Raw genomic sequence first — 144,179 nt, 5'->3', positions numbered from 1 at the left:
GCCCATGTCCTGGCACTAGCACCAATTGTCTCTGGAATATAAGAAAAGAAAGAGAGATGAACTGGCAACTCTTCAGGACAGAGTGAAGGCAGTAGGTTGGATTATCTTGTAAAATTTCACTACAATAAAACTAGGACAAGAAACATCTGACAGTGTCAGATTCAGATGTCAAAAATGCAGACACCATGAACAGTTTATGTTTTTTCTGCTAAGGAACATTAGTGCTTATTAGGAGATCTCAGACATGTCATAATGGGGTGTATAAATTGTCTGAAATCTAAGCATAGCCCAAAGGCAACCAAAACATAAATATTATAGTGAGATTCAAGTAGCCCATCTGGCTAATTTTGTAAATGCTTGAACCTGTAAAAAGTTCTCTTCTACTAACTCATACATTAATCAGTATATTTTGTGAAGAAGCATTTCCTTGCCTATCCCCCAAAACCAAAGAACCAAGGCAGTTGTCTAACATATTCCTAACTAATGTCAAAATGCATCTTGTGTCATTCAAAGGATCACATATTATAGGCAGTTCTTGGCTCACAAATAATTTTGTTTACAAAACATCACTTGGAAGTCTTATAACTAAGATACAGAAAAGTCAAAAGAACCATTGACCTAAATGTAGGCACCCAAACTTTATTAAGTCTAAGAAAAAATAGGAGTAAATTTTTATGATCTTGGATTAGGAAATAGTTTCTCAGGTATGATACCAGAAGCACATACAATAAGTCTGGTGTGGTGGTCCTTACCTGTAATCCCTGCATTCAGAGCATCGAGGCAGAGCATCATAAGTTTGAGGCCAGCCTGGACGACATGGTGAGACCCTTTCTCAAACAAACAAAAACTCCAAAAGACAGAAAGTGAAAGCACAATCTATAGAATAAGAGAAAATATTTGCAAACATGTATCTGACAAAGGACTTGTATCTAGAATATATAAAGATTTCTTATAACTAAACAATAAAAGGTCAAATAATCCTATTAAAAATGAGCACAGTTAGTATACATTTCTCCTAAGAAGTATATAAATAGCCAGTAAGCAAATGAAAAGATGCTTAACACCCTTAGCCCTCAGAGAAATATAAAACAAAAGCACAATGAGACCACTCCTAGCGATATACCCGAAGGAAGGCAACTCGAATTATTATAAAAGCACCTGCACACCTATGTTTATTGCAGCACTATTCACAACAGCCAAGCTATGGAAACAGCCAAGATGCCCCACAACCAATGGGATGGATCAAGAAAATGTGATATTTATACACAATGGAATTTTATTCAGCCATGAAGAAGAATGAAATCTTATCATTCGCAAGTAAATGGATGGAAATGGAGAACATCATCTTAAGTGATGTTAGCCAAGGTCAAAAGACCAAAAATTGTGTATTCTCCTTTATATGTGGATTATAGGCCCCAAACAAATGCAGTAATATTATTGGACATGGGTCATACCCTAAGGGGAAAACACACATGGGAGAAATAGTGAAAGGAAAGGAAACCTAAAACTCAAAAGTGTTTGATGTGCTCACTGTAGAGGAGTGAATATAGTAATCCTAAACTGGCAGAGGCCACTATGGGAAGGGAACCAGGAAGGAGTGAAGAGGTTGGGAAGAAATGAATCAATGTGGGTTGCAATTCACAAGTGCATGGAAGCAATGCTAGGAATCTCTCTGTAGAGCTATCTTTATCCCAAACCAGCAAAAATGATATGTCTTTCTTATTATCTCTTATGTTTTCTCTTCAACAAATTGGGGAAGATGTCAGAACACGTTCTGCCTGGAAGCAGGGAGTTGTGGGGAGTGGAGGGGGTGGGGGCGGGAGGTGGTACAAGCAATGTATACACACATGTAAGTAAATGTAAAAACAATAAAATAGAAGGAGAAAAAAAGCACAATGAGATATCATTTATACCCACCAGGATAGCTATGATCAGAAAGAGAGGCAGTAAGTGCTGATGAGAAAGGAGGAACTGGAACCCCAAACTGTTGCAGATGGGACTGTGACATAGCATAGCTGCCTTAGAAAAAGCCTGGCAGGTCTTCAAGAGGATATGATTCAGAAATCCATTCAAAAATGAAAACATATTTCAAAACAAAACTTGCATGTAAATGTTAATAGCAGAAAAATTAATAGTAGCCTCAAAGTAGAAACAGTCCTAATGTTTATCAATTACTAAATGGATAAATAAAATTGGTGTATCTACACAATGGGATATTAGTGGGTGGTAAACAAAGGAAGTACTGATTTGTGCTACAACATGGATGAATCTTGTCAAAGAAACAGACGAAAAAGGCCACATATTATGCGATTCCATCTACATGAAATTTCCAAAATATGCAAATTTATAGACACAGAAATTGGATTAGCTGCCTCTTGGGGCTGGAGGTGGGAATGGGGATTGAGTGCAAATAAGAATAAGGAATCCTTGGAGTGATGAAAATGTTGGTAAAATTGGATTCTAGTGATGTTGCACCACTATGTAAATTTGCTCAAAGTCATTGAATCATACAATGTAAAAGATTGAATTTTATGATATGTGAGTTATGTGTCAATAAAGCTGTTAAAAAGTTACATCAAATAGTATAAATTCTACTATAATTTTGTATTAGCTAACATGTCCTATTAAAAGATAAAACTCTTTAAAGTATAAATTTGGCACTATCTTTAACAATGTGTATTCATCAGATAACATAGCTTTAGTGAGGAAGTAAAACTTGATGGACTAAAAGGAAATAAAAACAAACTCATAATTTTGTGTGAAGGTTTGAACAATGCAATCAACCAACCCCTTCTAATTGATATTATAGAACACTATACCCAACAACTGAAGAGTAAACATTCTCTTAGAGTCCATTGAAAACTCTACAACTTTCTGGTGGTTTCAGAAAGTTAAACAAACACACAAAAAACCCAAGAAGGAACATGAAAATAACTTCAGAGAACAAAATTTCAGCTTCATATCTATTTCATTGATTTCTGCCAAGAGAGACCATATTCAAGCCCATAAATGTTGATAAATTTACAATTATTGAAACATATAAAGTGTATCTCTAAACACAATGGAATTAAAGTGGAAATCAGTAACAAAAAGATAAATAGGAAAGCACAAAATAATAGGACATTAAATAACATACTTCTAAAAAACTCAGGAATTGAAAAGGAAATCACAATATGAATTTAAAATATTTTGGACAAAATGATATACAAGTGGTTATAAAATGCACCATTAAAAGTTGTGGAACTAGAATGTCATATTTAAAGCACTTTTTAGAAGAAAATTTATAGTTCTAAATACCTACACTAGAAAAGAAGAAATTTTTAAAAGAATGAACTACACTTCTACCTCAAGATGCTAGTAGGAGGACAAATGAAATCAAAATAGTAGAAAAGAAACATCAAAGTCAAAAGCAGAAATCAATAAAGTTAAAAGGTTGAAAATATTTTTGCATTGTTCTTGGGGTTTCCTGAACTTCTGAATCCTACTTTGGTGTTAGACAAACCAAAATAATCTTGAAAAAAAAATGAAAAAGAAACAAGGTTGGTAGCCAGTGTGAAGCCCTGGGTTCAATCCCCAGTACTTAAATTTTTTTTAAAAAAAGAAAAGAAAAGCAAAAGTTAGCAAATGGATTTTGTCATAATCCTAAACCAAACAGATTTAGAGAATAGAGTCCTAAAATAGACCCACACATATGTAATCAACAAATGTATTTTTTTACAAAGATGTCATAGAAAAAGTGGAAGGAAATGACTTAAATAGTTGGTTCTGAGGAAATTGGATAGCTATCTGAGGGAAAAAAAAATAATGTTGAGCTCCCACTTTGTACCATACATGAAGCCCAATTTGCATAGGCTGTAAATACAAATGTGATGAAAAAACAAAAATAGTTTCACAACTTTGGCCATGCAAAGATTTCTTAGATAGGACATAGGAAAATTTTGCAAATTGGATTTTATTAAAATTTAAAAAAATCTGCTGATCATCAGAAACACATATAACCCACCTAAACATGAGCAAAAGATAAAAATGTGAATTTTATAAAAGATACCTAAATGCTCATAAGCATATGAAACACTGATCAAAGTTATTAGTCATCAGAAATGGGTAAAGCCACAATGTAACACCACTGCATACAGTACCAGAACAGCTAACATTAGGAAGACTCAAGTGAGTGAATGAGTGAGGGATTGAGTGAGTGAGATGTTGACCAAGTGGTCAACATATTTTGTGTTGCTGGGGGGGAGTGTAACATATTCAGATATTTTAGAAAATTCCTTGGGAGTTTGTAAGATAGTTAATACTTAACTTATGATATGGAAATTTATATATGAAATATATATTGTGTATCTAAGGTATATGAATGTATGCCCATATAAGAATGTTCTTATTTGCTTTATTCATAATAGTCTTAGAATAAAAACTCCCCAGATGTTCATTAATGCAAGAATGGATAGACAGCAGTGGTATTTTTTTGCTTTGGAATAAAGAAGAATGAACTATTCATACACAAATTGGCTAATGGGTACAAAATTACAGTTAGACAGGAGGAATAAATTCTGGTGTTCTACAGGACAGTAGCATAACTATAGTTAACAATGATTTAATACATATTAATATTTCAAGATAAGTAGAAGAGAGGACTTTTTCACACATAAAATATATTTTATTTCAGATTGACCCCCTTTAATACTCTATCCTTCCCTTTTCTCCCTCACCCTATTTTAACAGGTTTCAGTGCATTTCTTTATACCATCTTCATACACAGCTGCGATGTATTTAGATATTATTCACTATCATTCTTTTTTTTCCACCTGCACCTTCTACTAGTTCTATCAAGCAGTCCCACTATTACAAACATGTTCTCTCTATGTATCATATATACATATATGTATATATTAATCTTTTAGGTCTAACTTTCACATATGAGAAAAAACATGCATGTCTTTCTGAACCTAGCTTACTTCTCTTAAAATGATCATCTCCAGTTCCATCCTTTTACCTGCAAATAAAATAACTTCATTCTTCTTTATGACTGGTTAAAACCCTACTGTGTCTACATACTACAGTTTCTTAATCCATTCATCAGTAGTAGGGCATCTGAGCTATTTCCACAGCTTGGCTATTGTAATAGTATTGCAATAAACATGGCTACACAAGTGTCTCTATTGTATCCTGATTTATATTCCTTTGAATATATTCCAAGGAGTGGTGTCATTGGATTTAATGGTAGTTTTATTTTTAGTTTTTTGAGGAGCTTCCATACTGCTTTCCATAGTTGTTGCATTAATTTACATTCCCAAAAACAGTGTATGAGGGTTCCTTTTTTCTTGCATTATTGCCAGCATTTGTTGTTTGTGTTATTGAGCCACTGTGACTGGAGTGAGGTGGAATCTCAATGCCGTTTTGATTCGCTTTTCCTTTCTGGCCAAGGATGTTGAGCATTTCTTCACGTGTTTTTTGACCATTTGTCCTTCCTCCTTTGAAAATTGTTAGTTCATTTGCCCATTTCTTCATTGTGTTATTGAGTGTAGTTTTTTGAGTTCCTGGTATATTCTTGTTATTAACCCCTTGTCAGATGCACAGCTGGCAAAGATTTTCTCCCACTTTGTGGAGTTTCTTCAGTTTTGTGACTGTTTTGTTTGACTGTGCAGAAGCTTTTTAGTTTGATGTATTCACGTTTGTCAACCCTTTCTTTAAATTGCCGAGCTACTGGATTTATGTTCAGGAAGTTATTGCTTGTGCCTATATATTCTAGTATATTCCCTATTCTTTCCTGTAGTAGTTTCAAAGTTTCAGGTCTTACATTGAGATCTTTGACCCACATTGAATTAATATTAGTACAGGGTGAGAGACAGGGGTCTAGTTTCAGTCTTTTGCACTTTTAGATATCCAGATTTCCAGGACCATGTGTTGAAGAAATTATAATTTCTCCAACATATGTTTTGTCAAAAATCAGATGGCTGTAGCTGTGTTGATTTATATCTGGTTCTTATATTCTGTTCTATTGGTCTCCATGTCTTTTTTCATGTCCATATCATGCTCTTTTTATTAGTATGGCTCTGTAGTATAGTTTGAAGTCAGGTATTGTGATACTTCCAGCTTTGCTCTTTTTTCTGAGGATTGCTTTGGCTATTCAAGGTCTTTTGTGTTTCTGTATGAATTTTAGGATTAATTTTTCTATCTCTGTGAAGAATGTCACTAGAATTTTGATGGGGATTGCATTGAACATGCAGATTGCTTTTGGTAGCATAGCCGTTTTCACAATATTGATTCTGCCGATCCGTGAGCATGGGATGTCTTTTCATCTTTGATATCTTATTTGCTTTTTTTTTCTTTTGTGATTTATAGTTTTCATTGTAGAGGTCTCTCACTTCCTTTGTTAAATTTATTCCTAGGTATTTTTTGAGGCTATTATAAATGTGACTGCTTTCCTGTTTTCTTTTTCAGTCTATTCATTGTTGTATACCACATTTTCTTACTCCATTCATCAGATGTAGGGCATCTGGACTTTTCCCATAGCTAGACTATTGTGAATAGTAGTTTAATAAGCATGGGTGTTCAAGTAGCTCCACTGAATCCTAACTTAATTTCCTTTGGATATATGTTCAGGAGTGGTATTGCTGGATTGTATGGTAGTTCTAACTTTAGTTTTTTGAGGAACCTTCGTACTGTTTTCCATAGTGGTTACACTAATTTACATTCTCATTAGCAGTGTATAAGGGTTCCTTTCCCCCCTGCTTCTTTGCTGGCATTTATTGTTGGTGTTCTTGATGATAGCCATTCTGATGGGAGTGAGGTGAAATTTCAGTGTTGTTTTGATTTGCATTTCCTTTGTGGTCAGGGATGTTGATCATTTCTTCATGCATTTATTGGCCATTTGCACTTCTTTTGAGAATTATCTGTTTAGCTCCTTTGCCCATTTATTAATTGGTTGTTGATTCTTTAGGAGTTTAGTTTTTTGAGCTCCCTTTATATTCTGGTTATACATCCTTTGTCAGATGTACAGTTGGCAAAGATTTTCTTCCATTCTATATGCTGTCAAAGAGAGGATATTGAATGTTCTTACTACAATGAAATGATAAATGTGGGGGGTTATAAGATGTAATTAAATTAATTTAGTCATCACTTTTTTATATACATGTATTGAAATACTACAGTGTACCCCATAAAGTTATAAGATTTTTGTGTTGATTAAAAAAATAGAAAAGACTACATAGATGAACTTTAAAAACATAAGTGAAAGAAGATAAATATAAAAAAGTGTATATTATGTAATGTTTTATGCATGATGTTCCAGAAAAGGCAAAATTAATTTATGGTCATGAGACCAGAATGTGGTTGGTTAAAATGTGAGGAGTGATGGCTAAAGAGTGCAAATATAGTGAAAGTGGTCTGTCTTCATTTGCAAGATGGTTGCATAGTTTGTTAAATGTACTGAATTGTATACTTAATATATGCATATTAACCATGTACAAATTATACCTTGATAAAGCACTGTTGGAGTATAAATATGAGGGCTGATGAAGTGGCTCATGGGGTAGACCACCTGCCTAGCAAGTTGAGACTCTGAGTTCAAATGCCAGCACACCAAAAAAAAAAAAGATATCTTTGAGTATCAGAATTTTACATTACTTTTATTTCTCCTTTAAATTATATTTATAGTCCATTTTCCTCTCAGAATTTTATCTTACTGTAATATCCCTTTATACTTGGGAGCCTTTTTTTTTTTAAAAAAAGAACATAGAATTTTTAGGGGAAAATTTATGACTTTAGTCTTTTTTATGTAAGAAAAAAAGACATAAAATTAAGAATCTAATTTTCTCCTACCAAAAGCTAGAGAAATAGTAAATTAAATTCACAATATTAATAAATTAAAATGCTACACAGCAACAAAAGTAAAGTATTGCTATCAGTAACAACACCTTTGTAAGTCTTTATGATTATTCTGTCAAATGCCTATGAAAGACAAATGCATATAAATTGAAAGTATAAAATTGGAGGGATTTTGTTTGTTTGTTTTCAGTACTGGGATTTGAACTCAGGTCCTCACACCTGCTAGGCAAGCATTCTACAACTTGAGCCATTCCACCAGCCCTAAAATTGGAGTCTCAAAAAGCAAAGAAAGACAAAGTATGAGGTAAAAATTTAAAAAAATATAATTACCAAGAAGATATTCAATTTGTTGAAGGACATATTTGCAGGTTAAAACTTTCAGTGAATCTTTCACAACATAAATGTAATGAAAACCATTAATTATCATCAAAGTGCTGAACAGTAAAAACAGAGAATCCCTTGAAAACAATTAAAAAAGTGTGACAAGTTAGAGCCAGGAACCAACAAAAATGTTGATTTTTAGCTACTTCTCATAAACAGTGGAAGACAGAAGACAATGGAACAGCACTTTTTAAATGCTAAAAGAAAAAAGAAACACCAGCATTCTTCTAGAATCAAATGGAGCAAAGACAATTTCAGATACAGGAAAACTAAATGAAGAGTTACAACGCAGGAAATACTTAAAAAAAAGTTCTTAGGCTGAAGAGAAGAAAAGAAATGATAACAGACGGAGTCCTGATCCTAAAGAAAATAATGAAAAATCATCAGAAACAGTAAGTACCTGAGTAAATATGAAAATAATCTATCAGCTTGCTGCTGGATTATGTCTTCCTTCAATTTCATGGAAAGCTAAGAATTACAAAATATTCATTGTCCCAAAGACCTTAAATGTCTGTTTTTAGTCGAAAAGAAACAAACCCACAAAGCCTAATTGTTCCGTTTATGGGAATCTAAAGAAGGGGAAATGCACTGTAGTGATATTTATTTATTACTCACCTAGTAAACACTCTAGGAATTTCTGAAGCTCGGGTACCTTCTGGAATGAAGGGAAAATGAAGCCTTGACTTTTGCTTTTATTGTGTCTAGGAGGTAGGGCCAGGTTGAAGGGTTGCATGGTTGGGACTTTCTGCTAGCGCCAGTAGAGGGAGTGCCACATTTTCTTTTTGGAATTGGTAGATAGGGACCGAGGGAAAAATGATCCATCCAAGAGCAGCAACTTGGAGGTCGTCAGCAGTCAAACATCAAAAACTCAGTCTTTTTTCTTACAGTGGCAAGTAGTCATATAAAAAAATAGCAACTTACTTCTTTGCTATTAGCTCAGTTGCTTTCAGAGCCCCAAACTGTAGTGGCAAATTCTGGTTCAATGATTCCATTGTTGTGTTTCTGCCTTGGAAGCTGCACTAGAAGAGCCCAGAAACAAAAGTCCTGTGAGTGGATAATTGGGTAAATAATGAAAAGAACAACCCCATGTTCACCATTTGGCTACAGACCCAGGGTTTCTGGCTTCAGTAGAAACCATGCCATATATTTTCACTGGTCCAGAATTATACAGTAGCTCCCCCCATTCCCAGCATTGATTTTGCTTTTCCTTTCTGCATTTCCCTTACCCACAGTCAACCATGGTCTTGGAAATGGAAAATTCTAGAAATAAACAACTCATAAACATTTAATCACTTGCCACTCTGAGTAATGCAATGACACCTTGCACTGCACATTTTCTGCTGTTCATGTTGTATACACTACCTGCCCATTATTCACCTAGCAGCCATCTCAGTTACCTGATGGACTGTCGTATCAGTACTTATGCTCAAGTAACCTTTGTTTTACTTTGTAATGGTCCCAAGATGCAAGAGTAGTCATGCTGGCAACTTGGATATTCAAAAAGAAGCTGTAAAGTGCTTTCTTTAAGAGAAAAGGTACTATAAGAAAAAGTACTTTATGACATTTTGAGAACAACCACATTAACATATTTTTATTACAGTATATTACAATTGTTGCACTTTATTGTTAGGTATTGCTACTAATCTTTTGCCATTTCTCATTTATAAATTAAATTTTATCATAGGTATATATGTATAAGAAAAAAACCCCATAGTTTATATAAGACTCAGACATCTACTGGACGTCTTCAACATCTCCCCATGAATAAGGAGGGAACAGCTGAATTGCATCCAAATGTTGAAGGTCTTGTTTCCCAGCTGGCACCTCAGCAGAGTCTTTAATTGGCCATTCCAACATTTTTAAAAGATATTTGCCTTTCAAGAATAAGATATGAGATTACAACTGTTGGCTGCACTTAGATTTCTATGACATGAGTTCCTGGGTCATTAAACAATGCCATATGTGATAATTTTATGAAAACCAAGGCATTTCACAATTTCCTGAATGATGATACTGAGAGATGTATGCATTTCCATTTCAGTGTGAAAATCTCTGCCCTTCCTCTAAAGGGAGTGGCCTAATATAGTCAATCTTCCCCTGGCCAAGTGCCACAGAAATGACTCTAAGTTTGTTTCTAGTGTTGGAAAACTGGGTACTCAATGTTGGTGGTCATCAGAAAAGCGTGGAACAGCCATTTCACGAGCATTCTCCTAGGGCAGCCTAAGTCCTCACAATCTGCCCCACCCTGAGAGGTTCATTCATGTATCTCTTCTCCAGATTCTCTTGTTAGAAACATCCCATCCTTATGTGATCTAAGTTGCTAACCACCCATCCAAATCATTAGACACTCTCTATGAATTGTATTAATTCACATTTCTGAAAATCTTTCTTTTTCAGGCAGAAGAAACAACCAGATTTACTGCTCAAAATTCTGCCCCTTTGGAGAATTAAATTTACTCATTACCTTTCAAGCAATGACTTATCAGTCCATCCTGTGTCATGCCGGAGTATCCTGTGGAACTGAATCTGTCAAGCAGTTTCCACATTTTTTCTTTGGTCTTAGAGAACTTCCTATAAGGGGAGTGTCACAGAGAGTGCCACTGTAATAGAGTAAATGATGTGGACATCTGAGTCAGTCACTCATGCAGTTAATTTATGCCTTCAAGACTGTTTTGAGCCTTGTCTTCTCTATACCACTTCCACTTGATGACATACATATTTGTGGCCTGGTGGATCTGAGAACACATAACTCATACGAACAGCTCAAATTGCAATCACTTTGTATTCCATGGCCAGCATACAGTATCTTTTGGGGGCCCTGTAGCAGTCAGGAGCTATTTCTCAAAAGAAGAAGAGCTATTTGAAGAAGAAGACATGGTGTTGCTGCAAATTCTGGGGGATTGGTACTATGATTATCCTACTGGGGCACAGAGACTTTTTTTATGGCATCCTGTATACCATAGACATGCTGCAAACTTCATGTAGTGATTTTAGAAGGTCTAAGATCTGGATTTGGGTAGTTCTCCATTATAATGATTTCAGCAATGATTCTAGTCAGCACACTTAGGAGTTTCTCATATTACATACAACAGAAAATATTTTAGTAGATGCCCATTATTTCTAATCTACACCACTATCATTTAGCCACTGCCAAAAATCTCTGCAGATTAAAATATTCTGATTACTGCTCACACATATGACCTCCATCCCATTATCTTCACTGAAATTAGGGATCTCATTTCAATGATGACATCTCCTAGTGTCATTTTCAGGTGACAGAAGACAAACTTTGGTAAAGGGAATGTGCTTTGCGTCTTCCTTGAGTACTTACTATGTGGTAATAAGGTAAGAGTAAAAGATATCCTTTGCAGCATTCTTACTTCCCTAATCTTTTGTATCTCATCCTTTACATTATGTATATTCTGGAATTTGACTTTTATTGAATTAGGTCACCATTGAGTCTAGGTTTCAGTCAACCAGAGACCTGTTGGAACTGCTTCCAGCTGCTCAGGAAAACATCTTGACCCCCCACATTTCCTATAAGTGTACTCATATGACACACTCAAAATCATCCAGAAATATGTTCTGTCCTGTTTGTTATAGCATCCTAAGGATCCATTTTTGTACATATTTTTAAGGCTTCTATCAATAAAACATAATAAAATCTTGAAATTTTCTTTTGGTGTGAAATTTATAATATTATACACCATTTGTATTATTACCCTGGGGCATTCTGGGTATGCACCCCAATTTTTTTTATTGTTTTATTATTCATATGTGCATACAAGGCTTGGGTCATTTCTCCCCCCTGCCCCCACCCCCTCCCTTACCACCCACTCTGCCCCCACCCTCTCCCCCCCTACCACCTCAGTACTCAGCAGAAACTATTTTGCCCTTATCTCTAATTTTGTTGAAGAGAGAGTATAAGCAATAATAGGAAGGAACAAGTGTTTTTGCTGGTTGAGATAAGGATAGCTATGCAGGGAGTTGACTCACATTAATTTCCTGTGAGTGTATATTACCTTCTAGGTTAATTCTTTTTGATCTAAACTTTTCTCTAGTTCCTGGTCCCCTTTTCCTATTGGCCTCAGTTGCTTTTAAGGTATCTGCTTTAGTTTCTTGCGTTAAGGGCAACAAATGGTAGCTAATTTTTTAGGTGTCTTACCTATCCTCACCCCTCCCTTGTATGCTCTCGCTTTTATCATGTGCTCAAAGTCCAATCCCCTTGTTGTGTTTGCCCTTGATCTAATGTCCACATATGAGGGAGAACATATGATTTTTGGTCTTTTGGGCCAGGCTAACCTCACTCAGAATGATGTTCTCCAATTCTATCCATTTACCAGCGAATGATAACATTTCGTTCTTCTTCATGGCTGCATAAAATTCCATTGTGTATAGATACCACATTTTCTTAATTCATTCGTCAGTGGTGGGGCATCTTGGCTGTTTCCATAACTTGGCTATTGTGAATAGTGCTGCAATAAACATGGGTGTATGCAACCCAATTAAGAGTCTGATGGCAATGAGGAATAATGGATGAGCATCTTAAAGAGAATTAGGGACTGGACCGTAGCTTGCAGGCTCTGAGTTCATATCACAGTACTGCCAAAAAAGAGAGAAAATTAGCATTACTTGTAAGACAATTGCCTCAGGTGGGGTCAACAGAGCTTTCAACTTAGGGAAAGTTAGTCTCCTTAGAGGAGCTACTTGATGAAGATTTGGAGATTTAAGGCTTTGATATTTGTCCAAAGTCATTAGCATTTTCCTATTCAAATTAATAGGGTCCCATTCATTCCCCAGTTAATGCCCTAATTAACCCATAAGAGAGAGAGAGAGATTGTGGTGTTTTAATTTACTTTGTTATTCTGTAATCAGAGTCTGTGGTTTGGATAAGAAGTGTCCATTGAAAGAATAATGTGTTAGAGGCTTGGTCTCCAGCTGGTGGAGGTGATTAGACCGACCACAAGGGCTCTCACCTAGTCAATGAATTAATTCATAGAAAGGTGAATATTTTAATGACATTATTGGGAGGTGTTGGGAAGTAGGAGTATAAAACTCACTGTGGTCATGCCTTTGAAGGGTATTCTGTCCCTGGCCCCTCCCTGTCTACGCTTCCTGCCCACCATGTAGTGAACAACATTACTTTGCCATACCCTTCTGCTGTGATGTTCTCTCTCATTACAGCCCAGAAACAATGGAGCCAGCTGTCTATAAATAAAAAACTCTGAAACAGAAAGTATGTTATCTCTTGAAACTGGTCAAGTTAATATCAGAACAAAAGCATTCTCTGTGTATTAATCAGATTATTGCCACTGTAAAAAGTACCTGAAATGTAAGATCACACAAGTATGGAATGAATGTCTTTTTATAGGTAGGTTACAGGTTTCTGTCTCAAGGGCAGAGTTAGCTGTCGTCTCTTTCCCCTGTCTCCCAGCCCTCCCAACACTTTTGTAAGTAATTTCCATGTTAAATTTCTTCACATTGAAATATCTAGTACAGATTTTTTTATTTCCACTATATACAGTAATTGCTATAATATGTTACATCAGGAGCCATTCTAGGAATCAGGCTCTCAAAGATGCAATAGCATATCTAACCTGACAGAGTTTGAATGTGTTGATAACATCTTAGCCAATAGAAAATAAAAATCTGATAGTTCATGAAGTGTAATAACAAAACATACTTAAAATTATCGTAGTCCTTGCCTGAAATAAAATGTCTATTGAAAACCATAGACCTTTATGGTGGAAATGAAGATTACAATGTGGTTAATAGACTGCTATTAATGATTGCAGTGGGGACTGCTAGGAAGAAAATAACAGACTGGGGCATTGTATTCATCACTCAAGGCAAAGCTGCAAAGGGTCATTCCATTCCTTCCATGACCCTACATTTTAGGAGCAGCATATATAGGAGATGACACATGTCAGCTCCTGTCACCCAGGATTCTGCTGCTGCTACTACGCAATCCACAAAAAACCCAATTGTTTCTTTTTTCCCTTTCTTCCTCTCTAACTAAAAGACAGTTCCCTTTTAGTTCTTTCTTCCTTCTCTTATTGGCAGAATCTAAAATGGAAACCCTGTCAGGAAGGAGTCTAGAAAATAAGGTTATCATACTCTACTCCCCTGATGTGGGAGAATGGAGAAGGATAGAAATGGTGCTGAAAACCAGTGCAAGATATCTGACACATCTTAACTTGCAAAGTGGAAAGAGGGCAAGTGTGAAAAGCAAGAACAGAAATGAGTTCTGGGAAGATCAATTTGAAGAACAAGTATGTGGAAATTCAGAATCCAGATGCAGACTCTAAAACTCTCTGCATTACAAATTCCCATGAGGTTTTTTCAGGTGGTGATATTATTCAGCTTGAAGACCAGTTTATCTATGGACTGCACACCTTAAGCCAGCTTCCTCAGGGCACCCTTGATCTTGTTTCTCAGGCTGTAGATGATGGGGTTCAGCATGGGGCTTACAACACAGAAGAGCACAGAGAACTGGTTATCCATGTACAAGGAGTACCCTTCTCTTTGCTTGTCATAGTTGAAGTTGGCCATCCCATAAAAGACCACCACCAAAGTGAGGTGGGATGCACAGGTAAAGAAGGCCTTGCTCCTGCCCTGAGCAGAGGGAATCCTAAGGATGGCCCAGATGATGAGTATGTAGGACCCTGCAGTAAACAGGCAGGGGCTCAGACCAATGGTGTCCCTGTCCATGGAGCACAACTCGTTAAGAGTTGTCTGAGCAGGAGAGCTTCAGGAGCAATGGGATGTCACAGTAAAAGTGGTTGATCTGGTTGGGCCCATACAGAGTAAGTGTGGCTGCCAGCACTGTGTGTGTCACAGAGTTCACTAACCCACACAGCCAGGACCCAGTCACCAAGCAAGCACACACCTTCACACTCAAGAGGACTGGGTGTTGAAGGGGGCAGTAGATGGCTACATAGTGGTCATAAGCCATGGCAGCCAATAGGACACCCTCAGTGGCAGCACATGTCACTAAGAAGAAGATCTTGGAGAGACAGCACTCACAGCAGATGGCCTTCTTCTCCTGGAAGAAGTTCAGCAGCGTGACTGGGATGGTGGTGGATGTGTAGCACATGTCCAAGAAGCTCAAGTGTCTGAGGAAATAGTCCATGGGGCTGTGGAGAGTGGGACTGACCCTGGTGGCCATTATTATGAGCATGTTCCCCATGACAGTCATCAGGTAAGTGACCAGGAAGACCAGGAAGAACAAGCCCTGTAGGTTGGAGTGGTTGGAAAAATCCCAAGAAGATGAATTTTGTGACGAATGTTTGATTGTTCATTTCAAATGATGTCACGGCTACAAAAGACTACAAAGAAACTGTAATAAGAATGTGCTGAGAACATCCTCAAATAGGTTAGCAAATCTGCAGAGGACACAGATAAAGTTGTATGCACAGAAGCCTGGGATGTAGAAAGAAGGGCATAGGAATGTCTGGGGACACCACAATTTCTCATAGGTTTTTTTTTTTTTTTGCATGACTGCTGCTTGGTAAAAAAAAAAAACAAACTTGTTCAAAACCTACAAGTTACTAATCCTTGTGTCTCAATGAGACTGAAGTATCTCCTTTCTAACATTGCACTTCAGTGTGTTAAACTCTTTTCTTTGTATGGTATTTTTGAATAAAAATTTTTCATTAAGAATAACTAAGAAAATGCACATTATAAAGAAAAATAGAACCACCCAAGGAATCAATGCTACTTTTCAGTGTGTTCTGTTCTAGATTTTTTATATGTAAGTCTTGATGTCTCTTTATAGGTTTTAAATATCAGGAACACAAATTCTCATGGCTACATTGCATTTTATAACTCAAAATAAATTTAATCTCTCCCTTTTGACTGAACATTTACATGGCTTCTATTCTCTTTGCTATTATAAACACTGCAAGAAAAATTTTCGTGCATAACTATCTGTGATCATCTCTGGTTATGTCTTCAGAATAAAATTTTAAGTCAGCCTTCTTTTATATAAATTGATCTCATTTTTTCAGTAGGATTTTTTTTTTATCTTTTCAAGGTTTATAAGATATAAGAGGAGAGGATTCCAAGATGGCGGCTAGAGGGAGGAAGCAGAAAGCGAGCCTCCTATAGTGAAATCTTGGAGAGACGCTGGAGACACACTTTGCAGGCATAATCACCGAGAAAAGGCATAACTTTGACTCCTCCACATCTCCAGCCGGTGCAGAGAATCTCCACTTCACGTTAAACGGAGAACCGAGGAGGCCCCGGGGGCCGCCAGTGGCCGGCGCCCATACGGCTTGGGAAGACGCGGACCAGGTGAGCTTCGCGGTACCGCGGTTCCGCCACAGACAAGCCTGGGCCAGAGCAGCATAGCCCCCTGGACAGACTGACCTCCACCCGGGAAAAAAAGAGAAACTGAGTAATAAGCAATAAGAACAGTTAAGACACGCTGGAAAGAGGGTGGGGCGCCCTGAGCGCTGAAGATTGGGGGAAGGGAATCCTTCCCGGGACTGTAAATAAACGAGCCGGGCGGGCCGGAGAGGCTCTGGCGGGAGCGGGGCGCGCCAGCAACCAGGAGCAGGGACGCTTGTGAGAGGAGGGAAGACCCACTTCCCACGTGAACTGTAAATAAACACGCAGGCCTGACAACGCGGGGCAGTGTCGCCTTTCCCAGTGCTTGGAAAGGGAAAAGCCTGTAGCAGAGGCCCCCCTCCCCCGCACAGGAGAACTCTGAGCAAACAAAGCCTGTGGGACCAGGTGAGTGCTAAGCTCACCCCAGAGATCTGCATAAATAACGCCTCCAGCTACAGGCTGAGAGCAGCAGGCAGGCAAGCCACAGTTGCAGATACCACTCTCAGAACTGCCTCCAGACGCTTTTTTTTCTTTTTCTCCCTACCTTTGATGAGAGAACAACCGAATTACACCTGCAAGCCGAAAAACTTACTGAAACTATTGCATTTGAACTGGGGACACTTGGTGGGGCTTTTTTTTTATTTTTTCTTCTGTGTGTGTGTGAGTGTAGTTTTGTTCTACTTTATGCATCCCCTTTGATGAGACAACTACAGAACAACATCTGAGGCACCAACTCCAGGACTGGAGATTAAGACGGACATCCAAATTATTAAGACTGAAATTGCATTGCATATAAACTTGGAAGTTTTTTGGTTTTTTTTTTTTTTTTTAATTTCCTATTTTCCATTTTATTTTAATTCATTTTTATAAATAGATATTACTTTCATATACTTATTTTTTATTTTTTTTATCTTTGATTTTCAATCCTCTCTCTGTCTCTCTATTGTCTGTTCAGCTTACTGTCGATTAGTACACTAACACTCCCTGTTTATACCTTTGAAACTCTCTTGTCTGATACCTTGTTCTGCTTTCTCCCTCTTGTCTGTATATTTGTTTTCCCCTTTTCTTTAACTTCTTGCTTTCCATCTCAGCTCACTCTTCCGTTCTCAATATTACCATTGTTATTATTACAAGCTAGAAAATACTTAATTACACACAGTACAGGGACAGTAACAACACCAAGGACAATGACAGGAAGACAGAAAAAACAAGGAAACCAGTTTCCCCACAGCAAAAAATTAGTACAGGAACCAGAGGGGAATGAAGAGAACAGAAACTCAGAGCCAGACTCCAACAAAATGAAGATAAACTATGCCAAAGGACGCAATGAAGCCTACAAGAATAATTTAAAAGAAGACATACTACAAGTACTCAATGAGAATTTTATAGAGATGATACTGGATAGGGTCAACCAAAATGTACAGGAGACACTCAAGAAATTCCAAGACAATAAAAATAGAGAATTTGAAAAAGCAAAAGAAGAAATAAAGGAAACCATAGAAGCACTGTATAAACACCAAAGTGAAAGAGAGAACACAATGAATAAATGGATAAATGAACTCAGGACAAAAATAGACAACAATAAAGAAGAAAACAGCCAGGATATGGAAAACCTCAGAAAAAAGAACGAAACAGAACTGCAAAACAAAACGGAAAGCCAATCCAGCAGAATAGAACAAACAGAAGACAGAATCTCAGAACTTGAAGATGAAATGGTAATTAAAGGAAAAACCGAAGAACTATTAATTAAACAACTCAAGACCTGTGAAAAGAAAATGCAAGAACTCACCGACTCCATCAAAAGACCAAACTTGAGAATCATGGGCATCGAAGAAGGAGAAGAGGTGCAAGCGAAGGGAATGCGTAATATATTCAACAAAATAATAATGGAAAATTTCCCAAATCTAGAGAAAGATATTCCCATACAAATGCAAGAGGCCTCCAGGACACCAAACAGACCAGATCAAAATAGAACTACTCCACGACATATCATCATTAAAACAACAAGTTCAGAAACTAAGGAAAGAATATTGAAGGCTGCAAGAGAGAAAAAACAAGTAACATACAAAGGTAAACCCATCAAAATCACAGCAGACTTCTCAACAGAAACATTAAAAGCAAGAAGAGCGTGGGGTGAGATCTTCCGGGCACTGAATGAAAATAACTTCAACCCCAGGATACTCTACCCAGCAAAGCTATCATTCAAAATAGATGGAGCAATAAAAGTCTTCCATGATAAGCAGAAACTAAAACAATATGTGACCACAAAGCCACCATTACAAAAGATTCTGCAAGGGATCCTGCACACAGAAAGTGACACCCAACTTAACCATGAAAAGGCAGGCAGCACCAAACCACAGGATAAGAAAAAGCAAGACAGTAAAGAGTAACATCAAGTTAGGTACACACAATCAAACCTTCAAACAACTAAGATAACTAAATGGCAGGAATCACCACATACCTATCAGTACTAACACTTAATGTCAATGGACTTAATTCACCCATCAAAAGACACCGTTTGACAAAATGGATTAAAAAAGAAGATCCAACAATTTGTTGCTTACAGGAGACTCATCTCACCGACAGAAATAAGCATATGCTTAGGATGAAAGGCTGGAAGAAGATTTACCAAGCTAATGGCCCCCGAAAACAAGCAGGAGTAGCAATACTTATCTCTGACAAAGTAGACTTCAAACCTACATTGATCAAACGAGACAAAGAAGGACATTCCATACTAATAAAAGGGGAAATAGACCAAAAGGAAATAATAATCATCAATCTGTACGCACCCAATGTCAACGCACCCAATTTCATCAAACATACCCTAAAAGACCTAAAAGCATATATAAACGCCAACACAGTGGTTGTGGGAGACTTTAACACTCCATTATCATCAATAGATAGGTCATCCAAACAAAAACTCAATAAAGAAATCCAAGATCTAAAATATGCAATAGATCAAGTGGACCTAGTAGATGTCTATAGAACATTTCATCCAACCTCTACACAATATACATTCTTCTCAGCAGCCCATGGAACCTTCTCCAAAATAGATCATATCCTAGGGCACAAAGCAAGCCTCAGCAAATATAAGAAAATAGAAATAATACCGTGCATACTATCTGACCACAATGCAGTAAAAGTAGAACTCAACAACAAAAGTAAAGACAAAAAACATGCAAACAGCTGGAAACTAAATAACTCATTACTTAATGAACAATGGATCATCGATGCAATAAAAGAGGAAATTAAAAAGTTCCTAGAAGTCAATGAAAATGAAAACACAACCTACCGGAACCTATGAGACACAGCTAAGGCAGTCTTGAGAGGAAAGTTTATAGCCATGAGTGCATATATTAAAAAGATTGAAAGATCCCAAATCAATGACCTAATGATACATCTCAAACTCCTAGAAAAACAAGAACAAGCAAATCCCAAAACAAATAGAAGGAGAGAAATAATAAAAATAAGAGCTGAAATCAACGAAATAGAAACCAAAAAAACCATACAAAGAATTAATGAAACAAAAAGTTGGTTCTTTGAAAAAATAAACAAGATCGATAGACCCCTGGCAAACCTGACTAAAATGAGGAGAGAAAAAACCCAAATTAGTAGAATCAGGAATGCAAAAGGGGAGATAACAACAAACACCATGGAAATCCAGGAAATCATCAGAGACTACTTTGAGAACCTATATTCAAATAAATTTGAAAATCTAAAAGAAATGGACAGATTTCTAGATACATATGATCATGTAAAACTGAACCAAGAGGAAATTAATCACCTGAATAGACCTATAACACAAAATGAAATTGAAGCAGCAATCAAGAGTCTCCCCAAAAAGAAAAGTTCAGGACCTGATGGATTCTCTGCTGAATTCTATCAGACCTTTAAAGAAGAACTGATACCAACCCTCCTTAAACTGTTCCATGAAATAGAAAGGGAAGGAAAACTGCCAAACACATTTTAAGAAGCCACTATTACACTTATCCCAAAACCAGGCAAAGACACCTCCAAAAAGGAGAACTATAGGCCAATCTCCTTAATGAACATTGATGCAAAAATCCTCAACAAAATAATGGCAAACCGAATTCAGCAACACATCAAAAAGATTATCCACCACGACCAGGTAGGCTTCATCCCAGGGATGCAGGGGTGGTTCAACATACGAAAATCAATAAACGTAATAAACCACATTAACAGAAGCAAAGACAAAAACCACTTGATCATCTCAATAGACGCAGAAAAAGCCTTTGATAAGATCCAACATCATTTCATGATAAAAGCTCTAAGAAAACTAGGAATAGAAGGAAAGTTCCTCAACATTATAAAAGCTATATATGACAAACCTACAGCCAGCATTATACTTAACGGAGAAAAATTAAAACCGTTCCCTCTAAAATCAGGAACCAGACAAGGATGCCCACTATCTCCACTCCTATTCAACATAGTACTGGAATTCCTAGCCAGAGCAATTAGGCAAGAAGAAGGAATAAAAGGAATACAAATAGGTAAAGAAACTGTCAAAATATCCCTATTTGCAGACGACATGATCCTATACCTTAAAGACCCAAAAAACTCTACTCAGAAGCTTCTAGACATCATCAATAGCTTTAGCAAAGTAGCAGGATATAAAATCAACATAGAAAAATCATTAGCATTTCTATACACTAACAATGAGCAAACGGAAAAAGAATGTATGAAAACAATTCCATTTACAATAGCCTCCAAAAAAATCAAATACCTAGGTGTAAACCTAACAAAAGATGTGAAAGACCTCTACAAGGAAAACTATACACTTCTGAAGAAAGAGATTGAGGAAGACTATAGAAAGTGGAGAGATCTCCCATGCTCATGGATTGGTAGAATCAACATAGTAAAAATGTCGATACTCCCCAAAGTAATCTACATGTTTAATGCAATTCCCATCAAAATTCCAATGACATTCATTAAAGAGATTGAAAAATCTACTGTGAAATTTATATGGAAACACAAGAGGCCACGAATAGCCAAGGCAATACTCAGTCAAAAGAACAATGCAGGAGGTATCACAATACCTGACTTCAAACTATATTACAAAGCAATAACAATAAAAACAGCATGGTACTGGCACAAAAACAGACATGAAGACCAGTGGAACAGAATAGAGGATCCAGATATGAAGCCACACAACTATGAGCAACTTATTGACAAAGGAGCTAAAAATATACGATGGAGAAATAGCAGCCTCTTCAACAAAAACTGCTGGGAAAACTGGTTAGCAGTCTGCAAAAAACTGAAACTAGATCCATGTATATCACCCTATACCAAGATTAACTCAAAATGGATCAAGGATCTTAATATCAGACCCCAAACTCTTAAGTTGATACAAGAAAGAGTAGGAAATACTCTGGAGTTAGTAGGTATAGGTAAAAACTTTCTCAATGAAACCCCAGCAGCACAGCAACTAAGAGATAGCATAGATAAATGGGACCTCATAAAACTAAAAAGCTTCTGTTCATCAAAAGAAATGGTCTCTAAACTGAAGAGAACACCCACAGAGTGGGAGAAAATATTTGCCAATTATACATCAGACAAAGGACTGATAACCAGAATATACAGGGAACTTAAAAAACTAAATTCTCCCAAAACTAATGAACCAATAAAGAAATGGGCATGTGAACTAAACAGAACTTTCTCAAAAGAAGAAATTCAAATGGCTAGAAAACACATGAAAAAATGCTCACCATCTCTAGCAATAAAGGAAATGCAAATTAAAACCACACTAAGATTCCACCTCACCCCTGTTAGAATAGCCATCATCAGCAACACCACCAACAACAGGTGTTGGCGAGGATGTGGGGAAAAAGGAACCCTTTTACACTGTTGGTGGGAATGTAAACTAGTACAACCACTCTGGAAAAAAATTTGGAGGCTACTTAAAAAGATGGACATCGATCTACCATTTGATCCAGCAATACCACTCTTGGGGATATACCCAAAAGACTGTTACTCCAGAGGCACCTGCACATCCATGTTTATTGCGGCACTATTCACAATAGCCAAGTTATGGAAACAGCCAAGATGTCCCAGCACTGACGAATGGATTAAGAAAATGTGGTATCTATACACAATGGAATTTTATGCAGCCATGAAGAAGAACGAAATGTTATCATTCGCTGGTAAATGGATGGAATTGGAGAACATCATTCTGAGTGAGGTTAGCCTGGCTCAAAAGACCAAAAATCGTATGTTCTCTCTCATATGTGGACATTAGATCAAGGGCAAACACAACAAGGGGATTGGACTATGAGCACATGATAAAAGCGAGAGCACACAAGGGAGGGGTGAGGATAGGTAAGACACCTAAAAAACTAGCTAGCATTTGTTGCCCTTAACGCAGAGAAACTAAAGCAGATACCTTAAAGCAACTGAGGCCAATAGGAAAAGGGGACCAGGAACTAGAGAAAAGGTTAGATCAAAAAGAATTAACCTAGAAGGTAAAACCCACACACAGGAAATCAATGTGAGTCAATGCCCTGTATAGCTATCCTTATCTCAACCAGCAAAACCCCTTGTTCCTTCCTATTATTGCTTATACTCTCTCTACAACAAAATTGGAGATAAGGGCAAAATAGTTTCTGCTGGGTATTGAGGGGGGGAGCGGGAGGGGGTGGAGTGGGTGGTAAGGGAGGGGGTGGGGGCAGGGGGGAGAAATGAACCAAGCCTTGTATGCACATATGAATAATAAAAGAAAAATGAAAAAAAAAAATAAGATATAAGAAATTTTATCCAATCTTGTGTAGTTAAGTACTTTTTTCCATTAAGGTAAACTTTAGTAATCCAAAATTTAACCTCAGCAAACGTTACATTTTCTGAAAAGATAATTGCTAAAATGACCAATATCTTATTTAGTTATTCATGCTAATTTGTTGTGAACCATAACTGCTGCTACTTTGTCAATCTTTGTGGTCACCTATTATTGTAGAAATAGTGGACTCTTGAGCAAGAAAGCTGTGAGTGGAAATCCTGCATCTGGAAGTTACTTGAGGCAGACAGTGGAAGTTAGCTCAGCTTGTTCATTGTACTCTGATATTAATGCTGCTTATCAGACAATTGCTGAAAAAAGTCACAATAGGTAATATATGCTATGTACGTGACTCATTATATGTACCCATTGTTCTTTATCAAGCTAGACATTTCCCTTCTTTACTGAGAGGTTTTTTGTTTGTTTGCTTGTTTGTTTTAGGGGATGCTGGAGATTAAACCAGGGTCTTGTACATGCGAAGTGTGTACTCTGCCACTGAGGTACATCTCAGTCCCATTTACTGATAGTTTTTTTAAAAAAAATTATGAATGGATACTGAATTTTCTCAAATAATTTTTCTGAATATATTAGGATGCTACACGTATTTTCTTATTTAGTCTGTTAATATGGAAAATCATATAGATTGACTTTTTGAATGTTGAACTAGCCTTACACTCCTGGGATTGATGTCAGTTGACTAATTTTATCCTTCTTATATTTCTGGATTCAATTTGCTAATATTTTGATGAATATTTTGTGTCTATGTTTATGAGGAATGATACTGGTCTATAATTTTCTTGTAATGTCTTTGTCTGGTTCTGTTAGTAGGGAACCTAAGACCACATAAAATGTTTTGGGAAGTTTCTTTCATTTACTACTTTCTAGGAAAGATGATACAAAATAGCTGTTTCTTCTTATATTCCGTTAAAATTCAGCAATTAAATTATATGGACCTGGACTCTTTTGGGGAAGTTTTAAGCTGCAAATTCAATTTCTCAAACACTCATAGAACTATCTGTTTATCTAAGATTATGTATTTGGTGTTTTCCAACAAAACATATTTCATCTATGTTGTTGAGTTTATGAGCTGTTTATAGTGTTCCATAATCAATTTTTTTTTAGACAGGATCTCACCATGCAGTTCAAGCTAACCTCAAATTTGCAATCTTCCTGCCTCTGCTGTGATCACAGGCATATACCACTGACTGGCTCAAAGTTATCTTTTTAATGTAGTATAAGTATTGATCTCTCTTTTTTTACTTGTAAAGGCTATCTACCGAAAGCCCTGGTGTGCAGTACGTAAGACCAAGGCTTATCAAGAACATCAGATATCACTTCTCCTCTGATGGGGAACAGAGTCCAGTAGCATGCATTGAGTGAAAAACAAAACAAAACAGCAGAATACATATGTGAATTCTTCAAGGAATAGATTATTTCTGGAGATAATGAATGTTTATAATTTGTTTTTTTTATCTTTTTTTCTTAGTCTAGCTAGATCTTTTAAAAGATCCAACTTATTTTAATTGATTTTCACTATTTTTTCATTTCATTGATTCTCCCTTTAAAATCTGTGATTTGTTTTGTTGCTTTGGGTTTAGTATACTCCTTTCTCTACTTTAAAGTGGAAGCATAGGTTATGATTTTTTAGATATGAGCTTTTAAAATATAAACATTAAAAGATATACTAGTACTTTAGCTATATTTTATAATTTTTGGTATATTAAGTTTTAATTTTGATTCTGCTAAAAATATTTTAAAATTTCCTTTGAGATTTCTCTTTTCCTTAGGAGCTATCTTAAAGTATCTTGTGTAATATTTAAATATTTAGGAACTTTTCAGATATCTTTGTATTACTGAAATCATATTATGGTCAAAGAATTTTCAAAAACAGTTCTTTTAGAGTATGTCTGTTGGCAGTACATTCTCTCAGTTTTAGAATTTTCCAATAAGAAAAATTATTATTTCCCTTAATATTTGAAGGATATTTTCTGAGTTAACAGGTTTTTGTTGTAGTTTAGCACTTTAAAAATGCCACACCATTGTCTTGCTTGTATAGTTTTTTTTTTAATTTTTATTCATTTATTCACATGTGCATACTTGTTTGGGCGATTTCTCCCCCCTGCCTCCTCTTCCCTCTCCCCCTGCTTTGCTTCCAGGTAGAACCTGTTCTGCCCTTTTCTCTATTTTTGTTGAAGAGAAGACATAAGCAATAATAAGAAAGACAAAGCGTTTTTGCTAGTTGAGATAAGGATAGCTATACAGAGAGATCCCTAGCATTGCTTTCATGTACAAGTGTGTTATAATCCAAGTTGATTAATCTCTACCAGACTTTTTCACTAGTTCCTGATCCCCTTCCCATAGTGACATCTGTCACTTTAATGTTTCTGTATTATTTCCTCTGCAGTGGGGGCATCAAACACTTTCGTGTTTTGGGTTTCCTACCTATCCACATACCTCTCGTATATGTTCTCCTTTTAGCAGGTGAACCAAGTACAACAACATGGCTGTATTGTCCTAGATCTAAAGTCCACATATGAGGGAGAACATACAATTTTTGGTCTTCTGAGCCTGGCTAACCTTGCTCAGAATGATGTTCTCCAGTTCCATCCATTTACTTGAGAATAATAAGATTTCATAAGATTTAATGGCTGAGTAAAACTCCAATGTGTATAAGTACCACATTTTCTTAATTCATTTGTCTGTAGTGGGGCATCTTGGCTGTTTCCATAACTTGGCTATTGTGAATAGTGCTACAATAAACATGGGTGTACAAGTACCTCTGGAGTAATCGGTGTCCCATTACTTTGGGTATATCCCCAGGAGTGGGATTGCTGGATCATATGGCAGCTCTGTGTTTAGATTTTTAAGAAGCCTCCAAATTTTTTTCAGAGTGGTTGCACTAGTTTGCATTCCCATCAGCAGTGTACAAGTATTCCTTTTTCCCCACATCCTCACCAACACCTGTTGTTGGTGGTGTTTTTGATGGTGGCTATTCTAACAGGGGTGAGGTGGAATCTTAGTGTGGTTTTGATTTGCATTTCCTTTATGGCTAGAGATGGTGAGCACTTTTTCATGTGTTTTTTGGCCATTTGAATTTCTTCTTTTGAGAAAGTTCTGTTTAGTTCACTTGCCCATTTCTTTATTGGTTCATTAATCTTGGGAGAATTTAGTTTTTTGAGTTCCCTATATATTCTGGTTATCAGTCCTTTATCTAATGTGTAGCTGGCAAATATTTTCTCCCACTCTGTGGGTGGTCTCTTCAGTTTAGAGACCATTTCTTTTGTTGAGCAGAGCTTTTTAGTTTTATGAAGTCCCATTTGTCTATGCTGTCTCTTAGTTGCTGTGATGTTGGGGTTCCATTGAGAAAATTCTTGCTTATATCTATTAATTCCATAGTATTTCCTGCTCTTCCCTGTATCAACTTCAGAGTTTCAGGTCTGATGTGGCAGCCTTTGATCCAGGGTAATAAACATGGATTTAGTTTCAGTTTTTGCAGAAGGAGAACCACTTTTCCCAACATTTGTTGAAGAGGCTATCTTTTCTCCATCGTATATTTTTGGCGCCTTTGTCAAAAATAAGGTGGGCATAGCTGTGTGGATTCATATCTGGGTGCTCTATTCTGTTCCACTGGTCTTCATGTCTGTTTTTGTGCCAGTACCATGCTGTTTTTATTGCTATTGTTTTGTAATATAGTTTGAAGTCAGTTATTGTGATACCTCCAGCATTGCTCTTTCTTGCTGAATATTGCCTTGGCTATTCGCGGTCTCTTATGTTTCCAAATGAACTTTAGAGTAGATTTTTCTTTTTTTTCATTTCCTTTGTTTATATGTGCATACAATGGTTGGGTCATTACTCCCCCATTTCCCCCACACCTGTGTTTCCCCCCATGCAATCCCACTCGCCCCCACCCGCTCGCTTCCAAGCAGATACTATTTCGCCCTTATCTCTAATTTTGTTGAAGAGAGAGTATAAACACTAATGAGGAGGACCAGGGGTTTTTGCTAATTGAGGTCAGGATAGCTATATAGGGAGATTCCTAGTTTTGCTTCCATGTACATATGTGTCACTTTCTAAATTGATTCTTCTCGAACTAACTTTTTCTCTAGTTCCCAGTCTCCTTCTCCTATTAGCCTCTGTTGCTTTAAAGTTTCTGCCTTAGTTCCTTTGCATTGAAGACATCAAATGCTATCTTTTTTTTTGGGGGGGGGGTACCTACCTATCCTCATACCTCCCTTGTGTGCACTCACCTTATCATGTAATCAAAGTCCTATCCCCTTGTTGTGTTTGACTTGATCTAAAGTCCGCATATGAGGGAGAACATACGATTTTTGATCTTCTGGGCCTGGCTAACCTCATGTTCTCCAGTTCCATCCATTTACTTGCAAATGGTAAGATTTCACTTTTCTTCGTGGGTGTGTAAAATTCCATTGTGTATAAATACCACATTTTCTTAATCCATTCGTGAGTAGTGGAGCATCTTGGCTGTTTCCATAACTTGGCTATTGTGAATAGTGCTACAATAAACATGGGTGTACAAGTACCTCTGGAGTAATCTGTGTCCCATTCCTTTGGGTATATCCCCAGGAGTGGGATTGCTGGATATGGCAGGTCTATGTTTAGATTTTTAAGAAGCCTCCAAATTTTTTCCAGAGTGGTTGTACTAGTTTACATTCACACCAGCAGTGTGTAAGGGTTCCTTTTTCTCCACATCCTCATCAACACCTATTGTTGGTGGTGTTTCTAATGATGGCTATTCTAACAGGGATGAGGTGGAATCTTAGTGTAGTTTTGATTTGCATTTCCTTTATGGCTAGAGATGGTGAGCACTTTTTCGACCATTTGAATTTCTTCTTTTGAGAAAGTTCTGTTCAGTTCAGTTGCCCATTTCTTTATTGGTTCATTGATTTTGGGAGAGTGTAGTTTCTTAAGTTCCCAGTATATTTTGGTTATCAGTCCTTTGTCTGATGTGTAGCTGGCAAATATTTTCTCCCACTCTGTGGGTGTTCTCTTCAGTTTAAGAGACGATTTCTTTTGTTGTGCAGAAGCTTTTTAGTTTTATACGTCCCATTTGTCTATGCTTTCTCTTAGCTGGTGAGCTGCTGGGGTTCCATTGAGGAAGTCTTTGCTATACCTGTTATTTCCAAGGTATTTCCTACTCTTTCCTGTATCAACTTTAGCGTTTGGGGTCTGATATTAAGGTCCTTGATCCATTTTGAGTTAATACTAGTACAGGGTGATAAAAATAGATCTAATTTCAGTTTTTTGCAGACTGCTAGCCAGTTTTCTGAACAGTTTATGTTGAAGAGGCTGTCTTTTCTCCATCGTATATTTTTAGCACCTTTGTCAAAAATAAGTTGGGCATAGTTGTGTGGATTCATATCTGGATCCTCTATTCTGTTCCACTGGTCTTCATGTCTGTTTTTGTGTCAGTACCATGCTCTTTTTATTGCTATTGCTTTGTAATATAGTTTGAAGTCGGGTATTGTGATACCTCCAGCATTGTTCTTTTTGCTGAGTATTGCCTTGGCTATTCATAGTCTCTTGTGTTTCCAAATGAATTTTAGGGTAGATGTTTCAATCTCTTTCATGAATGTCATTGGGATTTTGATGGAAATTGCATTAAACATGTAGATTGCTTTTGGTAGTATAGCTATTTTTACTATGTTGATTCTACCAATCCATGAGCATGGGAGGTCTGTCCACCTTCTGTAGTTTTCCTCGATCTCTTTCTTCAGAGGTTTGTAGTTCTCCTCGTAGAGGTCATTCACATCCTTTTTAAAGTTTACTCCTAGGTATTTGATTTTTTTTGAGGCTATTGTAACTGGAATTGTTTCCATATATTCTTTCTCAGTTTGTGTGTTATTGGTGTATAGAAAAGCTAATGATTTATGTAAGTTGATTTTGTATCCTGCCACCTTGCTGTAGTTTTTTATGGTGTCTAGGAGTTTTTGGGTAGAGTTTTTTGGGTCTTTAAGGTAGAGGACCATATTGTCTGCAAATAGGGGATATTTTGACAGTTTCTTTACTTATTTGTATTCCTTTTATTTCTTCTTCTTGCCTAATTGCTCTGGCTAGGAATTCCAGTACTATGTTGAATAGGAGTGGGGATAGTGGGCACTGATGATTTCCTGGATTTCTGTGGTATTTGTTGTTATCGCCCCTTTTGCATTTCTGATTTTACTGATTTGGGTTTTTTCCTCTCCTCATTTTAGTCAGGTTTTCCAGGGGTTTGTCAATCTTATTTATTTTTCCAAAGAACCAGCTTTTTGTTTCATTGATTCTTTGTATGGGTTTTTTTTTGTTGTTTTTATTTCATTAATTTAGGCCCTGATTTTTATTATTTCTATCCTTCTGTTTGTTTTAGGATTTGCTTCTTCTTGTTTTTCTAGGAGTTTGAGATATAGCATTAGCTCATTGATTTGAGATCTTTCTGTCCTTTTAATATATGCACTCATGGCTATAAACTTTCCACTTAGGACTGCCTTTGCTGTGTCCCATAGGTTCCAGTAGGTCATGTTTTCACGAACCTTTTAATTTCCTCTTTGATTTCATCAATGACCTATTGATCATTGAGCAATGTGTTGTTTAGCTTCTAATTGTTTGCAGTTTTTTACTATTGTTTTTGTTGTTGAGTTCTAGTTTTAATGCATTGTGATTAGATAGAATGCATGGGATTATTTCTGTTTTCTTATATTTGCTGAGGCTTGCTTTGTGCCCTAAGATATGATTAATTTTGGAGAAAGTCCCATGGGCTGCTGAGAAGAATGTATATTGTGCAGAAGTTGGATGAAATATTTGGTAGACATCAGCTAGGTCCATTTGAGCTATGGTGTGATTTAGTTCTAGAATTTCTTTCTTTATTTTTTTGCTTGGATAACCTATCTATGGATGATGGGTGGTATTAAAATCTCCCACTACCACTGTGTTGGAGTCTATATATGTTTTTAGGTCCTTCAGAGTATGTTGCATGAAATTGGGTTCATTGACGTTGGTGCATATAGGTTGATAATTGTTATTTCCCTTTGATGTATTTACCAATTTTTTAGTATGGAGTGTCCTTCTTTATCTCATTTGATCAATGTAAGCTTGAAGTCTATTTTGTCTGAGATAAGTATTGCTACTCTTGCCTGTTTTCATGGGCCATTGGATTGGTAAATCTTCTTCCAGCCTTTCACCCTCAGCCAGTGCTCATTTCTGTTGATGAGATGGATCTCCTGTAAGAAACAGATTGTTGGATCTTCATTTTTAATCCAGTTTGCCAAATGATGTCTTTTGATGGGGAAGTTAAGTCCATTAACATTCAGCATTAGTATTGATAGCTATGTAGTGATTCCTGTTGTTTAGTTGTCTTTGTTTTTTAAGGGTTTGATTGTATGCAGCTGAATCAGTGTTACTTTCTTGTCTTTTCTTCTCCTGTGGTTTGGTACTGCCTGTCCTTTCATAGTTTTGTTTGCTTTAATTTCCTCTGTGCAGAATTCCTTGAAGAATCTCTTGTAGTGGTTGCTTGGTGGTCATATATGGTTTTAGTTTCTGCTTATCATGGAAGGCTTTTACTGCTCCATCTATTTTGATTGATAGTTTTGCTGGGTAGAGTATCCTAGGGTTGAAGTTATTTTCATTCAGTGCCCAGAATACCTGTCTTCAGGCTCTTCTTGCTTTTAAAGTTTCTGTTGAGAAATTGGCTGTGATTTTGATGGGTTTACCTTTGTATGTTATTTGTTTTTTCCTCTCTTACAGCCTTCAATATTCTTTCTCTATATTCTGTACTTGTTGTTTTAAAGATAATATGTTGTGGGGTAGTTCTATTTTGGTCAAGTCTGTTTGGTGTCCTGGAGGCTTCCTGAACATGAATGGGCATAGTAGCTAACCTTTTACCTGCATTGCATCTAAGATGTTTATACATATTTACTCATTTGGTTTACAAAACAACCTATAAGAATTGTGCAATTTCCATTTTGCAGATGAAGAAACTAAAGCACAGAGAGTTTTCTTCTGATAATTGTTATTTGTAGTGCTGTTTTATATTACCTGATAATGATATCTTTATAAACTGCTTTATAGTCTTGAAAGCCCAGGCATTTTTTTTTTTGGTTCTAAGATTTTAGTGCCCATGATTAATAGGCCAGCATGGCTTTCATTAAAAATTCCAAATCAGAGCCTCAAGAGCTTGAAGTACTTAAATTTCAATAGAAAGTTGGTGCTGAAGTTAAGCATAATTTTAAAATATAAATATAAACAAACTGTGGAAAATAAGTAAGCCTAGAGGTCTTAAAACAGGAACTTTTTTTTTTTGCTATGGCAATAAATGAAATGTTTTTGTTGAATAACCTTAAGGGGTTCCTTTCCTCAAAGGAAACAAAATGGGCATAAACTAAAGTAGGGAAACTGGTGTGATTGTAAAAACCCTACAGTGCATCAGGGAAACATCTATTCATATTTGATTTCAATAACATGAAGCAATGATTAAAAATTTAAAATCTAATTTTCATGTTGCCTAGTAAATTGTTGATCTACTTAAAACACACACACACAAACACACACATAGCAACAGCAGCAGCAGTAGCAGCACACAGAACAATTTATCTAAAAGGAAATCTAAAGGATTTTAGGTACTTATGGCAAAGCTAATTTATTGCTATGGAAAATATGAGCTGTTTTCTACCTGACCTGAGTTTTATTTGTATATTCCTCCTAACATGGATGCTTAGGACCAGATGGACTAGTTTGCAGTCATTGTGCAGGCCAGTGCTGCTCAATCTTTAAGATGCACATGAATCACCTACTCTTCCAGTGAGCTCCCAAGTAATTCCAAGGCTACTTGTCCCGGGACAACTTTTAGTTCCAGCCTGTGCTATTCCCACCTAACAGGAAGAGCTGAACATACTTCTAACTAGTAGGTTAAAAGTCTTTTCTAAACAAATGCACTGAGAAAACTTTTCCATCTTGAGTCAGGAAATTCATTCCAGCACCTAATCTAACATTCTTTGGGTTCTTTCTGTCTTACCTGTGCTTCTTCTAGTGTAAAAGGGGAAGGGAAAACAAATTAGTACCTCTCATGATCTTGTATAACCTTCCAGACATACAATTTTTTTGCAGTACCTGGGTTTGAACTCAGGGCTTTGTACTTGCTGGGAAGGTGCTCTACTACTTAACCCATACCCCCAACCCCTTCACAATCCTTTCAACTATGAAATTCACATTTCACTTCAGTATTTTCTAACAATTTTTTCTTGGTAGTGGCTAGTCTCATTTTAAACCAATTCAGTTCTTCTGTAGAGTCAAATTTGGCCCTATTGTGAAAAAACTCAAAGTGGAGTAGGACCTGATCCCTGTCCCTTGATGAGTTCATAATCTAATAAGAAGAGGCAGAAGATTTATTCAAAGGGATTGAACAGACCAAAGTAAAGCACACCCACAGAGGGTATACATTGAGACACTCTTTAGAATGTCAATTTAAATATTAATAAAAAGATGAGGACTGAAAAATAGGCACAGAATGTGTGGGGGTAGGGAAGTACTAGTTTGAAGGGGGGTGGTGAAGTAAAGAGATTAAGATGACAGCATATGGTTGATGGACTTCAAATACCTATATGCAACAGAACTAAATAACCTCTTTCAATTGCTTTAAGTGGGGTTAGGAGGAGGATGAGGGAGACAGATGATGGGGGCAAAATAAATACAGTGATAGTGGGAGACTTTAATAGCCCCCATCACCAATAGATAGGTCATCCAAACAAAAAATCAATAAAGAGTTTCTAGAACTAAACCACACCAGAGATCAAATGGACCTAGCTGATGTTTACAGAATATTTCATCCAACATCTGCACAATATACATTTTTCTCAGCAGCCCATGGAACTTTCTCCAAAATTGATCATATCTTAGGGCACAAAGCAAGCCTCAGCAAATATAAAAAAATAGAAATAATCCCATGCATTCTACCTGATCACAATGCATTAAAACTAGAACTCAACAACAAAAACAACAGTAAAAAACATGCAAACAATTGGAAGCTGAACAACATTTTGCTTAATGATCAATAGGTCATTGGTTTAATAAAAGAGGAAATTAAAAGTTTCCTGGAAGTTAATGAAAATGAAAACATGACCTACCAGAACCTATGGGACACAGCAAAGGCAGTCCTAAGAGGAAAGTTTATAGCCATGAGTGCATATATTAAAAGGACAGAAAGATCTCAAATCAATGAACTAATGCTACATCTCAAACTCTTAGGAAAACAAGAACAAGCAAATCCCAAAACAAGCAGAAGGAGAGAAATAATACAAATCAGGACTGAAATCAATGAAATAGAAACAAAAAAAATACAAAGAATAAATAAAACAAAAGCTGAGTCTTTGAGAAAATAGATAAGATTGACAGACCCCTGGCAAACCTGACTAAAACGAGGAGAGAAAAAAACCCAAACCTATAAAATCAGAAATGCAAAAGGGGAGATAACAACGAACACCATGGAAATCCAGGTAATCATCAGAGACTACTTTGAGAACCTATATTCCACTAAATTTGAAAATCTTGAAGAAATGGACAGATTTCTAGATACTCATGACCACTCAAACCTGAACCAAGAGGATATTAACCACTTAAATAGATCTATAACATAACATGAAATTGAAGGAGCAATAAAGAGTCTCCCAAAAAAGAAAACTCCAGGACCTGATGGATTCTCTGCTGAATTCTATCAGACCTTTAAAGAAGAACTAATACCAACTCTCCTTAAACTTTTCCACAAAATAGAAAGGGATGGAATACTGTCTACCACATTTTATGAAGCCAGTATTACACTCATCCCCAAACCAGACAAAGACATCCAAAAAGGAGAACTATAGGCCAATTTCCTTAATGAATATCGATGCAAAAATCCTCAATAAAATAATGGCAAACCAAATCCAACAACATATCAGAAAGATCATTCACCACGACCAAGTCAGCTTCATCCCAGGGATGCAGGGGTGGTTCAACATACACAAATCTATAAATGTAATACAACATATTAATAGAAGCAAAGACAAAAACCACTTGATCATCTTAATAGATGCAGAAAAAGCCTGTGATAAGATCCAACACCACTTCATGATAAAAGCTCTAAGAAAACTACGAATAGAAGGAAAGTACCTCAACATTGTAAAAGCTATATATGACAAACCTATAGCCAATATCATACTTAATGGAGAAAAACTGAAACCATTTCCCATAAAATCAGGAATGAGACAAGGGTGCCCCTCTCCGCACTCCTATTCAAAATAGTCCTGGAATTCCTAGCCAGGGCAATAAGGCAAGAAGAAGAAATAAAAAGAACACAAATAGATAAAGAAACTATCAAAATATCCCTATTTGCAGATGACATGATCCTATACCTCAAAGACCCAAGCAACTCTACCCAAAAACTCCTAGACACCATAAACAACTTCAGTAATGTGACAGGATACAAAATCAACTTACAAAAATTATTAGCTTTTCTATATACCAACAATGAACAAATTGAGACAGAATATATGAAAACAATTCCATTTACAATAGCCTAAAATAATCAAACACCTAGGAGTAAACTTAAGAAAGGATGTGAGTGACCTCTACAAGGAAAACTACAAACCTCTGAAAAAAGAGATCGAGGAAGACTGCATAAGGTAGAAAGATCATCTGTGCTCAGAGATTGGTAGAATCAACACAGTAAAAATGGCTATACTAACAAAATCAATCTACATGGTTGATACAATTCCCATCAAAATCCCAATGATATTAATTACAGAGATTGAAAAATCTACTCTGAAGTCAGTTTGGAAACACAAGAGACCACAAATAGCCAAGGCAATGCTCAGCAAAAAGAACAATGCTGGAGGTATCACAATACCCTACTTCAAACTATATTACAAAGCAATAGCAATACAAACAGCATGGAACTGGCACAAAAATAGATATGAAGACCAGTGCAACAGAATAGAGGACCTGGATATGAATCCACACAGCTATACCCACCTTGTTTTTGAGAAAGGCACCAAAAACATACAATAGAGAAAAGACAACCTCTTCAACAAATGTTGCTGGGAAAAGTGGTTATCTACCTGTAGGAAACCGAAACTAGATCCATGTCTATCACCATGTAGTAGTATCCACTCAAAATGGATCAAGGACCCATATATCAGACCAAAATATCAGACCCAAAATTCTGAAGCTAGTATAGAAAAGAACAGGGAATACTCTGGGAGCAACCGGTATAGGCAAGGACTTCCTCAATAGAACCTCAGTAGCCCAGCATCTAAGAGAAAGGATAGACAAATGGAACTACATAAAATTAGAAGGGTTCTGCACAACAGAAGAAATGGTCTCTAAACTGAAGAGACCACCCACAGAGTGGGAGAAAATATTTGCTAGCTATACATCACACATAGGACTGATAACCAGAATATACAGGGAGCTCAAAAAACTAAATTCCCCCCAAATCAATGAACCAATAAAGAAATGCCAAATGAACTAAACAGAACTTTTTCAAAGGAAGAAATCCAAATGGCCTAAAAAACATGAATAAATGCTCACCATCTCTTCCCATAAAGGAAATGCAAATCAAAACCACACTAAGATTCCATCTCACCCCTGTTAGAATAGCTATCATCAAAAACACCACCAATAGCAAATGGTGTGAGGAAAAAGGAGCCCTCATACACTGGTGGTGGGAATGTAAGCTAGTACAACCACTTTGGAAAACAATATGGAGGCTTCTTAAAAAACTAAAGATAGATCTGCCATATGATCCAACATTATATACCCAAAGGAATGCAGCTCAGGTTATTCCATAGGCACCTGTACACCCAAGTTTATTGAAGCACTATTCACAATAGCCAAGTTATGGACGCACAGACGAATGGATTAAGAAAATGTGGTATTTATACACAATGGAATTTTACTCAGCCACGAAGAAGAATGAAATCTTGTCATTCGCAAGTAAATGGATGGAAATGGAGAACATCATCTTAAGCAAAGTTAGACAGGCTCAGAAGGCCCAAAATCGTATGTTCTCCCTCATATGTGGATTACAGACCTAAAACAAATGCACTAATATTATTGGACATGGGTCCCATGCTAAGGAGAAAACACATATGGGAGGAATAGGGAAAGATAGGAAACCCAAAACTTGAAAGTGTTTAATGTGCCCACTGTAGAGGAGCTAATATAGTAATCTTAAACTGGGAAGTGAAGTAATCTTCACTGGGAAGGTGACCGGGAAGTAGTGAAGAGGTCTGGTAGAGATGAACCAATTTGGGTTATAATACACATATGCATGGGAGCAATGCTAGGAATCTCTCTGTATAGCTATCCTTATCTGAAACTAGCAAAAATGCTATGTCTTTCTTATTATTGCTTATATCTTCTCTTCAAGAAAATTGGAGAAGAGGGCAGAACAGGTTCTGCTTGGAAGTGAGGGTGGTGGGGGGGAAGGGGAGGGAGCTGGAGGCAGGGAGCAGGTGGGAGAGATGGCCCAAACAATGTATGCACATATGAAGAAATGAATAAATAAACCAACCAACCAACAAAAAAATCTCCCAAAACCAAAACCAAAAAATCAGGACTGAAAAATAGGAGCAGAGTGTGCAGTGGGTTGGGGGTGTGTGTGGGGAGGAGTACTAGTAGGAAGGGGAAGGGTGAAGAAAGGAGATTAAGGTGACAGTATATGGTTGATGTACTTCAAATACCTATATGAAACAGAGCTAAATAATCTCTTGCAATTGCTTTAAGTGGGGTGGGAAGGGGATGAGGGCCAGAGACGAATGGGGGCAAAATAAATAATGCACAATGTAAGTCTAATCAGAACTGTCGTTACAAATCCCCAATATAATGACTATATCATAATAAAAATTTATAATAATAAAAAATTGTTGTAATTAATTTTTGCTTATATTTGGTCAGGCAGCCTCAGCTTGAGCACCTCTAAGAATGAGACACTTATTACTTGCTCCAAGTCCCTCATATCACCTTGAGTTCAAGCACCTTGAGACTCCAGTTAAGGACTTCCAATTCTGCATAGAGATAGCATGAGGCCTTGTGCAATGTGCCCTTAATAAATTATTGATGAATAAATAAGGGCTGTAAAGCACACCTATGGAAGTAGAGACCTCAAAATATTTTTTAAAAAACACATAGCATTATGGAACCCTAAAGGATTTAAGCAGATAGAAATCTGGGGACTCTGGAGGATATTTCTGTCCAGCAGTTCTCATGCAAATATCTTACAGAATTGATGATGGCCTTGGTGGATATAAATGTGGCACCCTAGACACTCAACATGTGAAGACTTAGGGATGGACACCTTTCTCCTAAGAGCAGTGGCTCCACAGGAGACCGTGTTGGCACTGACTAAGTTCCCAACTGAGAGTTGGAGCTCTGCTCTTTTCTTTTCCAATCAATAAATCATCTCAAAGGCAAACAATTGAGAATGAACACATTGAGGAATAACCTCAGATACATGATATTTCTTTTAAAAAGGATTGTGGATTGAGTAAATCACTCACAAGCTTCAGGGCTTTATGCTTCCAACACATGTCCCAAGCATCAATGTATTTCAACATAAAGATGAAAACCCTAGTTAGTGAATAATTATGTCTCTAAACAGAAGTTTTGTGCAATGTTAATTATATTTATTTAAAGAAACATTTTTGTGTTTCACCTATTGTTACACTGTAACTGATCAGAGTGAAAATATGTCCCTATGCTTTCTGCCTGAAAATTACTCCTTTCTGTACTGCTTGTCAAAATCAGAGGGTTAACACTTAGCATTATGTATCATTTACCATGCATAAATTTTCCACTCATATTATTTCACTTAAGGAATTCAGGCATCCCTCAGGTTTTTTGAAGTAAATTCTACTCCAGTTCTACAAGTACTTGCAAAAATGTAGACACACATGGAAAGGATATTAAAATGTGTCATTACATAAATGCCATAAAAATGGTAATGAAAATATGCACAATATTCTCTAACATGCTCTTATGGAGTAAATATAACACTGACAGAAGTTCTACAATTGTGATAGTAAAAAGATAAACTTCTTACCACCAATTTTTAACAAAATCCTGGTTTTCTGGCTTCAGTGTGAGACTTGCTGCTCTCCACACTAGTGGTTTGGTTAGAAAGTATATTTCTTGGTAAAACTGGCTGTTGACCTCCATGCATCATGAAGGGGATCTGTCATCTCAGGAGCTGTACAGAGTATACTCATTGCCTAATACAAGAGTCAAAAAATTTCTTTGTTTTCTCCATAATTCATTTTTCTAGGATGGCCATTCTTGAAGGTTTGTGGATTAACCTTGTGAGAGTAATCTCTCTGAGCAGCTGTTCTGGTACTCATCGGTGTTCAAACACAACTTAAGGGCAAGAGCCTGAACAGAAGCTATAGAAATGAAGAGCAATTAGTTATTTCTTGGATTCATTAAGATCTTGGCAACTATCTTTCCCTAGTAAGCAATGAGGAGTTCAGCTTCCAATCTCTTTTGGGATGTTTGTGAGGGAAGTCTAGTATGAGATTTTTGCTAAGAAGTTGTGAGTGTCTCAAATCTTGAAAGTGCCTTCTCTTTTCCATTAGGGAGAGAAAGGGTAAGAGTGGCATGTGGTTATTTGTGTGCTGTGTTTCATACTCCCTCCTGACTAGGGAGTTTCCTATTCAGGATGTTTTCTGCTGCATACCCTGTGAGTTGGACTGCTATTTGGAGCCACATTAACTCATAAGCATACCTTTTTACCTTATAGCTAAGCCACTCTTAGTTAGGACTGCTTACTTGCCACAGTGCTTCCTCCCTTTCCTACCAGCACCCAGTATGTGTTCCTGCCCCCTGATTTACAGTCTTGCCATTGTTCATGACCTGATGACATTGCTTGCTGTGGAGTTTAAGGAGGAAAAAAGTAAAATGATCAAGTAGCTTTGAGGGTACATATGGAAAGAAGGCTAGAGTTTGAAAACCTTGCAGTATTTTACTACACAAAATTAAAATAAAAACATTGGACTATGTCAAGAGTCAAGTCTCTAAAGCTCAAAAATGTCCATAATATTGTTTTTTCCATATGTGTAGAAGAAGCACTGAAATAGTGCTTCTTAAAGACCTCAGAAGCATTAGCAATCAGGAAATGCAAACTTAAATCACATTTGGTAGAGCATGTCACAAATACTTGGATGAGAAAATTAGAAAACTTATTCACTGCTATTAATAATAATGTAAGAAGCTACTACTTTGAAAACAATTTGGTAGTTCTTCAAAGTTAAAAACAGAGTTGCTATGATACACAGCTTCCACTTCTAGCTATAAATCCAAGATAAATAAGAATATTGTCCACCAATAATTTGTACATGAATGTTCATAGCAACATTATTCATGCTAGTCAAAAAATAATGATGACCAAAATTTCTATCCAGTGAAAGACGGACAAATAGAGGTGGTATATTCACTAAATGGAAATTATTCAGCAACAAAAAGGAAAAAAAGTACTGGTAAATGCCATAAAATTGATGAAATTTGAAAACATTATCCTAAGCAAAGAAGTAAGATCCAGAAGGCACACATTATTTCATTTATATGAAACATCTAGAATAAGAATGACAGTACACACAGAGAATAGGCATGGATTTTTCCACATGTGAAGGAGAAACATAGGTATAGTGTATTTTTAAATCCTTAGAATCCATGAGCCATTATGGAAATGCAAATCAAAATTACCTCTCATTTGGTACTTATATATACTAGTGGATGGCTACAACTGCGGAATTGGGGAAAACAGAAGAGTGATTACCATGAGAAGAGATTTTTTGGGAAGAGAGTGATGAACATATTCTAAATATCCATGGATTGGAGCACATGAGTACATGAGAACACAATGTGCAAAATTCTTGACAGAGATATAATTGTTTGCCCTGTTAGAATGGGAAACCACAGTTGTGAAGAGATGCTATATAGAAAGAGCAGCTGGAATATATAACTGCAGCTGGAATGTTCACACTTATCTAAAATTAAGAAGTTTTCTGGAGTTTAGGGAGGGAAGATGGGAGATTAGAAACACCCAGAACTTTCCTATATCTCCATGAGTCTGAAATAAACATCACGTATATGGCTGCAGGGAGAGGTAAGTAGTGTAAAAAGACATGTGAATGCAGCAGTAAACAGTATGTACTTAGAAACCAGGTGAAATTCAGAAATATTGAACTTTCAATTTGTAAAAGAAACAAAGGACCCTAACATTGAGAACTAGGCAGCACCATAGGAGAGAGGGAGAATCCCCCTCAGCGTGGCTCTAAGAAAATAGAAAAGGAAAGTCTTGGTGAGTTCCACAAATGCACAATCTGGAACGCTTCAAAAATACATTTTAAGATGGGAGCTCTGTGATTCACACAGCAAGTTTGCTCACAGGTGCCATGGTGGGGATCCATCTTAAGAGAGATCTTACTGTCAAACATTTCAGCTGGCAGAAATTCCTGCATTTTTTATATCTCCAAGCCCCAAAGGCTTCCCCTCTTCACTTTTTAAGTGATCTAACACTCTGAGAATCTGTGTTTGCTCAGGAAACTGGTTGTGACTTGAACACAGACCAGAGAATACAGACCAATGTGTTAGGAAGTGCAAGTTACAAGAGGAGTGTCTTTCCATTTGGGAACTGCAGTCTGACTTCTGAGAAGAGGAAAGAGACCAGCTATGTGTGCATATGAGTGGGGACTAGGACAAAGACTGCCAAGGCCAGGGCATGTAGGATCACTTGTTGACTGTGCCTCTCCTACCCTCCACCAGCACAGATTGCTCTAGTTTGACTGTTTTCTACACTCAGATCTCCAGACACATTTGGTGGAAATCAGTCACTGCTCAGGAATTTCCCAGAACCATACTCATGCTGACATAGCATGTCTGGTGTGAGGGGGCATCCAACTGGTTGGACCATGGGCTCAGCTTGCAGGAATAATTTGAGGAGATTTTTGTACCTACCATGTTGTTAGGCCTACAAATGGACAGCACTGGAAGGAATTTGGCCCTGCAGTGATCACGGGACCATAGTAGCACCAGAAATCCTGTAGGAAAATCAGGGCTGGGTGAGCTTGCAGTTAGTCCTTTCTGATCTGACCTGTTTGGACTTCAGAGAGAAAATTATCATCACCCCTCACCACCAAGAAAACTGCAACAAGGAGAGGCCTGGAAAAAAATGAAGTATCTCCAACCTCCATTTTCTCAGCAAGGATGAAATGTTGACTGATCTTTTTTTTTGCTTGTTTTTTGATTGCTTTATTTTAAACTTATTTTGTTTTCTCTTACTATTTCTCATACCATCATCCCATACACTTTTCTTGTCTCCTTTCTTTTTTCCTTTCACCATACTCCCTTTTTCATTATTGATGCTTTTAATTTTGCCACTGTTTAAGTCTCTAGTTTACCCTGAAAATATCCTAGCTCCTTTCTTTTCTATCTACCCCCTTTTATTGGGATTATAGTTTTTTTCCAGTTCGGTTTTTACTATATTTAAATATCTGGTTTGTTTTTGAGTTGTTGCTGTTACTGTGGTCTGCTTTCTCTCCTCTGAGAGAGACCTCAAGAGAAGGCTGCTCACTAAGAAGCTCCCCATATACCACAAGAGATATCCACACTGATAGACATGCAAATCTCAACATAGAAACACAAAAAATATGGAAAAGCAAGGAAATAGAACTCCAAAACATCATGTTATCAGTACCAAATCCAAATATATAAAAAATGGTTTAAATTACAAACAAAACAGTTCAAAAGTTTAATTTAAAAAATCATCTGTAATCTCAAAGAGGATACAGCTAAACAGATGAAGTATCTAAGTCAGTTGAAGACTTAGACAAGAAATTCATAAATAAGAGAGATTTTTGGGAAAAATAAATGAAAGTCTTAGAAATTAAAAGCTTGATAAATCAAATTAAAAACCTCAATGGAATTTTTTTACCTGCATGATCTAGTCCAGATAAAGCAGAATGAAGAATATCAAGCATTGAAGGCAAGATTGATGAATTACTAGATTCAGATAGAAATAAAAAATAAGGAATCATGACTGCAACTTTTGAGAACTCTGGTACACAATTAAGAAACAAAACCTATGAAGCTTTGGGGTAGAGGAAGGATATGAGATACAAGCAAAAGGCATAGAAAACCTATTTAATGAAAATTATAGCAGAAAATTACCCATATCTAGGGGAAGATATGGACATACAATACAGGAGGCATTTAGAACCAGAAAAGAAACTGTCCATGTTATGATGCAGTTAAAACACCAAGAATACAGAACAAAGAATACTGAAAGCCACATGAGAGAAAAGCAAAGTTGCTTACAAAGGCAAGATTGTCAGAATTACATAAGACTTCTCTGCAGAAACGTCAAAAGTCGTGAAAGCATGAAATGATATATTTCATTCCCTAATCCAGCAAAGTTGTCCTTAAAAATCAATGGAAAACTAAAGACCTTCCAAGATAAACACAAACTAACACAATGTATAAGCACTGCATTGCAGAAGATACTTAAAAGAATCCTACACACAGATGATGAAGAAAGATAGTCATAGTCATAAGACCATATGAAAAAATAAATCTCATGAGAAGAATAGATAAACAAATGAGAATTAGGAAAAACTCAAACATTATCAACTCAGAAAATCAGTAGACTTCTTGGATAAATACAGAAGAAAGAAAAGAACAAGGAGTACTTGAATCAAACAGGAAAAAAAGCAATAAAATTACAGGAATCAGCACATACCTCTCAATAATAACACTAAATGCAAATGGTCTTAACTCTAAAATATGAAGACTGGTTGATTGGATTAAAAATGAGATTTAGCAAGTTAGTACAACCAATATGGAAAGCAATATGGAGATTCCTCAAAAAACTAGAGCTAGAACTGCCGTATTATCCAGTGATATCACTCCTGGACATTTACCCAAAGGAACATAAGGCAGGATACAGTAGAGTCATCTGTATACCAATGTTCATTGCAATACTATTCATAATAGCCAAGCTTTGGAAACAACCCAGTTGACCTACAACTGATGAATGGATCAAGAAATTGTGGTGTATTCATACACAATGGACTATTACTCAACCACAAGGAGTGGTTTGAAAACAACATACTGAATGAAGAAAGCCAGGATCAGAAACACAAAAGCCTTATGTTTTCTCTGATACATGGAAGATAGATCCAAAGATAAACAGATACATAAAAAGAAGCATGATCATATACAAACTCAGACGTAAAATATGTTTATAATGATGGAACTACTCTATGAAACTCAGGGAAAGAGGGAAAGGAAAAGAATCATAAAGCATCAGTAATATCACATACCATAAGATGTGAAGGTAGAGGACATAAGGATGTGTATTGAAAGCTGTTGAAAACTGGGGGGTGGGAGGTAAAGGGGTAAGAGAGAGTATTCAAAGGGATTGTACAGACCAAAGTAAAGCACACTCACAGTGGACATGATTGAGACACCCCTTTGAACATCAACTCAAATATTAATAACAGAAATCAGGGCTGTAAAATAGGTACAGTGTGTGTGTGGGGGGGTACTTAGTAGGAGGGAGGAGGGTGAAGGAAAGAAATTAATGTGATGGTATTTGGTAGATGGACTTCAAATACCTCTATGAAACAGACCTAAGAAACTTGTTGCAATTGCTTTAAGTGGGATGGGGAGGGAGCTAAGGGGGAGAGATGATGGGGGGAATGTAACTAAGTACAATACAAGTCTAATGAGAATTGCCACTATGAATCCCCCTTGTATAATGAATATATCTTAATAAAAAAAACAAGATTCAACTATTTACTGTCAGTAAGAAGCACCCCTTGGCAAAGACACACAACTGAGAGTCAAAGGATGGAAAATGATATTCCAAGCAAAAGGAATCCTAATGTAAGCTTTATATATGACAATGCAGACTTGAAGTCAAAATTATTTGGAAGAGATAAAGAGGATCACTGCATACTGATAAAGGGAACAATTAATCAATAAGATATAACAATTGCAAATATATATGCACCAAACCTTGGTGCACCAAATTTTATAAAATGATACTGAACATAAAGGAATAAATAGATCCAGATACAGTAATAGTGGGAGATTGAAATGCCCCTGTCTCATCAATGGATAGATCATTCAAACACAACAATTAACAAAGAAACTTCAGTTAAACTGAACCATAGATCAAATAGACTTAATAGACATCTAAGCAATATTCCATCCAATAACTACAGAAAATATTCTTCTCAGTAGCCCACAGAACTTTCTCCAAAATAGATCACATGTGGGGCCTTAAAGAGAGTCTTAACAAACATAAAAAATTGAAACAATTTCTTCTAACTTATCAGATCATAATAGAATAAAACTAGAAATCAATAGCAAGAGAAACTACAGAAAGCATACCAAAACAAGAAGATTGAACAGTATGCTTTTGAATGATCAGTGGGTCATTGAAGAAATTGAGAGATGGAGATTAGAAACTTTCTAGAATCAAATGAAAGTAAAAACAACAGTTATTACAATAAGTGGTGCATAATGAAGGCAGTCTAAGAGGGAAGTTTATAGTGATGAGTACCTACATTTAAAAATCAAGATGGGCATAGTGACTATTATCTGTAATCCCAGCAATGTGGGAGGTAGAGATTAGTAGGACCACAGTTCAAGGCCAACCCAGAAAAATGTTAGCAAGAACCCATCTCAATCAGTAAGCCAGGTATGATAGCACATACTTGTGATCCCAGCAATGCAAGAGGTGGTAGGTAGCTGGAGGATCATGGTCCAGGTCAGTGTAGGCAAAAACATAAGGCTCTATCTGAAAATTAACTAAAGCAAAAAGGTCTTGAGGTCTGGCTCAAGTGGTAAAGCACCTGCCCAGCAAGCAGAAGGTCCTGAGTTCAAACTCCATTACTGTACCCCCCCCAAAAAAGACAAGAGAGGTCTCAAATAAATAACCTAATGATGTACCCAAGGCTATATAAAAACTATAAAAAGCTAAACCCAAAATTCGTAGAAGGAAAGAAGATTAGAGCTGATATTAATGAGATGGAGATGAAAGGGAAAATGCAAAGGATCAAGGAAACAGAGGTGGTTCTTTGAAAAAATAAACAATATCAACAAACCCTCATGAAACTAACCACATGAAAGACAAGAAGACCCAAATTAATAAAATTAGTACTGAAAAGGGGATTTTATAACACATGTCATTAAATTCTGGAGAACTTGGGAGTATTTTGAAAATTATACTCTTTTAGTAATTAGAGAACATAGAGGAAATGGACACATTTCTAGATGCATGTGACCTACCAAAATTGAAGCAAGAGGATATTAAAAACCTAAACAGATCTATAAGGAGAAATGAGATTGAAGCAGTAATAAAAGATTCCCAGCAAAGAAAGCCCCAGTACTGGACAGATTCACTGATGAATTCTACCAGATTTTGAAGAACTAATACCAATGTTCCTCAAATGATTCCACAAAAAAGAAAAAGAAGGAATGCTTCCAAACTCATCTTAAGAAGTCAGTATTATTTTGATATCCAAATTAGACAAGGACACAATAGAAAAGAAAACTATTGACCAATTTTCTTGATGAGCACATATGTAAAAATTCTCATTAAAATACTTGCAAACAGGATTCAACAATACATTAAAAAGATAATAAACTGACCAAGTTGGTTCCATACATATGTAAACAATGTAAATGTAATAGAGCACATAATTAGAATGAAGGACAAAAATCACACGATCATTTCAATACATACAGAAAAAAGCCTTCGAAAAATTCAACATCCCTTCATAAAAAAAGCCATAAAGAAAGTAGGAATAGAGGAATATCTCAACATAATAAAAACTATATATGGCAAACCAATAGTCAACATTATACTGAATGGGGAAAATCTGAAATCACTTTCTCTAAAATCAGGAACAAGACATGGGTATACACCCTCATCACTCTTATTCAATTTAGTGCTTGACCTATTAGCCATAGCAACAAGGCAACACAAATTGTCCCTGCTTGAAGATTATATGATCCTACATTTAAAAGACTCTAATGACTCCACAGAAGACATGTAGGTCAGATATTAGCAAGAAAAAAATCAAAATACCAAAATCAGTAGTTTTTCTATATATAAATAATGAATTTTCTGAAAAAGATGTCAAGAAAAATAATTATATTCACAATAGCCTAAAAAACCTTAGGCATAAACTTAGCCTAAGATATTAAAGACCTCTACAGTGAAAACTATAAAGCACTGAGGAAAGAAATTGAAGAAGACATTAAAAAATGAAAAGGTCTCACATATTCATGAATTGGCAGAGTTATTGTTAAGATGGCCATATTACTGAAAGTGATCTACAAATCCTATGAAATTCCCACCAAAATCCCAAGAGCATTCTTTATAGCAATAGACAAAACAATCCTAAAATTCATATGAAAGCACAAAAGACCCCAAATAGTCAATGCAATCCTGAGCAAGAAGAGCAATACTAGAGGTAGTACAATTCCTGACTTCAATTTATACTACAATGCCATGGTAACAAAAACTGGAGATCATCATGTCAAGTGAGATAAGGCAAGCTCAAAAAGTCAAATATCACATGGTTTTGCTCATACGTAGAATTTAAACCTAAAATGATTATGACAATGACAACAGCAATAACAACAATAATAATAATGAGATGTGAGTGTAATAGGGGGACTATGTGGGGAAGTCATTGGGAGGGGGAGTAGGAAAGGATAGGATACTGGTGGTAAAGGGGATTGAAGTATATCATATATATTAATAATTAATACATATAATTTATATATATGTATATGTGCATATATAAAAAATAGCATAATGAAACCCACCAAACACTAAAAAAGTAGGGAAAGGAGGAAAAGAGATTAACAGAATGTAATAGAAGGGAGTGAACTTGTTTAAAGTACATTGTATGCATACATGGAATTATCACAATGATATTCCTTGTGCTTTTAATGTACACTAATAAAATAAAGAATATATGAAAATATTGGTAAGGATGCTGTGGAGAAAGGAACACTTATACACTGTTGGTGAGAATGTAAATTAGCTTAGCTACTGGAAGTTCTTGAAAAATACCCAGTAATATCACTTCTGGTTAAATATCCAAAAGGATCATAGTCAGCTTACTATAGAGATACCTATGGGTACCTGTATTGTACTAGTCACAATAATCAAGTCAGGGAATCAGCCTAGGTGCCCATCAATGGAAGCATGGCAAAGAAAATGTGGTATATTTACACAATGGAGTTTTATTCAGCCATAAAGAATGAAATTATGTAATTTGTGCGAAAATAGATAGACTAGACATCATAATGTAAAGTGAAACAATCCATTCTCATAAAAACAAATATCACATGTTTTCTCTCATATGTGTCATTTGGGGGTGGAAGAACATGAAAGTAAAAGGAAAACTGACAGGGATGTGCAATGGGAAAACTCAAAGACAAAGGGAAAACAACAGAAAGTAATGGGGGTGAATATGACCAAAATCCATTGTATGCTTGTATTGAAAATGTCATAATGAAATCCAATACTATGTACCATTCTTATGCACTAATAAAAATATATCAAATACAAAAAGACAACATTGTCTAGTGGCTGATCTCACTAAACAATCAATGTTTTCCAGCCAGCTTCCTCAGGGCACCCTTGACCTTCTTGTTTCTCAGGCTGTAGATGATGGGGTTCAGCATGGGGGGTCACAACACAGAAGAGCACAGAAACCAGGATGTCCATGTCCAGGGAATAGCCTTCTTTGGTTCTGTCATAATTGAAGGTGGTTGATCGAAAGAAGACACCACCATAGTGAGGTGGGATGCACAGGTAGAGAAGGTCTTGCTCCTGCCCTGAGCAGAGGGAATCCTAAGGATGGCCCAGATGATGAGTATGTAGGACCCTGCAGTAAACAGGCAAGGGCTCAGACCAATGGTGTCCCTGGCCACATGGAGCACTGACTCATTGACAGAGGTGTCTGAGCAGGGGAGCTTCAGGAGCAATGGGATGTCACAGTAAAAGTGGTTGATCTGGTTGGGCCTATACAGAGTGAGTGTGGCTGCCAGAACTGTGTGTGTCACAGAGTTCACTAACCCACACAGCCAGGACCCAGTCACCAAGCAAGCACACACCTTCACACTCAAGAGGACTGGGTATTGAAGGGGGCAGTAGATGGCTACATAGCGATCATAAGTCATGGCAGCCAATAGGACACCCTCAGTGGCAGCACATGTCACGAAGAAGATCTGGGAGAGGCAACACTCACAGCAGATGGCCTTCTTCTCCTGGAAGAAGTTCAGCAGCGTGACTGGGATGGTGGTGGATGTGTAGCACATGTCCAAGAAGCTCAAGTGTCTGAGGAAATAGTCCATGGGGGTGTGGAGAGTGGGACTGACCCTGGTGGCCATTATTATGAGCATGTTCCCCATGACAGTCATCAGGTAAGTGACCAGGAAGACCAGGAAGGACAATCCCTGTAGGTTGGAGTGGTTGGAAAATCCCAAGAAGATGAATTTTGTGACGAATATTTGATTGTTCATTTCAAATGATGTCACGGCTACAAAAGACTACAAAGAAACTGTAATAAGAATGTGCTGAGAACACCCTGAAATAGGTTAGCAAATCTGCATAGGACAGGTCAGATAATGCTGGACATAAAGTGATTTGTGTAGTGGTCACCTGTGTGCTGACCTGTGGGTGATCATTACTTCTCACTCAATAGATCTAGCCACCTCAGCCCAGGGAACCCCCACAAATTTGCATAAGAGGAGACTTGCTTAAGGCCAGCAAGCTATTAACCCTTGCACTGGTGTCAGGTCATTTTCTTCCATTTCAGCAACATCCCTATTATCATTATCCTTTTTTGTTAGCATCTAATTTTTTTCTAAGGAATAACTTTTCATTGCAAAAAATTTTTTAAAAAGAAGAGTTATAAAGGCTAATTCAGTCATCTACAGAATCAGAGTCCATGCTGCCATTCAGTGTATTCTGTTGTATTTTTTCACTTTATATAAATACTCATCACTATAACTTTAAAATATTAGGAGCACAATTTTTAAATTGGAAAGGGAGAGGTTCAACCACCTCTAGAGATGATATGATCCTGTGATCCTATAGAGAGCAAATCTAAAATAATCTACCAGAAAGCTACAGGAGCTAATAAACAAGTTCAGCAAAGTTGCATCTAGGAAACAAATGGCTCTGTTCCTATACACTTTCAATGACAATCCCAAAAGGAAGTTAAGAAATCACTTTCAGGAGCCTGCTGTGTTGGCTTATGGTATGTGGGAGTAGGTAAGAGGATAGTGCCCTGAGGCGAGCATGATACCCTGCCTCAAAAAATAATTAAAGCTAAAAAAAAAAAGCTGGGAGCATGGCTTAAATGGTAGAGTGCTTGCCTAGCAAATGTGAGATCCTGAGGTCAAACATGCCCCCTTCAAAGAAAGAAAGACAACAAGAAGAAATGACTTGTATTTACAATACATCTAAAATAATTAAATGTTTAGAATTAATCTTACGTTTTTTTCCTTGGCAGCAGGGGGGTTTGAACTCAGGGCCTCATACTTGCTAGGCAGGGGTTCTTATTGCTTGAGCCACTCTGCCAGCCTAGAATTAATCTTACTAAGAAAGTGAAAGACATGGACACTGAAAACAATAAAATATTGCTTAAAAAATGAAAGACAACCTAAATAACCTGTGTTCATCAATAGGAAGATTCAACATGGCTAACATGTCAATAATACTCATGGTGATCTATGAATTCAACACAACTGCTGCCGTATCCAGTAACGTTTATTTCACAAAAATGCGAAAGCCTATCTCCAAATTTGTTTGAAATTGAAAAGGACCCCAAATAGGGAAAACAATCTTGAAAAAATAAAGTTGGATCACTCATACTTCCTGACTTAGAAACTTAGTACAAAGTTACAGTGATTAAAATAGTGTGGTACTGGCATAAGGACCGTCATATAGATCAAGGTAATAGAATAGAGAGTCCAGAAGTAAGATTTCACATATATGATTAATTGATTTTCAGCAAGGATGCCAAGATGATTTGGTGGGGTAGGGGTGGTCTCTTTAAAAAATTATTCTGGGAAAATTGGATAGCTACATGCAAAAGAATGAAGTGGGACACTTACATTATTTTATATACAAAATTAACTGAAAATGGGTCAAAGACCTAAACCTAAAAGCTAAAACTATAAAACTCTCAGAAGAAAACTTGGGGGAAAATCTTCATGTCATTGGATTTAGCACATATTTCATGGATATGACACCCAGAAGTACAAGCAACAAAAATAATTAAATTATGTTTCACTAAACTAAAACGTATTGTCAAATGATGCTATCAAGAAAGCAAAATGAGCTGGGTGCCAGTGGTTCACACCTGTAATCCTAATTACTTGGGAGGCTGAGATCAGGAGGATTGCAGTTCTAGGTTAGTTGGGCAAATAGTTTGCGAGACTCCATGTCAATGGAAAAATGTTGGGTATGGTGGCGAGTACCAGTCAGTCCAGTGATGGCGGGAAGTGTAGAAAAAGAGGATTGAGGTCCAGACCAGCCTGGGCAAAAAGTGAGACCCTATCTCCAAAATAGCAAGAGCAAAAAGGACTGAAGGCATGGCTCAAGTGGCAGAGCCTGCCTAGCAAATGTGAAACCCTGGGTTCAAAATTCAGTACTACTGAAAAAAAGAAAGAAAAGAAAAAAAAAAAGGAAAATGACAAGTTGTAAAATGGAAGAAAATGTTGGAAAATCAGAAATCTGATAAATAATGAATATCTACAATATATAAAAAGGGCCACAACTTAACAACAGTAATAAAAACAACCAAATTTAAACATGGTCAAAGGACTTAAACAGAGTTCCAGAGAAGACGCATAAATATGCACTTGAAAAGATGCACAAAATTATTAGTCATCAGGGAACTGTAAATCAAACCACAATGAGATACATTACCTTTTATCTGCTGAAATGGCTACAATGAAGAAAATGGAAACTAACAAATGTTGATGACAGTGTGGAGAAATTTGAACTCTTGTGAATTGCTAATGGGAAAATAAAATGGCACCATTGCTGTGGGAAATCTGGATATCCACAGAAACCACTGCTATGGTGGTTTCTCAAAAAGTTATACATAAATTGTATATATATATATATGTATATATATGTATGTGTGTATATATATATATATATATATATACACATACATATACTGAGCAGACACTCAAATACTTGTTGAACCCCCAAGTTCACAGCATCAGTATTCATCATCGTCAGAAGGTAGAAACAACTCAAGTGTCCATCATCAGATACTAAATATGGTATATGCAATGGGCTATTATTGAGCCATAAAAAGGAATGAAATTTTGATATATACTAAAATATGTTTGGGCCTTGAAAACATTATGCTAAGTGAAATAGCCCAGACACAGAAGGACACATACATGATTCTACTCAGATGAAATTCCTAGAACAGGTAAATTCATAGAGATATAAAGTAGAATAGAGAGAGCCAACAGCTGAAAGAAGGGTTGTATTGGGAATGTTGTTTAATAGGTCCAGAGTTTAGGTTGAAGATGATGAAAAATTTTATGTGCCACAGAATTATAGGCTAAAATTGGTTAAAATGATAAGTATTATGAGATATATATGTATAGCAAAATATTTTAGTTTGATTTTCAGAGATACATTGTATTCCATCATATGAAATAAATTCAATATCTTTGATTAAATGTTCAGATCATCTCTATTCTCTACAAACACTGTAAGAAACATTTTCTTATGTAAACATATGCGCACCTCTGTCTACCATTTCTGAATAGAAATTTCAGTCTTTGTGTTTTTAACTATGCTGATTATGTTTTTATCACTTGGGTTAACAAGTGGTAGATATCATTTTAGATTTAAAAGATATAAAAAGTTTTAACTATTCATTCATACTTAGTTATGCTACCCATTAAGGTAAGCTCTATTAAACCAAAATTTATCATCAAACATTACATGTTTCCTGGAAAAATAATTTACACAATAACTAACTTTCTATTAAATCTAAAATATATTCTTTTGAATTAAAGATGTCAAGACATAAAAGAATTTGTAGTTTAGTTTCTATTTAAAAGAATGTCATGGAGGACATTATGGTAAGTGAAATGAGCCAGGTACATGAAGACAAATGCCACATGTTTTCAATTATTTCTAGACACTTAAAAGTTGATCTCAGACAATAGAGAGTACAATGGTGGATAGGACAGCCTGGGAAGGATGTGGGGAGGAGGTATGGAGAGAGGGGTGCAGGAGTACATTTGGAAAGAAGGAATGTTCTATAGCACAGTAGAATGACTGTGGTGGACAATTAACTGAATATTTCAAATTATCTACAAGAGAGGACTTTAAATGTTCCTGACAGTAAAAAATAATCAATGTTTGAGGTGATAAGTATGACAATTACCCTGATTTGATCACTACCCATCGTATGCATGCACTGAAACACCTCACTATACCCATGAGTATGTACTTATGTGTTAATTAAAATTTTTAAATATTCAAAAAAACTTCAACAATAGGTGATAAGTGAGCACAATAGCTACCTCTCTGGATGATACTGATTGAAAAGGCACATGCAGAAATTTTCTGAAGTTATGGGAATCTGGGTAGTGATTACATGGGTGTGAATATATGTAAAATTTATCAACTTGTACAATTTTTCCATGTGACCAGGCATGGTGATACATGCCTGCAATCCCAGCACTTGGGAGGTAGAAGCATCAGGATCATGAGTTCAAGGCCAGCCTGAGCTGTGTAGTGAGACCCTGTCACAAAAAACTAAAAGCTGGGATGTAGCTCAGTGGTAGAACAACTATACGGCCCTGGATTCGATCATCAGCATGACAAACTTCCAGGATAAACAGCATTTTTCATTCACCTTATATGAAATATAATTCAGAATTTAAAAATAAAATAAGAAAAGGAATAAAGGCAAGAGATGTTTTTCATGCAATTTTCATTTCAGTTTGGTCAGATCCAAGTCCAACCAATTACTAAGAGTTCCTAAGTATTTTCCCCTTTTTTTGTCTTTGCACTTCCTCTCTACTACAATTAGAGTTTAGTAACTTACCACTTTTTTTTGAGACAGTCTCATGCAGCCCAAACTGGTCTTGAACTCACAATCCTCCTGCCTCTACCTTCCAAGTGTTGGGATTACAGGTGTGTACCCACACCCAGCACTTAACATCTTTTTTCTGGATTATTACCCCTACATTCTAATTGTTTCCCTGACCGCAGTCTTTACTCTTCATGCATATGCAAACATACTTCACTTTCCTCACAATTATTAATTTAGAGAAAGTCAACACTGTTGATAGTTCTGTGGGCCCTGGACAATAGGTGAAAAACCATGTTCCCATGCGTGTGTATGCTGTATGCGTATTTGTGGGGGGAGGTGTGTGTAAGAACGCTGTCCCATATGCAAGAAGATGCATCATCCCAGGCAAAACTAGTGGCAGAAATCTCAAGTAAAATAGACTACATTCTAGGTGAGGGAAGATGGGAAGCAGGGGACTTCTGAAGGGAAATGACTTGTGTTTTAGAAAAACTGCAACATTGAGAAACTGATGAAATCTAAAGATTCAGGAAAATGCATGAATCTCTATGCATAAAAATTTCCATGTAATTCCCAAAGGGCCAAGTAATGGCAAAACTTCCGAGAGTGCCTCATAGTCTGTGTGCCTTATGTTAAAATCTTTGTTTAGTCCAAGAGAGTGACCTGAGAACTAAAGCCAGGTCAAAATAAAATGGTCTATAACTGAAACTGTAGGGTAAACAGAGTTTAGAGAAAATCTTTGAAGCAATAGTTCCTGGAAAAGTAGTCAAGTTTGAAGTACTTTAAGGTCCATGGGTGGTAAAAACATGGTGAGGCACAGTGTGGGTAGGCCGAGAGGCTGGTAGTAATATCTATTAAAACAGGAAATCAGTGAGGTGTAGCAGGTTTGTGGAGAGAAAATAGAGTAGATTCAAGTAGTGTTGCATGTTAGGTACCTATGGGATATCCATGTGGAAATTCCCATTAGGCAGTAGAAAACATGCAGTTTTCCATAGGAGACAGGCTAGTCCTGCTCAAGTGTAGAGTTGAGAGGCATTGTCTTATAGGTGACTACTGAAGGCATGTTTTTACATGAAACCCACCAAAGAGAAGAGATAGAGAGAGGAGAGAAGGCTAAGGTGGGACTCCTGGGATCGCCAAAGTTCATGGGGAGTGTGGTTAAAGAGATATCCTAGAAGGAGGTATATTAGTACTCCACGCTTTCTCTAGGTTAGGGGTGGGCATTGGTTGATGGTAAAGCTTATTTTACTTGGGCTGGGAATCTGTGTGTTCACTCAGAAAATTCTTATGCATGTACTGTATAATATGTGTGTATTATTCTTTGTTTTCTCTGTGAACTGCATAGATGGATTTAAGTTCATTAAAAACCAGTGACTCACATTTCATGATACTGAAAAGGTAAACTTCTCAATCCCTTTTATAGGGAGATGTCCAGGTTTACTTATAGAAAGAAATGAAATTCTTCATGAAATGTAAGCCCATAATGAGAAAGCAATACATGATTTGTGTCTAACTAAATTGTAAAAGTGAATTTTTAATGTCTAAGGACTTTAAAAACTATGATTTCTAAAATTGCATACATTACTTAATTCAAATGACTTGAAATACCTCTGAGACACTTATTCATAGGGCATTATATCTATATATGCAGTAGAATCAGAAATACAATATCATTTTTTCTTGATCTGGCTGACCAGTCTAATTTTTTGTGGGGTAGGGATAAAGTAAGGAGTGATGTCCATCCATTTTTCACATTCCTCATGCTAATGCTGCTTGTGTAGCACCATCCTAGTGAGTTATCACCATCAAAACCCATCTTCATGGACTGGACATGTGGCTTAATTGGTAGAGTGCTTGCTTTGCAAGCATGAAGCCCTGAGTTCAAACTCCAGTCCCACCCCCCCCCCACACACAAAAATCCACCTTCACAAGCTGTACTTACTTATACACTATAGCGTATGTGGTACTCTGACACTTTCTTCTTGGAATTTACATGTTATTGCACATGAATACACAATCTGAGTCTCTAACCTCTGCTTTATGGTAATGACTTCTCTCTCCTCTTAGGTGAGGATAGATTTCATATAAAAAAATAGATTGAGAATTGAGTTCAGGCTGATTTTTTAGGCTGATACACAAAAATATATAGCTTGACAAAAAATCTTGTTAAATTTAGTTTAAAAGAAGTATGTTTTTCTATAAATATTAAAATAAGTTCATTACAATCAAAAGCACAAACAAATTCAGTGAATGACTTTGAAAGAAGCATACATTTTTACATACCTAAATTCAATCAGGATCTCCCAAACTAAGTAATGAAATAATAATAACTAATGCCTATGAAATGTTTTATTAACAATCTTAGGAATTCATGTCCTTAAAGGAAACAAAATTGACCTAAAATGAATCCAGATAATTTGTGTGACTGTGAACACACTTCGAGCACATAAGGAAAATAGCACATTTATTCATGTTTGATGTCAATAATACAAAACAATAATTTAAAATCTTAAGATTTAATTTTCATGTTGCCCGTCTACGTAAAACAGATACAGACACACACATGATTAATATTAGCATTCAAGAAAGTTTTTCTAAGAGAAAGTCCATAAGTTTTTAGGTGTTTGTAGCAAAGTAAATTTATTTTTCTGGAATGAAAACTATTTTTACTTTGCCCCAAGTTACTATTTGTACACCTCCATGTAATATGGGTATATAGGACCAAATGAAATATTCAGAGGTCATCAAATAAAGTTGAGTATCTCTCAAAGTTTAATGTAAATTCAGAGTATTTCCAACAGATGAGATTAGATAAAGGTCCCTTCCATTTCAAACAGCCTGTGGGAATGATGATAAAATGACCTTGTTCTCAGCTATTCTGTTTTGGAAAACTTCTTTTTTTAAAAAAAAATTAATTTTTTAAATTCGCTTATTCATATGTGCATGCATTGTTTGGGCCACTTCTCCCGCTACGCACTACCCCTTCCCTCTCTCCCTCACCCCCTCTCGCTTCCAGGCAGAATCTGTTCTGCCTTTATCTCTAATTTTGTTGAAGACAAGGTATAAGCAATAATAAGAAAGATAAAGCGTTTTTGCTAGTTGAGATAAGGATAGCTACACAGAGAAATTCCTAGCATTGTCCATGCACAAGTGTGTTACAACCCAAGTGGACTCATCTCTAACTGACCTTTTCAGTAGTTTCTGATCCCCTTCTCATATTGACTTCTGCCATTTTAAGGTTTCTGTATTAGTTCCTCTGCAATGGGGACATCAAATACTATCATGTTTTGGGTTTCTTACCTATCCCCATACCTCCCGTGTGTGCTCTTCCCTTAGCATGTGACCCAAGTTCCACCACATTGCTGTATTTGCCCTAGATCTAAAGTCTGCATATGAGGGAGAACATACGATTTTTTGGTCTTCTGAGCCTGGCTAACCTCGCTCAGAATGATGTTCTCCAGTTTCATCCATTTACTTGAGAATGATAAGATTTTATTCTTCTTCATGACTGAGTAAAATTCCATTGTGTATAAATACCACATTTTCTTAATCCATTCGTGAGTAGTGGGGCATCTTGGCTGTTTCCATAACTTGGCTATTGTGAATAGTGCTGCAGTAAACATGGGTGGACATTTGCTTTTGGAATAACCTGTGTTGCATTCCTTTGGGTATATCCCTAGGAGTGGGATTGCTGGATCATATGGCAGCTCTATGTTTAGATTTTTAAGAAGCCTCCAAATTTTTTCCAGAGTGGTTGCACTAGCTTGCATTCCCATCAGCAGTGTACAAGTATTCCTTTTTCCCCACATCCTCGCCAACACCTGTTGTTGGTGGTGTTTTTGATGGTGGCTAGTCTAACAGGGGTGAGGTAGAATCTTAATGTGGTTTTGATTTGCATTTCATTTATGGCTAGAGATGGTGAGCATTTTTTCATGTGTTTATTGGCTATTTGAATTTCTTCTTTTGAGAATGTTCTGTTTAATTCAGTTGCCCATTTCTTTATTGGTACACTGATTTTGGGAGAGTTTAGTTTCTTAAGTTCCCTGCATATTCTGGCTATCAGTCCTTTGTCCGATGTGTAGCTGGCAAATATTTCCTCGCACTCTGTGGGTGGTCTCTTCAGTTTAGAGACCATTTCTTTTTTTTTGTGCAGAAGATTTTTAGTTTTATGAAGTCCCATTTGTCCATTCTTTCTCTTAGTTGCTGAGCTGCTGGGGTTCTATTGATGAAGTCCTTGCCTATACCTATTACTTCCAGAGTGTTTACTGCTCTTTCCTGTACCACCTTCAGAGTTTTGGGACTGATATTAAGGTCCTTGATCCATTTTGAGTTGATACTAGTACAGGGTGATAAACATGGATCTAGTTTCAGTTTCTTGCAGATGGATAACACTTTTCCCAACAAAATTTGTTGAAGAGGCTGTCTTTTCTCCATCGTATATTTTTAGCACCTTTGTCAATAATAAGGTGGGCATAGCTGTGTGGATTCATATCTGGGTACTCTATTCTGTTCCACTGGTCTCATGTCTGTTTTTATTGCTATTGCTTTGAAATATAGTTTGAAGTCAGGTATTGTGATACTTCCAGCATTGCTCTTTCTTGCTAAGTATTGCCTTGGGTATTTGTGGTCTCTTGTGTTTCCAAATGAACTTTAGATTTTTAAATATCTGTAATAAATGTCATTGGGATTTTGATGGGAATTGCATTAAACATGTAGATTGCTTTTTGGTAGTATAGCCATTTTTACTATGTTGATTATACCAATAAATGAGCACGGGAGATCTGTCCACCTTCTGTAGTTTTCCTCAATCTCTTTCTTCAGGGGTTTGTAGTTCTCCTCGTAGAGGTCATTCACATCCTTTGTTAAGTTTACTCCTAGGTATTTGATTTTTTTTAAGGCTATTGTAAATGGAATTGTTTCCATATATTCTTTCTCAGTTTGTTTGTTATTGGTGTATAGAAAAGCTAATGATTTTTGTAAGTTGATTTTGTATCCTACCACCTTGCTGTAGTTGTTTACATGGTCTAGAAGTTTTTGGGTAGAGTTTTTTGGGTCTTTAAGGTATAGGATCATATCGTCTGCAAATAGGGATATTTTGACAGTCTTTACTTATTTTTATTCCTTTTATTTCTTCTTCTTGCCTAATTGTTCTGGCTAGGAATTCCAGTACAATGTTGAATAGGAGTGGGGATAGTGGGCACCCTTGTCTCATTCCTGACTTTAGGGGAAATGGCTTCAATTTTTCACCATTAAGTATGATGTTGGCTGTAGGTTTGTCATATGTAGCCTTTAAAATGTTGAAGTACTTCCTTCTATTCATAGTTTTCTTAGAGCTTTTTTCATGAAGTGGTGCTGGATCTTGTCAAAGGCTTTTTTCTGCATCTATTGAGAGGATCAAGTGGTTTTTGTCTTTGCTTTTATTAATTGCTGCATTACATTTATAGATTTATGTATGTTGAACCACCCCTGCATCCCTGGGATGAAGCTGACTTGGTCATGGTGGATGATTTTTCTGATGTGTTGTTGGATTTGGTTTGCCATTATTTTATTGAGGATTTTTGCAACGATGTTCATTAAGGAGACTGGCCTACAGTTCTCCTGTTTGGAGGTGTCTTGTCTGGTTTGGGGATGTGTGCATTACTAGCTTCATAAAATGAGTTAAGCAGTGTTCCTTCCCTTTCTATTTCATGGAAGAACAGTTTTAGTAGAGTTGGTATTAGCTCTTCTTTAAAGATCTGATAGAATCTGGCAGAGAATCCATCAGGATCTGGACTTTTCTTTTTTGGGAGACCCTTTAATGCTGTTTCAACTTCATTTTGTGTTATAGATCTATTCAGATGATTAATATCCTCTTGGTTCAATTTTGGATGGGCATAAGTATCTAGAAATCTGTCCATAACTTCAAGATTTTCAAATCTTTTAGAATATAGGTTTTCAAAGTAGTCTGATAAATTCCTCTATTTCTTCGGTGTTTATTGTTATCTCTCCATTTGCATTTCTGATTTTACTGATTTGGGTTTTTTCTCTCCTCGTTTTAGTCAGGTTTGCCAGGGGTCTGTCAATCTTATCTATTTTCTCAAAGAATCAGCTTTTGTTTTATTTATTCTTTGTATTTTTTTTGTTTCTATTTCATTGATTTCAGTCCTGATTTGTATTATTTCTCTCCTTCTGCTTGTTTTGGGATTTGCTTGTTCTTGTTTTCCTAAGAGTTTGAGATGTAGCATTAGTTCATTGATTTGAGATCTTTCTGACCTTTTAGTACATGCACTCATGGCTATAAACTTTCCTCTTAGGACTGGCTTTGCTGTATCCCATAGGTTCTGGTAGGTCGTGTTTTCATTTTCATTAACTTCCAGGAATCTTTTAATTTCTTCTTTTATTTCATTAGTGACCCATTGATCATTGAACAATGTGTTGTTTAGCTTCCAACTGTTTGCAGTTTTTTTACTATTGTTTTTATTGTTGAGTTCTAGTTTTAATGCATTGTGATCAGATAGAATGCACGGGATTACCTCTATTTTCTTGTGTTTGCTGAAGCTTGCTTTGTGCCCTAAGATAAGATCAATTTTGGGGAAAGACCCATGGGCTGCTGAGAAGAATGTATATTGTGCAGAAGTTGGATGAAATATTCTGTAGACATCAGCTAGGTCCATTTAAGCTATGGTATGATTACTTCTACAATTTCTTTATTGATTTTTTGTTTGGATGACCTATCTATTGGTGATGGGTGGTATTAAAGTCTCTCACTACCATGTGTTGGAGTCTATATATGTTTTTAGGTCCTTCAGAGTATGTTTGATGAAATTGGTGTATTGACATTGGATGCATATAGGTTGATAATTGTTATTTCCTGTTGGTGTATTTGTCATTTTTTAAGTATGGAGTGTCCTTCTTTATCTCATTTGATCAATGTAAGTTTGAAGTCTATTTTGTCTGAGATAAGTATTGCTATCCTGCCTGTTTTTGTGTGCCATTGGCTTGGTAAATCTTCCAGCCTTTCACCCTCAGCCACTGCTCACTTCTGTCGATGGGATTGGTTTCCTGTAAGCAGCAGATTGTTGGATCTTCCTTTTAAATCCAGTTTGTTAAATGGTGTCTTTTGATAGGGGAATTAAGTCCATTAACATTCAGTGTTAGTATTGGTAGGTATGTGTTGATTCTTGTCATTTAGTTGTCTTTGTTTTTTAAGGGTTTGATTATGTGCAGCTGAATCAGTGTTACTCTCTGATTCTTTATCTTTTCTTTTCCTGTGGTTTTGGTACTGCCTGTCCTTTCATGGTTTTGTTTGCTTTCATTTTCTGTATGCAGAATTCCTTGAAGAATCTCTTGTAGTGGTGACTTGGTGGTAATATATTGTTTTAGTCTCTGCTTATCATGGATGACTTTTATTGCTCCATCTGTTTTGAATGATAGTTTTGCTGGGTAGAGTATCCTAGGGTTGAAGTTATTTTCATTCAGAGCCCAGAATACCTGACTTCAGCCTCTTCTTTCTTTAAGGTGTCTGTGAAAAATCGGCTGTGATTTTGATGGGTTTACCTTTGTATGTTATTTGTTTTTTCTCTCTTACATCCATCAATATTCTTTCTCTATTCTCTGTGCTTGTTGTTTAATGATAATATGTCATGGGGTAGTTCTATTTTGGTCAAGTCTGTTTGGTGTCCTGGAGGCTTCCTGAACATGAATGGGCATAGTTTTCTCTACATTTGGGAAATTTTATGTTATTATTTTGTTGACTATATTACGAATTCCTTTTGCTTGCACCTTTCTCCTTCCTCAAGACCCATGATTCTTGGATTTGGTCTTTTGTGGAGGTGGATAATTCTTGCATATTCCTTTCACAGGTTTTGAGTTGTTTTAGTAATAGTTCTTCAGTTTTTCCTTTAATTTTCATTTCATCTTCAAGTTCTGAGATTCTCTCTTCTGCTTGCTCTAGTTTGGTGGAGTGGCCTTCCATTGTGTTTTGTATTTCTGTTTCATCTTTTTTTCTTCAGTTTTCCATATCATGGGTCAGTTCCTCTTTAATATTGTCAATTTTTGTCCTTAATTCATTTATTTCTGTATTTATGGTGTTTTCTGTTTCACTTTGGTATTTATTTAGGGCTTGTATGAGGTCACTTATTTGTTTTTGTCTCTTCTCATATTCTTTGTTTTTGTTGTCTTGGAATTTCTTGAGTGCCTCCTGTATATTTTGGTTGACCTTGTCTAGTAACATCTCCATGAGATCCTTTCAGGATCCTCTTGTGGGCATCATTGGATTCTTTGGGATAATCTATGTTTGTTTTGTTAGGGTCTGGAGCTGGGTATCCATTTTTTTCATTTCCCTCTGAATCCTGTACTAATTTATTTTTGGGTGGAGAATGGTTTTCATCCCTTTTTTATCTTCCCATCATTTCACTTATTGCTGTTTCTGTCCCTGTTCTATGTGTAATTTAGTATTAGCTAACTTACAATGGTAAAAGTTATGAAACCAAGACAGAAAGAGATAGAAGAAAAAGAAAGAAAAGAGAAAAAAAAAGAATCAGAGAATGAAAGAAATCAACAGGGAGAGATGGTGTACAAACCAAGAGTCAACAAGATAAGCACTTAGAGAGAAAGAGGAAAAAGAAAAAAGAAAAAAAAGAAAAAAATTAAAAAAAATTTCAAGTTCAGGAACAATGTAGTTTCAGTCTTAGTAGTTCTGGTGTTACTCTTTCAGCATCCAGTCCTGGTGTTGGTATTTAAGCATAGCTCTGTCATAGTCTCACCAGGTGGTTGGGTTGGGAGACGAGCTTTATGATCTGCTATCTGCCTTATTTCAGGCTGCAGCTCATCTGTCGCCTACTGCCAGCCAGCTAGTTTTGCAGTCTCTGTTTACTGAACGTTCACGCAGAGAGCTGCCTCACCCCCTTCTCTGGTGGAAAGGCTTACCAGCTGGCTACTTTTGCAGCTTTGTTTACTGAAAGTTCATGTGGAGAGCAGCTCCTTGATTCTCTGGTGTGCTCAAGGCACCCTGCCCTCTCTGCTGTGTGTCCTTTTCAGTTCCTTGTTTATTATTCAGTTTTGTTTTTTTGTTTTTGTGTGGTGGGGGTCAGTTTGTCCAGGGGGCTCTACTGGTTTGTCCCAGGGGTGGCTGTGGGAGTACTGGGTGCTGCTTATTTGCTCACCTGTTGGTCTGCATCTCCCAAGCAGGTTTGGTGCCAGCATCTGGCAGTGCAGGAGCCCTCCTGGTTTCTCAGTGTAATGTGGTGTGGAGAAGCTCTGTGCAAGCTGGGGGTTTGAGGTGTTGGAGTTTTGCTTCTTCTTGGTGATTTTTTTCTGCCAAGTGTGGCTCCAGCCTCTCAGCAAGATTTTTGATTTATGGAGTTCATGCTATCTGCTTCCTCCCTCTAGTCACCATCTTGGATCTCTAGAAAACTTAGAAAAGTTATGTTACCCAGTCAAGGTCACCTGAAAGTGAGGCACACATCTTTCTCCATCTTCCTGTATGTATAGTTAGCACTATTACTATGTCCCTCATTTAGTACCTATAATACATGACCTATATGTCAGGCAAACTTTATTCTCAATGCAATTTGAAAGTGGAAGTTCTGCTATTCATCCCGTGTTTCTAGTGGGAAAACTACAGTTTCAAGAGTTTACAATGGTAGTTTGAATTCAGGACTTCATTTTTAACTGCTGAACAATTCTCCCTTCTCATGCTACTATATCAATGATCAAATACCTGCTCATAGCTCTACTTAACTTGCTTTTCCCCCATGTTATTTCTTGATAATTTATTTGGCCAAATTGTCAAATTGAACTTGAATGGAAATCCCTTCATTCCTGGGTTTAATGGCCTGGTATCTATATTTCCTTTGTCTTCATCAGCCTTGCAACTTCTTTTTTTTTTTTTTTTCATTTTTCTTTTATTATTCATATGTGCATACAAGGCTTGGTTTATTTCTCCCCCCTGCCCCCACCCCCTCCCTTACCACCCACTCCACCCCCTCCCGCTCCCCCCCTCAATACCCAGCAGAAACTATTTTGCCCTTATCTCTAATTTTGTTGTAGAGAGAGTATAAGCAATAATAGGAAGGAACAAGGGGTTTTGCTGGTTGAGATAAGGATAGCTATACAGGGCATTGACTCACATTGATTTCCTGTGCGTGGGTGTTACCTTCTAGGTTAATTCTTTTTTAATCTAACCTTTTCTCTAGTTCCTGGTCCCCTTTTCCTATTGGCCTCAGTTGCTTTAAGGTATCTGCTTTAGTTTCTCTGCATGCAACTTTTTTTTTTAACTAAAGAGTGTAAGCTAGACAAACAGCATTTTATGCTAAATGGAAAGGAATAGTTCCCACCACTGGAGATGTTTAAGCAAGAGATAGATCTCCTACCAAGAAGACTTATTCAAGGCTCAAGTAAAGTCATTTGTGTGGATCCTTACAGTTTCTTTCATCCCTGAGATTTCATTGTTCTTTAAAGGCTATTACACAGGAGATAACATGGCATTATTGAGACCATGAAAATTTTGTTTCATATTATTGGATCAGACCTAGTATTATCAATAAACTCCTAAATATTCACCCACCTTGAGGCAATCCTCTTATAGTAGTCCCTTGGTATCATCCAGGGATTGGTTCCATGAGCCTTTTGGATACCAAAATCTTCAGATGCTCAAGTCCCTTACATAACATGGTGTAGCATTTGCATATAACCTCGGCAATTCTCCCATGAACTTGAAATCTTATCTAAGTTACTTATAATATGTAATACAACATAGTGCCATATAATTGATTGTTATATTGCATTATTAAGGGAATAATGACAAGAAAAATTTGTACATAGTCACTGTATTTTCAATTCATGGTGGGTTGAATCTACAGATGGGGAATATGCAGATATGGAGAACCAACTATATTTATGGGCAACCTAACCTCTGAGATGGTAAAATTTCACATAACTGAAAGCCTCCTTGGTCTAATGTTATATCAGAGATAGATGATAGATAGATAGGTAGGTAGACATATATATATATACTCTGTATTTTATTTATTTACTTTTTACATTTTAGAAAAATATTTTGAAGTACTTGTAGGTCTAGTGAACGTTACAGAAATATACAGTGAGAGCTTCACATTGTATTCTGTTTATTTGAGACAAGGTCTTACTTTGAAGTCCAGAGCAGCCTCAAACTGGTGATCCTGCTGCTTCAGGATTATAGGGGGTGCTGTGTTTATAGGTATGCACCACCATGCCCAGCCCTCATTATAGTCTTAACGGTTTTTTTAATTATGTGATTTTTATATTTTAAAGTAGCACATGCTCACTGAAAAATCTACCCAAGCTAATTACATATCAAATGAAAATGAAGTATCTTTACTCAGCATCACTGTTCACAACTTGCTGTGTGTCATTCCCATACTTTGTTTATATGTATGTATGATTGGCCAAGTAAAAGAAGCCAACTTAACAAACAACCCCAATCCTTTCCCTTCATAGCCTTGTCCAAAAGTTCTGTGATTGTTAATAACAATAGCCCAGATATAATAATAGCTACTGTTTATTTAGGACTTCTGATGTACCAGACACTATGCTGGGTGTTTTGAACATACAATCTTGTGTATGTATCACAACCTTACATATCTTATTAGGGTTAGCAAGTGAGGAGAATGATACACAATGAGTATTCCTGGAGGCTTGAATTTTTTTACCTTCCATCTGACTTTGAAAGACCATTATCTACTTAGTATGCTCTCCTGCAAAGAATATTCCAAGCAATAATGAAAATAAAAGAGAGGACAAATAAGGAAATACCTATAATTTTTTAATTTCCTGACTTCAGTCAAATCAGCACTAAAAACCATCAAACTACAAAAAGTTACTGGTAACATTAGTGAAACCAATTTCTTGGAATTACAATAATAAAAAATGATTGAATGCTTGGCTATTTTACTTTTCTATACATTGTCCCTACCCCTAAGCATCTGCAGCATCAGAGCACAATATTTATCAGGCATACATTTCTCCCTATCTGCCTCTGCCTCAAACAGGACATACGACTTTCTTAAATAGTTTCAGAATTGACAAGAGGGTGGCTCTATAGGGTCTTATAAGAAATTACTCCCCTGCTCCAGCCTATGTCCTGGACAGCACATAGAATCAAGATTTTACAATCTGAATCCCTTCACATGAACATGTAGGGAAGAATTGGCTTCTAAGGACCTCTTGATGAGGTCCTTGATCTTGCCATCATGGAGGTCCATATTCTCAGTGGCATTTGATCTCCCTGCCTACTGAAGCTGAAGAGGGTGCTAAACTTGGGGCACAAAGACTACTCACTACCAACCCAAGCTGAAGTCAGTACTACAGGAAGATATAAACTCCAACACTTTAGTCAGATTCACAGAAAAAGAAAGACTGAGTAGGGCTATCTCAGATGAACTTTGAAGGACATTTCTGTTCAGACCTTCTATTACAAATATATTAAAAACCTGATGAAGATACAGCTCATGGGCACATAAAAATGACACCTGGGTCCACTAACTTGTTAGAACTTAATTTTCTCCTCTCTCTTAACAGCACCACTTCCAATGGAGACCACTGGTAGTGCTGGCTCATTTTCCAATTGAGAGCAGCAGCTCTGCTTCTTTCTCTCCCAATCAATGAAGCATCTTAGAAGACACATGATGAGAATGAAATTATTTAAGAATAACTGAAAGTCCATGAGATTTCTTTAAAAAGTGATTGAGGGAAGAAAATAATTGACAAACTTTAGAGCTATTATGGTAAATAAGCTGCTTGCAACATAGCTCTAAAGATATGTATTGCAACATAGCTCTAAGGATGTGTGTTGCAACATAAAGGTGAGAATCCTTAGCTGTGTGAATAAAAAAAGTTTTCAATTGTGACTATGACAAAAACTTGATTATAAGTTATTTAAATAAATTTTTGCTTAAATAAAAATTTATGACAGTCCCTACTCTCATTCTATAATGAATCGAATAAGAAATGTGATCTTATGCTTTTTCCTTTAAAATTGTTGCTACTCTTCTGCTTATCAAAATTAAAGTAGGAATGACACTTTGTATTATACATAATTTACCATGAATATACTTCCCCTCATATTATCTCATTTAAGGAATTCAGATACTCCTCAGGATTTTAAGTAAACAGTCTCCAATGTCATCTATACTCTGGTTTTATTATTACTGTTTCAGAAATTGATGCACATAAAATAATATTGAGCCCATGTTATTATATAAATGTCCTGAAAAGGATGACAAAAATATGTACCATGTTTTATAATTGCTTTCAAGGGGTAGATATTCTGAACTGGCAGTTTTTCTCATTTGTAATGATAAATTACTTACCACTGACTCTTACTGAAAGTCTTGGATTTCTAGCTTTGATGTGGGGCTTTCTGCCCTCTACAATAATGGAAAACTTGAGCTTTTGTAAAACTGTCTGTTGACTTCTATGCATCATGAAGAGGACTTGCCATTCCAGGAGCTCCTAGAGCATAATCAATGCTTCATGTTGGAGTAAAAAAATCCTCTTTGATTTTCCCCAATTCACTTTGTAGTATGGCTATTTATAAAGGTCTGTAGGATGATCTTTTGGGAGTATCCATCTAATATCTCTCTGATATACTGGTACTCCTTAGTACAGGAACACAGCTTAACAGCAACAGCCTGAATAGAAACTGTACAAATGAAAAGACCAATTAATTCTCTCTTGGGTTCATTAAAGTTAGGGCAATTATTTTTTACCAGCATGCAATGGGGAGATCAGCATCCTACCTCTTTTGGGACATATGTGGGTGAATTTCTGTACTAGACTTGTTGTTAAGAATGGTGGTGGCTTAAGATTGAAAGATTGCCTTTTCTTCCTCCTCATTGGGAGGAAGGGGTATCAAGGATATAGCTTATTTGGTTGGATTCTCCAGTGGATGAGGGAGTTTTCTCCATTTGTCCTGGTGGCTATGGCCAAGGGCCATGGATCTAGATTCATCATGCCACATGTCCTGCCAGTTGGATCTGTGACATAGTATTAACAGTATATCTGCTTTCTTAGCTGTAAGCAGCTCCTAGTCAGGGCTGCTTTTTTGTGTGTAGAGCTTCCTTTCTTTTCCACCAACAGCCCTTATGCCATCAAGCCCCCTTTCAATTGCTCTTGACTTGGTGCTCTTAACATTGCTTTTTGTGGAGTTTAAAGAAGAAGATGGTTATCCACCAAACAGCTGGGGAGGAAGTTTTGAGTTTGAAAATATAGATTGGCTCTTATTAAAGATCTTAGGGAAATACAAATTCAAACAATCAGTTACAACTACCCATTAGAATGGCAATCTTCAGAAAGACAGATATGGATAAGGATTGGAGAAATTGGAAACTCCGTTCACTGCTGGTAGTAATGTAAAATTGTGCAGCCATTTGTAAAATAATCTGGTAGTTCTTCCAAAAATTAATCACAGAGTTACTATATGGTTCAGCAATTCCACTCATATGTACATCCTCAAGAAAAATGAAAAGATAAGTCCACCAAGAATTATATACAAATATTCTTAGAAACATTATTCATAATACCCAGCAAGTGAGAATATTCTAAATTATCTACTAACTGATGAATGGAGAAGTACAATGTGATATACCTGTACAATGGAATATTATTTGGCATAAAAAGTAATGAAGTAGTTATACATGGTACAACATGGGTGAAACTTGGAAACATTGTGTTAAGGAAGAGTCTGACAGAAAAGATCACATATTATGTATATTTCCATTTGGGTTAAATGCCCAGAATAGACAATTCTATAGAGATATAAAGTAGATTAGTAGTTGCCTAAGGTTGAAAGTTTTTAGGAAAAATAACAAAATCCTAATGGATATGGCCTTTTCTTTGGGCGGTTATGAAAATGTTCTAAAATATCAGTTCATTGAAGAGAACATGACATTAAGTGTGTGAACGGTTTAGCACAGGTGTGATTGCCCCGGTGGGATGGGGTTCCACCGTTTTTAAGAGATGCTATCTAGAAAGATCACTATTATAATTGCAGTTGGAATATGCATATTTTTTCAAATTAAGAAAATTTTGGGACTGGTACTGTAGCTTAAGTGGTAGAGTACCTGCCTAGCAACATGAATTCAAACCCAAGTACCACAAAAAGAAGGAAAGGAAGGGAGGGAGGAGGGAGGGAGAGAGATAAAGGGAGAGGGGTAGAGAGAGAGAGAGAGAGAGAGAGAGAGAAAAGAAAGAAATAAAGAAAAAAAGGGAAGCAAGAGAAAAAGGAAAGAAAAATTTTTTTGACCTGGTGTGGTGGTGTAAGTCTGTAATCCCAGGAGACTTGGGAAGATGAAGGAAAACTCATCCTAACCAGTTTGAGGCCAGCCTGGACTACACAGTGAGACTCTGTCTCAAAAAAGCAATAAAAGAAAAAAAGAAATTTTCCAGAAGGAAAATATTATCTAGTTGCTGATCTCACTGGAGAATCAGTGTTTTCCAGCCAGCTTCCTCAGGGCACCCTTGACCTCCTTGTTTCTCAGGTTGTAGATGATGGAAGTCTACACAGGGGTTACAACACAGAAGAGCACAGAGACCAGGATGTCCATGTCCAGGGAATAGCCTTCTTTGGTTCTGTCATAATTGAAGGTGGTTGATCGAAAGAAGACACCACCATAGTGAGGTGGGATGCACAGGTAGAGAAGGTCTTGCTCCTGCCCTGAGCAGAGGGAATTCTAAAGATGGCTGAGATGATGAATATGTAGGACCCTGCAATAAACATGCAGGGGCTCAGGTCAATGGTGTCCCTAGCCACATGGAGCACAGATTCATTGACAGGTGTCTGAACAGGAGAGCTTCAGGAGCAATGATGTCACAGAGAAAGTGGTTGATCTGGTTGGTCCCACACAGAGTGAGTGTGGTTTCCAGCACTGTGTGTGTCACAGAGTTCACCAACACACACAGCCATGACCCAGTCACCAAATAAGCACACAGACCTTCACACTCATGAGGACTAGGTATTGAAGAGAGTGGCAAATGGCTACATAGTGGTCATAAGCCATGGCAGCCAACAAGACACATTCAGTGCCAGCATATGTCCCAAAGAAGAAGATCTGGGAGAGGCAGCATTCGTAAGAGATGATCTCCTTTTCCTAGCATGACCTGGATGGTGGACTTGTTGCCAGTGTCTAAGAAGCTCAAGCTGATGAGGAAACAACACAGTGGAATGTGGGAGGCAAGATTGACTCTGATCATGTTTCCCAGAAGAATTAGTCAGATAAATGACCAAGAAGACCAGGAAGAATAGCTCTTGAAATTCAAGATGTTTAGAAAATCTTACGAAGATTAATTCAGTGACTGATGTTGGACTTCCTATTTCTTTGAATTCTTTCTCAACTGAAATGGAAATTGAGAAATAAATTTAAAAACCAGAAGAACTAATGTTTTATACTCTTAACCCTGTGAATAGGGTTTGTGTATTCCCCCTCATTCTTGTATCCCCTTCCTCTGTGTTTATTCTCATGCCCATCACTGTTTTCTATTAGCTTGACTTCCCTACCAATATACAAATTCTATTAGGTAAGGATCTTATCTTTTGTTAGAAAGAAGGAAAGAAATTCAGTCTTTAGCACCAATATTGCAAAAACAGTAATTGATGAATTAAGCTAGAGCTCAAATACTTTTCTTACCAATCTCCCTCTTCCATGAGAAAAGTCACAATACTAATTTCTACTTTATGGAGTGTGTGGATTGCTCCATGTCCTTTACTCTCTGGTGTTACTCAAGTGAATATGTTATATTTCATGGCAAAAGGGAATATGCAGATGTAATTAAATTTATTGATGACATGACTTTAAAATGCAGAGATTATTTTGGATTTTTAAAATGTATCTAATGTAATCATATTAACCCTTAAAAGCAGAGCTCATTCTTCAGCCAAAGATGAAGTCAGAAATTCAAATTTCAAGAGTCAACATGTCACTGTTGACATGAAGATGATAGCAACTATTAAAGAAATGGTAGTTTGGGATTTTGCCAACAACTTGAACAAACTCAGAAGTGAGATTTTCCCCAGTCTCTCCTTGAGGATCCATCTCACCTGTCCTTGTTTCCAGCAGAGGACATAATTAAGCCATGCTGTGCCTGGACTCTGACCCACAGAACTGTGAGGAATAATAAGCAGTTGTAGTTGTTCAAACTATTAAGTTTACAGCAGTGTGTTATGATACCAATAGAAAACAAATACATCAAGCATCCTATTTGGTATATTTTGGGGTACTTATGGCAAATCACATATCTAGAAGCCTTAGAAGTGATTTCACCCCCTATCCTCTCAAATCCGCACTCATCCTTCTCTCTATCTTTGTGTTCCTTCCATTCATGCAGCCTGTGGCCAGCTGTACCTTTCAGAGAATAAAGAGAATACAATTGAAAAACAAATTATTCTATTCAGCTTCCTAGTCAGCAGGTTGAGTAAAAGGCTGTGTGAAATATGAGCTTGGAAATATTTGGAGAGGGATATTTCTGAATTACTTAAAAATTCTAATTAGTTTCTCCCCATTCTGCATGAATAACAAATGTATGTAAAGCTGTGGCATAGCAATCACAAGTTCTAGGAAAGATGAGACCACATTAACTTGCATTTGAAGTTAACTTCATGGGAGATTGTCTTTCAGGAGGCTTTGTGTATCTTGGCATCCCCATTTTCTGTAGAAACTGCTAAGCTGCATATATGTATATCTGGTCAACAACTAAATTTAGCAACTGTCTATTTTTTGAATAAAGTTTTATTGGAAGATAGTCACACCCATTCATTTATGTTCTGTGCTATAATGACAGTACAGAGTAGTGGAGAAATAGCTCACAAAGCCTAACGTATTTACTTTCTTGTCCTTTACAGAGAAAGTCCCCCAACTCCCAGTGTAAGTAATTGAGTTTGAGTGTTTGACATTTGGGTTTACATCAGAGTTTATCATCTGCACAACTTACTTAGCCTCTGTGAACCTCGGTTTTCTCATGTGTAAGATGGGATGCTTGGATTACAGAGCTATTGTGAAGATTAAGTAATGAATAACAGACCAACACATATTATGTTTCTCTACTATGACAATTCTCCCATTTCAAGTTCCCCTTTAAAAATGTTATTTCCCCAGCACACTTATCTACCTTGACCCAAATGCTCTTTAATTTTGCCATCTCAATCAGCTCCACTTTAAGCAATTGATGTATAATTAAATCCACATATTTCTGTCTCATAAAACAATACTTAATGATCCACCATTGAAATTATATCTGCTCATTTTCAATACTTTTAGATAACAGGATTTCTTGTGAAACCAGAAATTAAAGCAACCAAATATATGAGACTCCAAATAACTACAAAGTTGTTAATAAAACTAGACCTTGTGCCTCTAACCTTTGTTCTCACAATATTCCCTAACTTGCAGTCAGAAACGTAGGGGTCATCTTTGTGTCCTCCTTTCCCTTACCCCCTGCTCATATCTAATTCTTCAGCAGGTACTATTGGTTTGTCTTTATCAAGTATAGTTCAAACTTCTGTGTTTGTTTCCATCTTCTTGACCATCACATGCACACTATTTAATGGCTGATCACTTCCTATTATCTGAGTCTCAACTTAAATATTATTTCTCAGAGAAGCCTTCTGACTACAAATCTGGCATCAATTTTTTGAAAAATCTACTGTAGATTCTTATATTTTCCTTCAAAGAATTGAAGGAAAGAAAAGAAAAGAAAGAAAAGTTTTGTCAAGCCAGGTAAGTAATGAATAACAGACCAATACATATCCTGTATTCCATATGTCAAGTTCCTCTTTAAAATTATCATCTCCCTACCACATTTCTCCAGCTTGACTCAAATGCTATCTTCAAATCAGTCAAACAGAAAGTGCCATGTTGGAAAAAGTGGTGATGAAAGTCTCAAATTCACAATTGCTTTGACTAAACTATTCAGTTTACCAATCAATTCAATAAAAAGAAGGGACCTATGTGATGAGTGAGCTTAGACTTATAGAGTAATAATATAATAGTAACAACAGTATTCTGTACTTATTAAATATCAACTAATGCAACTGTATTAAAGGCTTTGCATATATATATTTCCTTCAATTCTTAAAGCATCATTAATATTCTCTTTTAATATGAGTAAACTGAAGCTTAGAGAGAGTAGGAAAATCCCTGGAATCATGTAGTTAATAAAACATATGTTGGAAAGCTGTGAAGACCAAGACTAATGTTCAGCTCTTTTAACTAATCAAAGCATATTTCTGTCTCTGGACATCAATTTTCTCATCTGTAAAACAGAGCTTGACTAGGGTGCTATACATTCTTCATATGCCTGTGATTGTGTGATAATATTTGGTATCTGCTTATTCCTCATACTCCCAGATGAAACCTACACCAGAGCAAGGGTGAGGAAGTGAAAAGTCTCCCAGGGACTAAGCAGTTGCCATTTGTCTTCATGACAGATGAAGATCAAAGATAGAATGAGGATTTTAACATATACGCTGGTATGGTAGACCAAATGATGTACATGCAAGGGGCTCATGTCCCAATCCCTGGATTCTGAGACTATTTTGTGGTATATGCAAAGGTGACTTTGCTGATATATTTAAGACTATGAACTTTAATATAGGGATATTATTCTGGTTTATCTGGGCCAGCCCAATTTAGTTATTTGAGCCCTTCAAAGCAGAAAAATGTGCTGGGCATGGTGGTTCACACCTGTAATTTCAGCATTCAGGAGGCTGAGGCAGGAGAATCACAAATTTGAGGCCAGCCTCGGCTATATAAGTGAGTTTGAGACCAGCCCAGGCTGGTGAGGCCCTGTTTAAAAGGGAAAGATAAAGAAAAAGAAAGCAGGCAAATTTTTTCCAGTGTGAGTAAGAAGAGATGCAACAAAAGAAATGAGACAGAAGGAGCAGAATCAAGAACATTAAAACATTAGTGACTTAATCTACCATTGATGTCTTTGAAGGGGGCTTCAAACCAGGAAGTACAGTCAGCCTCTAGAGGCTGAGAATGGCCACTGGGTGACAGCCAGAACGAAATGGAGACCTATGTAATGCAGCCACACAGAACTGAATTCTCCTAACAACCTGAACGGAACTAGAGAGTCTTCTCTAGGGCCTTCAGAGAGACTCACAGCCCTGGTGACATCTTGATTTTAATCTTATGAGACAGTAAGTAAAGGAACCAGACCAGCCATGCTGTTCCTGGATTTAAGGCCTACAGAGATGTATGATTAAATTTGTGTTCTTTTTAAGCTGCTACATTAGTGGTAATTTAATATGGTTTCTCAGCTGGGGTACTAAGGACAGGTCTGTATTCATATACATGAATTTGAGTTCTAACTCTACTCCCTAATTTTTGAACTTTTGGACATTAAGTCTGGATTTAGATTGATACTTAAGTTCACATTAATTCAAATAGTAACAAACAAAATTCCTTACTCTTTTCTACATTGCTGTGACCAAAGCCACTTGAAGCTCAGTTCAGGTATTAAAATTGTGCATTTTAATAATCAAGTTTTTTGACTTCCACTTCCAGCCATGTTGGAACAACCTCAAATAGATTTTCCTCACAAATGTGAGTAACAAAAAACTTGAAAGATATTGGACTTAGTAGACAAAGACTTTAAAACAGCTATTAAAAAATAGGTTCCAAAAAACTAAAGGAAAGGTCAGGCATGATGGTTCACACCTATAATTCTTGCCATTTGCAAGGCTGGCCCCCACAAAAGTCTCAACTAATAAAAAGCTGGGCATGGTGATATATGCATGTCATCCCAGCTATGCAAGAAGCATAAATAGGATCACAGTCTATACTGGCCCTGGCATAAACATGAGAAAAATATTTGAAAATTCACTGAAGCAAAAAGGGCTGGGGATATGGCTCAAGTGGTAGAGTGCCTGCTTAGTAAGCACAAGGTCCTGAGATCAGACCCAAGTACCATCCCCAAAAGAATTAAAGTAAAGCATATTCAAATACTTAACGGAGAGTGTGAAAATTATGTCACACCAAATAAAGAATAAATAGATAAAAATATAAAAGGCATAATAGATTTTTTTAAGTTAAAATGTATAGCAACTGAAGTGAAAAATGTGCCATGTAAGTGAAACAGAAGTTTTAGCAGACAGAAAAGAGAATTGGGACACTTAGAGATAGGACATTAGAATTTAGGAATAAGAAACAGAAAGAATAATGAGTGAGGAAAAATGAACATAGCCTCAGAGATGTGTGGAACACTGTCAAGATATCAATGTTTGGCTAATGAGAGTTCCAAAAAGAGAGAATATAGAAAAGGATGCAAAAATCTTTGAAGAAATAATATTGTAAAACTTCCCAAATTTGATGAAAAACATTATTCTATACCATGGTAAGCAGAACAATAACCCTCTAAGGGTGTTCATGTGTTAATGAACAAAACCTGTGAATATGTTACCTTACATGACAAAGAGAACATTACAGGTATAACTAAGTTAAGGCTCTTCAGATGAAGAGGTTATCCTGGATAGAGGAAGATCAGAGTAATGCAGTGTAAGAAGGGCTTGAGAAGTAATTGATAGTTTTGTTGATGTAGGAAGGCACCACAAGCTAAGAAATGTAGTCAGCTTCTCAGAGCTTGAAATGCAAGTGAATGATTCTCCAGAAGGAATAAAGTCCTGCTAACAACTTGGTTTCAGTCCAATGAACACAGTTTGGAATTCTTACCCCCTTATACTCCCCCAGGCTGTTTTAAGTCACTATATCTACAGTAATTTTCTACAGCAGCATGAAGAAACTAATATCTATACAGCCAAGAAGCTCAATAAAACTCCAATTTAAATAAATTTAAAAAGATCCATATCTAGATAAATCATTGTTAAATTGTTAAAAGGCAAAACAAAGAGTAATTCTAAAAGCAGTAAGAAAATAATTTATCATGTATAAGGGATCATAAATAAGATTTACAGGTGACTTTTTATCAGAAACTATGGAGGCTAGAAAGCAGTGAGATAACATATTCAAAATGCTGAAAGCAAAAACTCAACCAAGAAATCTATGTTCATCCAAAAATCCATTTTCAATGGACAGCTCAATGAGAGAAATATTTGTCTTTCTGAAATATGGAGAAGTACATTTCTCTGTGGTTTCCACAGAGTAGAGCTAAAACTCTGGATATGCTATGTTAGACAACATAAAATTCCAAAAGGTGGAAAGAAGACAGTTTAGATAGGGATGTTGGGACCTTGAGATGCAAAGAAATACATAGCAATCAATTGCCTGGGTTTTAATTTTGTCTTATGTATTTGAGAGTGAGTGCTGGCAATCTAGAAATACCCCTAGCTACAGACAATAGGGAAAAAAAAAACTTCACCTAAAGGGCCAGAAAAGGACTCTACTCCAACCACACACCAGTGGGAAAAAACTTCAGTTCCACTTGAAACATACCAGCAAAGGCCAAATGGGGAGAACAGACTTACATCATCACTGATGAGACTGTTCTTACCAATATGCCTGGTGGTACTAGTGGAGAGTGAGGAGCTTAGGCAACACCCACATTTAATAACAAGAAGCCCTTCTCTTTCTTGTTGGGCAGTAGCTAAATGGAGAGAGTGGAAGAGTCAGGCCTTTTACCACAACTCAGCAAGAGCAAGGCCACTCATCATAGTGTCAGTGAAGTTCATGTGAATTCACTAATGAGGCAGTAGAAGGCATGCCTGCCATTCCCAGCCAGGATGGTATCAGTGGATGCCTGTAGAGGATTCTAGACTTCCCACTCCCACCCAGCAGTAATGAAGACTCCCTTCAGCACCTGCAGGTACCAATGGAGGCCAAGGGGGAAAACTGCATTTCCACTCTAACTAGCAGTAATGAGGTAGTGCCTTTTTTTACCCCTTCTGGAGTAGTATATAAGAGAAAATACAGAAAACAAGAAGGCTTAAAAGAGATGTAGAGTCTCATAATATATATTTTGTCAAATGTCCAGTTTTCAATAAAAATGTATTCATCTTGCCAAAACCCAGAAAAATCTAAAACTTAACAAGACAGTACCAAGATGATACCAGCACCAAAAAGACATATATGTTAAAAATTATGAAATAATCAGAGGATGTGCAAGTAGAATAGTAGGAATTAACTAATCTCAACAACTGAGAGGAAATAGATTGAAAACAAATGAACAGAGTCTCACTATCATGTGGAATTAAAACAAAAGAGCTGGCATTTATATAACTGTAATCTCAGGAGAGAAAACTGGGAGGAGGGCGGTAAAAAGGTATTCAAACAAACAACCAAAAACACCCCAAATTTGGCAAGAGACAAATCTGTACATCAAGCTGAATGAACTCAAAACAGAATAAACCCATAGAAATCCATGCCAAGAGAAATAACAGACAAACTACTAAAATCTAAAGATAAAGAAAAAAATCTTGAAAGTAGTGAAAGGATATAACATCTTGATTGCAGAAGAAAAACAATTCCAAATGACAGTGGATTTCAAATCAGAGACCATGGAGTCAGGAAGGAAGTGTGGTTGCTTTGGTTTTGATAAGTACCTGCCAAATGACAAAGGCTTGGTTGCCAACATGTGGTGCTGTTGGGAGGTGATGGAATGACGAAGTGTGGCTAGCGAGAGGAAGTTAAGTCATTGTTATGTCCCTGAAAGGGTTATTGGGATCCTAGCCTTATCTCTCTTTGCTTCCTGGTAAGCAGATTCCTTTGCCATGGGTTTCTGCCATGATATAATGCCTTGCAACAGGCCCAAAAGCAACAGGACAACTGACCATGGACTGAAATCTCCATGAAAGTAAGCCAAAATAAACTTTTCCCCCTTTAGAGCTGATTATCTTAGGTATCTTATCATAGTGAGAAAATACAGTGACTAACACAATGGTATAAAGGTTTTCACATACTGAAAGAAAAGAACTGTAACTAAATCCAGTTAATACAGGCAGTAAAATTAATTCTTCAGCAATGGAGGGAAAATCAAGACATTCTCTGATGAAGGAAAACAAGAAGACTTTGTCACCAGATTTACTTTAAAAGAAGTTCTTGCTGGCAGAGTGGCTCAAGTGGTAGAGTGCCTGCCTAGCAAGAGAAAGGCCCTGAGTTCAAACCCCAGTATTACCAAGAAAAAAAAAAGAATAGGGAAGAAGTTATTAAATGGAACTTCTCTAAAAAGAAAGGAAATTATAAAATAAGGAATCTTGGAATACCAGCAAGCAAGGAAGAGAAATGGAAAGAGTATAAATATGAATGAAACTCCCTTTGGGTTTTCTAAGTTATATTTTATGGGTGAAACAAAAACTATATGTAACACTGTCTTATGTAGTTCTCAAGGTATGTTGACCAAACATTGAATACAATTACATAATTAATGGGGAAGGGTAACAGGATGTAAAGGGAAATAAGGTTTCTACACATCTCTTGGAAGGCAACTATACCTACCACTATACCACCAACACATATTCTACACACTTCTTGAACTGATAAAATGTTGACATAGGTAGTCTGTGGCAAATTACATAAACATAACGCAATTCCTAGAACAAACACTAAAAATGTTATGCTAAGATATACATTCAAAACACTATAGATAATTCAAAACTGAATTTTAAATGTGTTCAGCTAACCTAAAAGAAATCAGGGGAAAAATCCAGAGAAATGAACAGACAGAGAAAATAGATAACAAACATAAAATGGCAGATTTAATCTCTAAGTATTAATAACAAGCATATTAAATTTAAATGGTCTTAAGTATACCAAATAAAAGGCAGACTGAGAGAGTAGATTTTTAAAAAAAATTACTTACCAACTAAATGTGTCTATAAGAAACTTACATTAAATATAACAGTAAAGGCAACTGGAAGTAAAGTATGAAAAAGAAAAATATTATTAAAAAGACAGCAGGGATTGGTATATTAATATTATATTTTGGAAATTAGCATTACAAAGGACATTACATCATGATAAGAGCAAATCCAAATGCCAAGTAATTCTAAATTTTGACATATGTATGTATAAAAAACAGAGCTTTAAAATATGTTAAAGAGCTAATAGAACTAAAAGGAGAAATTGCAAATAGAAGATTTTAATACTTTTCTCCCAATAATTGATAGAACCAAATGGAAAATTAACAAATATATAACTTAACGATGTCATCAAGGAGTAGGGTCTAATTCTCATTTATAGAACAATCCACTCAATGACAGTAGATGCCTCCTTCTTTTCAAATGGTCAGAGAACATATATCAAGATAGACTGTAACTTCAGTAAATTTATAAGAACTGAAATCAAATGCAGTAGTTCTCTGATCACAAAGGAATCATACTAGAAGTAACAAAGGTCACAGTAAAGTCTCCAAACACCTGGAAACACTTTCCAAATAGTTCATGAGTAAAAGAAGTCTTGATGGATATCAATAAACACATAGTACAGAATGAGGATAAATATATAACATATCAGATTTCTTGAAATATAGTTAAAGTAGCTGAGAGGGAATGTTAAAGCATCAAACAATTACGTTAGAAAACAGAAGGGCTGAAGTTATTAGTTCAGTGGTAGAGCACTTGCCTAATATGCACCAAGCTCTTGGTTTGATCCCTAATTCTGAAAAAAAAAAGAAAAAGTTTAAAATTATTAGTCTAAACTATCACGACACACATATTAAGCAATGACAGCAATAAAAATCAGAGCCGGTACCAGTGGCTCACACCTCTAATCTTAGCTACTTGGGAAGCTGAGATTGGGAAAGGTGGGAACCAATCTCAAGGGGACAACGCTAGACGTGGTGGCATGCACCTGTCATCCCAGTTAGAGCAGAAAGTGTAAAATAGGAGGATTACAGTCCAGGCTGGCATGGGCAAAAAAACAAGACTCTATCTCCAAAATAACCAAAGTAAAATAGGCTCAGGGCAAAACTCAAGCAGTAGAGTGCCTGTGTAGCAAGCATGAAGCCCTGAGTTCAAACCCCAATACTGCAGCAGGGGTCAGGCAGAGGGAAAAAACACACACTAAACAAGAATAAGGCTAGAAATAATGAAGATAAGAGCAGAAACAAAAGAAATTGAAAACAGGAAAACAACTGAGAAAATCTATGTAAAAGGGAGGAGACACAAATTACCAATGAATGAAACTTGGGATATTGCTACAGACGTGACAGACAACAAGTGCATAATAAGGGAATATAACAAAAAATTCTACAAATATAACTTTGAAAACTTAGATGAAATGGACCAATTCTTTAAAAAGTACAAATTGCCACAACTCATGGGGTATGAAAGACACAATTTGAATAGCCCTGTCCATAATTATTAAGGAAATTAAATTCATAATTCAAGCAATTCAACATAAGAAACTTCCATGCCTACATGGGTCCACTGGAGAATTTTTACTAAACTATTAAAAAATAAATGTCAATTTTACATCATCTTTTCCAGAAAATACAAGAGGAATAAGCATTTCCCAATTCATCTTATGAAGTGGATACTATTCTGATACTAAATTTGACAAAGCAGATTATAGATCAATATCCTCATGAATATAAGTGCAAAATTCCTTAGCAACATATTAAGACAACATATAAAATTAATAGCATATAAAATTCAGCAACATAAGAGGAATTACACAATATTATCAAGTGGGTTTTATTTTAGGGAAGCAAGTCTATTTTAATATTAAAAAAATAAGTAGAATGCCTGCTTTGCAAGTGCAAAGCTCTGAGTTCAAATCCCAAACCCACCAAAGAAAACCAGTATGGACTGGAGCATGGCATAAGGGTTAGAGCACTTGCCTAGGCCCCTACTTTCAAACTCCAGTACCACCAAAACTGTTTTAAAAATTAATCAATGTGCTCCATGATGTTAGGAGGCCAAACAAGAAAAATCACATGATCATATCAATCAATACAGAGAAAGCATTTGACAAAAATTCAATACCCATTCATGATAAAAATTTTCAGGAAAATAGAAATAGAAATATTGTCTTCAATGTTATAGAGATTACAAAAATCCCTTTATCTAATGTATTTAGTGATAAAATATTAATGCTTTCCTTTTAACATCAGCGTAAGACAAGGATGTCTGTTCTCACTTTTGCTATTCAATATTGTGCTAGAAGTTCTAGCCAGTGCAAAGGGCAAAGAAAGGAAATAAAAAACAAGTAGATCAGGAAGAAAGAAATAAAATGGATCCTATTTGTAATAATATAGTCTGTGTCAAAAAATCCTGGAAAGTCTACAAGAAAACCCTCTAGAACAAATGAATGAGTTCAACAAGATTGTAGATCAACAACAAAAAATCAATTATTTACTTGTACACTGTCAATGAGCATATGGAAACAAAATTACAAATATAATACCATTCACAATTATTTTTAAAATGCTTAGGTATAAACATAAAGGAAAATGCATAGGACTTCTCCACTAAAAACCATAAAATGTCATGAAAGAAATCAAAGAAGATCTAAATAAGTAGAAGAACATATAGTATTTATGGATTAGAAGAGTCAATATAATAAAAATGTCAATCCTCCCCAAATTGATATATATGTTTGACATATTTCATATCAAATTCCCAACATGATTTTTATAGAAATAGACAAAAGCATTCTAAAATTTAAAGGAAAAGTAAAGGAATTAGAATATTTAAAACAGTTTTGAAAAAGAGGAATAAAAGGATAGGAAACATTGTATGTTATAAGACTGTTGTGATATTAGTGCAAGGATAGATACATAGGTGATTAAAATAGAATAACAAACCCAGAAATAGACTCACTACTACAGATAACTGATTTATGACAAAAGTATAAAAGCAATCTAGTGGAGGAAGGACAGCTTTAAAATAAATGGTACTACCAATTAGATCTCCATAGGGTAAAAGAAAAACATAACATTGGCCTAAACCATTTACAAAAAGCAAACAAAAATACATCATATGTTTAAATTTAAGACATAAAACTGTAACAATTTTAGAAAAAAAGGCTAAAGAGAAAATCTTTGGGATGTATAATTTGTTAAAGATTTTCAAATACCTGATCCATAAAACAAAAAAAAAAAACCAATAAATTGACTACATCAAAATTAAAAACATTTCCTCTGTGAACACTCAAAGGATGAAAAAGTAAACTACAGATATGGAGAAAATATATTCAAATCATATTTGACAAATGACTCATCTAGAATATATAACAAAGTTTCAAAATTACCAGTAAAAATATAACTAGAATTAGATTTTTAGATATACAAAGAGATATTTCATGGATGAAGATGTACAGATAGAAATGGTATTCAAGATCACTAGCAACGAAGCAAAAGCAAATTAAGACCATGATGAGCTATCACAGTATACCCATTAGAATAGATCAAATAAAAAGAAAGAATGCCAAATACTGGCAAGGATGTGAAGAAACTATCTCTCCAACATTGCTGGTGGGAATATAATGTGATACAACCACTCTGGAAAATAATTTTCCAGTTTCTTTAAAAACTGAATGTGCATTTACCATATAATCAATCAATTTCACCCCAGAGAATTCATTCCTTATAAATGAATACTGATACCCTGTATAGCCATAGCCAGTACATGAATGTTTGGGCCAGCTTTATTTGTAATAGCTCAAAACTAGAAACAACCAACACACTCTACAATCAATGAATGGCTAAACAAACAGTGTACATCCATACTATGAAATATCATGCAGGGGATCTTGTGGGAATGGAATAATTCTGGTTCTCAGTTGTTATGATGGTGATTACATAATAATATAACACAGAACTCTAAACTCATTTTATGTTAATGTCAGTTTTCTGTACTGTTATAATGTAAGATGTATACACTGAGGGAAAGTTGTTTAACACACAGGATGGTAGTAATGGAGGGTCTAAAGTAAATACATTGGAAACAAGTCACAAAACACTAGGTATCATGCCATTTCAATAACTACATTAAATATGACTGTATTAAATACTTAAATCAAAAGCAAAAGGATTTCCAGATTGAATTATAAAGCAGGATCCAATTACACATGAAGTGTTTCTAGAAGAGACATTCTTAAATTTCAACAATAGTTTGACAGCAAAAGAATGGAAAAGTAGACACCATGTAAGCAGCAAAAGAGCTAGAAGGAGTATATTGATATCAGGAAAAACAGTCAACAAAACTTATTTTCAAGACAAAGAAAGACATTTATAATGATATAATGGTCATTTCAGTAGGACATTTTAAATGATTATAAATAAGCAAATTTAAAAACAGAGATTCAAAATGTATGAAATGAAACTAGAAAGTTTTAGATGAAATAATACAATAATACTCTGCAGTCAATAGTGGGTAGAACAACTAGGCAGAAACCCAGTAAGGTTAAAGACAACTTTAATGGTGCTATCCAACAAGAGCAAAATACACATTCTTCTGAAGCACACATGGAATATTTTCCAGAACAGACCACACACGAGGCAATAAAGCAATAATAAAAGTTAAAGGCTTTAAATTATACAAAATATGTTCCCTGTGCACAATGGAATTAAATACGGAACCAACAAGAGAATGAAATTTGGAAGCTCCACAGATATTTAGAAATTAAGTAACATATTTCTGAATAATTAAGATCGTAGAAAAATTACAAAATAAAATAGAAAATACTTTAAAATGAACTATGAGAACATTATATATCAGAGTTTATGGGATTCAGTTAAAACAACACTTACAGGAAAACTTATGGCTTTAAATGCCTATGAGAAAAGAAGAGAACTGGCAATGTAGTTCAATGATAAAGCACCTGTTAAGCCCTGGGTATGATCCCCAAAAGCACCAAAAAGAAAAAGAGAACTATTTAAAATTAAATTATAAGGAGAATAAAAAGAAAAAACTTTATGCCAATGAGTTGACTCTTTCATCTAAGTCATCTAAATTCCTAGAAGAACAAAAACTACCAAAACTAACCAAGGAGAAATAAAACATCTGAATAGATCTAAAATAAGCAAACAAATTAAAATTAGACATTATAAATCTTTGCACAAAGAACTCAGGTCTACCTCCATAGAACTGATGAGTTCTATGAAACAGTTAAAGAAGAATTACTGGATCAAATGGTAGATCAATGTTTAGCTTTTTAAGTAGCCTCCAAATTTTTTTTTCCAGAGTGGTTGTACTAGTTTACATTCCCACCAACAATGAAAGAGGGTTCCTTTTTCTCCCACATCCTCACCAACACCTGTTGGTGGTGCTGTTGCTAATGATGGCTATTCTAACAGGGGTGAGGTGGAATCTTAGTGTGGTTTTAATTTGCATTTCCTTCATTGTTAGAGATGGTGAGCATTTTTTCATGTGTTTTTTGGCCATTTGAATTTCTTCTTTTGAGAAAGTTCTGTTTAGTTCACTTGTCCATTTCTTTATTGGTTCATTAGTTTTGGGAGAATTTAGTTTTTTAAGGATATACCCAAAAGACTGTGACACAGGTTACTCCAGAGGCACCTGCACACCCAAGTTTATTGCAGCACTATTCACAATAGCCAAGTTATGGAAACAGCCAAGATGCCCCACTACTGACGAATGGATCAAGAAAATGTGGTATCTATACACAATGGAATTTTATGCAGCCACGAAGAAGAATGAAATGTTATAATTTGCTGGTAAATGGATGGAATTGGAGAACATCATTCTGAGTGAGGTTAGCCTGTCCCAAAAGACCAAAAATCGTATGTTCTCCCTCATATGTGGACATTAGATCAAGGGCAAACACAAGGGGATTGGACTTTGATCACAAGATAAAAGTGAGAGAACACAAGGGAAATATGAGGTAGATAAGACACCTAAAAAATTAGCTAGCATTTGTGGCCCTCAATGCAGAGAAACCAAAGCAGATACCTTATAAGCAACTTAGGCCAATAGGAGAAGGGGACCAAGAACTAGAGAAAAGGTTAGATCAAGAAGAATTAATCTAGAAGGTAACACACATGCACAGGAAATCAATGTGAGTCAACTCCCTGTATAGCTATCCTTATCTCAACTAGCAAAAACCCTTGTTCCTTCCTATTATTGCTTATATTCTCTCTTCAACAAAAGTAGAGATAAGGGCAAAATAGTTTCTGCCGGGTATTGAGGGGGTGGGAAATTGACAAAAAGGGTAGTGGTAAATTTCCAACCCAGATATTTTACAGAATGGAAATTGTGGAACTTCTCATTTACTTCTGTAATTTGTGACTTGAACAGTGTATTAGGAGTCTAGAGAATCATACCTCTAGTTTTCACTTACAAGAACTGCAGTGGGAATACTGTAGCTTGCTATTTCCTTTAAAGTAAGATGGTCTGTGTATCTTAATTATTCAACTCTTCTACAAAAATAATCTACTAGGCCAAGAGTGAGGTGGTTTCTGCAGAACAAAATCGTGTCTTACTAATTTATTATTTCCAGAGTAAGGAAGGAGGAAAGTAGATGAAACCAATGATTCAGCCAGCAGATATGTATCAGTTATCTAATATGTCCCTGGAAATGATAACATTGAAAACTACTCTAATTCTAAAAATATCTTAGAAAAGTTTTTATGTCAAGATGATTTATTCTGCAACACAATAAATAGTGCACAATTAAGTCTCTCAGTCTAAGATGGTCATGAAACTCTATCAGGAAGTGAAGAAATAGTCAAGACACTGAGATAGACTCCAGGAATATGCAAATTCCTATTGCGTGCGTGAGTCAGTAATATATACTCTATAAAGGAGTCTCTAAAATCAGGTATAGTCCAAGAAAAGTTTCCAAGAGCAATTGGGAGTTATTCTGTAAAGATTCATTCCATGTACTGCCTTGATTTTTAAAAAATATAAGGAAAATATTTTCATTAGCAAAAAGAGAAGTAGAAATGAAGTACAGTACTTGTGGAGACTGTAGCTCCTGGAACCATGTGTGAAGTTCTCACTGCTGAGTGTCAATAATAAGAAAATGGAACAAGCAAAGGACAAGAAAAATAAGCAGGGGATAAGTAGATGTACTGAAAAGGTTAAGGAAGAAAGGAATATGACTGAAAGAAATCAAATCATGAAGTATATGGATAAAGTAATGATAGACTTATTTAATGTTCATGACCTATAGAAATCCAGTAAAGAGGACGGACTAGCACTGTTAACCCAAGTTTAAAAATAAAGAAGGGGTTAAAAACTTAAATTAATAAGGTTATATAAGCATTAAATAATCAAACTGTATCTTCTGCTAGAGTGTGCTTTTTAATCTACTACTCAACCTTTGGAACTTATACCGCAGACTAACTACATACACTCATCATCCCCAACAAAGCAATACTTAAAGGAAATGTAGGTAGCTAGAATGGAATAGAGTTAGATAAGTTGATAGAAAAATTAGCCATAAATACTTTAACGCAAAAGCCAAGGTATGACAATTGAATATGGCAGAAATAAAATAGAACAAAAAAGAAGTCTAGTAAAATACAACTCCTTAGTGAGTACCAAAGAATAAAGGAAGGGTGTCATCAAGATAAAAGTGAGTTAAAGCAGGAAAACTGGGCACAAAGACACTTTCACAATTTTGCATAGAGGTGATCCCCCATGTCTAAAAGGCATAGCAGATGTCTTAAGAGGTTATACACCATTACATCAGTGGTCCAAATCAGTCTCAGTTTTCTCTCTTTAAAGGTTTTTAGAGACTACAATGCTTTCTTTGAAATATTGGGAAAATATAATTCTTTGTAAATGGATGGAATTTGGAAAGATCCCAAAGTTACTAGAAATAAATTGGTTTTGAAACAAATTCGGCAAAACTCATGAGCAATAAAGTTGGGTAATATTATGTGGGTATACAGGGTTCTGAGGCTTGTGTTACTGTGTGGCTAGAAAGTTGTCTTGGAGGGAAACAGGGCTGAAGCCAAGATTCTCTTTAAGACCTACTGATTGGAATTGTGGTCCCACTTCTTCACACGGTCACCCTCCCACAGGGACCAATTGATGGGTAGTTTTTTTGGAAGGGGGTGGATGTTTCATGATTTCCTTCATTGGAGTGAATAATTGAAAGTGAAGAATGATGGGTTAGTGCTTCTTTGAAGGATTTAATTAGGTAATGTCATGCAAGAAGGAAACTGTCATAAAGTTAATAAAATGCAAATGAGAAAGAACTGCAGCACTGCTCATCTGCATCATCTCATTTACAGAATTTAAGATAAAACAATAGATATAAACCAAGAAGTTACATATATTCATCAGAATTGCTGCAGAGTCCTGACCTCTGGCCATCAATCAAAGGGGAGCATCCACTACTGAAAGTTTGTCTTCACTGTACTTGTATCTGAAACAAAGAGGAAGAAGGATAAAAAGTGGTGTGCTGAGTGGGTTGGAAATAATATTTTGGTTATATTAGCAGTTTTTATACTTTTCTAGCTCACAAACTGTTTGAGAACATTTTAACGTATGGTCATTCACACCTGAATTCTCCTGCTCACAAAGATGTCAAGAAAAATATTTTTATTGCCCTTTTCTGAAACCATCTTAATTGCAGGAGTTGAATATATTTTGAAGTCATTGATGACAATATTAGTCACAATTTGTCCAAATGCTCTAAGGATCATGTGTGTATTTCCTGTCACATTTAACTTTTTGACTATTGAATTTATTTCATCAATGTTAAAAGTTGCCAAGCTCTTGTCCCTAGAGATGAGGAGGGGAGAAGGAAGAGAAGGATAAGAAGTTTTTAGATTTCTGAGGGTTTTAGAAGGCTAGAAGTATTTTTGATTTTTTCACTATCAAAATTTATTTTCAGTTATCAAGCACCTACCTTGTTAGGCATAGAAATAATCACACTATCTTCTAGAATTCTAATCCAGGGCCAGGTACAGGTGAGAAAATGTGATGACAAAATTAGTATCAATGGAAAAAGCAGTACACAGAACCAAGAAAACTGGCCAGTGATGATGACAATGACCTGGGAGGGAGAGAAGAGAGAGGAAAACTAGACAGATAGTGTAGGTAACTGAGCATATTCCACTGGTGCAACTGTTGGAGCTTCTCAATTCATAGGTTTTGGTTATGTTATATTTTAGATAATGTCCTATTTCCTATGTTATAAATTCATCAGCTTCTTCTGGATGTTCCAGAAACTAGAAAAATCTGTGTGCTTTCTTGAGTGCTAGCCTTGTTCCAGCTCATTAATAGGTGGATTGTTCTCTAAGGCTGGTCTTCAGTTTTACTCTAGGTTGGTCAACCAAGGTCAAGATTTATCCATATATTCATGGAAGTAGAATTCTTCCAAGAATTATTAAGAAGCCACCGTGCAAAGTCTTTGGAATCTGGACCTCTTGTGAAAACACAGCCAACCTCCTGGCCTGACCAGAGCCTGGGGAACATCATGTCACAGCATTCAACATGAATATACTAAACATTAAACACATCTTCAACTTTTTTTTTTGGTAGCACCATGGCATGTGGGGAACAATTCATATGCAGAATCAGTTAGTCTGGATATGAACCAAAGTTTGCTAAGGACAAACAAAACTATCATCATTGAGTAAGATACACAGGTGTCAACCTAAATAACACACAGAGAGATTCTCAGAAGATTAATGAACTTATTCAGGAGAAGCACTGCAATGGGAATACACCTGCTATTGTAAGCAATGATGTATTCAAGGAGACTGAGGTAGGAAAGGTTTTTAAAGACAAAATGAGGAAGATTACACAAGTTATTTTAATTAATCTTTGGCTATAAAATCAATACAATGAGTGAAATTAGTCTAAGTTTAAACAGGGAGTTGTTGGGAAGACATCCTTACAGAAGGATTTTCTGTGTAATGTACCTGTGACCTTGTGCCAGGTTGTGATTCCTGCAGTTTTTCATGATAATTCTTGTTACTAAGCATAACCATGAGATCCTCTCCTTCACAACCACTTGGCTTTATTTATTATAGTTAATTTTTTGTTAGGGCTTGACATAAGTGACTCCATTTTGATTCTGATAACTTTCATACAAGTGTAATTGCTCTGGTGCAGTCTGTGATCCAGAATATCCTGGTTTCTCTGTTCCAAATGGAAAAATCCAAGAAGAGCACATGGAAGAGGTGAGGTAGTATAGCTTTATTGAGAAAAAGGGGAGTCACCTGTTCTGCCAGGTGAGGAAAGAGAAGGAAGAGGAGGAGGAGGAGGAGGAGGAGAAGGAGGGGGAAAAGGAGGGAGAAGGAGAAGGAGAAGAGAAGGAGAAGGAGAAGCACCAGTGGGTACAGGCGGAGTCTGCAGCAGAGAGAAAGGGTTTTTCTTTTTCAGGTCCCTTTAAAACCTACACTACCCCATGGGAGGGCTGGCCCAGGAGGTTACCACCCAATAATGAATGAGTGGGGAAGCGCATGGGCAGTTCCCAGCCAGGTCAGGATGGTTTAGCACATCCCCAGGCAACCTTCATGAGCTCCCCAACTTTTCCTACTTCTAGCCTGCCTCAAACTCCCCTTGAGAGACAGTATTCCAAGAAATTAATTTTTATGGGAGATTGCTGAAGAGAGATGGTCCATCTTCAGTATCTGCTTCAAGCTGACAAGGGGTAGCAGACCCCACCTATAAAGGGAAATTGTCTCTCCTATTTCTTTCTCTTGGGGCTCATTTGGACACAAGGTGTCTGAATTACTGTCCAACATAGTTAAGGTTTCTCATGGAGATCTGGGTTGTTCATGGAGTTCTCATTCATTTGTTAAGTTCAATAGCTTTGTTGCCTCATGATTTGGGTCCTAAAGGCTTTTATTCCAGAAGAGATAAATCTGATTTAGAAGGCATGACCTGAACATTTAACACTGATAGGAACATCAGAAGGGGCCCTGCCAGGTGTGGCAGGAAGGACAAAGTAATTTTGAAAAGTGACAGGGAGTCTTATGGTTACCTATCGGTGTTTATACCTGTAGCTATTTTTAACCCTTAGATGGCCCTGTACTTGGACTGCAGTTAAAGACTGACTGCATTAGGGCCAGGTGTATTGGGGGGCAGGTGTTAGTCCAATTCAACAGTAAACATCAGTGAGTCAGTTCTATACAGAAAGCAGACTCACAGCATCCCTAAGCAGAAGTTAGGTACCATTGAAAGTTATGTAGCCTTTGTTTAAACAGAAGGCCTTGGCCAAAGACATGAGTTTGCCTTTTGTCAAAAGTCCAGAAGGCTTAAATATTAAAGCACATGTTTAAGAGCTCCCCCTCCTTTAAAATCTCTCAGTTTTGGTTGCTTTTAGAGGTCTGGCATAATTGGCTCCATCTGGATCTGGAGAAGTCCCCTCATGTGTGCAGTCCTTTTGAACTGTCTCAGGTGGCTGAATGCCACTTATTTCCTCTGAGAAGCTGGTGGACACCAACCATTCAGGGGTTGCATCCTCTTAAATTGTTTCTCTGAACAATTGTCTCTGAAGATGTTGCCAATTTGGCAGTTCTGTCCCTCAGTGTGGGAGTGCTCCCCTGGAAAGTCCAGCAAATCAGACTCTGTCCCACAGAGGATGGAAGACTCAAACAGACCAGAAGTCAGTGGCAATGAGACCTTTTTGACTAAATTAAGCAACAGAGAGATTTATTAAGAAGTGGCTCTTAGGCTGGGCTTAATTAATCTAATTGCTTGTTCCACAGAGGACGTACTGACAACTTTATATTGCTGTAAAGTGTTAGCAGGTAATAAATATAAAGTTTTTACAAGAAAAATATAAAAATACCCCAATACTTAAGAAAGTTTGTCCTGGTTGATAGATAAGCACTTGGACTTATTTTTTATGGACTTGCCTGTGGATGTTCTTGAAGGATCAGGACTGTAATGACAAAACTCAAAGTAACCATGGTTAGTTATAATTTAAGCCTTGAATTTTGGTTAGATAAAGTAACAAGTTAGTGATTATCAGCAATGTCAGTACAGTACTGACAGTTAAAAACCCCCAAATTTTCAATTGTTAAGGGAAGGCGTTGTTAGTCATTTCAAATAGCCCCTGTTTTGATGCTCAATTATATATTTACATATAAAATGATATTTATCTAGTCAAATATCAGATAAACCAATGTTCATCTGATGAACAGATGTTAGATAAACCAATGTATAGCTGACAAACAGATGTCAGGCCTAAATAATAGAAATTTGAGCATTTGTCATAAACAGCAGAAATGTGAAAGACCTTAGCAGAAGGTATCTTAGATGAAAAAAAAAAACTATAGCTGCTTACATGTATACACTTCTAACTCTATAAACAATTTTATGGCATGTAAATACACATATAAGGCACTAGAAGTATTATAACTAATTAAGGAATTTTTACTTAGTTTAAACTTAGTTTCTTTAGTGTTATTGGAAAAATACCTTAGGTTTTAGTGTCTGGGATGAGACTAAGCAGGAGGTAAAGAACAGTAAATGATCTTAAATGGGCTATGAAGAAAACTAGTCATCTTATTTTGGTTAGCAGGATCAAAGCATCTCCCAACACTTAAGGATATAGCCAAATGAATATGTTGGCTTTTGCTATGCTGGCTGATGGAAAGAGAGAGAGGGGAAGGCAGGTGTGTGTGTGTGTGTGTAGGGGTTGGGGGGAGAATCCATTCCCCACCATGGGCTCCTAAATGGAATTCCCTATGCTAGCTGGTGGAGAGTGAGAGAGAGGAAAGGGGAGGTGGATAGTTGTTTTTTTAGAGAGAGAAAAACAAGAATTTTCTAGATTCTTAAAGCATCCTTCTTGAACCTTCTGAAAGCCTCTACACAGGTCCCTTCAACATGTTTCTGTCACATATCAGTGGAGCAAGTGACTAGCAGGGCACCTTGGCTTCCAAGCCAACCATTCCCCTAATGGCCAGTCTCATCCAACCCCAACATGAGGTTTTTTTTTGTTTTTTTTTTAGTGGGATGTTGATCCTGAATGTTGACCCAACTATTAAAACACCAGAGCTATTATGACCAGTACAGAATCCAAATTGTACCAAAGCAAGCTTGGTTGATACAAACCTATCACTTGTGGTTAGTTTTATATCAGGCCATGGCGTTGTAGTCAACTTGTAAACAGAAAAATGGGAGAACATGTATAATTTAAACAGCCTTTGTAAAAAACTGAATTTAGATAACACTTTTAAATAAAGCTTTAGTACCTTATAACTGAAAAGACTTAGGAAGAAAATTAAGTTAAACCATCTTTTAATAATAGCATTTCATGAGAACACATGGGTCAATAAACCTAATTATAAGAGTTAAATGTAAATTATACTCATGGTAGAATAAAACAGATTGAGATCATTGTTTATAAAATTTTCTTTAGTCCTAAGGCAGAGAATAATTAGGCCTGATTGGGATTAGAATTTTAAATAACCTTTGAGACAGTGGTGCACATTAAATTTATAAAAGTAGCTGAAGAAAACTCCTAAAGACATCTAAACACACATAGACACATAGACGTTATGACCTAGGCATGCCAATGAATGTAACCACACATAATGCGCTCAGAAAAATAAAAATTAAGTGGTCACAATTGGTAGGAGATAAAGACATACAGAAAACACACAATGACACACAAAACAATCACATTAAGTCACAGTGCACTCTTAAAAACCATTTGTTGTCATTTTTTGAAGATTAGTTAGCTAGATTCCTAAGTAGTTTGTAACAGATCTTGAAGATTAGTTAGCTAGATTCCTAAGTAGTTTGTAACAGATCTTTAACATAAATATTCTCTTTTTGGCCCAATCCCTAACAGGTTAATGTAGTAAAAACAACATGTATAGAAATTATATTAATCTAGAGAATTTTAACCACAAGTTAGTTATAATTTTTCTAGAGTAAGGTAAGATGGCATCACCAATTAGTTTCCTATTCCTAGGGAGTAGCAAGATGGCACTGGAAACATGGTGGCTCCTTCACAGTGGCATTTCCTGTGACCACACTGTCTCTCCAAAGGATCTCTCAAATGGAACACAAAGACATGCTCCATGTACCATACAGGCTCAAAATAGCAGTCTGTTATAGGGATAAAAGACAGCTCCCCCTAAGAGACAGGTGCCCATGAATTAGGCATGCTAATGAAAAGACCAGATAAATTGAAGCAAGCTAAGGTGGGATTTAAAAGCTTTTGTTATTGGCCAGTTTACTCCAGGTGTTTATAATTAGATCCTGGATTTTGTTACCAATGGGCTTTGTCATTACCTAGAAAGCCAAGAATCTAAACCCTGTGGAACCCAACCATTTACAGATCTACAGTTTGGAAAGGACCTTAAATAAGTTTAGAATTTGATACACTATTTTGAGCTATGGCAAACAAAATTTTATTAATTTTAAAACAAAAATGATTAATTGCTAAGAATAAAACCTCTAATTAATTTGCCTATTTGAAATGTTTACATATAAAAACCCATTTTCTTAACCTCTTGGCTGTAAGCCTAATTTTATCAGTAGAGAACAGTTAGAATGTTTTTAAAGGTTTACTGTATATTGCATTTTAGAATAATAATTATGATGGACAGTATTAATTAGAACTATATTTTAGTGTAAAAAGATGACATTGTATTAATAAAATTTCCCTTTTAATTTTGCCTTTACAGTAAATGAATTTTAAATAAGTTACAATACTTTTTTATTATACCTATACTTTATAGGTGACCAATGTTAAATCCTTAAGTGGCACTGTTTTTAATTTTAGAAAACATGTTTCGGAGAACTTAAATGTATTTAACATTTAAGGACAGCAACAATTAACACCACAGCTACATAGATGTAACCTATACGTTAATTTAGATTTTACCTTTGAATGGAATTTAGAATCTTTGGCTAAGATAGGCAGATAGGCAGGTAAGAGAGAGTAAGTCAGAGAAAGAAGACAGAGAAGATTGCAGATAGGAGGAAGGCAGTTTGGTTAGGCATGGGACATTGGTAACCACAGGTGGTGCCTAATCCTCCTTGTCCCCAGGGCCCTGAGCTCCCCTGGATTCCCCATTGGCAGTGGAGCTGCCATGCTTTTACATTTCCTCTCTCAGCCAGCTTAGGCACTGGGAGCCTTATAGCTGGAGGCCGTTGGACAGAGTGTATTGGCCTGTACTGAGCCCTGACCATGCACACCTGTGCGCACCTGTGCACACGGGTGCTACAGCCCCTTTTGCATGCTACAGCAGAGGCTAAATCTATTGCAGCACACATGCTGCTGGTGTTGGCAATAATGGTGCTGATAGGTTTCAGTTCTTACTGCACCCTTAAGCTTCTGTTTTCCAGGGTCACGGTCCTGCCTCAAGTCTAGCTTGAATCCTCCTTCTGCCCCAACCTCCAATCAGCATGAACCATAGGATCCTAACAAATTAGATCATGCTGAGTCCCACTGAGGTGTATTTAAGCCCTCGCCCTTCCTGCTTCTCTCTCTTAGCTCTCTCTTGGCTCTCTCCCTCTCCCACCTGGCAATAAAGAATCTCTCGGCCAGATCACTCCTCTCCACGTGGTCACTTTTGGGGCCTATATTTCCTTACATTTTGGTGCCATGACTCAGATGGTGGCTCCCCACTAATCCTGGTGGGACCCCCATTCTGACTCACCCCACGACCACCCTGAGGACGTTACTGGCCAGGACTCATCCTCCTGATCGCCCTGCTTGCAGCCAACACTGGACATTCTTTGGTGAGTCCACATACCCTTCTTGGGCTCCCTTTGTAATCTCTCCCTTCCGTGTCTCCAGGGTTTTCAAACACTCCCCCTGTTTGGCTATCTCTGGGTGGCTCAGGTGGTAGAAGGATTCCCTTCCTTGTCAGGCTTGGATCCATTTTGTTGTGGGTCTCAGAGACCTGTCATCAAAAAGCCTGGGCCCAGGTGACCCATAGCCCTCAGCCCATCGGAGGCCTACAAACCACCTGAACTCAGTGATGACTGTTTCTCATGTGTTTTGCATTCTCTCAGATATTTGTGCTGCATGAGGATGTTCCACAGTACATAATATCCTCCTCTCCCATTCCAGGACCAGATCCCTCATAATGGGTGTCGCTACGTCTTCTCTGTCATCTGTTTCCCCACTGAGATGCCTCCTCAATAATTTAGACAGCTTGGGTTTGACCCCAGACATAAAACCAAAAAAATTTGATTTTGCACTCAAATCTGGCCCACTTATCCTTTAGACAACCAAAGTCACTGACCCCTTTTTGGGTCTTTAGATCCCAACCATTTATGGGACATATAACTACTGTGAGCGATCAGGATGATGGGGAGAGATTCCATTATGTCCAAGCCTTTTCATACCTCTGTCTAAATCCAGCTTGCTGACTTCAAACCTTCCCTCTGTACTTTCTGTTCCCCTGCACAGATTCTATCAGCCTGTAAACCAGTTTCTAAATCAGCCAATTCCTCTCCAAACGTCCTCCTTCCCCACGTAAACAGACTTCTTGCACTGCTTACCATACCTATCTCCTCCTATCTTCCTGAAAAACTTTCCCTGTCATGGAGTTAAGCAAGCTACTCCTTGCCAATTCTGGCCTCAAGGTGGTTCCAGCTCTGAGAGAGCTCATGCTTTATTCAGTGACAAGAGAGTGGAAGTTTTGTTTTGCTGAAAGCCTGCCAGTACCAATCAATGGGAGCAACCTGGAGACACAGATGATGGCTAATCCCTTAAGTGTGTGTCATACCTCCAGACTCTGCCTTCCCCTCCCTTACCTAAGATGTCAGCACACCTTTCTGCCTCCTCCATGGTCTCACCACGTGTCCTCTGTCTCTGTCTGCCTTCCCCTCCCTGGGCTTACTGGAACCCTGCCTCCCATGAAAAACCTGGAGCATGGTACCTTATGACTTAAGTTATTCCAACTAGTTTGCCAGGACTCTCAGTCTAAAGTAACTTTAAATCAGCTGCTTTACAAAAGCGCTTACAAAAACCTGCAGCTGCCACGCTTATGCTCTAACTCTGCCCCCACAAGGGGAGGAGGGAAAGCAAACAGGTGCACCTGTGCACAGGATGCCGGCTTCTGAACACAGCAAAAACGCCTGCCATAGCTAAGAAAATCCATAGAGAGGACCCAGTACATCCTGGGCCGCCAGCCACATGTGGCGATGGCTGCATCCTGCCGCCACTTCCCCTAGAATAAATGCGTGCAGAGTACATGGGAAGAGGGGAGGGGTGACAGGCCACAGGATCAGGCCTAGGCAGTTAGGGTCATTTGTCCCAGGTGTGTGTGGAGGGAGTGGGGCCTTGCACAAGTTCTGCTCCTAGCCACACCTCACACCTCAGGGCATCAGACCCTTGTGAGTCAATTGTTAACTCAAGGTTATAGTTCCAGAAATAACTAAATAGACATTACTGTGATCTCTAGATTTCTCATTTAGAGAAATATACTTTTGGCCTCAGCATAAATTTTTCCCTCCAAATATTAACACTAGTTGTCCCATATGGCACTGTTATTGGCCTGAAATGCCCTCTGAATGCCCTTCTCTAACTTTACAAATGATTTCTTTGTTAAAAAGGTAGCCTTTATTAAAGAGGCTGCTTGCTTGTAGCTAAAAGACAGGATCCTAACGTTTTGTTCTTTCTAGATGGGACCTGCATCTTCCAGCCTTCTGGCTGGTAGATGTTCAAAGCTTTGTACTGAGGTCAGCCTCAGTATGCCTTGGGTGACCAAGAGAAGTGGCCTTCACAGGGTTCCATAAATTACAATACCATGCTCCAATTAGACCTTTTCTATAAAAGTAAAAACATAAACTGAGGTCCCCTATACAAATTTCTACCTTCTAAGCCACCCCAATACTCAGAACCTCTTAATGAGTGCTTCCCTCTCCAACAGGCAATGGTAGGAAGAGGGCAAATCATATGTCCCCTTCCAGTTATCAGATCTAAGGGAAATTTAAAAACATCTAAACAGCTGTACTGATTATATGGCTCAAGCAGTAGAGTGCTGCTTTACAAGCATAAACTCCTGAGTTCAAGCCCAGTACAGCCAAAGTAAAAAAAAAAAAAATTGGGGGCTGTGGAAGTAGCTCAATGGGAGAATGTCTGCCCAGCATGTGCAAAGCCCTGGGTTCAATTCCCCAGTATTACTAAAAAAGATAAAAAATGGTAAAGAAGATAAGTGGCATTAATGTCACTTCAGCCATCTCAAAGTGGAAAAACATAGTTTAACTTAGACCAGATCCCTCATTCTTCAAGTGAGGAAACTGAGGCCCAGAACAGTTCAGAGAATTGCTCTCCAGAGTGTCAGGTGTCAATATAAAATAACAACTTTACAGCAACAACTTAAAAAAAAAAAAGGAAAAAAATCCTCTTACCTTTCTACAGCATCTTAAGGACACTATCAGAAAGCATACCACAATAGACTCATGTTAGGGTACAAATGTTAGGGTACCTTTGAGGCTTGCAGCCCACTCAGCCTGAAACCGGCCATGGCTAACATGACTCAAGCCCAAGCCACCACTTACTGGAACTAAGGGAAATGGGATGGTTTCTGGGAACAGGGACTGTTTCTGGTTAATCTTGCTAAAACGGTATGTGGTGTTTACCAAATTCCTGATAAATAATCTTCAAGTAATCTTGCCCCACCACCAAGATGTGGGTGATATCAGAAATATGTGACCCCAGGGACCATAAAAATTGCTGTGTGACTGTGACCAATGTCTAAAAAACATAAAATAAGCCTGAACTTTGTATTCGGGGTCCGTGTTGAAACCCACTGCGTTGGGCAGATACCCAGACCCCAACTGGTTGGAAATAAACCTCGCTTTGTTGCTTACATTATCATGAGTGTCTTTTGTTCCTCTGAGGGGTGGTCAACCTCGGACCTCAACACTCAGAGTCACAGGTGAGAGAGGTTCTCCTCAAAGATAAATTTCTAACAGTCAGTCCCAGATATTTGTAAAAAACTGTGCTGAACACTAACAATGAGCAAACTGAAAAAGAATGTATGAAAACAATTCCATTTACAATAGCCTCAAAAAAAATCAAATACCTAGGTGTAAACCTAACAAAACATGTGAATGACCTCTACAAGGAAAACTATAAACTTCTGAAGAAAGAGATTGAGGAAGACTATAGAAAGTGGAGAGATCTCCCATGCTCATGGATTGGTAGAATCAACATAGTAAAAATGTCTGTACTCCCAAAAGTAATCTACATGTTTAATGCAATTCCCATCAAAATTCCAATAACATTCATTAAAGAGATTGAAAAATCTACTGTGAAATTTATATGGAAACACAAGAGGCCATGAATAGCCAAGGCAATACTCAGTCAAAAGAACAATGCTGGAGGTATCACGATACCTGACTTCAAACTATATTACAAAGCAATAATGATAAAAACAGCATGGTACTGGCACAAAAACAGACATGAAGACCAGTGGAACAGAATAGAGGACCCAGATATGAAGCCACACAACTATAACCAACTTGTCTTTGACAAAGGAGCTAAAAATATACGATGGAGAAATAGCAGCCTCTTCAACAAAAACTGCTGGGAAAACTGGTTAGCAGTCTGCAAAAAACTGAAACTAGATCCGTGTATATCACCCTATACCAATATTACTCAAAATGGATCAAGGATCTTAATATCAGACCACAAACTCTAAAGCTGATACAGGAAAGAGTAGGAAATACTCTGGAGTTAGTAGGTATAGGTAAGAACTTTCTCAACGAAACCCCAGCAGCAAAGCAACTAAGAGATAGCATAGATAAATGGGACCTCATAAAACTAAAAAGTTTCTGTTCATCAAAAGAAATGGTCTCTAAACTGAAGAGACCACCCACAGAGTGGGAGAAAATATTTGCCAACTATACATCAGACAAAGGACTGATAACCAGAATATATAGGGAACTTAAAAAACTAAATTCTCCCAAAACTAATGAACCAATAAAGAAATGGGCAAGTGAACTTAACAGAACTTTCTCAAAAGAAGCAATCCAAATGGCCAAAAAACACATGAAAAAATGCTCACCATCTCTAGCAATAAAGGAAATGCAAATTAAAACCACACTAAGATTCCACCTCACCCCTGTTAGAATAGCCTTCATTAGCAACACCACCAACAACAGGTGTTGGCGAGGATGCGGGGGAAAAAGAAACTCTCTTACACTGTTGGTGGGAATGTAAACTAGTACAACCACTCTGGAAAAAAATTTGGAGGCTACTTAAAAATCTAAACATTGATCTACCATTTGATCCAGCAATACCCAAAGACTGTGACACAGGTTATTCCAGAGGCACCTGCACACCCATGTTTATTGTGGCACTATTCACAATAGCCAAGTTATGGAAACAGCCAAGATGCCCCACTACTGATGAATGGATCAAGAAAATGTGGTATCTATACACAATGGAATTTTATGCAGGCATGAAGAAGAACAAAATATTATCATTTGCTGGTAAATGGATAGAATTGGAGAACATCATTCTGAGTAAGGTTAGCCCGGCCCAAAAGACCAAAAATCGTATGTTCTCCCTCATATGTGGACATTAGATCAAGGGCAAACACAACAAGGGGATTGGACTTTGAGCACATGATAAAAGTGAGAGCACACAAGGGAGGGGTGAGGATAGGTAAGACAGCTAAAAAATTAGCTAGCATTTGTTGCCCTTAATGCAGAGAAACTAAAGCAGATACCTTAAAAGCAACTGAGGCCAATAGGAGAAGGGGACCAGGAACTAGAGAAAAGGTTAGTTCAAAAAGAATTAACCTAGAAGGTAACACCCACGCACAGGAAATCAATGTGAGTCAACTCCCTGTATAGCTATCCTTATCTCAACCAGCAAAAACCCTTGTTCCTTCCTATTATTGCTTATACAATCTCTTCAACAAAATTAGAAATAAGGGCAAAATAGTTTCTGCTGGGTATTGGGGGGGGGAGGGAGGGGGGGGAGGGGGGAGAAATGACCCAAGCCTTGTATGCACGTATGAATAATAAAACAATAAAAAAAAAACTGTGCTGAAGGGAAAAGTCATTGAACCAAATAATACAGCTAGCCATGTCTGTATTTATGGCTATGTCTGTATGTCTGGGACCTTACTAACAGGAGAGAAAAAGATAAGACACCATGGCCTCATTGCTGCTCTCAGAGAGGGCCTCACCCGACTGGGGCCTGAATCCTGAACTTGATACCATGGTGGACAGGAGGGGCACTTCTGCAGAGAATGCTTAAGGGGGAACAGCCTGGGAGACAGCCCTGCCCCCAACCAGGACCCTGCCCTCTGCAAAGGTAACCACTGGGGGTCTAAGTGCCCCTGTCACCAGATGGAAGGCGAGGTCCCTCCTCCTATGATGGGTCCAAGCCTCCTGGCCACACTCCACTTCTTGGCATCAATGTTGAGGAGCCATAATGGCAGAAAAACAAAAGGTCATTTTCCTCCTAGACAGTGGAGCCCATTTCTCTGTTTTACCTTTTTCTCCTGGTCCCCGATCCAATGACAAAAGTTATCATTCGGGTCAAATCTGGCCAGCCTCTAGAATGCTAGTTTACCTGGCCTCTGGCCTGCTCTTGGGGAGACCTCCTTTCCTGTCACTCTTTCCTCATAGTACCTAAAACTACAGTGTCCCTGCTGGGACAGGATTTACTAGCTCAATTAAAAGCTCAAATTCTCCTCCCCCGAGGCAGCTAAATCTGCTGCCCCCTCCTTCAGGAACAAAGAAGATTCCACAGTGTAGACTGATGAGATGAGTGTAAGGTGAGCCAGGACAGCCCTCCTTATTCAAATAAAACTCAAAAATCCCTCACAGTTTCCACACCCAAAACAATATCCCCTCAAGCCTGAGGGACAATGAGGCCTCATGCCTATCATAAATTCCTTAAAACAACAAGGGCTACTAATTAGTTGCTCCAGCCCCTACAATAAATTTTAAATTTTTATAAAAGTTAATTTTAAAATACGAGTTACAAAGTAAACAACTGGACAGGATATAGATAGGTAATAAATGTATTCTTTGAGAAGTTAAGGAAAAAAGGAATGGGTTTTTGGATGAGAAGGGATTTTGTAAAGAAGGATTTGTCCTAAAGATTGTTTCAAATAGGAAGGATAAGGACAAACCATCAAAGGGTTTAGTATGTTGTATGAAGGTCTGAGTAAGTTTTTAAAGTGTATAATAAAAAAGCTTCGATGCATGGTCAAGTTAAAGTTGAATATAATCTAAGAATTGCCTAAAAGATTTTTAGGGTCATCTCAAACTAAAATAAAATTCTCTATGTCTATGAAATAACAAGGTTATCTTAATATTGTTCTGCTCTGAGTAACATCTACAAAAACCATTACAGAGAAAGATTTTATCAAAGAAATTATTCGTGTTTTCTGCTGATCTTGTCAAGCTTTAAGTACTACTAAATCAGAGTTCATTTACATATTTGCTTATGTGTCTTAAATGACCACCTTGTAAGAGTGTTATCTAAATATGGTACAAACATTTAAAAGGATAAAAGTATGAATTTATATAAAATAATGAGCTAAAGCTCTCTTTTATCCAAGAGTGTTACATTTAAATCCTGAGAGCCCCTGCCTCCCACAGGTCACCTACCTAGGTGTGGCCTTAAAGGGACAGACTCACTCCCTGAATCATAAATGCATCAACCCAATCTTCTGTTTCCCAACCCCCATACCATAAGACAGCTTACAGCTTTCCTGACAGTTACAGGATTTTTCAGAATTCAGATCCCTAGGTATGTAGTCCCTGAACAGACACCTTTTTATGCTCCTCCTAATATTCCTATTTGGGTCTTAGATAATGTATGGCCACCCATTTCTCTCTCTGTAGTTGGAGGACTCTTGAAATTGTCTAGGGAACATTTCACAGTGGTTCTCCTGGTCAATGCCCATCCTAATGCCTGTGTTCTTGCTCTTCTATTCTTAAGCTTCCTTCCTTGTATCACACTGCATGTCTGCTATTGCTAATCAAAAATGTAACCAGTTGTACCTCCAGGGATACCAACCTCTCCAAAATGCGAGGATAGTTGGCTGATACCCACCATGCAGAGGTCGGATTATTGGCTCGAGACTCTTTATGACCTATGGCTACAAGGGTCCTTCATCAACTTCAGGGAAGAAGAAATCTTCATTTTCGGAGCCTGGGTGTACACCATCATGAGGCTCAGCACCCCAACATTGTTTGCCAACTAACCCTCCCTTCCCCTACGCCGCCCCTTGCCAGCTCAAAGAAGCAAGAGCGAACACAACGCCCCCTTCCTTAACAAACAAAAAATGGAGGAATGTTGGCAATAATGGCACCAATAGGTTTCGGTTCTTACTACACCCTTAAGCTTCTGTTTTCCAGGGTCACAGTCCTGCCTCAAGTCTAGCTTGAATCCTCCTTCTGCCCCAACCTCCAATCAGCATGAACCATAAGATCCTAAGCAATCAGATCATGCTGAGTCCCACTGACGGGTATTTAAGCCCTTGCCCTTCCTGCTTCTCTCTCAGCTCTCTCCCTCTCCCACCTGGCAATAAAGAATCTCTCGGCCAGATCACTCCTCTCCACGTGGTCACTTTCGGGGCCTATATTTCCTTACAGCTGCCACTGTTGCCTCTGAGGTCACGGTGGCTGCACTTTGCCACTGTGCTCCTTGGCTGGCTAGGCAGGGCTTCCAGCATACACCAAGAAGTGGAGCGGGACCTGTGGCATGGGTAGGCCCAAGGGGAGGGATTGGAGGATTGCATGCCCAGTGCTGGATGTTGGGGAGGTGTTCCACCCCAGTGGTGGTAGGTGTTTTAGGGGTCTGAAGCGGTAGCCGCTCCGGCTCTCCAGAAGCATGGCCTCAGGCAGCAGACTTCTGGTTCTCCAGAGGCAAGACTGTTAGGAAAAATGCTGCTCACAAAGAAAGCTCATGAGAAAAGTCTCACGTCTATAGAGCAAAGTTTAATGGCAGGCCCAAACTGCCAGGCTGGCCGGGGAAAAGATGGCTCAGCCCAGAGTCTGGGTGAGGCGTGGCTTTCATAGAAAGGGGAGGTTAAGGAAGTTAGCGCATGCGTGGCAGTCTCTGGTAGGGTGGAGCTGTCTTAGAGTGTGGGAATTTGTCCTTGGGAGTTTCTCAAGTGAGGTGTGAGGGTAAAATGGCTGCCAATTTACAAATGGCGACATTATTGTTCTATCAAAGACTTCCAAAGGCGGGGGCTTCCTTCTGCCCCAAGGGGCAGATGGAGAAAGACACACACATGGCTGTCTGCGTGGCTGCCTCATTTGGTCATCTGGAAAACTGTATGGACGTCATGAACCCTGGTTGTGGTTACCTCAAGTGGCCAACTGGGTACCATGAGTGGGCATCGTTGTAAACCCTGGCCTGGTTTCCTTGAGTGGCTGGCCAGGTGGCCATGCTGCCTGTGCCATGCCATTTATGTCCAAGGGATGTCCCAGTAAGCCATGTGTGCATATCCATACCCAGGCATCAGCAGCGGCCAGGATACTGCACTCCGGATGGGGCAGCAAGGCTCCGTTCCCTGAAACTGTAGGTCAACTACAGATGTAAAACATGTAGTTTTATGTTCCATTCTCTCTTCTCCCCTCACAAGGGGCATGCAAGCCTCCCACCCCACAGGTAGCAGTTTATTTACTCCCTGTGTGACTCCCTCCCCCATTTTTTGAGCAGCCATGCTTTCCCAGGGCAGGCATTTTTTTTTTCCTTTAAAAAAAAAACTGTCACCGGATGGGCTGATGGAGGTGTGTCTCTCATTTGTTGTTTTAAAACTGCCAGTTGGGGGAGAAAGAAAAGAAGAGAATAGAAAGATGGGAGAGGGGGTAGAGAAGTTCATACTAAATTGTGTGTGTGTGTGTGGGGGGGCATTTCTAATTGTCCCTGGCGACGTTGGGGATTAGAGAACTGGGCATAAGATTTTCCACAGTGCAGCGAAGGAAAGGTTGGGGGGAGGGGATTAAGAGTTAGGGAAGGTAGGGTCTAGGGTCTGGGAAGGGGCAGCTATCTTTTAACGTGGTTCATCTCTGGGTTGGGACCAGGGAATAGGGACATGAACCCTATGCCTGGGGCGAAATGTTGCATTCTGCCAATGAGGGTGCAGTCCTCCGTCTATGCTGGGGCTCCAAACCAGTCCTGAGTCTTGCGTGAAGGCCCCAGTGTGAAGGTCCCTGCCACAAGTGGTGTTTGGTTCTGAAGCATCACGGGGTGAGGCATGGTACCGGAGGACAGATAAAGATGGCTTAAAATGATTGGCAGCGATAGCATATTGGGGTTCACCAGTTAGTTTCTCCTGGTTGGCATTGATCCTGGTTTTTGTGTTCCAAATGGAAAACTCCAAGTACAGCACCTGCTAGGTGAAGAAAGGTAAGAGGGAGGAGGAGGAGGAGGAAGAGGGGAAGGGGGAGGGGGAGGGGAAGGGGGAGGGGGAGGAGGACCACCATGGGCACAGTGGAGTCCACTGGCAGAGAGGGCTTTTCTTTATCAGGTGCCTTTAAAAACTACACTACCCTATGCGAGGGCCAGCCCAGGAGGCTCCCCCCAGTAATGAAAGTGTTGGGAGGGGCATGGGCAGTTCTCACCCAGGTGAGGGTGGTCTGGCCCATCCCCAGGCAACCTACATGAGCTTCAAGCTTTTTCTACATCTAGCCTGTCTCATAGGGAACATTAATTCATAGCAAGAATTCTGCAGTTTGTACTACTATAAATTCATATTCCTGATTGACATTGTTAACAACTACATATTGATAAAAAGAAAATTCTGAGATATCCTAAATTTAATGACAAGGATCAAAGGATACAGAGTGGAAGAGATAAGGAAAGTTAATCTGTTAATGGCTTGGAGAAACCAACAGAAAAACTGTCTTGGATTCCTGAATGTATGTTGAAAACTTGACTTAAATCCCACCACACCCCAGCACTGCAAAAAGAAAAAGAAAATCTAATCACAGACAACTTAAACTTTTTAGATTGTTAACTCCAACTAAGCCACAAGCAACAGGCACTTCTCCTTCAGACAACCCTCCTACCCCCAAGATTTCGGTTTGTATTATCCCATCTCTCTTACCTATAGCTAATGTAGATTCAATGCAAACAGTTTGTACTTTCCTCCTCCCTCCCCACTGACCCTCACATTTTATAAAAATACTCTTAGCTGCAGGTCTGGTGGAGATTTTCCAACTGTTACCTAGCCTTGCTGGTGGAAGTTGTGGGAATCTGCCCTAGGACTGGTCCTTTTTTCTGCCTAGCATCTCAATACCTTATTGAGTACCCGCTCAATAAGCTCTTAAGAGTTTTGGTTTAACAGTGTAAACTCAACAAATTAGGACTTAGCTAGCAGTGCCCTTTTCAAGTGCTCATCTTTCTTAGCTAAAACAGCACTAGAAACACCACAGATTAGTGAGAATACTTAATTGCCCATATTTTTTAACAGTACAAACACTAATAGCTAATATCTGTGGTGTCCCCATCATGTACCAGGCTTTATGCTGAATATTTTATATGGATTGTATCATTTAATTCTAACAACAATATCATGAAGCAGATATTTGTATTATCTCCAACATATAGGTAAGAAAAGTGAGGATTAAAGAATTTTCTAAGATCAAACAACAAGGAAGTGATAGAGCTGGCATCCCAAGTCAGCACTACTTGTCTTCTGGGCTCAAAGTCTTGGTCCAGTGTGTCAAGTACAGAACAAGGAGATGAAAACTGAATAGAAATAGAAAATGGCACAATTGGGGCAGAAACTATAAATTGGGTATGCAAAATGTCAAAAGCCAGTTGACTTTGGAAGAAAACAACCATCTCTCCTTGACTTTCCCTAAGGTACCACTAGATATAGAGTTTTCTTGAGCTGCACCTTTTAAAACATGTTCTGTGTTTAAGTTCCTGATCACCATAGTTTTGATATCATAACAAAGACCTTTGCTGTTTGTCCCCAGTTACTGGATAGAGCTCTTAAAACCTTTGAAATTCTGAATGATTGGAGTGCCTTTTGTTATTCACAAAGAGCCCATTTTGACCCTATCTAAGTTTACTCTAGCTGATGAGATGACTTGGGGTGGGGTTCATAGTCAGCCAGGATAGGAAGAGTCACTAGAAATGATAGACTTATTAACATGAGTAAAGTGTTTCCCTGAGTTCTTTAATAATTTTAGGAAATTATTGACACTGAAGAATGGGTAACGGGAACTCCTGATTTATAATCAGTATGTCAAAGTTATGGGAGGTCAGACTTATGAGTGACATCTGAAGTGGGGCTGTTTTGAGCCTAGAACTTCTGGGGTTTGATGCTAATTCCAGGTAGATAGTTTTAGAATTGATCTGAATTGTGAGATACCCAGCAGGTGTCAGAGAGCTGATTGGTATGGGAAAAAATGCACATACCTGGTGTTGGATGTGTTTTGTGTGAAAGTGTACAGAAATACTGTGTTTTCCTTAATGGAGTACTTAGAGAGTTGTACAATCAGAAAAGGTCACAAAGAAAGGTTGTCCCAATCACACTCTCATGTAAACAAGTACTTCATACTGTTTTGACCTAGAGTCACAGGAGAAATTATTCTTTAGAGCCCTGATCTCCTGTATACAAACTGTCTGAGTGTTTTTCCCAAGTGAGATGAAGACTATTATACCACATTTACTTATTACTTTTTCCTTTATTTATTTCTATATGTTTTTTGCTCTTTTTTTTTTTTTTTTTTTTTGCAGTACTGGGGTTTGAACTCACAGTTTTACACTTGCTAATCAGGCGTTCTACTGCTTGAGCCACAACTCCAGCCCTTTTTGCTCTGGTTATTTTGGAAATAGAGTCTTGCTTTTTGCCCAGGACAGCTTGGACCATGATCCTCCCTTTCCATGCTTCTCACCATAGCTGGGATGACAGACTTGTGCCACCATACCCTGCTATTAGTTGAGAAGGGTCTCTTGAACATTTCGCCCAGGTTGGCTGCAAACCACAATCTTCTCAATCTCAGCCTCTCAAGTAACTAGGATTGTAGTCATGAGTCACTGCCACCCAATATCATAAGCTATTTTTGCAATTACTCTTTTTTTTTTTTTTGAAGTGTGGTGCTGAGGTTTGAATTCATGGCCTCACTGCTTGCTAGGCAGGTGCTCTACCACTTGAGCCATTCCACCAGCCCTATAGGCTGTTTTTAATGTTGGGTTTTACTCCCCCATTATATCTTTTCCCTAAAGGGAATTTGTGATGGCAACAATATTCTAAATATTTGAGTCAGAGTAGTTAAACAGCAAAAACTGTTTTGATGAAATAGATGAATGAAAAGAGACATTAAAAGTGATTAACTCCCAGTGTTAATTTGTCAGCAAATTGTCTGGAAGTAAGCACCTTAAAATTCATTGTCAGTATATCTGTTATGACTTTGTGTTAACCCAACTTCTCAGTACACACAACTGAATGAGGGAAAATATATAGAATTATATTCTAAACTCAGTGATGAAATTCTTGCTTTTTAGCCCATAACAGAAGCCATAGAAATAAGATTTGTTTTTGTTTGCTTGTTTGGTTTTTTTGCTTTGTTTTGTTTTGGTCCAAGCTGTCAGCCAAGAGGGTCATATTTGTCCTTAGTTTAGGTAACACACTCATATTGCTATGCATTTAGTGATCCTTGGCCATAGACTTACTGAAAAAGAGACTTGGCCACATCTCTGACTCTCAGAGAAAGAAGTGTGTGTCTGGTTGCTCAGCCCAGGACTGGATGCCCAGAAGATGAAACATGACTCACATGGGAGGCACATATTTTCTGTGGAGGGTATGTGTTTCTAGGCAGGTACTCTACCACTTGAACCACTCTACCAGCCCTCATGTGTTTCTGTAGAAAGCACTCAAGCTTAGAAGTCAGGAAGGACTAGGTCTGAATGCCAGTTTGTCCCTACTATAATTGCATCATTCATGAAAAAAAAAGGACTGTCTCTAATCAGTCCCTAGCTGACGTCTATCTGTCTGCCCTAGCATGCTGTACTTCCCTGTAGCCTCCTCTAATGCAGTTGTCCATTAGGAAAGACAGTCACTGCCTGTTCCCAAGGACTTAAAGTTGCGCTTAGATATGTGAAGGTTGCAAGAAACTGGAAATGGGTAGAAAAATCATTCCACTGGTGAAGCTTTGCTTTTCTTTAGCTACTCTAAGAGTTGCTTTCTGTCCCCTTTTGTCAAGGTAATATGTATGAGATATATGTATAGCATAGCATATGTAATATGCACAGCATTTATAATATGTGCAAGATAATACTAAACAACTGTGTCATTGTTCTTGAAAGCATCATGGAACCCAGTTACATGTTTCTCTGGGGGTTACATTTCTAACAATCACAAACATCCATAACACACTTGAAAAACAGAAGTATTTTAAAAAGGTCATGGTACCCTGCCATACTCCACCACCCCTGCCAAAGACAAGATGCTAAACTCTGACAAGAAATGGTTGCAAGTGCACTGACAGAAAAACATGGCAGCTGACAGCCTTACAACAGAGTAAGAGCCCTAAAATTTAACACAGAGAACAACTATTTTTAAAAAAATAGAGCAATCTGGGCCACTTAGCAAAGGGACAAACTTCCTTATATGAATCAAAAATGTTATGGGACCTGGGGGTGGTGGTGTTCACACCTGTAATCCCAGCACTCAGAAGGCAGAGACAGGAGGATTACGAGTTCCAGGCCAGCCTAGGTCACACAGCAAGATCCTGTTTCAAACACACACACACACACACACACACACACACACACACACACACACACAGAATGGTTATTAATATCCCTGTATTATGATAACAAAGTATACATTTCCCCCCAAAAGATAACTCTGAGACATCAATAAATTATTAAGGCAGTGAAACGTCAAAGTCTATTTTAGAAGATCATCTAGAGAAAAAGTTAAAAGCGGGCTTTCTTCCCTCCTAAAAATACGAATGTGGCTGATGATGTTTTGGGTTTGCAGTTATGAATGTGATTCAAGTGAGAGCAATGGGTGTTTCTCTCTGTCAGTTCTTGCTCTAACTATCTGGATAAATGGTTGGTTGGTTGGTCCTTTGTGTAATCTGTCAGGTTTCATCGTCATCATCATCGATGCATATGCAGCATCTGGATTGTCTGGGATGAGCTCCCTCACAGTCCCCAGGTAAGATGGTTAATGGAAACAAGATTTTTAACCATGTACTATGGGAGCTTGATGGGGCTAGAGATACCTAATCCCAGAATCTTAATTTCAAGATAGCGAAATCAAGGTCCAGTAGTTTGCTCAAAGTATGAGGCTGATGAATGCACAATCATGGTAGTGTAGATCTCCTGGTTCCCACTCCTGTCCAGCAGGTGTCTATCAAATGTGAGATAACATTAAAACAGCTGTGGCATCTTCAAATGTACCTCAGAATTCTTGAGTCCATTGAAAATCAGTATTTGCACTTTTAATCAAAGTTGCTGTTAGACTCATAAGAATGTAAAATAATTTTCATCAGTTAACTCCTCTACAAATGCTTAACTAAATACCTTGCACTGACTGTATTTTTACTGAAGGAAAAGCCAGTAAGAGAGACAAAGAAAACACTGATATGCATGCTAACTACTGGTTGGTAGACTATTTCTCTGACAATGCTCCCAGGCCCATGATCCAAGGCTGGAGGAAAAAGAGGAGTAGGAACCCAAGAGCTCCCACACATGGAACAATTCTTCTGTTATCTGTGTTTTATTTAGAATTCTGCATGAAGTTTCTCTATTAAAAGACTGCATTGCTAGAAATAACATCTGAAGAACCACTTTGTATTAAAAGTATCAAACTCAGTTTCCTGGCTGGAATTCTCCTGCCCTGGAGATTGGACAAGACATCGTGGTACTGAGGCTTTGCTTCCAGCTGCTTACATTTCTGCCTTTCTCTACCTAGGGAGTTTTGAGAATTTTGCTACCTCTTTGGAAATGAGGGCTTTGTTTAGGAGAGGCTTTTAGTAGGGTTTTCCTGCTGCATGCATAAGCAAATATCCTTTACATCTGGTTTTAAGATCCTAGTAGTCTTCTGGGAACCAGTTATTTGTAACCTTTGACCAAGTCAAACCATGAATTGCAATGGTTAATGGAGCTACTTTAAGGATTATCTTCACAGTGTCAACCAGAAACCTTGCATTTGTTTGATAGTTGGCACTATGCAAAAATTTATATTTTTATTGTGGTAAAATATATACAACATGAAATTTACCATCTTAATCTCTTTTAAGTGTACAATTTAATGGCGTTAAATTCACAAAGTTCTGCAATCATCATCATTATTTATTTCTTGGACTTTTTCCATCATCACAAACAGAAACTTGTACTCATTAAACAGTAACTCTCATTTCCCCTTCCCCTATCCTGGTAACCTCTAGCCTACCTTTTGTGTCTATGAACTTATATCTTCTAAGTGGAATCATACAATATTTGTCCTTTGGTGTCTGACTTATTTCACTCATAATGCTTTTGAGGTTTACTCATGTGGTCATATCAGTATAATTTCATTCATTTAAGATCAAATGATAATTCATAGCTTGTATTTTCCACAAGTACAACACAAATGTTGTGTTTTGTTTATCCATTCAACAGCTCATGGACACTTGAACTTGGTGCTTTCCACCCTTTGGCCATTGTCAATAATGCTACTATGAACATTGGAATACAAATACCTACTTGCATGTCTGCTTTCATAACTTTGGGGTATATACCCAGAAATAGAATCACTGGATCATATGGTAATTCTGTGGTTAACTTTTTCAGGAATTGCCAAACTGTTTCCACATAGCTGCACCATTTTACAATCCCACAAGGAATATACAAAGGTTCTAATTTCACCACATCCTTGCAAACACTTCTTATTTTATGCTTTGCTTTTGTTTTTGTCATAATATCCACCCTAATAGGTGTGAGATGGTATCAGTATCATTTTGACTTGCATTTCCCTAATGTTTAATGATGCTGAGCATTTTGTATGTCTTCTTTGGAGAATTATCTATTCAAATATTTTGCCTATTTTTGAACTAAGATATTTTGCTGTCCTTGTTTTGCTTTGTTGTTAAATTTTAAGTGTTCTTTATATATTATGGATATGAATTACTATCTTAGTCCATTCAAGCTACTATAATAAAATTCAAAAGCTTGGTACCTTGTAAGAAATAGAAATTTATTTCCAGTTCTGGAGCTTAGAAAGTCAAGGATCAAGGCATTGGTAGATTTGATACTGGGGCCCTGCTTGTTCGTTCATAAAGTTCTGTCCTCACATGGAAGAGGTGAAGTATGGAAAGGCTCACTGGACCTCTTTTGTTAGAGTCTAATCCAATTTGTAAAGGCTCCACCCTTAAGACCCAGTCATGTCCTGAAGGCCCTACCTTTTAATACCATCACCTTTGAGGATAGGATTTTAATATCCAAATTTTGAGAGGACACAGACATTCGACCACAGCAGTCCCTTGTCAGATTTCTGATTTGCAAATATTTTCTCCATTCTGTGCTTTTGGTTTCACTCTATTGAGAGACTGCCTGGATGCACAAAAGATTTTATTTTGTTTTATTTCCTGTAATTTTTGGTGGTATTGCCTGTTTCATATCTAATAATCCATGGCCAAATTCAAAATCATAAAAAGTTTCCCTTATGCTTTCTTCTAAGAGTTTTGGACTTAGTTCTTATATTTAGATACTTGATCCATTTGAATTAATATTTGCATATGATATAAGGTAAGTATCCAACTTCATTCTTTTGTATGTGTATATCAAGTTTTCCTGTAATCATTTGTTGGAAGGAACATTCTTTTCCCATTAAATGTTTATGGCATCATTTGCTGATCATATATGAGAGGATTTATTTCTGACACTCTTCTTTTGCATGGGTCTGTATGTCTGTCCTTATTCCAGGACTATGTAGTATTGAAGTGAGGAACTGTGAGTCCTCTTTGTTCTTTCTAAAGATTGTTTTGGCTACATGGGACTCTGCAATCCTGCATGAATTTTCAGCAAAAACATTAGGATTTTGATAGAGGCTGCATCGATTCTGTATATCACTTTGGGTAGTATTTCCTCTCTTCTGCTAAATTTGGGTTTGTTTTGCTTTTCTTTTTCTGTTCCCTAATGTACAGTTATATTACTGATTTGGCATATTTCTTCTTTTTCAATGTATGTGTTTACCTCTACAAATGTCCTCCTTCTTAACACTGTTTTTACTGTATCTCATAAACTTTGGTGCTTTTATTTTCATTCTTCTTAGGGTATTTTCTAATTTTCCTTGTGATTTCTTTTTTTGGCCCCAAGTTAGTCAGCCTTCTGTTACTATAACAAATGCAACCCAGAAGGAAGGAAGGTTTATTTTGCTTACAGTTTTAGAGATTTCTGTCCATGGTCACCTGGCCCAGTCACCTTTAGGAATGTGGTGAAACAGTACATCATAGCAGGGAGTGTATGGCAGAGCAAGTTGTGGCCAAGAAGCAAAAAGGCAGAGGCAAGAAGGAGTTGAGTTTACAATATCCCCTGCAAGAAAACACCCCCAATGACTTATCTTCCATCCACTAGGCCTTGACCTCCCAATAACACCATCAGCCTTAGACCAATCCTTGAACACATGGGCCTTTGGGAGACAGCAGCATCCAAACTGCAGCAGAACCACTTGTTGTTTAAGAGCATGTTATTTAATTTCTGTGTATTTGTGGCAGTGAGACTAGTCCAACCCAGGCACATGCAAAAAAGGGCTGTATTGACTAAGGATTTAAAACAGTAATAAAATGTGAACAATGGCCTGCTGTCATGGTCAGGAGTCCTAAACAAGCTCAGTGATAAGATGTTCTTTCTTAGGAAAAAAAAAAAACTTTGTGGTTTTAATAATCTAAGTAATAAGTGTACTTACTATTGAGTTTTTTAAAAAATAGAGATTTATTTCTTTTTCACACTATTGAGTTTTAGTAACTCATTCAGCTTCAGTTAGCAAATTGTTTTTAATCACTTATCCTTTAATATTCTTCATAAATGTTCATTCAGAGAACACCTAGTTACACATTCAGGTTCTTTTGAGGAAGAAAGATTCAAGTTATATTTTTTGGTTTTGCTCATTTGTTTTGTCTTTACAATGATGGAACTTCATTATTTACTTAGAATATGTAGTTTATATGCAAAAATATATAATACCTCAGAGACTAAAGATATAAACTGCATCCAAGAGGAGCTTGAAAATCCCTGCTGTGGTATAGATGTGATTTGCATGTGCACCCCAAGGGTTCATGTGTTGACATTTAATTCCAATTGTGAGGTATTCTGAGGATAGAAACTTAATCCAGCTCTTGTATTTAGAGAAGGTTTGGGAGGTGATTAGGATTAGATAAGATCATCAAGGTGGATCCCCTGATGGCTTCATAAGAAAAGACAGAGAATGGAGGATAAACAGGCATGTTCCCTGTCTCTTGTCATTGATGCCCTGCCCTCTAGAACTGTGAGCCAAATAAACCTATTTTCCTTACAAAGGTACTAGCTTAAATAATTTCTTTATAGTAACAAAAAGTGGACTAATACAATTTGAAACCACCACAAATTTCAGAAGTTTCACCAGGAACAATAAAAAATTATGAAAAACCTGCTGGAGAAATCTAATGGAAAAATTTTTGACTGAAGACAAATTTAAAAACACTACAACTTGTTCTGAAGAAACAGTAAGATGGTAAATATTTCTGGATTTCTAAAATGGTATTTTTTTACGAACTTTCAACAAAATATTCACACACCATGATATATATATATGTATATATATGGTGTTTTATATATATATATATATATACACACATATCACACCATTCATATTTTAAAACAATATCTAAACTTTTTAATCACAATTTAAAAGGCTTGAAATACTGGAAAAGACTAGTCAAAAAGTACAAAAAAAAATGTTACCACTACCAGATGGTTTCCATGCTCAGCGAATATGTAATCAGTGATTCCCTAAACATTCATTGTAACTAACTAATGAAGCAACTCAAAGACAAATGAAAAATGGTAGATGAATTTTTGATGAGTAGTTTCAGATGAATATACTGGTTTTTCCCCAAAATGTTTAATTAAATCATTTCCAACTCTCTATAAGGACAAATTGAGAAAGAATGCAGAGCAAAACTAATTACTCAGAAAAACAAGAACTTAATTCTTTTTTCCACTTCTGAGTATCCATAGGTACTGCTCATATTTCCTTTGGGCATGTTCATGTTGCTAATTTCTCATCTTTCCTTGATGCTAAGAAGCTCCCACTTGGAGTTCCACCACTGGTTGACTGAGGAAAACATAGGACCTGCATCTTTTTCCATTTATTTTCTGCCTCATTAACATTTGCCTACAAATTTTCTCACATCAGTTCTGATTACTGGTTTCATTACCCACACTTACTCTGAATCAAATGTCAGTCACATAGGGATATTTTGATATGGAGTGACTTTCATGTTCTGACACTGGCTGTTTAATCCATTGAAATTTTGAGGTTAGGTCTTACTGTGAAAAAGAGAGGCAATCAGGGCTAGTGAGACTTGAGCAAGAAGTAAGTTTTAAAATGAAGTTTTTCAGCCAAGATGCCCCACTACTGACGAATGGATCAAGAAATGTGGTATCTGTACACAATGGAATTTTATGCAGCCATGAAGAAGAATGAAATGTTATCATTTGCTGGTAAATGGATGGAATTGGAGAACATCATTCTGAGTAAGGTTAGCCCGGCCCAAAAGACCAAAAATCGTATGTTCTCCCTCATATGTGGACATTAGATCAAGGGCAAACACAACAAGGGGATTGAACTTTGATCACAAGATAAAAGCGAGTGCACACAAGGGAGATATGAGGATAGGTAAGACAGCTAAAAAACTAGCTAGCATTTGTTGCCCTTAACGCAGAGAAACTAAAGCAGATACCTTAAAAGCAACTGAGGCCAATAGGAGAAGGGGACCAGGAACTAGAGAAAAGGTTAGTTCAAAAAGAATTAACCTAGAAGGTAACACACACTCACAGGAAATCAATGTGAGTCAATGCCCTGTATAGCTATCCTTATCTCAACTAGCAAAAACCCTTGTTCCTTCCTATTATTGCTTATACTCTCTCTTCAACAAAATTAGAAATAAGGGCAAAATAGTTTCTGCTGGGTATCGAGGGGGTGGGGGCAGAGAGGGGGCAGAGTGGGTGGTAAGGGAGGGGTTGAGGGCAGGGGGGAGAAATGATTCAAGCATTGTGTGCACATATGAATAATAAAAAAAAAATAAATAAAATGAAGTTTTTAAGCAATGAGTTATATTATCAGAATTTAGGATGAAATTATGATGTTCTTTGCATTTCTTCCTTGGTTTGTGGATTTCTAACAGGCATTTGAAATGAGATAAAAATAAAAAATAAGCCAAGCAGGTCTTCAAAAGTAGATATTAAGCCCTTCATGAAAAAGAAGGAGCAGGAGAAAGACTGAGATGAGAGAACTTTATTTCTCCTGTGATCTTCATCCAAGGCACTTCTTTGCAGAATCAGGCGGGGTCCCATAACAGCTTGCCACAGGAAGCCTAAACGCTAATCAGTGGCAATTAAAAGTTTCACTGGGCACTATTAAAACTTTCAAAGTCAATGAATTGAAGTAGCAGTGGCAAATGCGTGGCAATGGGGATTGTTAAATAGTCACTCTTTGCAAGATACATCAGCTGTAGGAGTGTGCAAATTAAAAGATTTCTCCTGCGACACTAAGTCACTGGGAAACTCATTTAATCACATCGCTAAATAATTAGAAGCTCTGTGCATTCATTAAGAACCAAAAATAAGTGCTTGCACCATGTGCAGGTAAATGACAGCAGGGATATGCAAAAGTTGTTTTCTAGTTCAGACTCAGAAAGATTTGTCATTTTTATTGGTTGAAGAAAAAAATTCCCTATAATAATTTTGTGATTATGCTCTCGTTAGGAGCCACCAGAGAGCTCAGGAAGCCCAGAGCTCTCATAACATATCCTGTTATTTCCATCTCCTCCTCAATAACAGTTTTATGGTAAAACTAACATAATGAGACTTAGTACTCTTCAGTCCTTTCGCCTGGGGACTCTCAGTGACATTATACATATTAAGGTAAGATGAGCCTTACACCAAAAATATTGTGTGACTGGAGATACACAGTTTATGCTGAATAGATTTTCAAAGAAATTGTGTCCAAATGTCTTTTGAGGTTGATTTGGAAATGAATGCAGAAGGAATAGTGGGAATGTATTATCTTTTAGCAATTCTTTAATGTTCACATGGCTACCTTTGCTCTCAAAGTGTTGCTGTTGGAATGAGCCTCTGACACAGACACTGACCATGAAGCTGCCTTGAGCACAGCTTCAGTTTGAGTGGAAACAGGAAGAGGTCATTCATTTCCCTCACAGATGTATGCAGACCTCCTCCTCGGGCTCAAGGTCCTGGGATGGGCATGGGAGGTTGGGTTAAAGTGTTGAACCACTTTCAAACCCTGATCTCAAGAGTTTGTGTGTGGTTAGAGAAGGTTAAGTTCCTCAACACTGAGAATGCATTACTAAGTGCCTAAAGGAGTTTTGGAAAGGGGAGGGGAGTGTCTCAAGGGTAGAGTGAGTGACTGCCTAGCAAGTACAAGATCCTGAGTTCAAACCCCATACTGCCAAAAAAAGAGAACAAAAAACTCAAAACCTTTTTAGCCAGCAAAAAACAAGAGACCCTATCTGAAAAAATAAAGCAAAAAAGGCTGGAGGTATGGCAAGCACAAGGCCCTGTGGAAAAGGTGGTTGGGAGTCAGAAGTCAAAGATTGCATTTACAGAATAACAATGGCTTTCCTAGCTTTTACTGACAGCCAGTACTTTACTTGTAAGTATATCTAGCTATCAGAAATTGAAAAATTAAGGAGGTTCTTACTTTCTCCTCTTCAAAAATGTTTTATCTATCATATAACACATATACACAGGAGTGCACAAAATTCAGCTTAAAAATGCACCATAAATCAGACACTTGTATAACCACAACTTAGGTTAAAAAGGAACATCACCAGTCTTTATTACAGTCCACCTCACTCACTCCTCCCTCCCCTGTTGGGTGCATAAAGCACTTTCCACTCTAATTGCAGTCTGTGCCTTCAGGCTAACCTCCCTTTGCTCCACACTTTGCTCCAGCCCAGGAGTTTCTGAACCATGACATCCTTTCACAAGTCTCTGCCTTTCTTTGGTCTCTTTCTATCTTCTTTGAACATCTATCCTCTCTTTCCTCCATCCTTTCAAAGATCTACTGCAAAGCCATTTCATCTGAAGTCATTCTGAGGGAGCTTAATTAGTATTTGTTGAATAAACAGAAGCTTACAAATGAAAAATGAGGACAGGGTCCCTTGTTCAGTGATGACCTCAGCAGTTGAAAAAACCTCTTCTGAGGTCACCAATGTTTACTTTTACCAATAAGACTAAAGAGCAGGAACTTTGACTCTCTAATGTTAAAACATTTTTCTTTCTTTTTAACACGGTTTTTGTTTGGGGTTTTTCTTTTTGTTTTTTTGGGGGGGTATTGGGGTTTGAATTCAGGGTCTTGTGCTTGTTATGCAGGCATTCTACCTTGTGAGCCATGCTCCCAACCCCTTTTGCTTTAGTTATTTTTTAAATAGGATCTCAGGCTGTGCTGAAGTACGATTCTCCTATTTGGGCCTCCTGCATAGGTGGAATATAGGCATGTATCATCACACCTTGCAATTTTTTTTGCCTGGGCTGGCCTGGAACCATAATCCTCCTGATCTCTGCCTCCCAAGTAGCTAGGAATACAGATGTGAGCCACAACACCTGGTTCTTTTGGGTTTTTTTATGAGACAGAATCTTGCTATGTAGCCCAGTCTGACCTCAAACTTGCAATTGCTGTCTCAGCCTCCCAAGTGCTGAAATTACAGGGATGTGCCACCACACATGGCTTTTTTATATGTATTTGCCTCAATAAAGATTCCAGTCTATGAAACTCAAGAATCTATAGCAACATTTCACTTTCCAAAAGATGAGAGTAAGCTTTTCTCTTTGTACCTCAATATGGTCCCTATAAGTTAAAATAAGTAAAAGTTAAGGAAATGCTATAATAAATCTCTTTCAATGCTTTTAATACAAAGTAGCCATAATTTTCCAAGTTGACTAAGCTTTAAATAATCTCTATAGTGGTGATTGACAGAAAGACAATATCAAATAAAAGCCAAGAATTCAAATCTTTTTAAGGCATGGTAGGCATGCAAAACAACAATGTCCATTCCATGGATTAAGATGTTAAAGACCAGGGTGAATATAATCAAAGTACATTATATGCACGTATGGGTATATGATGACCAAACCCCTTACCATGTACAATTTAATATACACCACTTAAAAAGAGGATAAATAGGACTCAGCTAAGGAGGCAAGATGAAGTCATGGAAGGAGTGCTTATTTTAGAAGTCATTGAGAGTTTCAGGAAAGCCGTAGATGAGAAGGAGGTCCATGACTGGTAGAAGAAGGCCAGAGAGGCATTGCTTTACAACTTTTAAGAGTTGGTAGACACAGGTTACTCCAGAGACACCTGCACACTCATGTTTATTGCAGCACTATTCACAATAGCCAAGTTATGGAAACAGCCAAGATGCCCCACTACTGATGAATGGATCAAGAAAATGTGGTACTTGTACACAATGGAATTTTACTCAGCCATGAAGAACTGGAGAACATCATTCTGAGTGAGGTCAGCCAGGTTCAGAAGACTAAAAATTGTATGTTCTCCCTCATATGTGGACTTTAGATCTAGGGCAAATGCAGCAATGATGTTGGACTTGGATCACAAGAAAAGGGGAGCGCACATACGGGAGATATAGGAACAGGTAGAAAACCCAAAACATGAAAGCGTTTGATGTCCTCACTCCAGAGGAACTAATACAGAAACCTTAAAATGACAGGTTATCACTAGCAGGGGATCAGGAACCAATGTAAAGATCAGTTAGAGCTGAATCAACATGGGTCGTAACACATGGGTACATGAGAGCAATAGTAGGAATCTTTCTGTATAGCTATCCTTAACTAGCAAAAATGCTTTGTCTTTCTTATTATGCTTACGTCTTTTCTTCAACAAAATCAGTCACAAGGGCAGAATGGGACCTGCCTGAAACTGAGGAGGGGAGTAAGAGTGGGGGAGGGGGGCAGCAATGTATGCACATGTGAATAAATGAACAACAACAAAAAAAGAGTTGCTAGCCCCGATGGGGCACCAGTAGCTCACACCTGTAATTCTAGCTACTCAGGAGGCAGAGATCAGGACGATCGAGGTTCAAAGCCAGCCTGTGAGACCCATCTCGAAAAAAACCCATCTCATACACACATACAAAAAAATGGGCTGGTGGAGTGACTCAAGGTGTAGGCCCTGAGTTCAAACTCCAGTACAATAAAAAAAAAAGTAAAAAAGTGGCTAGCCCTGTGCTAAACTCCTGTAGAGAGTAGAAGAAGGAGAGCTAGGATATAATTTGAAGAATGGTATGAGAAAAAATTTAGTGGAGAGGGCCACTGCCAGATTACATGATATTGAGAAGCAAATGCGTAAACAGGGAGTGAAACAGAGCCAAACTGGGTACCGAAAAAATTTAAAACAAAGGGGAAATGACAAAAAGGGGTACCTGGATCAAATAATTATATTTTTGTTTGAAGATAAATGAAAAGGAGCCCATGGGGAAAGAAATTAAAGGCAATTAAAGGGTAAGAATTTATTTGTTGAATTTAGCTTACTGTAAGAGAGTAATAAGAGGTATAAAATGAGGGGTCAGTGCTTAAGGAAAAGCTCTTACTCTGAAACTAGAACATGAGAAATTGGTTGTATTTAGGTAGAGATAATCATGCTATCTGACTGCTACCTGAAATGGGAGAAAAGATTACTCATTAAGAGCAAGATGTGAGCCAGGTGCCAGTGGCCCATGCCTGTAATCCTAGGCACTCAGAAGGTAGAGATCAGGAGCATTGCAGTTCAAAAAAAGTGAGACCCTATCTCAAATATACCCAACATAAAAAGGGGTTGGTGGAGTGGCTCAAGTGGTAGAGTGCCTACCTAACAAAGCAGGAGGCCCTGATTCAAGCCTTAGTACCCCCACAAAAAAAAAGAGTGAAGATAAAAATATGAGGCAATTATGTTGGGACAAGCACTAAAAACAATGAGGTGCTGCTATTATGGATCAACAAGAATCATAACTCCAGGAACCCCTGAAAAGCCATGATAAAGAGTTGAGAAGATTGGGGTTGGGGGGATGGTGGAGCTGAGTGTTGGTAGTAGGATACAGGTGAGAATGTTTGGATGTACATCGTAGGAAGAACATCATTAAAATATTGACCACAATGGAACTGGAGAACATCATCTTAAGCAAAGTCATCCAGGATCAGAAGTTCAAAAATTTTGCATTCTCCCTCATATGCAGATTATAGACCTAAACAAATGCAGAAATACTATTGGCCATGGGCCACACACTAAGGGGAATATGTGTTACAGGAGGAATAGGGAAAGGGAAGGAAACCTAAAACTTAAATGTGGTTGATGGGCCCACTGTAGAGGATCGAATAAAGGAATCTTAAACTGGCAGAGGCCACTATGGGAAGGTGACCAGGAAGTAATGAAGAGGTCTGGTAGAGATGAACCAGTTTGAGATGTAATACACAAGTGTATGGAAGCAATGGTAGGAATCTCTCTGTGTAGCTATCTTTATCTCAAGCTAGCAAAAATGCTATGTCTTTCTTATGTTTTCTCTTCAACCAAATTGGGGAAGAGGGCATGGAAGCGAGGGGGCTGGAGCGGAAGGGGGAGGGGGCAGGGGGCAGAGGGGAGATACGGCCCAAACAATGTATACGCACATGAATAAATGTATAAGCAATTAAAAAATAGTGACCATGAAGACCCACTAAGGAAGGACCAATCCATAAGAAGATTGTACGGGATACATTTCAGGGTGTCAAAAATACCTTTCTTAATTTCAAATGGATATTTATGGATATTGCATATGATGGAAAGTGTGTGTTAGGCAAGTGCCAACTCAAGAATTTGACTGTGCAATCCCTTCCTTGTCCTTCTCATTTCAAGTCTCATTTGGCATTGTCACTGTGGGCTCTACTACACTACTACTAAACCAATCCACAGTGTCTGGGAATCATTCTAAACAGACTGCTACCTTCTGCATGGCACGGATTCTGCTTCTGTAAACACCTGTTTTTTTCCCAACAGGGCTTAGCCTGTGTGTGTGTGTATGTGTGTGTTTTACATTTACAGAATTTTGTAGATAAAAAGACTGAGTAAGTAGACTCTATATTCAGGTGAAGCTGCGAGCAAAGTGGCAGCACATCTGCTTTCTAAGCCCCATTGGAAACAGTGACAAAACTGTTTTTATGAGCCTATATTGCACCTCAAAGGGCCGCTGTTTCTGTTGTGAGGTATAGCTGATACACAAAACACAGAAATATTATTGTTTGTGTCTCTGGTGGGAGTGCCGAGTGCGGGGCTATATCAGGATTGTGTTTACTCTTCAGAATGTGCTGTCAACAATAAAACTTCCATCAAATATTGAAAAAATGTGGTTTTTCTGGTGGTCTACAATGAGCTCAAGAGAGAAAATGAAAATATAGGGGTATGAGAAACAATGAGACACACACGCACAAACACACGGGGAGGAGGGAGAGAGAATGTCTGTCTGTGAAGAACAATTGTTGGCTTACTCTTGAATGTTACTGAATGAAATTTAAAAAGAGATTGAAAAAAAGAAAAAGTAGGCATATTCAGAGGTTAGAAGGAATGATATTTCTAAGATGGCAATATTCCCCAAATGATCTATAGATTCATACAACCTCTATGAAAATTCCAGCCATTTCCTTTTTTTTGCTGAAATTCACAAGCTAATCCAAAAATTCATATAGAAATTCAAGGGACTCAAAATTATCTAAAACAAAGTGGAATACTCATACTTCCTGATTTCAAAATTTATTACAGCCAGATATCGGATGCTTATAATCCAGTGTTTGAGAGGCTAAGGCAAGAGGGTCATGAGTTCCAGACCAGCCTGGGCTACATAGTGAACCTGTCACAAACAAACAGACAAACAGACACATATTACAGAGCTTCAGTATGCAGGACATTTGGATAAATGACATTTAGAATTGAGAGCCTAACATTTACTGTCAACTGATTTTCAGTAGGGTGCAACACAATTCAATAGCAGAGTGGGAAATAGTCTTTTCAACAAATGTTGCTGGACCAAATGGGTAGTCAGATATAAGAGTAAGAGCTCTAAACTCTTAGAAGAAAATATAGATATAAATCTTCATGACATTGGATTATACAATGGATTCTCAAATATAACACCAGAAACAAAGCATAGCAATAAAAGAAAAATGTAAAAATCAAACTCTTTCAAAATAAAAAGCTTCTGTGTTTCAAAGATCACCATCAAGGAAGTGAACACAACACAGAGAACTAGAGAAAATATTTTAAAATCATATATCTGATAAGAATATATATAACACCCAGGGGAAGGGGGAAGGGGAGATAAGAGAGGACAATAGGTGGAAGAAGAAAAAAATATACATATGTGTTTGTCAATATTTTGTCAAAATATGTATTAATTGTTAAAAGAATGGATGTATCTTAAAACTGAACAATAAAAAGACAAATATGCTAGCCTAAAACAAAAAACCGAAAAGAAAGCTTCTTTCCAATTCAAAGTATTTTTATAAAAATAAACTGTCTTCATAGAAAAGCCTATGGCATCCTGAGAAAAAAAAAGTGGCACAGAATATGTATCTTATTATTATAGCACTAATCATAATAGCCAGGATATGGACTGAGAGTAAATACACAAAAGTCATGTTGTCTTGTCACTAATCTATTTTCTATCTCTATAAAGTTCCTTGTTCTGGATTTCTTATATAAATGGAATAATATATTATGTGGCCTTTCACGCTGGCTTCTTTTACTTAATGTAACATTTTCAAGGTTCTTGTATATTTTGACATGGATCAGGACTTCAGTCATCTTTTTTTTTCTTTTTGGTGATACTAGGGTTTGAACTCAAGGCCTTGCACTTACCAGGCACTTGAGCCATGCCCACATCCCTTTTTGCTTTGGCTATTTTTGAGATAGGGTTTCAATTTATGCCCTGGCTGATCTGGGACTCAATCCTTCTATTTGTGCTACACATGAGTCACTGCTCCCAGACATTGGGCAAAGTGGAGTCTCATGAATTTTTTGCTTGGGCTGGTCTTGAACCTCGATCCTCCCAATCTACACCTCCCAAATGGGCATAGACGGACTTGAGTCATTTTTATGGCCTTAGGAGGACATGTAACATTTTGTTTATCCATACATTAGTTAATGGACATTTGGATTGTTTTCTGTTAGGAATACTAGAGTATAAATTTTTGTGTGCATGTGTTTCATTTCTTCTGGGATAGTCTTAGGAGTGGATTTTCTGGGTAAAAACTCTAGCATTTTGAGGAGCTGTCAAATTGTTTTCCAAAGCACAGCACCACTCTACATTCCTGCTGGTAATGTATAAGGTTCTGATTTCTCCACATCTTCATTCACCAAACTCATTACTATCTTTTCGATGATAGCTGTTCTAGTAGATTAAACATGGTATCTCATTGGGCCCATGATTTTCTTTTTCCTCACTACTACTAGCAGCCCAGGCTGTCCTCAAACTCTAAATCCTTGTACCTCAGCCTCCCTAGTACTGGGATTACAGGTTTGAGCCACCATGCCAGGCTTGAAAAGGAACATTCCTGTTGAAGTTTACTGTTTTTTTGGTAGTATTATGGTTTGAACACATGGCTCTGCACTTGCAAAGCAGACACTCTACCAATTGAGCCATACTTCCAGTCCTGAAGTTTACTTTTTAAAGATTAAAGTTAGAGCTGGTGGCTCACGCCCATAATCTTAGCAACTCAGGAGGTAGAGATCAGGAGGCTCATGGTTCAAGGCCAGCCTGGGGCAAATAGTTCATGAGACCCTATCTCAAAAATACCCAACACAAAACAGTGCTGATGCAGTAGCTCAAATGATAGAGTGCCTTCCTAGCAAGCATGAGGCCCTGAATTAAAACCCCGGTACCATAAGTAAATAAACAAATAAAATAGATTAAAGTTAGAGGGAAGCAATGTGGGAAAAGTTACAAGCTAACAAGATAAAATTGTGTTTTTGGGTTTTTTTAATATAAGTGTTGCAATAAGCACAAGAGTCCAGATGCTTTTTCCACTTGTTGAGCTTCTTTTCTCTGGTTATATACCTTGTGGAGAGATTGCCTGATTTATATTTGAATTAAAATATCTCATTGTACATCACAAATATTGCAATAGTTTGAATATGGAACATTTCCCACAGGTTCACATATTAAAGCCTCAGTCCCCAGGTTGGCATTATTGAGAGGTTGTGGAATCATTATGAAGTGGGCCCTGGTAGAAGGTCTTCAGGCCATTGGGAAAGTAGAACCCCAACCCCTTCCTTTCTCTCTTTTTCCTGTCTGTTAACCTTGGCCGTGAAGTGAGCAGCCTTGCTCCTTCATGCACTTCCACCCCAGTGTGCTGTCTGACCACAGTCCCAAAGCTATAGGGCCAACCAGTCATGGGCTGGACACTCCTAAACAGTAAGCCAAAACACATTTTTTATTCTCATAAGTTGATTATCCCAGATATTTCTATAGTGTTGGAAATCCAACTAACACAAATACTTACAAATATTATGTGTCAATCAAAACAAAGAAAGTAAGCCCGGCATGGTGGCACACACCTGAAATTCTAGGACTCAAGAGGCTGAGACAGGAGAATCATGAGTTCTAGTGTGTGCTAAATAGTGAGATTTTGTTTCAAAAAAAAAGCAAGAAAGAAAATTAAATTTAAAAGGAAGGTAGATTAGTCATTACTAGGGGATGGGAGGAGGAAGGGAAGGTAGTTGACTGCTAATGGGTATGGATTCCTTGCTGGGGTGATGAAGTGTTCTGAAATTATATAGTGGTGATGCTTACACAGCTTTATAAATGTCTTATATGCCTCTGAATCACACACTTTAAGAGAATAAATTCAGGGTATCTGAATTATATCTCAATAATTTTTAAAAGAATAATTTACCCTTGAATTTGAATTAGGTAGGGAGAAAATAAAGCAAATCTATTGCTTGGTTACATTATCTGGTTATTTGACTGGATAATGCAGCTTTAGCTGGCCAGTTTGGTCAAACTCTTAACAGGTCCAACACAACTTTAGTCAGAGGTAGAAGACAGAAGGATCACTTTGTGTCTTGAGTGCCTATTAGACTGTATGCTATAATGGCTGAGGCAGGCTCTTTTTATTGCACTTGTAAATATGATTGAAGCTCTCAAATAATGGGCAGAGTCAATAAACATAATGAATAGATTAATAATGAAACACAATCATGAAAGAAAAGAGCAAATGACTGGCATGCACCCTTGTCAGAACAAATTCACTGAAGTGAATAAAAAACCCAGCCTGTTGAATTCAACTGTTAAAGAATAACAATTTATTTAGAAAGCAGTTGCCTTTCCAGAAAGGATTATCTGCTGATAAAAGTGATGAATATGTATAGATGAAGAGGAAGGAGGACTGATTAAAGATTGGCCCAGGAGAACTCAATCGATTCCTTTCAGAATTATGCAGTGAGTCAGCATTATGGGCAGGGGCTGTGCTTGTTGGTGGCAGTGTGCAGTTGAAGCACACTTTTTACCTGGCTAATAGCAATCTACAAAGTAAGAGGAAAGGCTATTTTTGGAAGGATTCAGGATTGGGATATGTCATATTTTTTCCCAGTACTAACTTATTTATGAACTCAAATAATCATTATATTCCTTTGAACTGCTTATTTGAAAAGGGGGATTCAAGAGAAAATCTTGGGCTGGGGGATGTGGCTCAAGGGCAGAGGGTAGAGTGTGCCTGCCTAGCAAGTTCAAGGCCCTGGACTCAATCACACTACCAAAAAAAACAACAAGCAGGTCTTACATCATGAGGTACAAAGAGCCATCATGCATAAGGTCTCTGCAAAAACTAAAACCAAAACCAAACAAAACAAGACCCACGAAATTAACCAAATAAGCTTTTACCACCACCACTCCAAGGGTGAGTAAAATGGAGAGCTGTGACAGAAACTATGGGTAGATAAGAAGCTGCTATAATTTGGAGGTTGAATGCCTGCTAAAGGTCCATGGTTTAAGACTTGATCCCCAGGATGGCACTACTGGGAAGTGGCAACACCTTTGGGAGGTGGTGCCTAAAGGGAAATCCTTACTTAGGTCAATGGGGCATGGCCTTAAAGGGGATTGTGGGAACATAGTTGCTTCCTTATTTAAGAGGTGAGCGATTGCCCTGCTACATGTTCCCATCATGATGTGCCACCCTTGTCTGAGGCCCAAAGCAACAGGGCTACCTGGTCTTAGACTGAACCCCCAACAACAAGCCAAAATAACCTTTTTTCTCTTTATAATTTAATTGTCTCAGTATTTTGATTTAGCAATGGAAAGCTGACTAACATGGAAGCCCCTCCTATCTTCCTGGTTTCTTTTATTGGCCTTGTTGACCCTTAGATAAAAGGACAGAACTCTCAGCTTCTCCCAGGGAGAAGAAGTCTCTTCTTCATTTGGAAGAGCCTGAATATTGTGGGCTAGAACCAGCCTCTCCCTACTCTTGCCAACTTCCTCTGGCTACATCCTCTTGAGTAATAACTCCAGCCAATACCTATGAAAGAGCTGAGTGGAGACAGAATAGGATTCTGAACCTAGGTCTATATCCCAGTCCTGAAAACTACTTGACCTTGGCCATGGTATAAACTTTTTAGATTACAGCGTCCTCATCTGTGTAACTGAGATAATTATAGTATTTAATCTACAAGAGCATTAGGGGATTACATGAGATGAATGGAGTTTTGGACACAGAGAACTCAGTAAATATAGCTATTTCTTCTTTCCTAAGTATTCACCCTACATCGAGAGAGAGAGAGAGAAAGAGAGACAGATTTAGCTATTAGTATCAAATAATATCATATCAAGTGATATCTAGTGATGAACATAGGTAACTAGAAAAGGAATGACCTTTTTCCTGAAACTTCAGACTCTATTTGGAAGATAGGAACTTTACTGAATTAATAAATAAATTTTCTTTCTGGAATTCACTTCCTGTGGAATTAAGTGGATCAGTTTAAGAACCCACAAGGCAGATACAGGTGACTCTGGAAAATCTAGGGATCAAGTCCTGCACTGACTGTCCTGTGTCCTTCAGACTCCAAGGGGAATATGCTGAATGCAGGAGGCTGGGAAGAAGGTGGCTGTCAACAACACTACTCTGCTCCCGTGAGAGATGCTGGTTGCAGAGGAGGCTGATCAGTGTCCCAAGGGTGGACACAGGGTTCGCTGATCCAGTGGTCCACCAGGCGTTTTGCTGACAGCTTCAGCACTGGTGTAGTTTCCGAGTTGGGTGGGGAAATAACATTAGAAACCAAAAATACACGGATGTTTGCTGACTTTCCTCAAGGAGACTGTGGTGAAACGGGTCATTGAGTTGTTATGCATTCCTAAACTTCCTATTGCACTTATAAAGGTTTGTCTTATATGAAAAGGTACATGTTTCCTTTAACTGGAAGTACTTTTTTCTTAATAACTTTGGGGAGAAACTGCTTTCAGAAGTCATTTTATGCACACTTAAGGGCTTCCTGGTGAGGAAAAGCTGTTCTGAGAGGAATAGCTCCCATTCTTTTTCTGAGGAGAATAGAATATTACTTGTTTCTGAAAAAGATAGTCACAGAGGTTCATACTACTAAGAGTGACAGCTAAGATGACTAATTGTTCTCTTTCCCTTTACGCTGTTTATAAGAAAAGAAATAAAAGAAACAACAGGTGAGTCAGAGGAGAAGGAAATGCAGACTTTATATTTAGTCTTCACAGTCAGGCAGGATAAAGAAACACCTGTGCTTGTGATAGATGGGTAAACTTTTGACACTGAGACAGTATCCGTTTAGATGAAATAATAGAGAGTTCCTTGAACCAGTATAATATAAAAAGAGCATTTTGTAGAAGGATGCAGTGGGTCCTCTTGAAACCTAAGGGCAAGAATGTAGTTGGGCCTGAGGAAAGAGTTGAAAGAGAGAACTTTCTTGTATCTTTGCTCTTGCTTCCCACTTGCTTTTTATCAACTAGCTTTCCTTCTTTGTCCACAGAATGGACAGATTCCAATTTTACATGCTCTATTTTCAACCCATTTGCTAACTTTCAGACACATTTCCAAACCCCAAGAGAGAAAATCTGGTTGTCACAATTTGGGCAGGTACTCATCTCTGTTCTAGTCAGTCAGAGAAGTGGAGTCATGGTACAAAGATGACAGCTAGCAGTGAACTACTGTGGATCAGGAGCATTGTTCCATATTGTGATCCAGATAATTAATTACAATACTTTCAAGATAAGTAATCCTCACAAGTGCTTTTTGGATAAAAAAAAAAAAAAAGACCCCTCTGGCCTCTAAGGATTTAGCTAACTCATAGATAGATTATCTTGCAGAGGCATTTCAAAAGCCTAATGGCTGTGGAGACCCTAGGTTCTCTGTATTGTTTGTACTGTAGTCCAGAATGAATGAGACAATCAAGGGAGAGACTCTGCTTTGAAAGTACATAGTTCCCAAGGGGGTGACTTAGAACCTAAACTGGATGCACAGTCTGGAGTCAGTGTTAAGTTTCCACTCTTTCTTCCATGCAGGGACTATTCTTTGCCTTCCAGGCTGTGCTATGCTTCAGACATTCTCAACCTTTTGTGCATGCACATCAGAAAGCTGGAAAGCTTGCTAATATTCAGATCTCTAAGCTCAGTTTCTAGTAACTCTAGTGACTACCTGCAGTACCTAGGAATCTTTATCTTAAACAAGCACCCCAAGTGATTCTGATGCATAAAGCCTTGAGCCACACCTTGAGAAATTTTGCATTATAGGGTTGATGATTTCAGGGCCCTAATAATATAATCAGGTAAGTCATTCCTTATAACTGTATCTAACTTGCTTTATATGCCTACATACATCAAGTTACTTCATTTGTTAACTCAAATTTGCATTAAATGCAAAAACATATATTTTTGATATTATGTTTTATTTATACTTTCCAATCTCACTCTCAACATTGAACTTGCCACTTCTTAACCATTCTAGATGAGTGCCTCTGACTGTTATCTTCTCAGCAAACCTTTCCTTTGTAGAAGGCTTACTGTTGGCAGAATTCACCTGATGATTTTACTGTTTATGTCACTTGGCTAACATGGTTGTGAAGGGAGGATAAGGGACATAAGTTTTGACCTAAGTAATGTTTACTCTTTTGATTAGAGGCAAAGTATAAAAACATGCAATAAATATCAAGCTGAGTAATAAACTGAGAATTCAGAATTCCAAATTACCTGTAAATTCCAGAAAGTAATAAAATCCCAGCATTCCAGAGGTGGTAGCAGACTTAGAGTACGTCTTAATTGATAATTAGGTTGGCTGTCAGATAAATACTATTTAGGGCCTTCTCAGTATAGGGTATTTTAAGTGCTTTATGCACATTAGTTCATGTAATCCTCACAATATCACTTGAAGGAAGGAACTTTATTCCTAATGGAACCAGCATTTAAAGGTGCATCTCAAAAGACTTAATCAATGGGAGTAATCACTGAATAGGGATAAACATAAAGTCGTTTACCTTGTTCCTAAAACTCGCCTTAGTCGGGGATGGGTAAGACTTCATTTACATCATGGCAATTTACATAAGGAGACATGAGGTTTCTGGTACATAGGAGCCCATGGATATACTGCCAGGAAAGCTAAGTGCATAGAATGCATGAGCAGAAGCCTTGTCCAGCTCTACTCTGTGCTGGGTTTGCCTTACTGTTGTGCGGAGTTTGTTTCAGGCTCCAAAATTTATGAGAAATGTCCAACCAGACCATCAGAGGAGAGGCACAGATCTTAGTATATTTCTCTGAAAAAACATGAAAATATGAAGGATGTTAAACCCAGATAGCATGAAAGCTGCTTCAACTACTTGAAAGACTGTAGGATGGACTGGTAAAGGGACTATATGTGGCTTTGAGAGCAGCAAAAGCACATTGGGTAGACATCACCAGGGCAAATCCCAACTTAGTATGAAGAAGCACTTTCCAGCATTGGCAGAGCTTATGTGAGGCACAGGCTCCTCCACAGAGAGGATAAGTCCCATTTGCCCTGAAGGTTTGGGAGGAAATTCATTCTTGGCTATGGGGCAGTATCCTGGGATTTCTTGGGTCCCTTCTAATTTTGAGAATTTGTTTTTTTGGTGTAACAAATAGGTATTAGGCAACTTCTATGCAAAATATACTATATTAATACTTTGAAGGACAAAAAATTAACAAGGCATGATTCTGGCCTTCAAATGACTGACTAGTGGTTAAAAAATGATTAAAAAGTAAATATAATAATGAATTGTTCAAACTCCCCTTTATAGCTGAGATTAAAGTTAATTAACATTTACGTAACTTTATTTGTTGATGAGGGAATTTAGATTTAAGTGATATGGACCAGGCACTGCACATAATAGAATGGAGATATATTAGGGGCAACACTGACATGGAATTAAAATGGTATTTAATTCAGGAGCTCTGGACATGATTAAACCTTAGCCCTGAACCTGTCACCTCACCATTAAGAGATTCTGAAGGCCATAGACAAAGGACAATGTAAATCAAAGCAAGGTAAAGTAACACTGCACAATATTTGTAACTTAGTTCCCAATGGAAGATTCCAGTGGCCTAGTCTGTACCACTCAGAGAAGTTATTTCTCTGAGATAGGTTCACTTGAGTGTACTAGAAGCAAAGCAGGCTACTAAGACCACCTCTGTGTACCTCTCACAAACTCAAATTCTCATCCCAGATCCTTCAGCTATAATGGGAAATAAGGAAAAGATAAATCTCTTCTCTGTTTCCTTACATGGCCTTGGCCTCTGCTGCCTGCTTTGGGTCTTCTCCCTCCTGAGCACTAGACTCTGCCATCCTGTGGGAGGAAGGAAAGAATCATGGCTCAGGCTGCCTGGGAAGGAAATAAAAGGGGAGAAGAGGAAATATCAAGTCCATGTATGCTGAGGCTCCTATTTAAGAGTTTCTGCTGATAACAAATTTGGCCATTTAAATGTGGACTCCTCCCTAGAGAGAGGCTTCTCCTTAATCCCAAATCATCCAGATGAGAAAAAGGTCAAGAGAGCTTTTGACATGTTTCTGGAGGTCAACATAGCTGTTTTTATACCACAAAGCAAACACAGCTTGTTTCCAAGTTACCATACAGGTCCATTTGGTGTGTTTATCACCTGTGAGCTCATCGAAGAAATATGTAGTTGAGCTATGGCTTAAGACTGAACATTAGTACAATCTGAGAAAATATTTTTTTAAATGTCAAGACAAGAATTGATTGAGCATAAACTATGTAGCAGGACACCTGCACCTACTAATAAATTTTAAAACTTACTCTTATAATAACTCTATGGCTTAGGGGTTCCAACTAGAATAATAAAAAACATTTCACTTTCTGTCATATTTCAGTTTCACACAAATGTACTTCTGTTCAAGCTGTGGCAAGCTGTTTAAGTGAAAACTTCTGTGAATGTAGTTCTTAGTAATGTGAGGTGTGTTTGTATTTCACAGGTGTGTCTGATCTACACATATTTTGTGTATCTTCTTTACCAATACCAAGCCCTGGATAAGTCCTTGTGTCTGTTTTTCCTAATGCCATTTCCAGGCTGCTGAGAATTTCTGTGAGAAACCGTAAAGCCCTGCTCTTAGAGTCCATTCTGATGCATGCCATTTCTCCTAGGCTGTACTGCTCAGTCACTACTTATCCCTCATTGAGTCACTGATATCTCCTTTATAGTATCTGTTCCAGTTTTTCTCCACACTGCTTAAGGCTCCTCCCACCTCAACCCTACTCCTTCTCCAGGGCCACTTCCTTCTTAGCAGATGGCCATTCTACTAGAATATTGCTCCCCCTTTCTTTCAAATGGATGCTCCCCTGCCTTCGCTCCAGAGAGCCCCAGTCACCATGGCAACCACTGCTGGTTTTGGTTCATTTCCTCAGAAACCCCAACTGACAGAGCTGGCTGAATCAGGGAACTTTTGCAGGGAAATTATGGGAGTTTTTGATACTGGGGGCTGAAATATCAAAGGCATCTTTAATATAAATAACCAGAAAGAGGGTGGTCCATAAGCACAAAGGAGAAGCAATGGGTGGAACGACAATCTCTTTTCCTATTAGCTGCTTGAGGGGAGTTATGGGTTCTATGAAAACACAGATGTATAGGTCAGAGACCCTGATGTCAAAAGACATTATTAAGGGCTGGGTGCATTGGCACACACTATGGTCTTAGCTACTCCAGATGTGGAGGTGAAGGTAGGATGTTGGCAGTCAGAGGTCAGCAGAGCAGTCAATGAGAGATTCTATCTGAAAAGCAAACTAAAGGTAAAATGGCTGGAGGTGAGGCTCAAGTGGTGGATCACTTGCCTAGTAAGCATGAGGCTCTGAGTTCAAACTCCAGTACCACCATCACCACCAAAAAAAAAAGAGACATCATTGTGCCCTGTTTCATTGCTTTGAATGTACGTTAAAGTGTGGTACAAACTTTAAAGGAAGAAAATAAATACCTAACATAGCTTCTTCCTCAAGTATAACTTCAAATCTGATTTATGGAGTCTTCTGGGAGGAGTGTGATCATTTAAGCCTATTTTATTGCCATCTTCTCTGTGCCAGCCACTGTGCTGTTATGAAAAGTATGATTATACTATAGACTGTGCCCTAATGGGAGATACCTACACACTTGGGGATTATTAGACCACAGCCAGCCTTCTGGAGGCCCTTTTATTACAAAGCACAGCATTTGCAGTCCTGCATGGAAGTCCCGTAAATTTGGAGGTTGCTATCCGTAGAGAACTGCTTAGCCTGCTCGGCACATCCATATTATTAGAGCAGCTCATTCTACTTTGAATCAGTTCATGAGGTCATAAGCTCTCCTATAAGCTCATCCTTCACTGATTTGGGGTGTTTTTTCTCTCATCACCCTCTTCTTATTTGCACAGTAGTTGAAAAAGATGATTTCTCTTGTCCAAAATTTGAGGACAACAATTTGGGATTACACAACAACTACCTATTAAAATGTGGTCACCCAGTAACCCACATAAGAACAAAAAACAGTGGGAATGCAGAAAAGAGAACAATTTATTTTGCTATAGGGAAGTGAGAAAAGAATGGTTGGCAAAACCTTCACAGAAGAGAAAAATATTTGGGCTGTAATGTGTACTTATCCTTTATTCCTAGGTGATATTTTAAATTATATTCTCCTTTTGGAAAAATTAAAAATAACATCACTTGTCTAGTGTAAGAGAAACATCTATTTATGGAAGTTAGAAAAACATCCATCCTTTACTCTGCATGGGTAGATGACCAGGAAGCTAACAAGGACGCTCTGTCAGTGATTTTGTGTACAGAGGGCTCAGAAGACATGTGATGAAGATAAGCCTTTGGTATAATCAGGCCTTTAAAAATAAAAACAGAAACAAAACACTGAAAACAATACTAAATATGAATGGGAAAGTTGAAAGAGGAGGAAAACTATCCCCGAAGCTGATCCCTTTACAACTCTTGCAGTCTTAGTCCAGACTTGCCAGAGGACCTTTGCAAGGTTATGGAGTTAGGAGTTTTTTATTAAGGACTGTTTGAGAGAGAGCTCTTTTCTTCCCTTATCCCAGAAGGCAGCAAACAGTCACTGATTCACTCCATATCCCTTAAGCTTACATGACTTAATTTCTTCTTTTCCCATTAAATTGGAATAAAAAAAATCTCTTATTAGTTTCCTCCAAGGGTTTTGGAAAGATAAAGGAAATCATTAAGTCTTAAGAGTGTCATAAACCTTGGGGACACACATGCACTCAAATACTAGAGATGATGTCTAAATATATCATTTTAAAAAATGTCTTTCATTATTTTGCCATGTTCTGAAATCCCATAAAAGCACAACTGAAATGGATTTGGGAATTTTTACTAAATTAAAATTTGTAAAGAAGAAAGAAGCATGATGGTGTCCCTGATTTTCATTATTGCTCATTCCAAATTCCAGAAAAGCAAAATATTAGTCAAGATACACAATTAAATGAGTCTATATAATAGAAGCCAAGGCTTAAACTTAAGAAGGTTGATGAAAGCAAAAATAAAATCAACAGTCAAAATCTCAAGTCTTCCCTTGGCAGCATTTTCTGTGCTACCCCTAGGTTTCCTCTTATTAAACTTAGGGTCATCAACATTGCTGAAAGCTCTTTAAAGATATTAATCATCTGACCTGCTGTCTTATTAGCTACCATGCATACTCTGGAGAACTGGAAGGGGATGGTACCATGAACCCCTCTGATGACAGAAACCAAGTGACAAAGAAGAGGTGATTTGTCCTAGGATATCTAAAAAGGGAGATTGGAAATGACAGCTAGACTCAAGATTGGTTCAGCCCAAAGAGAAATGCTACTTCATTCATTGATATCAAAATACTTCCACCTGCACAATGACTTTTTTTTCCTTAGTTCAGCCTCAGAGATAACACTAATGATTGCCAGTGATGGTAGTAGTGAAAGCCAAGCTTAATCACCATAATTGACAATTAAGTTGGGTAACAACACAGAGACAGGTGATTTCACACAAGGCTAATGAAAATGGGCTATTAAAATCCACACACGTTTGGCAGCAATTATGAGCTCCTGGAGCCATTTGCTTTGAAATGTGCACATTTCACAGGCGGCTGCCTGCCAACAAGACAACTCTAAGCAGGACCAAGAAAGAAAGAGGAAAAGACAGAATTGCTGGAGATTCCTGTAAGTGCCATGTCTTTTCAGTGACTTGCTGGATCCTTATCTACATGCTTGATATTTTAAAGCCAAAGAAAAATGTGAAGTTCACGGCTCTAGAGAATGATTCCCATTTCCATCAGAACTACAATGTTACAGCCTGAGGACCAGGGAATGTGTTTTCAGGGATGCAAAGCAGAGGAAATCCCATGGAATAAGTGGTGGGCCATATGAGAGAGGGTTGGGCTTCCTGTCTACCGAAGGCACTTATTTGAACAATTTTCACAAATTGTAAAATGATGGAATAGTTAATCCCTGATTCCTAAGGACGACAGAAGAATAATTAAATGAGCTCAGGTCCTTAGAAAGCATTTGGGTTCAGAAGGTGAAGTTACTTTACTATAGTTTCATCCATCTCCTGGCCCACCTTTATTCCCTTACACTCAGCCTGCTGCCATTCTGTCAAAAGCCCTCTACTTTAGCTTTAGTTATCAGCAATACCAGAGAGGAAGGAAATTAATCAGCTCTTTTTAAAAAAATAACAAGAAACCAAATAACAAAGAGCTATGGTAATTTATCCCAAAGCAGTCTGAGAATGACATTTGTATTCAGATACAGCAGGCTAAATGTTTATTTTTTATCCACTGTGATAATCATCTTAAAATAGTGCATTTAGTTTTGTATGCATTGCACTTTTTTTTTTTAGTCTTTTTTGTGCCTTCTGGTTTTATATGATTCAATTTTATCTTCTCAATTAGTATATACTCCCTTAAATTTTTTTTTCTCAGTGGTTGCCCTATAGTTTACAATATACATTTATGATTCACATACCACCTATTCATGTGTAGTACAGGTACCATACAGTAAAGCATTCTCACTTCTTCCCTCCCAACTCTTATGACACTGTAGTCATTCATTTAACTGGATTGGAGGTGTGGTTCAAGTGGTAGAGCACCTGCTTTGCAAGCTGAAAGCCCAGTCCCACCAAAAATGTTTTTTTTTAAAAAGTTAAACAAAAAACATAATCACCCAATGCATTGTTACTTTTCAACAAAGATTAAGAATAAGAAAGCCATTTTATTTTGCCTTCATTTATTCCTTCATTGATACTGTTCTTTATGTAGAGCCAAATTTCTGATCTATATTATTTTCCTGCTTCATTAAGAAGTCCTTTACTGTTTCTTGCAGGGTTGATCTACTGCTGATGAATGCTCTCATTTTTTGTTTGATAGAGACAGAGTCTTTAGTTCTCCACTTTCAAAAGCAGTTTTGCTGGATATAGAATTCTAAGTTGGTGGGGGTGTTTTCTTCAATAGTATAAGTGGCTGGGCATAGTGATCCACATCTGCAAGCCCAGCTATTCCAGAGTCAGATACTGAAGGGGGAGAACAGAGGCCTGGTCTGGAAAAATAACTAAAAATGACTAATGTAGAAAAGGGGTTGAGATATGGCTTCAGTGATAGAGTGCCTGCCTAGCAAGCCTGAGGCCCTGAGTTCAAATCCCAGCACTACATCCCCCCCAAATTAAAATATTTCACTCCATTCTTTTGCTTACCAGCTCTCTGATGAAAGGAGGTATTAATTTTCCTTATAGATTTGTGATTTTTTTTTTTGGCCCAGCTTTTTTTTTTTTTTAGAGGTTTTTTTCCTTGTGTTTAGCTTTTTAAAGTTTGAACATGATCAAACTATTTTTTTCAGTGCTGGAGATCAAACCAAGCACCTTAAGTAGAATAGGCAAGCACTCTATCACTCTATCATGGGAACTACACCCATGGCCATGTTCTCTAAATTTATTGCATCTGAAGTTTATCTGTCTATCATCATGTCGGAAATTCTTGGCCATTTTAATTCCCAGTTGATCTTCTGTCATTTTCTCTTGTCCTTGTGGTATTCCAAGTGTGCTTGTTACACTCTTTGAAATTGTTCACAGTTCTTAGATATTCTGTTGTGATTTTTCATCCTACTTATTGTATTTATCTGTTTAGGAAATGTCTATTAACCTATCTTCAAGACCACTGATTCTTTCTTCAGCCATGTTCAGTCTACCACCTCATCAAGAAAGTCTTCATTTATGTTACATACTTTCTTATTTGTTGTTTGTTTGTTTATTTGATACAGGGTCTTGCAATATAGTTCAGGCTGAACTTGAACTCATGATTCTCCCTGCCTCAGCCTCCCAAGTGCTGGGATTAGAGACATTTTACATGTTTTTTTATTTATGGCATTTCCTTTTGATTCTTTTTTAGTTTCTATCACTTGTTGCCCACTTTTCATTAGAGCCCTTAGCATATTAATCATAGTTATTTTAAATTCCCAGTTACTTTAGTTTCCACATACTATGTGTTAGGTCCCTGGCATTCTTGGGGCAGGCGGAACGTCCCGAGGCTAGCACTGAAACCAGACCCCCTGATTTATGACCACTTGCCAAACTCCTCTGCTTATTTCTCTGATTGTTTCTCAGCTTGCAAAGCAACTCAGGAACTTCCAGTTACTCAACTAGCCAGGCATGTCGACCTGTTCCATCTGGTGATCACAGATAATCAGAGACCAGAGACTCTCTCCCTGCCCCATGGCTTGGCCCCTCCTATAAAGCCCACTACCCAGTTCAGCCAAGCCACTTCACTCTGAACCCGAGAGTGACGGCCCTGCGGTCTGGACCAATAAACCTTTCCTTTCCACAGGTGGCATGGTCTTAATTCAGCAGTACCTTACATCTGGTGCTAAAACCCAGAAGAGGTTAACAGACACTTGGGCCCAGAGCTGGTCCCTTGGCCTTTGTGTCCTGCCCTCTCCTGAACCCAGACTGCTGAATTGACCCCATGTGCCTCCGTACTGTGGATTTCGGCCTTACTGCCTTGTCGGCTTTCCCATCCATCATTAGCCTTTCTCTTCCACTGCTCTCCACCTGACCTGCTCCTCTCCTCAGACTTGGTAAGTGTCACCCTCCTCGGGGCTGCCTGCTCTCTTTCTCTCTGCTTTCAGAAGTCGCAGGCACTGTGCCAGGCACACCTCCTACCCCTGCTTGGGGTGCCCCTCCACTTAGCACAGGGATGCCTGGCTAACCTGTTGGGCATTTTCTGTCAGATGGCAACCCAGGCTGGGGATGCCTGCCCTTGGGAATCCGTTCAGGTGACACTTCCCCCTCCCTTTACTCTCTCACTCTCTCTCTCTCTTGCTTCTCTCCCTGTTTTCCTTTCCTCTGCCTAGGGTGAGAGCTCAACAGCCCTTCCAGCTTACTTTGACCAAACGGCAACCGGACTTGAGACAAGTAAAAGGCCCAGCTCTTGACAGCTGCCCTGAGGCTACCACCTCCAACTTCTAGATGGACCAGACAACAAAGCACACCTCCAGAGGCCTGGACATTGGGCAAAAAAACCTGCCCTTCACCTCGCCCGCCACCAGGACCCTCTCCACAATGTAGCCAGAGTGAACACTGGAAGGACGACTTCTCCTCTTTGCCTCTGCAAGTTAGGTCAGTCTCCCACTCCCACTTTCAACAGAGTGATGGCCTCATGGACATATTGGGCCTGGCGGCAGAAGACTGATGTGGCCCTGGGACTTCAGCCCCCTTCAAGATCACCTTGGAGGAGCCCAGGGTAACCGTCCAAGTAGCAGGTGGGCCTCAATCACCTACTTGGTGCTACCTGACTTCTCAGGTAAGCTTTATCCTTCACAGATCTTTGTGGTGGGGGTGGATGGTCTCATCCACCAGCCAAAAAGGAAAGACAATTTTATTTAAAATTTAAAAATTCTTATAAAAGTTAATTTTTAAAATACAAGTTACAAAGTAAACAACTGGAAAGGATATAGATAGGTATTGAATGTATTTTTGAGAAGTTAAAGGAAAAAGGAATGGTTTTTTGGATGAGAAAGGATCTTGTAAAGAAGAGTTTGTCCTAAAGATTGTTTCAAATAGGAGAGATAAGGACAAACCATCAAAGGGTTTAGTATGTTGTATGAAAGTCTGAGTAAGTTTTAAAAGTGTATAATAAAAGCTTCAGTGTATGATAAAGTTAAAGTTGACTATAATCTAAGAGTTGCCTAAATGATTTTTTTAAGTTCATGTCAAACTAAAATCATATTCTCTATGTCTACAAAATGACACGTTTACCTTAATATTGTTCTGTTCTGAGTAACATCTACAGAAAACTGTTATAGGGAAAGATTTTGTCAAAGTAATTACTTGTGTTTTCTGTTGATCTTGTCAAGCTTTAAGTACTACTAAATCAGAGTTCATTTACGTATTTGCTCATGCAAAGGTCTCTTAAATGACCACCTTATAACTGTGTTCTGTGTCTATACTTTATCTAAATATGGTACAAACATTTACAGAGTTAAAAGTGTCAGTTTATGTAAAATAATGAGCTAAATCTCTCTTTTATCCAAAAGTGCTACATTTAATCTGAATCCTGACAATCAGCTTCTGTTTGCCTTTAAAGATCCCACAAATCCTTCATAGCAACTAACCTGGTCAGTCTTGCCACAAGAATTTAAAGACAGCCCTCATCTTTGTGGATAGGCCCTAACTAGAGACTTATTAGATTGGCACTACCCAGAGGCCACCCTTCTTCAATATGACTTACTTCAGTGCAGAGCCACAGTCCCCCTCATCTGCAGGGTGACTGAGTCCTTTAAAAAAAAAAACAACTTTCTGGCCTCCAGGAATATAAAGTCTCTAAGGACAAGGCTCCATTATGTCTCCCTCAGGTCACCTACCTAGGTGCAGTCTTAAAGGGACAGACTCACTCCCTAAATCATGAATGAGTCAACCCAATCTTCCGTTTCCCACTCCACCATACCATAAAGCAGCTTAGAGCTTTCTTGGGATTTACAAGATTTTACAGGATCTGGATCCCTAGATATGCAGCCTTTAGCAGACACCTTTTTATGCTCCTTCTAATATTCCTATTTGGGTCTTGTTTGTTCCATTTCTCTTAGGAAACTTACCTCCAACAGACTCTGCTCCTCTGGCTGACTATCCACCTTATCTTAACCTCCTCTAGGAACTTCTCAGACAGCAGGCAGACCAGATCCTGCCCTACCCCTCAGAGGGCCCTGTAACAATTTCTGTTAAACCAGGGGATTTTGTTCTCCTCAAGGACCTTCAACCTTCTCCATTTGGACCTCAGTGGACCAGCACTCATCTGGTTATCCTCACAATGCCCACCACTGTCAAAGCTCAATAGGACTCCCCAATGGCAGCACCTTTCAAGGATAAAACATTGCTCACCAACCTCAGACTCTTCCACTACAGCAAAGGATGAGTACTCTTGTGTACCACTGGGCCCCATGTGGCTACACCTCTCCTGCAAACTCTCTCCCTCTTCCACTCCTGCATAAGTTCTTAGTCCTCATCTGGCTCTCGATCTGCTTTCCTTTTGCAGCTCCGAAATCCTCCCCTGGTGACCATGCATGTGCATTGCATGGGCAAGAAGTATTGTTACTAAGACTTTACTGTTCCACATTTACTATTCCTGTGCAGGCTCTGTTATCAGATCATGCACTCATAATCACACCATCTATCAAATGTGATAATCAATTTACCTGCTTCAACCCCACTTATCACCCTGTGGAGCAGTGGTTAGAACTTAGGAGTGGCTACCTTGCTGGGAACATCGTTACTCGCAACCAGATGTTCGATCCTGAAAAACTAGCATCATTATTGTTTGATGCATGTGCAGCCATAGACAAACTATCTGGAGGTATAGGCTGTGGCTTGTGGGGGCCTGGGTTGGGAAAGGACCTGTACATCAAATGAAAACTATATGTGCTGGGGAGATAACTCCTGGCCGTGTAATAATGAGGGTTATCATTTTTGCCCTTACTGGAGTTGTGTTTCATGGGCCACATGGCATGGGGCTGCACACTTAGCCCTCCTTCAAAAGGCACTACTACCCCTAGCTGCAGTCAAGGCAACTGTAACCCTGTAAATGTCACTGTATTTAAGCCATCTGATTGGACACAGGGACAGATAATTAGTATAAGGATAGATGGCCAAGGCTTTGACCCCAGGACTCTGTTATACCTGAAGTTAACAACTGTTACCCATGAGAGTTCCTCATACCAGGTCTTCCACTCCTTTTATGAGGAAATGCCAGATAAATTCCCCATTTCTGTTACAACTAAAAACTTGTTCCTCAAACTGGCCAAATCTACAGCCCAGACACTAAATGTCACTTCATGCTATGTGTGCGGGGGAACCAACATGTGAGACCACTGGCCCTGGGAGGCAAGGGAGTTAGATCTATGAGTGCCTTTCAATGAAAGTGCCTTCCCACAACACAGGACAGGCATCTGGCTCCTTAAAACTCCCATTATTGGGAATTACTGTATCTCCTGCCATGGAAAACAATTCTCCACCCTAGTGGGGAACCTAACTTGTCTAGGAAAAAATTTTACAATGACACAGCCAAAGAGACTTAGTGGTGGGGTACTCCAAACCATATGGAACCCCAGCCTCACCCGCTGGCCAACTTTTCTAATCTCAAAACAGCATGGGACAATCTTACTTCAGATATAAACTGGCAGGCTCCCAGGGGGCTATATTCAATCTGTGGAAGGCAAGTCTATACAATGTTGCCTGGAAACTGGTTTTGGTCTTGTGTGCTGGGCTCCATCAGGCCACCCTTCTTCTTGTTCCCCCTTGAACAAGGTGAAAATCTGGGAGTCCCCATATATGAATAAAGACTGAATAGAAAAAAACAGGGAATCTTACAAATAGGCACTTGGAAGGATGATGAATGGCCTCCTGAGCAAATCATCCAGTACTATGGTCCTGCTATCTGGGCAGAGAACGGGTCTTGGGGCTACTGCAAGACCCTATGTATATGATAAACTGCATCATCAGACTGCAGGCTGTTGTTAAAATTATTACTAATGAGACTGCAAGAGCCCTCAATTTGCTGGCAAAACAAGGCATTAAGATGCACAATGATATCTATCAAAACCACTTGGCTTTGTTCTATTTGCTAGCCTCTGAGGGAGGAGTTTGTGGAAATTTTAACCTGAGCAACTGCTGCCTGCAGATTGATGATGAAGGAAAAGCCATAGAGGAGATCACTGAGGGAATGACAGAGCTTGCCCATGTCCCCATCCAGACTTAGAAAGGATGGGATCCTAATAACTTGTTTGGAGGATGGTTTTCTTCCATAGGTGGATTTAAAACACTGGTGGGGGCAGTGGGCCTAATTCTGGGAGCATGCATACTACTTCCCTGCTTCCTTCCCTTGGTTATACAATCTATTAAGTCCATTATAGAGGCTACTATAGAAAGAAAGACAGCTGCACATGTAATGATGCTATGGAAATACAAACTCATAAACCAAAAAAAAAAAAAAAATGCTCTTTAACCCAAGATGCCTCCAGGATCATTCAGGGAACTCAGCAGACAGACTTCCCTCTAGATGCTACTACAACCTTCTCTCAACAATTGGTCTTGTCCGCAGATGAAGCCTGGGAAAGACCATAAGCCTCCATTCCTGGGGACCTCACAAGTTTTCAAATTCCAGCTGAACCTCCCCCTTAATGATGCCCCCACTCAGCACAAAGCAGCTAGATCGATTGGCACCCATAATACCAACAGAGGCTGGAATGTCAGGTCCCTGGCATTCTTGGGGCAGGCAGAATGTCCCAAGGCTAGCACTGAAGCCAGACCCCCTGATTTATGACTGCTTGCCAAACTCCCCTGCTTGTTTCTCTGATTGTTTCTCGGCTTGCAAAACACCTCAGGAACTTCCAGTTACTCAACTAGCCAGGCAGGTCGACCTGTTCCATCTGGTGATCACAGATAATCAGAGACCAGAGACTCTCTCCCTGCCCTATGGCTTGACTTCTCCTATAAAGCCCACTACCCAATTCAGCCAAGCTGCTTCACTCTGAACCTGAGAGTGATGGCCCTCCAGTCTGGTTCCAATAAATCTTTTCTTTCCACACATGGCATGGTCTTTATTCAGCAGTACCTTACACTATGTATGTATGGAAATTTCACAATAAAAGCCCTTTGTACAATTAATATATGCTAATAATTAGAAAAATAAATCCCCACTAAAATAAAACCAAAATCTGTGTCATATGAATTTGATCCTAATGTTTACATTATCTCTTCAGACTTCTAGCATGACTGGTAATTTTGTTGTTGAAAGCCAGATGTGAAATATTGGTAATAGAAATGCAGGTAAACAGGACTTTAGCTTGATATTTTGTTTATCTGGCTAGGAGTTAGGCTGCTTAGTGTTTTCTGTGGCTGTTGTGTCATAGCCTTCAACTTCTTTCAGTGTTCATGTTTTTGTCTTTGGGTTTCTCTAGAAATGGCTTCTGAATTAGAATCTATGTCATAACAATATTTTAAGGCAATTTTATTATACTGGATCCTTGTCATGGTGTGAGGGAGGGGAAGAATTCTACCATCTTCTCATTGAATCTCTTTGTTTATTTTATTTTTCTGAGCAAGAATCCCTGAGATGTAACTTCCAAAATTGTCTCTTAGTCTTTATTTTCTTCCTAATGTGAGACAGGATGACTAGAGGAGGCTGGAGTTATATAATTGCCCTTTTGATCAGATATGATAAGAACTGCCCTTTCTGGAGCCAAAGCTGCTGCTGGTTTCACCCCTTGCAGAACAAAGCCCCCTGTTCCTTTATCTCCCACCACCTTCCTTTGCCCACCTCTAGACCTTACTTCAGCAGCTGGTCTTATCCCTTGCAAAACAAAGCCCACTGTTCCTTATCTCCCACCACCTTCCTTTGCCTGCCCCTAGACCGTGCTTCAGCAGCTGGTCTCATCCCTTGCAGAACAAGGCCTCACTGTCCCTTATCTCCTGCCACCTCTCTTTGTTCATCCCTAGCCCTTGCTTTCTCCCAAATGCTACTTAAGGCCAGACCCACTGAGAGAAGCTGCTGCACCATTTTCTCTTGGCCAGCCAGCCTGCTTATTAAACTTTTGGACATGAGATAACTTTTGTGAGCCTCCTTTGTTTGTGTGCAGTGTGCAGCATTTTCCTAACATTTGGTGCATGGGCCAGGAACAGGTGAGCTTCTGGCATCAATCTTGCTCTCCCAGTCAGTGATTTCAGGCCCTCCTGATATATGCTGCGCTACCAAGCCTACTTTGGCCACAAGGCAGACATCCCCTGTATAGGGGTGCCTGGCCGAGGGGTTATATTGGCCTGCCAAAGACACGTAGGTGGGAGCTGCCTTCCTTAAGCCTGGATAAACTTACTGGGATCTGAGCTGCTTTGTTGGGACCCCTGATCCCAGACTAGTGCTGCCATTGCCACTCTTGCTCACAGGGCACCTCCTCAAGGCCAGAGCGCTCCCATTACTTGCTCACCACTGGTTAATTTCCTTGGTCCTTCCTTGGTGAGTTCCCTCATGCTGCTGCACCATGAGTCATGGTTCTCTCTCTCTCACAATTGGGAAAATCCTAGTACTAGGTCCTGACTCACTCAGCTCAGGAACTAGGTTCCTGAGGCATGGGCAACTCTCTCAGTGAAGACATTCCCTTGAGGTCCTCCACTTCTCTGTTTCATCCAGGAAAGCAATATCTTGGGGATGCTCACCATATTCTTCCTCGGACCAGGTCTCATCAAGGGGGCTGGACCTTCCAAAACTCCCTCAGACACCCCTCTGGGCTGTCTATTGGCCAACCTCAAGCCCCTACGGCTCTCGCCTGACCTAAAGGCAAAAAAAATTCATTTTTCTTTCCCATCAGGCTTAGCCACAATACCAATTGGACAATGACTCTAAATGACCACTAGATGGCACACTTGACCCTAACAGTTTCAGGGATCTCTATAACTTCTGTGAACACACTGGAAGGTGGAAGGAGTTTCCCTATGTCCAAGCCTTCTCTTATCTCCACTCTAAGCCTTCTCTCTGCACCTCTTGCTCCCCTGCCCAGGTCCTTCTGGCTTCAAAAACCCCAATTACCCTCCCTGACCCTGATGCTTTCCCTTCTTCGATCCTGCTAATGAGCCTCCACTGTTCAGCAGCTGGCCCCCAGTGCTTCCCTAATCACTCCTTCTGCCTCTCCTCCCGCTGCTCCTTTCACCACTTCCCCTACCTCTCCTTCCACCCCTTCCTCCACTCCTCCTTCTTCTCCCCCCTTCCACTTACCCTCCCA

At 38.0% G+C, this 144,179-nt stretch overlaps 3 pseudogenes; all 3 read right to left on the bottom strand.

Annotated features, from left to right (window-relative positions):
• Positions 1-14,610: 14,610 nt before the first annotated feature.
• On the bottom strand, positions 14,611-25,834 carry LOC109675782 (olfactory receptor 5V1-like; annotated as a pseudogene).
• A 22,146-nt stretch (positions 25,835-47,980) lies between these two features.
• Positions 47,981-51,629, bottom strand: LOC109696891 (olfactory receptor 5J3-like; annotated as a pseudogene).
• Positions 51,630-68,900: 17,271 nt separating this feature from the next.
• LOC109696890 (olfactory receptor 5AR1-like) lies at positions 68,901-143,328 on the bottom strand (annotated as a pseudogene).
• Positions 143,329-144,179: the final 851 nt, after the last annotated feature.

This window comes from Castor canadensis, chromosome 12 (genome assembly GCF_047511655.1).
Source record: "Castor canadensis chromosome 12, mCasCan1.hap1v2, whole genome shotgun sequence".
In the NCBI taxonomy this organism is placed as follows: Eukaryota; Metazoa; Chordata; class Mammalia; order Rodentia; family Castoridae; genus Castor; species Castor canadensis.
The sequence above is the reverse complement of the archived record's forward strand: the minus strand, read 5'-3'. Positions and strand labels throughout refer to the sequence as shown.